Genomic DNA, 141,413 nt, shown 5'->3' with positions numbered 1-141,413 from the left:
TGATAGAGGGGAGAAGTCCTGTTTCAAATTAGCATCAAACTGTGCGTGGGTTCCCAGTTTTTGTGTATTGTTTTTAATACACTGCTACAGTCTGCGTTGCCATGACCTTCAGATGAGCAGCAGAGCAACGACTTGTGAAGGTTTCTGTAGCATGTGTCTCGCTCTTATAAATCTGTTAATTTTGTGATTTGCATATCCATATTTGTTATATTAGGACGAGCTCAGGGCGGAAACTCTTTTTATAAATCGCCTGTTTTTTTGCTGTCGTTAAATTTTTGCTTTCCAGTACGCACTCTTTCAAGCACAATTTGGCGCACTCTTTAATAAATGAGGCCCCTGGACTTTACTGGAGACATGTAAGTATCGTCCAATATGTGCCAGTGTGTTCCAACTTTAGTTTGTAAATACCCTGTTGAAAGTTTTATATCAACCGTAACAGAGGCCTTTGTCTTTTTTACCTAGAAAATAGTTTTCCCTCCAGCTTCTGACCCCTTTTTAGATCAGTTTGTGGGCTCATCAAGGCTAATTGTCTAGGAACATCTTGGCTGATTTTATCTGTTTTTTACTATTTTAAACACATTTTTATGTGTTTGTGTTTTATGTGTTTTTATCGTTGTAAAGCAAGACAAGGCAAGTTTATTTGTAGAGCATATTTCATACACAAGGCAATTCAAAGTGCTTCACACAAAAGGAAAAATGCGTTCAAATCACAAAGAAATTACAAAAATCACGAAACAGTTTAAGGAATAAAAGAGAAACTGTTTTTAGCTTAGATTTGAACATTGTCAGAGTAGAAGCCTGTCTCACATCTTCAGGAAGACTGTTCCAGATTTTAGCTGCATAAAACTAAAATGCAGATTCCCCATGATTAGTCCTGACTCTGGGCACCAGCAGGAGGCCGGTCCCTGAGGTCCTCAGAGTCTGAGATGGTTCTAACATGTCCAGGATGTAATTTGGTGCTAGGCCATGGAGAGACTTAAATACAAGCTGCTTAAAAGTCTATTCTCTGAGCCACAGGGGGTAGTGCATGCAGAGACCTGAGAACAGGACTAATGTGATCATACTTCCTGGTTCTAGTCAGGACCCGAGCAGCAGCGTTCTGGATGTACTGCAGCTGTTTTACAACTCGTTTGGAGAGGCCAGTGAGCAGGCCGTTACAGTAGTCTAATCTACTGGAGACAAACGCATGGATAAGTCTCTCTAAATCTGGTTTTGACACTATATATTTTTGATTTTGGCAATGTTTTTTAGATGGTAAAAAGCTGCTGATGTTATTGATTTAATGTGGCTATTAAAGTTCAAGTCTGAGTCCATTATTACCCCCAGATTTCTAACTTGATTTGTAGGTTTTAGAGCGAGACTCTGGAGGTGACCGCTAACACTTTCTCTTTGTTTCTGGGGGCCAAAAACGATTATTTCAGTCTTGTCTGAGTTCAGCTGGAGAAAGTTGTTTTGCATCCACAAATTGATCTGTTGGATGCAGTGACAGAGTGAATCTACTGGTCCATAGTCACCTGCCGATAGTGAAACATAGATCTGAGTGTCGTCTGCATAATTGTGATAGGACACATTTTCACTGCGTATCAACTGACCTAACGGCAACATGTAGAGGTTGAACTGAAGGGGACCCAGGACTGACCCTTGGGGCACCCCACAGGTCAGGGTCATGTGGTCTGAGACACAGCTACCAATTTCAACAAAGTACTTCCTGTCTTCCAGATAGGACTTTAACCAGTTTAGGGCAGTGCCAGTGATGCCCACCCAGTGCTCTAGTCTCTGTAAGAGGATCCTATGATCGACAGTGTCAAAAGCAGCACTCAGATCTAACAGAATTAAGACTGAGGCTTTGCCCGTGTCAGTGTTCAGGCAGATGTCATTTGTCACCTTGACAAGAGCAGTCTCAGTGCTGTGATGAGGTCTAAAACCTGACTGAAAAACATCAAATGAGTTGTTTATTAAGAGGAAATCTGTGAGCTGTTGGTAAACAACCTTTTCAAGGACTTTGTCCCAAAATGGCAGATTAGAGAGGGGCCGGTAATTACTCAGTACTGCAGCATCAAGACTGCTCTTCTTAAGGAGAGGCTTTATGACCACAGTTTTCAAAGATATTGGGAATGTTCCAGATTGAAGCGACATGTTAACTATGTGAGTGAATGGTGCTAACAAACTGTTCTAAACAAACAAAATCTGGAGGGTAACACATCGAGGCAGCATGTAGATGAACTCAGACTGATGATGATCACCTGGAAAGTTTTGTCAGTTACAGGTGCAAAGTGAGTTAGCTCTAGCAAAGCACTTTGAATTACGTTTCGCACAATTCGTGTTCTACAAATAAATGTGTTTGATTGATTGATTGATTGTGTGATGTCAATTCATTAAAGGTGCCATAACATGCTTTTTTTCACGTTTCGTAGTCTATCCTAAGTGTATAATTGATAATAATAAGGGTTGTGCAACATCCTTAACATAATAGTTAAGAAATATCACCCAGACCTTGGACCCCCTCACCAACCCGGAAATGCAAACGGCTTGGTTTGATATTCACCCCCACCCTTGCGAAGAGCGATCTGGCTCCCCCGCCCCGATGATAACGTGTGCCTGTGATTATGACGCGGTCCTGTGAACACCCCCCGTCAGTTTGGAGATTCGAGGAAAGGAGATAGTCTGTAATATAGCTAAACACTGCGGGAATCAATCAAAATACATTCTGGGTACATATATGAAGCACAAATAGCAATGTAAGAAGGTTAAAAGCTCTGAAAAGTCAATTTTGCATGTTATGGGACCTTTAACATGCTCTATAAATTAAAATAAACAGGCCAATCTTGGTGTCCGCCTCCCAACCAATGAGAGAAGAAGGAGGGGTACAGAGGATGTTAAATAGCCTTGGTCACTAAACACCGAACTCCATAATGTTTTCATTATGTTGCGATGGAGTCCACAATAGATGGTTCTGATTTATGTTTTCCACAAATGCTAAATGCTTCTTGCAAAAAGATTATCCGACCTTATTTCACTACTATGCTGGTTTACATTGTAATGTATGTTATTTCTCTGGTGACTACTGCCCTGAACCTGCTGGTTATTATTTCAATTTCCCACTATAAGTAATTACTGTATCTGCTCAATGATATCACAATTTGAATCCAGGCTTTATTGAGAAAGATCTTAATTTGTTTCTCTTCTCCAGGCAGCTCCGTACTACCACCAACCTCCTCCTCCTATCGTTGGCTGTCTCCGACTTCTGTGTGGGACTCATTATGTTCATTCAAATTCTCTTTGTCGATGGATGTTGGCTCTTTGGTGATATATTATGCATTGTGTACCTCTTAATATCAATCAATGTAACTTGTGCTTCAATGGGAACAATAGTTCTTATATCAGTTGACCGTTATATTGCCATTTGTCAGCCTTTACATTACTACACTAAAGTCACTGTGCGTAAAGTGAAGTTTGGCATATGCCTCTGTTGGTTTGTTTCCACATTTTATAGCGTAATTTTGCTGAAAGATAATATGGAAAAACCAGGCAGCTTCAACAGTTGCTCTGGAGAATGTGTGGTTGCAATTAATTACGGTGCCCTCCTGACTGATATCTTCATATCTTTAATTATACCTGTCAGTGCTATTTCTGTTTTGTACATGCAGGTATTTGTTGTAGTTGTGACTCAGGTTCGGACCACACGCTCACAGATCACAGCAGGGAAATCACAAAGAACAGTATTTGCAAATAAATCTGAACTAAAAGCTGCCAGGACTTTAGGGATTGTGATTGTAATGTTCATTATCTGCCTGTGTCCTTTTTATATTGTTATAATTGGCCAGGATTCCATTCTTGATGCTTCATCTGCAGCCATTGTAATCTATTTGTATTATTTCAACTCCTGTTTGAATCCTCTGATATACACGTTTTTCTACCCGTGGTTTAGAAAATGTCTCAAACACATTGTGACACTTCAGATACTGCAGCCTGGTTCTAGTAGGGCAAATATAATGTCTGGTGGGAATTAAAGACAAAATGAATATGTGTAACATTCATTCTTTTGTTTTTATTTTTGTTAATTACAAAATGATTAGTTTATGCTGTGAATACATGTTTGTTTATTTGTTTATTGTGTTTTAGTAGTTATTGTGAATTCAATATTTTGTACATGAGCAATAAGGTGTGCAGCCTTCAGAAATTGGTCGGCATATTGAGGAAGTTTCACTCCCAAAGAAATACTTATAAAAGTGAATAATATAGTATTTCTTCATTCAGCATTTGTCATAATACAACAATAATTGTACAAAAATGATTCAATGTAAAACGTGCAGTTTAACAAGTACAAACTTCAAGACAAAGTAATACTGTAAAATACAGTAAATACCTGACTGTTAATGTGGACAACCATTTTGAATTTAGTTTTATTTTGTGTTTTATTTATAGTTGATGGAAATGTCATGCTGAATTGGTCAACTAAATCCAAATACATTTAGTCAATCTGAAAATATATTTTCAGTTCTATATATGATTATGTTGCATTCCTTCATGGGACATGCTCATAGATTTGTTCCTTGAATATTGTGTTTGTTTATCGGCTAGTTTGTTTAATTAATTGTACTTTAAATCAACCAATTGCACATTTAATTAATTGTGCACTTTTCATTAATTAATTCATGACATATAATTAATTCATGCATAGTTTAAAGACATTTTATGTATTAGTTCAATACATTTAAGCATTTAATTTTGGCACAGAGTCATCCATAAACTACAGGCCCTGTCCAGTTTGGAACTCAAAGCCAAGATCTCTGCCTCCTCTTAGAGCAGGGGTGGACAAATTACGGCTCGCGGGCCCGCAGGGCCTTTCAATCCGGCCCGCCAAGCTTGTCCAAGTAATATTAAAAACAATTTTTTTTTTCCTTTTTTGTCCTCAGGCATCTGTCTGCACGTGTATCCTTAATACATATGACGTGAAATCAATTAAATAATAGATTCAATAGCCTATATTTGACAGAAAAGGTATATTTTATTTGATATTTAATTTTTTTTTTTTCACACCAATGATGGCGGGCCGGCCCTCCGCTACTTGCCTGGATTCAAATATGGCCCTTGGAGGAAAATAATTGCCCACCCCTGTCTAAGAGGGAACTACACAACTGAGTTACATGCAGGTTGCTCTCATAGAACTGAAGCTACATAAAGTAACTATGTTGAGTTCAGATGAACCAGTTGGAAACATTTTGGTAAATATATTTTTTGACCAACTTAATGGGCAGTATCTTGACATTTTATTCTTATGCAATGAACCACAGACACTGAACAAAAATGTAAACGCAACTTGTTTTCGCTTCCATTTTTCATGAGCTGAACTCAAAGATCCATCCATCTTCTTCTGCTTATCCGGAGCCGGGTCACAGAGGCAGCAGTCTAAGCAGGGACTCCCAGACTTCCTACTCCCAAGACACTTTTCCAACTCCTCCGGGGCGATCCCGAGCGTTCCCAGGCCAGCCAAGAGACATAGTCCCTCCAGCGTGTCCTGGGCCTTCCCCGGGGCCTCTTCCCGGTGGGATATGCCCGAAAAACCTCCCCAGGGGGGCGCCCAGGAGGCATCCGGAACAGATGCCCGAGCCACCTCAGCTGGCTCCTCTCGATGTGAAGAGGTCCGGTCCTACTCCGAGCTCCCCCCGTATGGCCGAGCTCCTCACCCTATCTCTAAGGGAGCGCCCAGCCACCCGGCGGAGGAAACTCATTTTGACCGTTTGTATCCGCGATCTTGTTCTTTCGGTCATTACCCAAAGCTCATGACCATAGGTGAGGGTAGGAACGTAGATTGACCGGTAAATCGAGAGCTTTTCTTTTCGACTTAGCTCCTTCTTTACCACAACAGTCCGATGCAGCGACTGAATCACTGCAGCCGCTGCACCGATCCGCCTGTCGATCTCACACTCCATCCTTCCTTCACTTGTGAACAAGACCTCGAGATACTTGAACTCCTCCACTTGGGGCAAGGACTCCCCACTGTGATAAAATGTAAATATATGATTATATTTGTGTGTTAAATGTTATCTGCATCATTAGCCTAAGAGGAGGAAACGGCATGTATTTCTAATGGCACGTGTGAAGATGTTGTAAAACCAGCTGTGAGGAATGTTTACTCCCATATTGTCCCCAGGGACGAGAATAGGTAAACATCCCCCAAAAGCTCTTATCTCTAAAGACAATACCAGAGACAGTTGTAAAAGTAAAATGCTTGATGTGGAGCTGACCAATGAGAAAAGAGACCCGCCTATTATGTGTGAAATTTCTAATAAAAGACTTGTAAGAGGGAGGAACGCTAAGAGTGAATTTGGAAAGTCATTCAGGTTGCTTACAACAGCTTGACTTGGCTAAGCCTTCCTCTTCCTTGCAAGCCATGCAAAGACTGACGTTTCTGTGTTGTTTAATATTCTAAGTTGAATTATGTTCTCTGACTGTTAAGGAATAGCATTGATTCATGTGTAAATTCTTGACACCCACCCACCTGGAGAGGGCAAGCCACCTTTTTCCGGTTGAGAACCATGGCCTCGGATTTGGAGGTGCTGATTCTCATCCCAGCCGCTTCACACTCGGCTGCAAACCGTCCCAGTGCATGTTGCAGGTCCGGGTTTGATGGAGCCATCAGGACAACATCGTCTGCAAACAGCAGAGATGAGATCCTGTGGTCCCCAAACTGGACACTCTCCAGGTCCCTAGATATTCTGTCCATAAAAACTATGAACAGAACCGGTGACAAAGGGCAGCCCTGGCGGAGTCCAACATGCACTGGGAACAGGTCTGACTTTCTGTCAGCAAAGCAAACACAGATACTGCTCCGATCATACAGGGACCGGACAGCCCTGAGCAAAGGGCCCCGGAACCCCGTACTCCCGGAGCACCCCCCAAAGGACACCCCGAGGGACACGGTCGAAAACCTTTTCCAGATCCGCAAAGCACATGTGGACTGGTTGGGCAAACTCCCATGAACCCTCGAGCACCCGATGGAGAGTATAGAGCTGGTCCCATGTTCCACGACCTAAATCCAAGGATTGACTGTCGGTTGGAGCGCCTGGTGGCCAGGTCTTTCCCCACGGGGCCCGGCCGGGCACAGCCTGTACAAGCGGCGTGGGGCCGCCCTCCCGTAGGAGGATCCATAAGCGACCGGTGCAGAGTGATCTGGGCGGCAGTCGACGGCAGGGGCCTCGACGACCATACATTTTTGCTTTACGGTACAGGGCTCAGAATAAGCGGTATTGCATCGCAAAATACTACGCAATTTCTCTCAAATACAATGCATTCGTCAGAAAAAAGTGTTTTTGATTAGCAGCTTTTGCGATAGAAAATTTTTGTTCAATTGTACAACCAAAGCGCCTAAAAAAGCACTGATCACTCATCAATCGATCGTCAACAACGGCATGACACAATGTAGGATGCTGTGTTGACTTGACCAGGTCCCACTGCTGTCTCAGATCGCAAGTCTGAAAACGGGAGAGTGGGAGGAGTCACCGGGAGAGTGGGAGGAGTCACCGGGAGAGCGGGCGGAAGGCGACGAGGTGCTTTGACCAGCACCGCGTCTCACTAATCTCACATAGTTATGCGTTACACATAGTTATTGTGTAACACATAGTTATTGTTGTGAGATTAGCAAGACTGAATTCAAAGGGGTCAAACAAAACCAAGACATGTTGTGTCTGGAAAGATCCAGACCCGTAAGAGAAGTCATTCAACAGCTCATCGTCATGACGAGTCTGATGGTGATATGTAACTTGTGAGTTTAAAGACAATTAATATGTAAATGAGACTCATGCAAATAGTCATCTGAGTAATGATATGGAAGAAAGTTGTCAATAAGGCATCTGACTTGGTGTTAATTAATTTGTTCAACAACAAATTTTGTTTTTCTGTTTTATTTTTAAAAAAGAGTGTTTAAAAGTTAATTTGTTAAGTTTTTTTTTAAATAGAATATTTTCAGATACATTTGAAATAAATAATCTTGTTACATCAATGGAAAATATTGATTGTTAGTCACTTTCATGTTTTGCTTTGCAACTTATGAAATTGCTATACAAATTTGAAAAATTAACGGATTGTTTAGCAGCACTGCTATACACGAGAAAATCCTTAATCTGAACCCTGCGGCACGCACTCTTTCAAGCACAATTTGCCGCACTCTTTTATAAATGAGGCCCCTGGACTTTACTGGAGACATGTGAGTATCGTCCAATATGTCCCAGTGTGTTCCAACTTTAGTTTGTAAATACCCTGTTGAAAGTTTTATATCAACCGTAACAGAGGCCTTTGTCTTTTTTACCTAGAAAATAGTTTTCCCTTCAGCTTCTGACCCCATTTTGGATCAGATTGTGGGCTCATCTAGGCTAATTTTCTAGGAACATCAAGGCTAATTTGAGCTGTTTTTTACTATTTTGTGTTTTATGTTTTTCTCGTTGTAAAGCATTTTGAATTGCATTTTGCACGAATTGTGTTCTACAAATAAATGTGTTTGAATGATTGATTGATTGATTGATTGACTGATTGATTGACGTCAGTTCATTAACATGCTCTATAAATGAAAATAAACAGGCCAAACTTGGTGTCCGCCTCCCAACCAATGAGAGAAGAAGGAGGGGTACAGAGGATGTTAAATAGCTTTGGTCACTAAACACCGAACTCCATAATGTTCTCATTATGTTGCGATGGAGTCCACAATAGATGGTTCTGATTTATGTTTTCCACAAATGCTAAATGCTTCTTGCAAAAAGATTATCCGACCTTATTTCACTACTATGCTGGTTTACACTGTGCTGTATGTTATTTCTCTGGTGACTGCTGCAATGAACCTGCTGGTTATCATTTCAATTTCCCACTATAAGTAATTACTGTATCTGCTCAATGATATCACTTTTTGAATCCAGGCTTTATTGAGAAAGATTTTAATTTGTTTCTCTTCTCCAGGCAGCTCCGTACTACCACCAACCTCCTCCTCCTATCGTTGGCTGTCTCCGACTTCTGTGTGGGACTTCTTATGTTCATTCAAATTCTCTTTGTCGATGGATGTTGGCTCTTTGGTGATATATTATGCATTGTGTACCTATTGGTGTCCTACACAGTAACTTGTGCTTCACTGGGAACAATAGTTCTTATATCAGTTGACCGTTATATTGCCATTTGTCAGCCTTTACATTACTACACTAAAGTCACTGAGCATAAAGTGAAGTTTGGCATATGCCTCTGTTGGTTTGTTTCCACTTTTTATAGCGTAATTTTGCTGAAAGATAGTATGGAAAAACCAGGCAGCTTCAACAGTTGCTCTGGAGAATGTGTGATTGGTGTTAATTACGGTGGCCTCCTGACTGATGTCTTCATATCTTTAATTATACCTGTCAGTGCTATTTCTGTTTTGTACATGCAGGTATTTGTTGTAGTTGTGACTCGAGTTCGGACCACACGCTCACAGATCACAGCAGGGAAATCACAAAGAACAGTATTTGCAAATAAATCTGAACTTAAAGCTGCCAGGACTTTAGGGGTTGTGATTGTAATGTTCATTATCTGCCTGTGTCCTTATTATGTTGTTATAATCGGCCAGAATTCTTATGTTGATACTTCATCTGCAGCCATTGTAATCTATTTGTTTTTTTTCAACTCCTGTTTGAATCCTCTGATATACACGTTTTTCTACCCGTGGTTTAGAAAATGTCTCAAACACATTGTGACACTTCAGATACTGCAGCCTGGTTCTAGTAGGGCAAATATAATGTCTGGTGGGAATTAAAGGCAAAAGAAATATGTGTAACATTCATTCTTTTGTTTTTATTTTTGTTATCCATCCATCCATCCATCCATCCATTTTCTGCCGCTTATCCGTGGCCGGGACGCAGGGGCAGCAGTCTGAGCAGGGACTCCCAGACTTCCTTCTCCCCAGAGAAGGAAGTCTGACAAAAAAAGTTTGGACACCCCTGCTTTAGAGCAAGGTTAGGAGCTCTGGTTTACATTAACAAACTAGTACCTATCAGATAAATAGGATATATACCAGCTGAGGGCTGTTCCTCCGACACCTACATCACATTCTGACACATAGTCTCAACATTAAACTAATACAATAATTGCTGCCTCTGGTTGTATATGGGCTGTGGAAATAATTTAGAAACATTATAGCATAATATTGAAAAAAATAACTGAACTAGTTTTTCGTAATTTTTTGGAGCTGTGAACTGAATTATGAACTATGAACTGAACCATTTCATGTAGAAAGTGAACTTTCCCAACACTGGTAACTATGTTGAGTTCAGATGAACCAGTTGGAAACATTTAGGTAAATATATTTTTTGACCAACTTAATGGGCAGTATCTTGACATTTTATTCTTATGCAATGAACCACAGACACTGAACAAAAATGTAAACGCAACACTTGTTTTCGCTTCCATTTTTCATGAGCTGAACTCAAAGATCCATCGATCTTCTTCCGCTTTATCCGGGGCTGGGTCGCGGAGGCAGAAGTCTAAGCAGGGATTCCCAGACTTCCTACTCCCCAGACACTTTTTCCAACTCCTCCGGGGAGATCCCGAGGCGTTCCCAGGGCAGCCGAGAGACATAGTCCCTCCAGCGTGTCCTGGGACTTCCCCGGGGCCTCTTGCCGGTGGGACATGCCCGAAAAACCTCCCAAGGGAGGCGCCTAGGAGGCAAAGGGCCCCGGACCCCGTACTCCCGGAGGACCCCCAAAGGACACACCGAGGGACACGGTCGAAAGCCTTCTCCAGATCCACAAAGCACATGTGGACTGGTTGGGCAAACTCCCATGAACCCTCGAGCACCTGATGGAGAGTATAGAGCTGGTCCAGTGTTCCACGACCCGGACGAAAACCACTCTGCTCCTCCTGAATCCCAGGTTCGAGTATCGGTTGGAGCGCCTGGTGGCCGAGTCTTTCCCCACGGGGCCCGGCCGGGCACAGCCTGTACGAGCGGCGTGGGGCCGTCCTCCCGTGGGCCCACCACCCGCAGGAGGATCCATAAGGGGCCGGTGCAGAGTGATCTGGGCGGCAGTCGACGCCAGGGGCCTCGACGACCATACATTTTGCGTTACGGTACAGGGCTCAGAATAAGCGGTATTGCATCGCAAAATGCGACGCAATTTCTCTCATGCAATGCATTCATCACAAAAAAGTGTTTTTGATTAGCAGCTTTTGCGATACAAAAATGTGTGTTCAATTGTACAACCAAAGCGCCTAAAAAAGCACTGATCACTCATCAATCGATCGTCAACAACAGCATGACACAATGTAGGACGCTGTGTTGACTTGACCAGGTCCCACTGCTGTCTCAGATCGCAAGTCTGAAAATGGGAGAGTGGAAGGAGTCACCGGGAGAGCGGGCGGAGTCACCAGGAGAGTGGGCGGAAGGCGACGAGGGGCTTTGACCAGCACCGCGTCTCACTAATCTCACATAGTTATGTGTTACACATAGTTATTGTGTAACACATAGTTATTGTTGTGAGATTAGCGAGACGCGGCGCTGGTCAAACCCCCTCGTCGCCCTCCGCCCGCTCTCCCGGTGGCTCCTCCCACTCTCCCATTTTCAGACTAGAACAGGTTTCTGAGAATCCCGAGGATGTTGAATTCAAAGGGGTCAAACAAAACCAAGACATGTTGTGTCTGGAAAGATCCAGACCCGTAAGAGAAGTCATTCTGATACAAACAGCTCATCGTCATGACGAGTCTGATGGTGATATGTAACTTGTGAGTTTAAAGACAATTAATATGTGAATGAAATAGTCATCTGAGTGATGATATGGAAGAAATTTGTCAATAAGGCCATCTGACTTGGTGTTGATTTATTTGTTCAACAACAAATTACATTTTTCTGTTTTATTTTAAAAAATTTGAAGTGTTTAAAAGTTAATTTGTTAAGAGTTTTTTTTTAAAAAATAGAATATCTTCAGATACATATGAAATAAATACTCTTGTTACATCAATGGAAAACATTGATTGTTAGTCACTTTCGTGTTTTGCTATGCAACTTATCAAATTGCTATACAAATTTGAAAAACTGTACGGATTGTTTAGCAGCACTGCTATACACGAGAAAATCCTTAATCTGAACCCTGCGGCACGCACTCTTTCAAGGACAATTTGCCGCACTCTTTTATAAATGAGGCCCCTGGACTTTACTGGAGACATGTGAGTATCGTCCAATATGTCCCAGTGTGTTCCAACTTTAGTTTGTAAATACCCTGTTGAAAGTTTTATATCAACCGTAACAGAGGCCTTTGTCTTTTTTACCTAGAAAATGGTTTTCCCTCCAGCTTCTGACCCCTTTTTGGATCAGATTGTGGGCTCATCTAGGCTAATTTTCTAGGAACATCAAGGCTAATTTTATCTGTTTTTTACTATTTTGTGTTTGTGTTTTATGTTTTTCTCGTTGTAAAGCATTTTGAATTGCATTTTGCACGAATTGTGTTCTACAAATAAATGTGTTTGAATGATTGATTGATTGATTGACTGATTGATTGACGTCAGTTCATTAACATGCTCTATAAATGAAAATAAACAGGCCAATCTTGGTGTCCGCCTCCCAACCAATGAGAGAAGAAGGAGGGGTACAGAGGATGTTAAATAGCTTTGGTCACTAAACACTGAACTCCATAATGTTTTCATTATGTTGCGATGGAGTCCACAATAGATGGTTCTGATTTATGTTTTCCACAAATGCTAAATGCTTCTTGCAAAAAGATTATCCGACCTTATTTCACTACTATGCTGGTTTACACTGTGCTGTATGTTATTTCTCTGGTGACTACTGCCCTGAACCTGCTGGTTATCATTTCAATTTCCCACTATAAGTAATTACTGTATCTGCTCAATGATATCACAATTTGAATCCAGGCTTTATTGAGAAAGATTTTTATTTGTTTCTCTTCTCCAGGCAGCTCCGTACTACCACCAACCTCCTCCTCCTATCGTTGGCTGTCTCCGACTTCTGTGTGGGACTCATTATGTTCATTCAAATTCTCTTTGTCGATGGATGTTGGCTCTTCGGTGATATATTATGCATTGTGTACCAATTAGTGTCAATCAATATAACTTGTGCTTCATTGGGTACAATAGTTCTTATATCAGTTGACCGTTATATTGCCATTTGTCAGCCTTTACATTACCACACTAAAGTCACTGTGCGTAAAGTGAAGTTTGGCATATGCCTCTGTTGGTTTGTTTCCACTTTTTATAGCGTAATTTTGCTGAAAGATAATATGGAAAAACCAGGCAGCTTCAACAGTTGCTCTGGAGAATGTGTGATTGGTGTTAATTACGGTGCCCTCCTGACTGATATCTTCATATCCTTTATTATACCTGTCAGTGCTATTTCTGTTTTGTACATGCAGGTATTTGTTGTAGTTGTGACTCGAGTTCGGACCATGCGCTCACAGATCACAGCAGGGAAATCACAAAGAACAGTATTTGCAAATAAATCTGAACTAAAAGCTGCCAGGACTTTAGGGATTGTGATTGTAATGTTCATTATCTGCCTGTGTCCTTTTTATATTGTTATAATTGGCCAGGATTCCATTCTTGATGTTTCATCTGCAGCCATTGTAATCTATTTGTTGTATTTCAACTCCTGTTTGAATCCTCTGATATACACGTTTTTCTACCCGTGGTTTAGAAAATGTCTCAAACACATTGTGACACTTCAGATACTGCAGCCTGGTTCTAGTAGGGCAAATATAATGTGTGGTGGGAATTAAAGCCAAAATAAATATGTGTAACATTCATTCTTTTGTTTTTATTTTTTGTTAATTACAAAATGATTAGTTCATGCTGTGAATACATGTTTGTTTATTTGTTTATTGTGTTTTAGTAGTTATTGTGAATTCAATCTTTTGTACATGAGCAATAAGGTGTGCAGCCTTCAGAAATTGGTCGGCATATTGAGGAAGTTTCACTCCCAAAGAAATACTTATAAAACTGAATAATATAGTATTTCTTTATTCAGCATTGCATTGTCATGACGAGTCTGATGGTGATATGTAACGACTATTAATGTAATATGAGTGTAAAGACTATTAATATGTAAATGAGACTCATGCAAATAGTCATCTGAGTGATGATATGGAAGAAAGTTGTCAATAAGGCATCTGACTTGGTGTTAATTAATTTGTCAATAACTAATTTTATTTTTCTGTTTTGTTTTAAAAAGTGTTTAAAAGTTAATTTGTTAAGAGTTTTTTTTTTTTTTTTAATAGAATATTTTCAAATACATTTGAAATAAATAATCTTGTTACATCAATGGAAAATATCGATTGTTAGTCACTTTCGTGTTTTGCTATGCAACACTCTTCCGGTTGATGAGAGACCGTTCATACGTCCATACGGGGCAGGAACTGCTTCGCCAGGAGAGGAGCATCTGGGTCTGCAGTTCCTCAGGAGTGAGAAAAAGAAAAAGAAGGCAGTGAACAGTTTGCAAGTGGAATTAAATATTAAATATTGTTTGATAGAATATGTAGTCAGAAGAATCAAATCAAATCAAATCAATTTATTTTTGTAAGGCCCAAAATCACAACAACAGTTGCCTCTGAGGGCCACAGGGAGAAATTATTTGTGAAATTGTCTGTGGTGGCGAGGGAGTCAGACAATGTCTGTGGTGGCGAGGGACGATGTCCCAGGGTCCTCTGTCCTTAGACTCTCCTTCTCGGCCAGGAAAAACTACAAAAAAAACCTCTTTGGGAAAAAAGCGTAGAAACCTGGAGGAGTTCCAGTGAAGGAGAGATCCGACTCTCACAGATGGACAGACGGACACGAGGGAGACTGGAGCTGGACCCACTCTTCAGGCAGATGAGGGACCGTCTGAGGCGAACTGGACCCACTCTTCAGGCAGATGAGGGACCGTCGGAGGCGAACTGGACCCACTCTTCAAGCAGATGAGGGACCGTCGGAGGCGAACTGGACCCACTCTTCAAGCAGATGAGGGACCGACTGAGGCGAACTGGACCCACTCTTCAGGCAGATGAGGGACCGACTGAGGCGAACTGGACCCACTCTTCAGGCAGATGAGGGACCGTCAGAGTCGAGCTGGACCCACTCCTCAGGCAGATGAGGGACCAGAAGAAAAGGATAGTGCTCAAGCTGCCATACTTCCCCCAGCATAGTTGCTCCTAGGGCAGCGTAGCTGAAGCTGTGGGATTATATTTCTGTTCCTAACTGGCCTGACCAAACAATTTCAAAGAGGAACGTTTTAAGCCTGGTCTTAAATGAAGAGACTGTCTCGACCACTTTAACATGGACATGAGCTGATTCCATAACACAGGAGCGTAGTAGCTAAATGCTCTACCTCCTACTGTGCTTTTAGAGACTCTTGGGACCACCAGAAGTCCAGCATTTTGAGAGCGAAGAGCTCTGTTTGGATGATATGGTTCTATAGCATCTTTGAGGTAGGATGGGGCCATGTCATTTATGGCTTTGTAGGTCAGGAGTAGAATTTAGATTCTAAACTCGACGGGGAGCCAGTGAAGAGACTTCAGCACCGGCGCAATGTGTTCTCTTCTTTTAGTTCCAGTTAGTAATCTTGCTGCTGCATTTTGAACCAGTTGAAAGCTTCTTATGGAGCTTTTAGGACACGCTGCAAGCAGGGAGTTACAGTAGTCTTATCGAGTTGTTACAAATGCATGGATACGTTTCTCAGCATCGCTTTTAGGCAGGATTCTTCTGATTTTGGCTATGTTGCGCAAATAAAAATAGGCTGTTTTACAGGCTTGATTTATATGAGCTTTAAATGAGAGCTTCTGGTCAAATAAGACTCCAAGATTTCTTACAATAGAACTGGAGGCTCCACTAACATTGTCCAGTGTGACTATCTGCTCAGATAGAGCGTCTCGTAGATGCTTAGGGCCCAGCACAATGACCTCGGTTTTTTCAGGGTTAAGAAGCATGTAGTTAAGTGTCATCCAGGTTTTTATATCCTTCACACAAGCACTAAGTCTGTCTACATGATCGCTCTGATCAGGTTTCATTGATAAATACAGCTGAGTGTCATCTGCATAGCAGTGGAAGTTAATGCCATGCTTTCTAATAATGTTGCCTAACAGCAGCATATAAAGAGTAAACAGAATTGGACCGAGTACTGATCCCTGTGGCACACCGTAAGTTACTTTAGAGCAAGGTGAGGAGCTCTGGTTTACATTAACAAACTAGTACCTATCAGATAAATACTATTTAAACCAGCTGAAGGCTGTTCCTCCGACACCTACATCACATTCTAACCTCTGCAGTAGAATGTTGTGGTCGATGGTGTCAAACGCTGCGCTGAGGTCCAACAGGACCAGGATTGAGACCAGTCCATCAACAGCAGCTAATAACAAATCATTTGTGACTTTAACTAGTGCAGTTTCAGTGCACAACTTTTTCAAGGATTCTAGAGACAAAGGGAAGAATTGAAATAGGTCTGTAGTTTACCAATGGGTCAGAATCTAGGTTAGGCTTTTTCAGAGGAGGTTTAATGACTTCATGTTTGAAGGACTGTGGAACATAGCCCCTTTCTAGTGAAGTATTTATTATATTAAGAATAGAGTCTATAATTAGGTGGAGAATATCTTTGAGGAGTCTGCTTGGAATGGGGTCTAGGACACAAGTTGAGCTTTTCGAGGACATAATGGCTGAAGTTATCTCTGCCTGATCAATAGCTGTGAACCTTTCTAAATTTACTGATGGATTTATATTGGACATTAGTTTTACAGCTTGGGCTAATTCAGGGCTAATAGCGGGGGTAATTTCATCTAATTTATCTCTGAATGTTTTTATTTTATTGTTAAAAAATAGGAGGAAATCATCAAAACTGAGTGAAGCTGGGATTGAGGGCTCTACTGTGCTGTGACAGTTTGTTAGCCTGGCCACAGTGCTGAAAATAAATTTAGTGTTACTTTTGTTGACTTCTATTAGATTTGAAATGTATCTGGTTTGGGCCTTACGCAGAGCCTGCTTATAGGACAGTAGGCAACTTTCCCATGCTTTTAGGGATTCTTCTGTGTGGGAGCGACAAAGTGATCCTTCTAATTTTCTAACTCTTTGTTTATGTGAACGCAGTTCTTTGTTGTGCCATGGGAGGCGCGCTTTGGCCTAACGACCTTCTGTTTTAACGGCGCGACAACGTCAAGAGCAGACTTCAGAGAATTCATGGTCAGGTCGACAAATTGATGACTTACAGTGGGACTAAAACTGTTCTCAGCTGGATCACATGACATGTCACTGAATATTGGCTCTATTATTTCTTTGAATTTTGAGATTGATTTTTCGGATATTGTCCTTTTCGTTATAACTTTATTCTGTGGGGCTGGATGATCTTTAAGAATAAACTGAAAGGTAATTAGGAAATGATCTGACAATATAGAGTTTTGAGGGAGGACAATGAGGTCACTAATCTCTGTTCCATACGTTAGGACAAGGTCCAGAGTGTTCTTATGTCTGTGAGTCGGTTTATTTACTTTTTGAGTGAAACCGATGCTGTCTAACAAGGCGCTGAAGGCATTACTGAGAGAGTCATCACTCACGTTCACGTGGATATTAAATGCTCCAGCTATAACTATTTTATCCCAGGCTAACACTAAGTTTGATATAAAGTCAGAGAACTCGGTTAAAAACTCTGAGTAGGGACCAGGAGGTCGGTAGATAACTATGAACAAAACTCCTTTTTGGTTTCTCATATGTGGACACGTGATTAATAGTATGAAGCTTTCAAATGAGTGAAATACATTGTTAATTTTAGGGCTCATAAGTAGGCTTGAGTGTGAGATCACTGCCACACCACCACCTCGGCCTGTGGTCCTGGAGATCTGAAAGTTAACATGGGTGGGTGAGGTGGACTCATTTAGTCTGACATAATCGTCTTGTTGAAGCCACGTTTCAGTTAGAGCTAGAAGGGCCGAATTTCTACGCTCAGGCTGGGTTGCGGGCCGAACATAACGTAAAACATAAAACTATTAAAAATATAAGAAATAAATAGCTTTATACAGCCTACGCTGTTTTGAAGCAATTACTGGATCGATTAAAAAAAATTACAAAACGTTTGTTCTCATAAACTGAAATGTATTTAGAAAAACAAGTGTAATTTCACCAACACTGTGCTTCAGTTTATGTGCATTACAACTTCAGAGTTGATCTACAGTTCTACACAGAGATAAACATTTGACTTTATAACAAAATAAACTTCTGAAGATCTAAAAAAACCTTTTAAATGTACTAATAACTAACATTTCCACATCTGTGTAGTTATCTGTACACCTGAACTGACACACCACTAAACTTCTGCTCAAAAGTGATAGGGTGCGCTTCTCCCTCGGCAGCTCACACAGCAGTGCAGCAGAGCCCCGTGGGGGAGGGGCAGCCACCGGCGGCATTGTGGGACGCGTAGTTTTAACGATAAAAATGGTTACGGATGTAATTACGGTTCTATGAATCGATAAAACATTATTATTTTTTAAATGTATTTATTTATTTAAAATATAAATTTGAAATGTTCGGCGGGCCAGAATAAAACGTCTGGCGGGCCGGATTTGGCCCGCAGGCCAGAGTTTGACACCTATGATTCTAAGTTATAGTCACCAATTAATTAATTAATTAACTAAAAGCAATTTGGAGGAAATTTATCTAATGTTTAGCAGTCCACATTTTATGTGCTTATTCATTTGTTTATTTGTGTCATTTGTGAGTGTTATTTTCCTTAAGTTATTTGATCTGACGCCTGAAATAGTTCTTCTGAGATCTGACTTTTTGGCATTATTTGCACGAGGGACACGAGGGACACACACAGTCTCTATCTGCCTTGAATCTGAACACTTCATATGTGACAGAGCGGGCGAGAGTTCAGCGACAGAGGAGCGTCTTACACTGCTGCTCTGCGCCCGGGGCTCATCCTTGGGTGGTCACTTTAGGCGACTAAGGCTATCAGTCAAATTACGAACTAATAGGGATGTACCCTCCGAAGTCGGATGGATGCCATCCCTGCGTATGAGCCCGGGATTTCCCCAAAACGCACTCCAGTTGTCATCAAAGACTACGTTGTTTTGAGGGCACCAACTAGAAACCAGCTGTTGAATGCTGAAAGACGGCATTCAGTTTGTAGTTTGTAAATACCCTGTTGAAAGTTTTATATCAATCGTAACGGAGGCCTTTGTCTTTTTTACCTAGAAAATAGTTTTCCCTCCAGCTTCTGACCCCTTTTTGGATCAGATTGTGGGCTCATCTAGGCTAGTTTTCTAGGAACATTAAGGCTAATTTGAGCTGTTTTTTACTATTTTGTGTTTGTGTTTTATGTTTTTCTCGTTGTAAAGTTTGAATTGCATTTTGCACGAATCGTGTTCTACAAATAAATTTGTTTGTTTGTTTGTTTGTTTGTTTGTTTGATTGATTGATTGATGTCAGTTCATTAACATGCTCTGTAAATAAAAATAAACAGGCCAATCTTGGTGTCCGCCTCCCAACCAATGAGAGAAGAAGGAGGGGTACAGAGGATGTTAAATAGCCTTGGTCACTAAACACCGAACTCCATAATGTTCTCATTATGTTGCGATGGAGTCCACAATAGATGTTTCTGATTTATGTTTTCCACAAATGCTAAATGCTTCTTGCAAAAAGATTATCCGACCTTATTTCACTACTATGCTGGTTTACACTGTGCTGTATGTTATTTCTCTGGTGACTACTGCGCTGAACCTGCTGGTTATTATTTCAATTTCCCACTATAAGTAATTACTGTATCTGCTCAATGATATCACAATTTGAATCCAGGCTTTAATAAGAAAGATTTTTATTTGTTTCTCTTCTCCAGGCAGCTCCGTACTACCACCAACCTCCTCCTCCTATCGTTGGCTGTCTCCGACTTCTGTGTGGGACTCCTTATGTTCATTCAAATTCTTTTTGTCGATGGATGTTGGCTCTTTGGTGATATATTATGCATTGTGTACCAATTGGTGTCCTACACAGTAACTTGTGCTTCACTGGGAACAGTAGTTCTTATATCAGTTGACCGTTATATTGCCATTTGTCAGCCTTTACATTACTACACTAAAGTCACTGAGCATAAAGTGAAGTTTGGCATATGCCTCTGTTGGTTTGTTTCCACTTTTTATAATGTAATTGTGCTGAAAGATAATATGGAAAAACCAGGCAGCTTCAACAGTTGCTCTGGAGAATGTGTGGCTGCTATTAATTACTATGTGGGCCTGATTGATATCTTCATATCCTTTATTATACCTGTCAGTGCTATTTCTGTTTTGTACATGCAGGTATTTGTTGTAGTTGTGACTCAGGTTCGGACCATGCGCTCACAGATCACAGCAGGGAAATCACAAAGAACAGTATTTGCAAAAAAATCTGAACTAAAAGCTGCCAGGACTTTAGGGGTTGTGATTGTGATGTTCATTATCTGCCTGTGTCCTTATTATATTGTTATAATCGGCCAGAATTCTTATTTTAATGCTTCATCTGCAGTCATTGTAATCTATTTGATCTATTTCAACTCCTGTTTGAATCCTCTGATATACACGTTTTTCTACCCGTGGTTTAGAAAATGTCTCAAACACATTGTGACACTTCAGATACTGCAGCCTGGTTCTAGTAGGGCAAATATAATGTCTGGGGGGAATTAAAAGCAAAATAAATATGTGTAACTTTCATTCTTTTGTTTTTGTTTTTTACAAAATGATTAGTTTATGCTGTGAATACATGTTTGTTTATTTGTTTATGGTGTTTTAGTAGTTATTGTGAATTCAATCTTTTGTACATGAGCAATAAGGTGTGTAGCCTTCATTGAGGAAGTTTCACTCCCAAAGAAATACTTATAAAACTGAATAATATAGTATTTCTTTATTCAGCATTTGTCATAATACAACTGTAAATCGCCAACATTGTAAACCGTGCAGTTTAACAAGTACAAACTTCAAGACAAAGTAATACTGTAAAATACAGTAAATACCTGACTGTTAATGTGGACAACCATTTTGAATTTAGTTTTATTTTGTGTTTTGTTTATAGTTGATGGAAATGTCATGCTGAATTGGTCAACTAAATCCAAATACATTTAGTCAATCTGAAAATATATTTTCAGTTCTATATATGATTATGTTGCATTCCTTCATGGGACATGCTCATAGATTTGTTCCTTGAATATTGTGTTTGTTTATCGGCTGGGCTGTTTAATTAATTGTACTTTAAATTAACTAATTCCACATTTAATTAATTGTGCACTTTTAATTAATTCATGACATATAATTTATTCATGCATAGTTTAATACATTTAATTCATTGGTTCAATACATTTAAGCATTTAATTTTGGCACAGAGTCATCCATAAACTACCCTGTCCAGTTTGGAACTCAAAGCCAAGATCTCTGCCTCCTCTTAACTACACAACTGAGTTACATGCAGGTTGCTCTCATAGAACTGAAGCTACATAAAGTAACTATGTTGAGTTCAGATGAACCAGTTGGAAACATTTAGGTAAATATATTTTTTGACCAACTTAATGGGCAGTATCTTGACATTTTATTCTTATGCAATGAACCACAGACACTGAACAAAAATGTAAACGCAACTTGTTTTCGCTTCCATTTTTCATGAGCTGAACTCAAAGATCCATCCATCTTCTTCCGCTTATCCGGAGCCAGGTCGCAGAGGCAGCAGTCTAAGCAGGGATTCCCAGACTTTCTACTCCCGAGACACTTTTTCCAACTCCTCCGGGGCGATCCCGAGGCGTTCCCAGGCAAGCCGAGAGACATAGTCCCTCCAGCGTGTCCTGGGTCTTCCCCAGGGCCTCTTCCCGGTGGGACATGCCTGAAACGCCTCCCCAGGGAGGCGCCCAGGAGGCATCAGGAACAGATGCCCGAGCCACCTCAGCTGGCTCCTCTTGACGTGAAGGAGCTCCTCAACTGTTTGCTGGCTTTATTCGTGTTGAAATGAAAGTGGCTGACATTTAAGGATTACCCTATCCGCATGCAACCTGCCCCCTCGTTTTTACTCCGGGCACTCCTTCAGAATAGGAGCTGCCACAACCGCTGCTACTCAGGGCATGTCTTCGGCAGCCCTCCAACAACTCGGGCGATGGTCCTCCTCCGCCTACGCCTCATACGTTCGTCCTGACTTAATTTCAATTTTGGCAGCACAGCGCTCCCTCCAACCATAGTAAGTTTCAATCCCAAATACTGGTGGTGGTTTAAGTCAGTCTTTACTTGTCCTTCTTGTTCCACAGGCCATAATCGCCTCATCCACGCACTGCGTGCATGCAACCTCTGCCTTGCACCTCACCACTCACCGGTAAGCTCCATATCCATGATATACTTGCATTTCCTATCCATCTCCGGCGTCCTATATTTCCATCCTTACTACCTCACCTCCTCTCTGGTAGTGCAGTCACTCCAGACTCCTCGCATCCACGGGAGTCTCTCCACGCTCCCTTCACCACGCTTTCCGTATCTTCCCTTCAGGCTGCAGCTTTTCCACCGCGCACGTCCGCAGTTAAACACTCTCCACCCTTGTCCCGAGCACCAGTATTATCAGGGCCACCTAGAGGTGCAGACCCCGGGTTTTGGGGGGGAGACATCTAAACACGATCATATTACGGAGCGCCCGTAATCGCAATGTCTTCCGCCGGGGTCAAAGCGCCAAGTAACTTTCGGAATTAAGCCAAATAACTTTTGTAATAAAGCCTGCTAAACTGTCCACTCTGTGTCTGTCTGAGTCTCTCCAGGGTGAAATGAAGCCTGCGTAAATTCAGCCTGGAAGACCTAACTCCATCCATCTACATCAAGGCCACCTGCTCCCGATCTCCAATCAACGCACCTCCTCGCTCCCAATCAGCACGCAGCCGGTCCCATATTAACCCCCGCGCAGATGGCTCGGCCTCTCCTGACCGTACTGCAACCCACCACCTCCCCTTCTCCTCCTCTGCATCTCTCTATCCTCTCTCTCCTCTCTTACCTACCACCACCAGTCCCCAGACCCGGGGGGAGACATCTAAACACGATCATATTACGGAGCGCCCGTAATCGCTATGTCTTCCGCCGGGGTCTGAGCGCCAAATAACTTTCGTAATTAAGCCAAAAAACTTTCGTAATAAAGCCTGCTAAACTGTCCTCTCTGTGTCTGTCTGAGTCTCTCCAGGGTGAAATGTATTTTCTCACAATTGGAATCTGCCTCTAAGTCATTATATTATCATCAACAAAAGTGGAAATAAAGTGTGTTTACTGAATTAATTCAGTTGTAAATGTGTATTTAAAATATGTATCCATACAGTCAATGGTAAAAATTTCAATTTTGGACATTTAAAAATAACATAAACACAGTCATGTCAAATAGCCCCCCCTATATTTTATACCACCAGCCGCCACTGCACTATACATTTAGACAGAAACGCAGTTCAAACAGGCGTTGCCTCACCTTCTCTGTGCTGTTAGGTTCTAATATGCTGAAAATAACAAGACAAGATTCGGTCGTTAAAATAAAAGTATTTATTCCCTACGATTACAAAACCAACAGATTAAAAACGCATGTCCTGTCCCTCACAAGTTCCCATCAGACGTCTGCTCCTCATCTGGGGGCCTCTCACACACAGGACAAAGAATATTCATAAAAAGGTGGATCTTCTCTGGCACCAGCCGTACCAGGCTGTACCTTCCACTTCCTAATATGGTCGTGAGATGAGGCCCTTGACCCAGACAGAGAAGCTGGTAGGGGGAGCAGAGACAGACGTATAGTCCCTTCAGTTCTTACTTTGTTGATTATTATTTTATAATTATTATCTTTGTATTATATATATAAAGTGGAATTTTGGTCTGAAGGTTCAGTGTCCAGTCAGTCCGATTGTATTGGAACTGAATCTAATCTTGCATAGAATATACAGTCTGCGTTATATGTGTTTGATGTCTAATGTTTTCCGATGCGTCCAAAGAAGAATGCCTATTACTACTCTACATCCTATTAAAACAATGACTGCATAAACTAACCACATAAACCAACCTATAACCTAATAAACCAACCTCCCTCTATTGGACTGGGGAACACCCAGCCCACCTGAAAAAAGCAATGTAAGCGTGTGTGTCACCAAACAGGACCCTGGAGAGGTGCATGTGTAAGAAGACCACCAGACCATCTCTAAGCCAGGTGGCTCAGAGATCTACCGAGTCCTAAAACCAGCACTCAAACGGAGTCTACAACACAGAAATGTTTAGCAGAAGCACAGGAAAACAATAAATGTAAAAAGTTCAATTAGAAGGAAATGTTCTTTAGAGAGTCTCTTGTGGATTTTCCTAAAGTCATGAGCAGGTCTAAATTTAGAGAGGTCCGTCTTAAGCATAGGTAGAATAGGAGTGTTCACGTTAGCACACAGGATGCAAATCAGTAACAGACGTTAGTCTTTTACCTGATGAGCCGGTGAGACAGCCAAGGACGTGTGGCACGCTACCCTTAGACATTCTATACCAGTCCAATTGTTTTATTGATCAGCTTGTCCCTCCACCTTCACATGAAACATAGGCTCTGCTTGAAATAGGTCCTGCCTCTCTGGACGCCCATAGTATTTCTTGTCTTCATGGCCAGTGTAAAACTGCCCACTGTGGTAGCCTCAGCATTTGGTTGTGCATCAGGTGGAGGCCTGTGCACAGTGGGGGCTCCTCCTCTTCCACGGTGAGGAGCTGGTTGTGGGCAGGCTCACATCGAACGGTCAGTGAATCCACAGCGCTAGCATGTTCCTTCCTCCTGTTGTTGATCAGTCTGAAATCCTCGACCACAACTTATTCCACCTTAGGTTCCTCCAAAGCCTCCTCTGAATCCTCCCTTAAAATCTCAACCTTTCTTATGTACATTGTCTTTTAGATCTTTTACTTTTAAGTTTAATAACTGTTCCTGCAATTTCTGTGTCTCTGATTTGTTACCTTTTTCCTTGCTACGGTGTTGAGTCAAAGCTTGAACCACGTGTTTCCTGAACCAAGCGTTATCACCATCCATGAGGTCAGAGTTCATATTTAGATGTTCTTTAACATTCAGGGGAAGGGCTGCCATGACTGCGATCATGCATATTATTTTCCTATCAAAGTATCTCATTGAGTGTCTTCCTGTCGCATCTATCCACTGAGTTAAACACTTCTGGAACCATTTTTCTGGTCCAACAGTGGTTGTCCATGGTGTGAAGCCGGAAATACTGACGGCCGGGTCAGGATATGTTTCTTTGATTATTTTATAAAATCTGTTGATTTGATCTGTTGCTGTTTGATTTGATAACTACTGCAGCACTCACCCATTATGCCCCTGATGTCTCCAGCTGTCAGCTGGTGTCCGACTGTTAGACTATTAGCCCCGTTATGGCTTATAGATCTTTGAATTGGGATGGTTGGAAACCTCCCAAACCTCCACTTCTGTCCACCATCAAAGACATTTGGAGCATAGTAGGTTCTAATTCTGTCCAACCTGACTTTCTCTTTTCCTTATTTGATTTTCACCATCTTTCTTCACTCATGCTCATGCCTTTCTCATCATCCCTGTATTTTGAGCCGCTTTTTCAATTACCATCTTTGGTCCGGGGTCAGAGTCTTGTCTGTTTCCTGACTGGAGGAGGAGGAGGACGAGAAGAATCCTTCCTCCTCTGATGAGTCAGTCTCCGTGTGTCCCCTTTGTTTCTTACCTGTTTGGCATTTTTCTTAGTCGCTGATTTCTTCAGTCTCATCACTTTGATTTGGTAATTTTGCTCTCAGTCCAACATCCTTTGATGTTCATCCACTCAGTGTTCCCGTTCTTCTTCTTCTCGTCTAAGTTTCGTTTCTCCAGAGCTTCTGGTGTCTGTCGCATTTCTCTTCCCCATGTTACTTACCTGAGGTGTCATTCTCATGTCTCCATTCCATTTTTTTCTATCACATGAGTCAGGATTCTTAATATTTTTTTTTTTAAATGAATCAATTTATTAATCAATCAATCAATCAATCAATCAATCAACCAATCAATTAACCAATCAACCAATATTTATTATTTATTTATTTATTTATTCTGAATCTTATAACCTATATATTTTTCCTATAGCATATTTAAATGTTTATCTTTTTGACTTATATAGCTTTCTTCTATACACACAACACAAGTACACAACACGGTGCCCTCAACTCCTCAAGGGAGGGGTAAAGCCCCGCCCTCCGAGTTATTCCAAGCCCCCACCTTTTTTTCTCTCCCTGACTGTCCCTATCTCTCCCTTCAAGAAGATTTTTCCTTTTCTTCTTTTTTCTTATTTCTCTTTGCCATTTTCCGTGGAATTTTGTGTCTGCTCTGTTGAATTCTTCGTCGATATCGCTGAAGTCCCTGACTTTAAAATTAGTTTCTGGAGGGCCTCAATTCTCCAAGGTACTATTAAACCTCACAACGACAGAATCACGTCTGATTCTTGTCACCCGTGACGGTAGACCCGGAAGTCCCTGACTTCCTGAAGTCCCTGACTTCTTCTTGGACTCTAAGGACCCTGTCCTTGTCTAAGGACCCTGTCCTCTTATTCTCTCACACTGCGCAGTGTTTTATTCAACAACGTCCAGTCTTGACACAACAAGGTTAATTCCACAACAAGTTCAATTTATCAATTTAGGCAGTATTTCAATAAAGTCACCTTTAACTTATTCAACATCTGTTATCCACATTCAACATTCAACAATAGTAACATACTTTAGACAAAACATCACAACATTACCACAATTGTAAAACAGCAATGCAAATATAAAAAATCCCACATAGCAAATTATTAAAAAAAATAAAAACTATAAAATCAGCAAAAAATTTAAATCCAAAAGGTCCTTTAACATTTTCAAAAATGTTTCAGAAAAAGTAAGAAAAAAACAACAAAAAAATCCCCTGACCCTATTTACGCGCAAAAGAAAATGTATTTTGGGGTTTATTCGAAAATTTACGAGTGTCCTATAAATTTGGGACGGTCTATTCAACATCCAACACATACCTCCTCCACAATTTAAACAGTTCAATCAGAGAAATTTATAGAAAAGGTTTTCTCTTTACCTTTAAATGTTGCCGCGGCGGGAGGAGGGAGAAGTTGGATAAAGAATAAAAGTATTTATTCCCTACGATTACAAAACTAACAGATTAAAAACGCATGTCCTGTCCCTCACAAGTTCCCATCAGGCGTCTGCTCCTCATCTGGGGGCCTCTCACACACAGGACAAAGAATATGAATATTCATAAAAAGGTGGATCTTCTCTGGCAGGGGGAGCAGAGACAGACACAAGCAGGCAGAGCAAGAATGTGCAGTGTGTGTGTGCGTGTGTCCAGTATGCAATAACAATGAAAGGTATATTAATCCATTACAATATTAAATGCTTATTAATTACTACAGTGCCGTTGTCCGTGTGTTCTCCGCTCCACTCTCCGGGCGTTGTCCGCTCGTTCCCCACGTCGTTCTCCGTGCGTTCTTCACGCCAGTGTCCATGCGTTCTTCACGCCAGTGTCCGCTCCGTGCGTTCTTTACGTCGGTGTCCGTGCGTTTTCCAGCAGATGTCCGCGCGCTCTCCACGCCGTTCTCCGCTCGTTGTCAACGCGTTTTCAACGCGCCGATGTCCAAACTTTGAACGTGGGGAACAAATCCGCCTGTAACAGGCTTTGCAGCGTCGGCATCTTACGACCTCTCCTTACAATGTCTAACTTTTCTTGAGAAAGGCATTATAATTATATCCTTGACCAAATCAATATATTTTCCTCCTTCCACGTTGTGGGTTGAAAAAACTGCTTAGTAGTACAGGATTAATGTGTCTGTCAAATTCAGTTTCCTCGTTCTGAGTTTCTGAGGTTCCGCATAGCCCCGCCCATAGGACCTGCTTCTCGATATTGGTGATCCAATCAAAAGACGTGCACGTGATGCACCTGCTAGATGGCTCCTGTGTAACAGCAGCAGACGTACAATAGCCAACTCTGAAGCTGATTTGTTGACACATCATTTTCATTTCCATTCACTTTAAGCTACAAGCACCAGCACTGTTGAGGTTTGAAGGCCTCTGCAGATTTTAGATCCCTGGCAACATGTGATTGGATAAAAGATCTAACATAAAGACCAGCCCTCCAAATCTGAACCTGGGGCGGAAGCAGTGCAACCAAGAGGAAAGCCATGAAATGAAGAGTATAACTCTGGAGAATAATGTAATAAATATTTGTGGGAAAATATGTGCCAGTGTGTTCCAACTTTAGTTTGTAAATACCCTGTAGAAAGTTTTATATCAACCGTAACAGAGGCCTTTGTCTTTTTTACCTAGAAAATGGTTTTCCCTCCAGCTTCTGACCCCTTTTTGGATCAGATTGTGGGCTCATCTAGACTAATTTTCTAGGAACATCAAGGCTAATTTGATCTGTTTTTTACAATTTTGTGTTTGTGTATTATGTTTTTCTCGTTGTAAAGCATTTTGAATAGCTTTTTGCATGAATCTTGTTCTACAAATTAATTAGTTTGTTTGATTGATTGATTGATTGACTGATTGATTGACGTCAGTTCATTAACATGCTCTATAAATGAAAATAAACAGGCCAAACTTGGTGTCCGCCTCCCAACCAATGAGAGAAGAAGGAGGGGTACAGAGGATGTTAAATAGCTTTGGTCACTAAACACTGAACTCCATAATGTTCTCATTATGTTGCGATGGAGTCCACAATAGATGGTTCTGATTTATGTTTTCCACAAATGCTAAATGCTTCTTGCAAAAAGATTATCCGACCTTATTTCACTACTATGCTGGTTTACACTGTGCTGTATGTTATTTCTCTGGTGACTACTGCGCTGAACCTGCTGGTTATTATTTCAATTTCCCACTATAAGTAATTACTGTATCTATTCAATGATATCACAATTTGAATCCAGGCTTTATTGAGAAAGATTTTAATTTGTTTCTCTTCTCCAGACAGCTCCGTACTACCACCAACCTCCTCCTCCTATCGTTGGCTGTCTCCGACTTCTGTGTGGGACTCATTATGTTCATTCAAATTCTCTTTGTCGATGGATGTTGGCTCTTTGGTGATATATTATGCATTGTGTACCAATTGGTGTCCTACACAGTAACTTGTGCTTCATTGGGAACAATAGTGCATATATCAGTGGATCGTTATATTGCCATTTGTCAGCCTTTACATTACTACACTAAAGTTACTGAGCGTAAAGTGAAGTTTGGCATATGCCTCTGTTGGTTTGTTTCCACTTTTTATAGCGTAATTTTGCTGAAAGATAATATGGAAAAACCAGGCAGCTTCAACAGTTGCTCTGGAGAATGTGTGGTTGCAATTAATTACGGTGCCCTCCTGACTGATGTCTTCATATCTTTAATTATACCTGTCAGTGCTATTTCTGTTTTGTACATGCAGGTATTTGTTGTAGTTGTGACTCGAGTTCGGACCATGCGCTCACAGATCACAGCAGGGAAATCACAAAGAACAGTATTTGCAAATAAATCTGAACTAAAAGCTGCCAGGACTTTAGGGATTGTGATTGTAATGTTCATTATCTGCCTGTGTCCTTTTTATATTGTTATAATTGGCCAGGATTCTTATGTTGATGCTTCATCTGCAGTCATTGTAATCTTTTTGTTCTTTTTCAACTCCTGTTTGAATCCTCTGATATACACGTTTTTCTACCCGTGGTTTAGAAAATGTCTCAAACACATTGTGACACTTCAGATACTGCAGCCTGGTTCTAGTAGGGCAAATATAATGTCTGGGGGGAATTAAAAGCAAAATAAATATGTGTAACATTCATTCTTTTGTTTTATTTTTTACAAAATGATTAGTTTATGCTGTGAATACATGTTTGTTTATTTGTTTATTGTGTTTTAGTAGTTATTGTGAATTCAATCTTTTGTACATGAGCAATAAGGTGTGCAGCCTTCATTGAGAAAGTTTCACTCCCATAGAAATACTTATAAAAGTGAATAATATAGTATTTCTTTATTCAGCATTTGTCATAATACAACTGTAATTGGCCAACATTATTCAATGTAAAACGTGCAGTTTAACAAGTACAAACTTCAAGACAAAGTAATACTGTAAAATACAGTAAATACCTGACTGTTAATGTGGACAACCATTTTGAATTTAGTTTTATTTTGTGTTTTGTTTATAGTTGACGGAAATGTCATGCTGAATTGGTCAACTAAATCCAAATACATTTAGTCAATCTGAAAATATATTTTCAGTTCTATATATCATTATGCTACATTCCTTCATGGGACATGCTCATAGATTTGTTCCTTGAATATTGTGTTTGTTTATGGGCTGGCATGGCCGATCCTCCACCGTATGGGACTCAGTGATTGAAAACCGCTCATCCATTTTATTCCTTTTTGTCTAGTTTTTATAAGTCAACCACGTACATAATTTGTAAAAAAATACAAAAATTACACTGTAGTAACCAGATTATTACAACAGACATTAAATACTAAATTCTTCCTTGAGGCGGCGTCCCCAGTAATGTTGTCACTCTATCGGAATATTGAGCAGAGGCAAAGCTCTCGGCAGATTATATGCAATGACTTTGCACTAATTTCACTGTAAAACCTCTTGCTTGTCTTTTTTTTCATCCTCTGTTAAAGACAAATAATAATAAAAAGAAATAAAGTTTACTATTTAAACATGCTACAAGGACACACACTCGCAACATCGTCATAAGGCGCTGGTACAGCTAGCAGCCCGGTGTAAACGCTCCTCTTTTTTCTCACACTTATTGTGCTTTATCTGCTATATTTTGTAAAAAAAAAATTCTATTTTACTGTACGATAGGGACACAAGCTGGAATCGTTTTTAATTCAACTGTTTTTGACTTTTTTCGGCTGGATTTGAGTGTTTTTCGTCGTGTCGTCGTGATGTGAGCTAACTCTGAGCTAGCCCCCAGCCCCCCCGCGCCCTCCGGCCGCCGCTAAAGTACGGCGTGCCGCGGTACACGTTTATATAAAAGAGGAACTTCATGAACGATCGGGACAAGCACTGGAATCGCTTTAATTCAACTGAGGTCCCTTCAAAATAAAATGACGGAAATAGCGAGCCTCATGCGGTCCCAGAGGATTTATAGGGACAGCAGCGTCTTGATTTTCACAGAGACCTGGTTAACAGCAGAAATGGCAGACTCTATTGTAGGTTTGGACAATTTTCATCTGCTGCGGGCGGACAGAACGAGAGAATGCGGAAAGAAAAGAGGTGGAGGTCTGGCTGTGTATGTGAACACGAGCTGGTGCAAACCCGAACACTGCACAGTGAAGGAGCAGCTATGTAACAGGGATATTGAACTATTGGCAATTGGCGTGAGGCCATATTATCTGCCCCTGGAGTTCTCACATGTGATTTTGATCGCAGTCTATGTGGCCCCGTCTGCCAATATGCTTGTGAAGCACTGCTCTCCTGCACTTGTCGGCTGCAAACACAGCACCCACAGGCTCTCTTCCTCGTCTCGGGTGACTTTAACCACGCTTCTCCCTCTTTTGTTCTACCAACATGATACCTGCCCCACCAGAAACAATAGAACATTGGACTTGTTTTTTGCCAACACCAAAGAGGCTTATTCTTCTTCCCCCCTCCCTCCCCTGGGCAGCTTGGACTACAACCTTGTACATCTGAGGCCTGTGTATGAACCCATCGTGCGCAGGCAGCCTGTGGTGTCCCGTGAGGTGAGGATGTGGTCTGCTGAGAGTGAGGAGGCTCTGAGGGACTGCTTCAGCACCACTGTCTGGACTGAGCTTTATGGCCCACATGGGAAGGACATCAACACCATCACAGAGTGCATCACGGACTACATCAACTTCTATTTTGAGAACATTGTTCCCTCCCGGACAGTGCGGTGTTTTCCAAACAACAAGCCATGGATTAACCGTGAACTGAAGGCTCTGTTGAAGGAGAAGAAGAGAGCTTTTAGGTCAGGGAACAAGGAGGAGCTGAGGACTGTGCAGAAGGAGCTGAGAAGGAAGATCAGGCAGGCCGAGGCCGGCTACAAGAGGAGGATGGAGGAGCAGCTGCAGCTGAAGAACATTCAGGGAGTGTGGAGAAGCCTGAAAACTGCATCTGTTCCTCTTCACTTCTCTGTCCCGGACCATCAGCTCCCCACTTCGCCTGGACTCACCCATCCCCCCAGCACACATTCCCCCTGCCAACCACTGACTCACAGCAGCACAGGTGAGGAGTGAGCTGAAGAGGATTAAAGGGAGGAAGGCAGCAGGACCTGACGGCGTCAGCCCCAGGCTCCTTAAGTCCTGCGCAGATGAACTGTGTGGAGTTGTGGAGCATGTCTTCAACATGAGCCTGAAGCTGAGGGTGGTACCACAGGTCTGGAAGACCTCCTGTCTGGTACCTGTGCCCAAGACACCACGCGCCAAAGACTTCAACAGCTTCAGGCCGGTGGCTCTCACGTCCCACCTGATGAAGACACTGGAGCGGCTGGTCCTGGACCACCTCCGCTCCACCCTGAGCTCAGCCATGGACCTGCTGCAGTTTGCATATTGGCCTGGCATCGGAGTGGAGGACGCCGTCATCTCCCTGCTGCACCGCTCTCTCTCTCACCTGGAAAAGCCTGGCAGCTCTGTGAGGATCCTGTTCTTCGATCTTTCCAGCGCCTCCAACACCATCCAGCCGCTGCTCCTGAGGGACAAGCTGGAGACTGCTGGTGTGGAGTATGACCTGGCAGAGTGGATCCTGGACTACCTCACGGACCGACCCCAGTTTGTGAGAGCACGGGACTGTGTGTCTTGACACTCGGACCTGCAGTGTGGGGGCGCCCCAGGGCACTGTCCTCGCACCCTTTCTCTTCACCCTTTACACTGCAGACTTCAGACATGACACGGACAGCTGTGTCCTGCAGAAGTTCTCTGATGACTCTGCCACCGTCGGACTCATCACGGACGACGATGATGCGGAGTACAGAGGACTGGCGCAGGACTTTGTGGACTGGTGTCAGCGGAACCACCTCCTCATCAACGCGGGGAAGACCAAGGAGATGGTGGTGGATTTCCACAGACGTCACCCCACTGCCCCCTTACCAGTGAACATCCAGGGACGGGACATTGAGAGAGTGGACTCATACAAGTACCTGGGTGTTCATCTGAACCACAAACTGGACTGGACTCATAACACAGACGCACTGTACAGGAAGAGCCAGAGTCGGCTCTACCTCCTGAGGAGACTCAGGTCTTTTGGAGTGACAGGGCCACTCCTGAAGACCTTCTACGACTCTGTGGTGGCATCAGCTCCTGTAGGTGTGGCCTGCTGGAGCAGCAGCATCACAGAGAGGGAGAGGAAGAAGCTGGACAAAGTCATCAAGAAGTCCAGCTCCGTCCTGGGCTGTGCTCTGGACTCGGTGCAGGAGGTGGGGGACAGAAGGGTCCTGGCTAGATTCACATCTATGCTGGACCATGAGTGCCACCCCCTGCAGGACACTCTGTCCGCTCTGGAGAGCAGCTTTAGTGAGAGACTGATCCACCCTCGCTGTGTGAAGGAAAGGTTTCGCAGGTCTTTCCTTCCTGCTGCTGTCAGACTCTACAACAAACACTGTTAGCCCTGAACACTCGCAATACTGACCTAACCATGTGCAATTCCGTCATATGTGCAATTACTGTCATGATTCATGTGCAATTACTGTGAAATTCATCTGCAATCCATGTGCCGTCGTGAAACATATTCATGTGCAATTACTGTCGTGATCACATGCAATGGTATTTATGTATTTATGTATTTAAGTATTTATTTATTTATTTTTATCTTTATCATTTTTTCCCTCCATCCCTTGTTGGGTTTTGTCTATGGGAGTTTTTGTTTATAGGAGATCTTCTACTGAAAGTGTTTTTTCAAACTTCCTATAAGTGATCTGTTCTTTGCTTCTGTATCTACCTCTGTATCTTCCTGCGTTGCACCAATGAAATTTCCCCATGTGGGACAATAAAGGAATATCTTATCTTATCTTAACATGTTTTTTTTGCCCACGAAGGGCATGGGTGATACAGGATTAGCACGACAACTTGTTTTTCACTTTCCCTCCTCGTGGGTAAAGGCCACAGTGGGATTAGGGGATAATTTCATATAGGTCAGATGGAGGCGGGTACAGATAGACTTTTCTCTAAGACAAAACATGTAGGGATGGAGATTGTTGAAGAGAATGACTTGTGTTTTCCACAAATGCTCAATGCCTCTTGTAAAAAGATTGTGCGGCCTTACATCACTGCCATGCTCATTTACACGCTACTGTATGTTATTTCACTGGTGACTGCTTTTCTCAACTTGCTCGTTATCATTTCAATCTCACACTATAAGTAATTTCCCTTTATCCAACAAGTTTAATATGTAATTGTTTGTTTTGGATTGACCTTAAATCTTTCTCTTCTCCAGGCAGCTCCACACTCCAATCAACTTCCTTGTCCTATCGTTGGCTGTCTCCGACTTCTGTGTGGGACTCCTTATGTTTTTTCAAATTCTCTTTGTCGATGGATGTTGGCTTTTTGGTGATGTAGTGTGTATTATATATCAACTCGTGTCATTCATTGTTACTAGTGCCTCACTGGGAACTATAGTGCTTATATCAGTAGAGCGTTACATTGCAATATGCCAGCCTCTACATTACCACGCTAAAGTCACTAAAAATAGAGTTCGATTTTGTGTAGGTCTTTCTTGGTTTTGCTCGGCTTTCTATAACTTAATGGTGCTCAAAGACAGCACAGCAAAAATTGGCAGCTTTAACAGTTGCTATGGTGAGTGTGGGGCTGCTATTAATTACATTGCAGGTGTAATTGACATCTTAGTATCATTTCTTATTCCAGTTACTGCCATATCTGTTTTGTACATGAGAGTGTTTGCTGTGGTTGTGACTCAGGTTCGGACCATGCGCTCACAGATCACAGCAGCGAAATCACAAAAAACAGTATTTGCAAATAAATCTGAACTAAAAGCTGCCAGGACTTTAGGCATCATCATTGTCATGTACGTTATATGTCTATGTCCTTATTACATTGTGATAATAGGACAGGATGCTTTTTTCAGTGCTACATCTGCAGCTGTCATATATCTGATTTATTTTAACTCTTGCTTAAACCCAGTGATCTATACATTTTGTTACAGCTGGTTTAGAAAATGTTTGAAAGATATTGTCACACTTCAGATACTGCAGCCTGGCTCCAGTAGGACCTCTATACGGTCTGATAAATAGGATTATAAGTATAATCCCTCATTCATCCAGGAGTATCACTCTTTTGAAGATGGTCTCTGTACCCCCTGAGAGGACAAGGCACAGTGCGAGGATTTCACTCTGACAAACTCATCCCTATATATGTCAAAAGAAATAATTTGAATATTCTTGTTGTAAAATCTAATTAAAATTAAAAAAAACTTCAAATGTGACATCTTGATGTTCTGCCAGCTGTATTTTATTAGAATAATAAATTGTGAATGTTAAAAATGTAGTCCTTAAGAAAGCACAGTAATATAATTATTAACTTAAAGATGTAATAAAGATGTAATTAATATTTTTTTAACATTGGAAATCTCCAGTGAATATCCTCTTGCGTGGCAACACTTGGAGATGTTAAAATAACTCAAAACAAATTGTATTCTCTTCTGTAGAACTAATTTGTCTTCATAATTATTAGTGCATTAGTGTTGACTACGAACGTAATAGGTGTTACACTCCCAAACATTCAGTACAAAAAAGCAGCTTTTTAAATAAATGCATTTGTTTACCACACTGTTTCTGTTTGATCAGAGTTTTAATCGAGTCTTACTACTAACTACTAAATTCAAAATAAATACAAAACTATTGCTAGGGTTCAGATTAAGGATTTTCACTTGTATAGCGGTGCTGCTACACAATCCGCAATTGTTTTCAAATTTGTATAGCAATTTAATAATTGCATAGCAAAACACAAAAGTGACTAACAATCAATATTTTCCATTGATGTAACAAGATTATTTATTTCAAATGTATTTGTGAATATTCTATTTTTAAAAAAAACTCTTAACAAATGAACTTTTGAACTCTTAATTTTTTTCAAAATAAAATAGAAAACTTGCAAATAAAATGATTTGTTGAACAAATGAATTAACACCAAGTCAGATGGTCTTATTTACAACTTTCTTCCATATCATCATCATCAGATGACTATTTGCATATTGTCTTTACACTCACAAGTTACATATCACCACCAGAGTCGTCCTGACGATGAGCTGTTTGTATCAGAATGACTTCTCTTACACACACAACACGTTTTGGTTTTGTCCTGGACATGAGTGCGTTTGACCCCTTTGAATTCCACATCCTCGGGGTGAAAACGGGAGCGTGCGTGGAGGCGACGAGGGTTTTACGAGCGCCGCGTCTCACTGATCTCACGACAATAACTACATGTTACACAATAACTACATGTTACACATAGTTATGTGTAACATGCAGTTATGTGTAACACATGAACACATAACTATGTGTGATCAGCGAGATGTGGCGCTCGTAAAGCGCCTCATCGGTTACCCCCCACGAGACCGAAGGTTCGCTAGTCCGAAGGTTCACTGATCCGAAAGTTCCTCATAGGCTAAAGTGAAGGTGCAGACGGCATCGGGATGTAGTAAAATGCGCACGAAGCACGAAGACACGCACTTGGGCTCGTCACGTTTGTGCACCAGCTGCTCACAGGTGGCACCCCAAATTGTACTGTGTATATAAAGATAACAAGGGAACATATCAAGCCCTCCGCTTTATGCCCTCATTTGATCATAAGAAATATGCATGATCAGAATCCTCCGTTCTATGTCTTCATTTGATCATAAGTATAGAAATTATATATGTATATATAGAAACGCGTGATCCGATCACCGTAGGATTGGAAGTCAAAAAGGAAATTCAGCTGGCCAAGACGGGAGTGTCTACAGAGCCGCGGTGCGCGGCCGAAACTGCTGGGCTATTTGAGTTATTTCATTCATTAATAATACGATAAGGAGCTCAGGCTATGTACAGAAACAAGTCGGTTATGGAAAATACGTGAGTTTAATCATAAAAAGTGCATGAACACTAGAAAAGTCTTAAAAGCCAGTGTGTAGGGCAAAGGAAGGCGAGGAGAGCCCGCTGCACGGAGACACAGCTTCGGACTAATAAACCTTCGGACTTGTGAACCTTAAAATTTCGGTGAAATTTTTAAAATTTCGGTGAATTTTCGGACCAGTAAACCTTCGGACTCGTGGGCAGCCACCACGTCATCGCCTCCGTGCGCGCTCCCGGCGGCTCCTCCAGCTCAGCAGTTTTCGTACACGCGATCTGTGACAGCAGCGGGACCCGTCAAGTGTGTCATGCTGTTATTGACGATCGATTGACGAGTGATCAGTGCTTTTTAGGCGCTTTGGTTATACAATTGAACACACATTTTTTGTATCGCAAAAGCTGCGATACAAAAGCACTTTTTTCTGATGAATGCATCGCATTTGAGAGAAATTGCGTTGCATTTTGCGATGCGATACCGCTTATTCTGAACCCTGATTGCTAATATGGTTAATTTCCATCTCTACTAGCCAGTAGAGATGGAAATTAACCATATTAGCAATCAGGGTTCAGAATTCAGAAGATGTTAAATAATTGATCAGGAAAGCTTAAAAGGTACATTTACTTACAACGGCATAAAAGGGCCAGTCGAAATTAAAAAAAATATGTGGGCACTATGAGAATTTTCCATATATACATTCGACATTTAAAGGTTTATGGGCTCGACATCGAGGTGTGTGTTGACTATAAGACAGATTGCCACCGCAGTTTAGCAGCACTTCTCCTGTTACACATCATTGACAAACTGTTGGATCAACCCTCTACTTCCTCAATGTCGAAGCCGTAGTGGACCTTGGGAAAGGGCTGTCGAGCTCAGCACCCCCCGGGTCTCAGACACCGGCCGTGCTCCGTGCCATAGCCGCCCGCAGACAGGCTCCTCTATAGCTTCATTTCTCTATGTGGGCACTTTGCATGCAATCACTGTTCTTACTCATTATGTATAACGTTTATTACAGCCTCTGCAGCGGCCTGGCGAGCCGTGCACACTGGAGAAGGAAATGAGAGTTTAGTTCAGTAGGATAGGCGTTTGCACTTCACATGGGAGACCTGGGTTTGTCCTTTTTTTTTACATTTCTATTATCCACTAAATACCCTGCGTAAAATCAGTTATCGGCCAACATCGGTATCGTAATCGGCCCAAAGATTTCTATATTGGTGCATTTGATGTATTGACAGACTCGTCCAATTCCGATCCCCAGGCAACAATCTCAAGATTTACAGTGGGGGAAAAAAGTATTTAGTTAGTCACCAATTGTGCAAGTTCTCCCACTTAAAAAGATGAGAGAGGCCTGTAATTGACAGCATAGGTAGACCTCAACTATGAGAGACAAAATGAGAAAGAAAAATCTGAAAATAACATTGTCTAATTTTTAAAGAATTTATTTGCAAATAATGGTGGAAAATAAGTATTTGGTCACCTACAAACAAACAAGATTTCTGGCTGTCATAGACCTGTAATTTCTTCTTTAAGAGGCTCCTCTGTCCTCCACTCTTTCCCTGTATTAATGGCACCTGTTTGAACTCTTTAACAGTATAAAAGACACCTGCCACGACCTCAAACAGTCACACTTCTAACTCCCCTGTGGTGAAGACCAAAGAGCTGTCGAAGCACACCACAAACACAATTGTTGACCTGCACCAGGCTGGGAAGACTGAATCTGCAAAAGGCAAGCAGCTAGTGTGAAGAAATCTACTGTGGGAGCAATAATCAAAAAATGGCAGACTTACAAGACCACTGCCAATCTCCCTCGATCAGGGGCTCCAAGGGGCTCGCAAGATCTCAGCCCGTGGGGTCAAAATGATCACAAGAACGGTGAGGACCACATGGGGGGACCTAGTGAATGACCTGCAGAAAGCTGGGACCAACGTTACAAAGGCTACCGTCAGTAACACACTACGCCGCCAGGGACTCAGATCTTGCAGTGCCAGACGTGTCCCCCTGCTTAAGCCAGTACATATTTGGGCGTGTCTGAAGATTGCTAGAGAGCATTTGGATGTTCCGTAAGAGTATTGGGAGAGTGTCATATGGTCAGATGAAACCAAAGTAGAACTTTTTGGTACAAACACAACTCGTCGTGTTTGGAGGAGAGAATACTGAGTTGCATCCAAAGATCACCATACCAACTGTGAAGAATAGGGGGGGGCAACATCGTACTTTGGGCTGTTTCTCTGCAAAGGGACCAGGACGACTGGTCCGTGTACATGAAAGAATGAATGGGGCCATGTATTGTGAGATTTTGAGTGCAAACCTCCTTCCATCAGCAAGGGCATTGAAGATGAAACGTGGCTGGGTCTTTCAGCATGACAGTGATCCCAAGCACACTGCCAGGGCAACAAAGGAGTGGCTTCGTAAGAAGCATTTCAAGGTTCTGGAGTGGCCTAGCAAGTCTCCAGATCTCAACCCCATAGAAAACCTTTGGAAGGAGTTGAAAGTCTGTGTTGCCTGCCGACAGCCCCAAAACATTACTGCTCTAGAAGAGATCTGCATGGAGGAATGGGCAACGGTGTGTGCCAACCTTGTGAAGACTTACAGAAAACGTTTGACCTCTGTCATCGCCAACAACGGATATATAACAAAGTATTGAGATGAACTTTTGTTATTGACCAAATACTTATTTCCACTATTATTTGCAAATAAATTCTTTAAAAATCAGACAATGTGATTTTCTGATTTATTTTTTCTCATTTTGTCTCTATGGTGTCAATTACAGGCCTCTCTCATCTTTTTAAGTGGAAGACTAAATACTTTTTTTCCAATGCTATTCCAATATGGCCAACATTACTTTATTTCAGCTCAATTCAGAGTGCTGCTGTACTGATGTGACCCAGAATATGAAGCATCCACATCTGTTCAATGCTTCTTGTCAAAAGATTGCGCAGCCTTATGCTATAACTATGCTGGTTTACACTGTGCTATATATGATTTCTATGGTGACTACAACTCTCAACCTGCTAGTGATCATTTCAATCTCACACTACAAGTAATTACACCTTCATGTATTTTCTCCTTCCAGGCAGCTGCACACACCCTCCAACTTCCTCCTCCTCTCTCTGGGTATCTCTGACTTTTCCGTGGGGCTTCTCATGTTTTTACAGACTCTATTTGTGGATGGCTGTTGGCTATTCGGTGACGCAATGTGCATTGTGTACCAGTATCTGTCATATGTTGTTACCTGCGCTTCAATGGGAATAATAGTGCTTATATCTGTGGATCGTTACATTGCCATTTGCCAGCCTTTGCATTACTACACTAAAGTTACTGAACATAGGGTTAGATTTTGTGTGTGTCTTTCCTGGCTTTGCACTGTGGTTTATAGTGCACTGGTGCTGAAATCCAATATGGAAAAACCAGGCAGCTTCAACACTTGCTATGGCGCGTTTGTGGCGGCCATTAATTACTACGTGGGAATAGTTGATCTTTTCATATCTTCCATCTTCCCTGTCAGTGCAATTGCTATTTTGTACATGAGGGTATTTGTCGTGGTTATTATTCAAATTCGGGCCATGCGCTCCCAGATCACAGCTGCTAAATCGCAAAGAACCGAATTCGCAAGTAAGTCTGAACTAAAAGCTGCCAGGACTTTAGGGGTTGTGATTGTGCTGTTTCTAATATGTTTGTGCCCATATTATTTTGTAGTGCTCACAGGTCAGGACACGGTGCTCAATGCCACAAATGCAGCAGCAGTGCTATATATTGTTTATTTTAACTCCTGCTTGAATCCCATTATCTATACCTTTTTCTACTCCTGGTTTCGAAAATGTCTAAAAAACATAGTAACATTTCAGATTCTACATCCCGGTTCCAGTAAAGCCAACATAATGTCCTCTGACAGATAGTGTGTGAAAGTGAGTTGTGTGTTTCGATGTATAAACAGTAGAAAGACCAGCCCAAAGTAGCCACGCAAGTGTTATTGAGAAATACTTTTGTCATCTTGTGTTTGGTATTAGACGCCTAACCATTAGCGGAACGTTTACACAATAGTTAAAAAAAAAAAAAGAGAGAATAGTCACAAATTGAGCCAAAGTTATTATTTTTTTTAGTTTTGATTTGAACCATGGTTATTTGTTCATAGTAGAGTTCCAATTCTAGGTTAAAGGCGGTATGGACGATTTTTCGGCGTTTTGAGAACGCAGGCGGAAGTGCGCATGCCACTCCCCCTTGTGGACTGATACAACACACACGTGCGTTTGTTTATTAGCGCAACGGAGCGCATCGCATCGCTCGTCTCCCGTAGATTTCTGTCCACTTCTGCGTCAGCTCGAACTGTCTTTCTCCGTCTTCATTTTGCCCCGTACACTGAGGGAACTATATTATGATAGATCCATGCGCTTAGGCACGCGGAAACGTGGGGACGAGCCTGACGCGGCTGCAGATGAGCGGTAGGTGCGTTTTATGATTGATACGTGGCAGGACAAATGATTTATCCACGCCACGAGGAAATATAATAAAAAAAATTGCTGAGAAAAATCGTCCATACCACCTTTAATACTAAATAGCATTAAAAGAAAGATTATTGTTCCCCACATTGTCCCTGTAAGCAATGAAGATGTGATAGTGTGTGCTTTATTTATGAACATGTCAAAGGATCTGTGTTGTATATTAAGGAGAGTGTGTGCATTAAAAATAGAGACCTATCACTTTTGAATTAATAAAATATTATATTTTTTCCAGTTTGTGTGTAGTAAATATGTCTCTATGTCTGAATGTTCAAATATGTAATGGTCTGTCTGAAAATGTATGAATTAATAATGGCTTCATAATGACAAGGCCAACAAACGACAGACAGCAGACAACGAGACAAGTGCAACCTGTTTTCTGGCTTTTTTGAGAGATTAGGACCTGACACTAATGCTATTAAATTATAGCTTTCATACAATCTTTAGCTTAAGGCTTTTTTTCACAAGTAAACCAACCTGATGGTCTAGCTTTGTGAATGTTTCCTAAGCTTCTCTTCAAGACACATTTAGCTTTCGTGACAACTTTGGTTGTTTAGGAATAATATAATATCTTTAATTAAGTAATTCACTTATTTTGTTCATTAATTTATTTATAATTAGTCTGATTATATGTAGGCATAAGTGGATCCAGCTTTGTACATTCCATTACCAAAAATTATTGACTAGATTTGTAGTTGTTTTTTTACATATTCCTGGGTCTGCACCATGGATCTATTCTGGTCTGAACTGATACCCAATACCAGTATCAGTATCAGTATCTGTGTAGCCCAAATTAGGTCTATGTGTAAACAATTACATAGACATAAATACAATTATCGGCCAATTTACAGCAATGAAACAGCCAAACATTGGAATGCCAAGTTGAAAATGTCTCTAAATATTTTATTGGGTTGCATCAATAGAATGTTTGAAAATGTCGCTAGTTTTTAAGTTGGCTTTCCTTGGCCACTTCCTCCTGCTTCACTTTGCCATATGAAAACGCTGTTCTGTGCATGAACATGGCTCCTTCCAGTCTGGCTCTCATTCACTTTCTTTTGAAACACTTGTGCCTCTTTCTTTGTAATTGCTGCTGTCATTGTGTGTTTTAAAATGCTCTACATCAGGAGTCTCCAACCTTTTTGGCTCCAGGCCGATTAACGTTACATAAAAGACATTTTGTAGCTTGACACCAGCAGAACAAGGCTCTGTGTCATTTTCCCTAGTGGCACTGATCCACCAGAGCATCTGTTTTTTCTGAGTCTGATCCTGAACCTAATCAAGCCCACTGCTCGAGGCCTGGGCCTCATAGTCACAGAAAAAGGAGAGGTGACGCCTCAAAGAAGTGCTTGGAGAAGTGACTGTGAGGATGGAGGAGAGTAAAGTAGGAAAGCACTAGTGTGTGCTTCAAGTGTTCAAGGGTAATAACAGTTAAGCATCAGTGATCGATTCCAAAATCATAGACTATTGTATCGCTTACCCACAGGCAGCTGGATCCAATAAAAAGTCAGATGCTATTTGGTCTTTTTAGAAACAGCCACATTTCCAGAGTCATTTAAATGTTGAGCTGTCGTTTTTATCTAAAGAGTGCATGTAACGCACATTAGAAACAGCCTTTTCCTTTTCCCTTTCTTTGAAATTTAAAGCATTATATTTCCAGAATACATCTAACATCAGTCATAATTGCATCAATGCATTATTAAAGACTGAAGATGGGCCACTTCTCTAAACAGGGTTTTTGCAGAATAGCAAAAAACACCAAAAACAGTAGTAATGGAGGCCAATGTTGAGAGAACCACAACACACTGCCTGATTTCATAGCTTATAGTCACCTCTTGAACTGTGTGGATCCAGCTTTGTGGGAACACAGTTCAAGTGTGACGGTGACGTGAGTCACACTGTCAGCAACACATTTAAAAACAAAACAAAATACCTTCAAGAAGAACACTCATTTAATCTGGCTTCACACATGATGAATATGAATGCTGACAGAGCTTTTGTTGTCTTTGTCATTACCTTTGACAGGTAATGACAAAGATAGGCGTCTAAGACTAGTCACGAGAGACTTAAACAGACTAAACTTAGATAGATTTTGTTGTCTGGTATTTCTTTTGAATGTAACATGCAAAGCTGCAAATGATGGTTGTTATCTGATTATAAAACGTGATGTCATACTCTCAGATGGGGGCACGATGTCATTATTAATAACCTAAGTTAAGGGAAATTTGCAAATCTTTAATCTGATGATTTCTAAGAGTGACTAGACACAATTCCATCTTGTATTATATAACAAAACACTGCATTTTAAAAGTATTCATTTATATATATATATATATATATATATATATATATATATATATATATATATGTTTTATTTTTTGATTTTATTCACTGCCTTTTGAATCTTTGACTTGAACTGAGCTGTTGCAACCATTTGTCGCCCTCTGCTGGAGAAAGTCTGCTTTACACCTTCAGGTTCAAGCATGTTCACGAAAGGAAATTCTTACGCGTCTTAGTGTCTTATAACAAATTTTGTTTTAATATCAAAGTTACTTTTACAAGTTTATATATCCCCAGATTTGAACCGGACAAGCTGTTGCCTGCATTCAAAGATGTCCATTGTTTATGTTGCTTTCAGAGTTACAACATATTCTTGTTGTTGTTGGTTCACTGTATATAACACTTCTGTTATTCATGTCCTATGTTAACCCAATGTTTTGGTGTGAATGAAGTGACTTTTTTTTTTTTTTTTGCATAATCAGGTTATAAGTTCTTTAAAAATGTTTTCTTCCTCCAAAAATCAACTCGACTGTGCACAAAATGTCTTCTAAGAGCATAGTTTTAGAATTAAGTTCTGTTTCATTTCTTTGTATTTTTCATAAAAAGCACTATTATATTAGAAAAATCTGTTTGTCTTTTTGCTAATTTCTTCTTTACTTATCCTGTTATCCAATTAATACTGTAACTATTTTGTGCAGACAGGATACTTCTTGTCAATTTTTCCTTTGATTAATACGTCTGTTCATAGTCCCTGTTAAATAAAAAACTACAGGGGCTTCATGCATTTTGACCCAAATAGCAATCTGTACTGGAGCAAAATGAATTTTAGGTTATTTTGTTATCTAATTTGTCTACATTTATTACAATGGACAGCGCGGTGAGTGACAGTGGAGCTTAGCAATCAACCATTCACGACATCAACAGACATGATGAATACACGGCTAGCACTCCGCACCTTTATACAGCAGAGAAACAGTCCTACCGAGTGTAAGGACACTCAAGCAGGGTTAGGACTGGCAGCACTCCTCTCCAACAGAGGATTTACTTCAAAACAGGACACATACATATTTGATCTTATTTAATATGTTTCTTATAAGTTATCATACCACATCTGCAAAGCAACTAATGACGTGACGTGATGGACAGAGAATAAGTATAACAGAACAATAACATTTCCAAGTCCTGGCTGCTTTTATTTTTGACTTTCTCACCAACATAGTCAAAGTGCAAATATATTGCATGTATGATCTGTTCTCACACAGCAGATAAAACTAAACCAGGGATGGACTGTATAAGTAGGGCTTCTGAGTAGTTAGAAAAGTGGTTAGAGAGTGGAAGAGTGGAAGGAAGAGTGGTGGGAGGAGGAGGAGTGGGAGGAAGGAGGAGTAGTGGGAGGAGGAGGAAGAGGAGGGAGGAGGAGTAGTGGGAGGAGGAGGAAGAGGAGGCATGGTCCACCTCCTGAACCTCAGTCAATGATTAACTATCATTAACTACATTTTACTTTGATTGGAAGTGGAAACAAGCGCTGCAGCTGAATAAATCAGATTCCAGATCCTTCCAGATATTTTGGGGGTAAATATGAAGTGGAGCAGAGCTGCTGTTTGGAGATAATGACTGACAAATGGTAGAGTGAGCGTTTGTTTTGTGAAATATATATAATATAAAATAAATGTGAAACTCTTCAGAATGTGTAGGCTAAATATTTTGTCTTGATTGTGTTCTCATGCATCAGAATTTTTAATTAGCCCAACGTTAAACCAATGGAAATGTTAAGATGCTAAAAACTAAACTTGCCGTTTATTAAAACATATCATGTTTATTTATTTAATATGGGACAGTGCAATCCAACATGAAAATGTGCCTAATTGTCATCTGTCGTCCCATTGGCAGTTTATTGAGTTGTTTTATGGCTCTGATTTAGGTTATATATCTCGACATCGTGCACACCTGCAACAAAAATGACGGTTTTGCACGGTAATGGTCATTTTTTGACATTCCATCCCGATCTCCATTAACATAAAAGCCTGAAAATAATGTTAACAACAGTTCTACAGTTCTATAAGTTAGCATGTGAGAGGAGACCTGCTGCTACTAACACAACAAGAAGAACTACAGCACATTCAGCTGCCAAAGCCACAGCATGTGAGAGGGCGGGGCCTTCATAATCTTCATATTTAACATGCATCACAATAAATAAAAAGGAGTGACAGGGCCACTCCTGAAGACCTTCTATGACTCTGTGGTGGCATCAGCTCCTGTACGGTGTGGCCTGCTGGAGCAGCAGCATCACAGAGAGGGAGAGGAAGAGGCTGGACAGAGACATCAAGAAGTCCAGCTCCGTCCTGGGCTGTGCTCTGGACTCGGTGCAGGAGGTGGGGGACAGGAGGGTCCTGGCTAGATTCACATCTATGCTGGACCATGAGTGTCGCCCCCTGCAGGACACCCTGTCCCCTGCAGGACACTCTGTCCGCTCTGGAGAGCAGCTTCAGTGAGAGACTGATCCACCCTCGCTGTGGGAGGGAGAGGTTTCGTAGGTCTTTCCTTAGTTAGTCCTGAACACTTGCAATACTGACTTAACCATGTGTAATACCGTCATATTCATGTGCAATACTGACTTAACCATGTGTAATACCGTCATATTCATGTGCAATACTGACTTAACCATGTGCAATACCGTCATATTCATGTGCAATTACTGTCGTACTCACACGCAATAATGTCACATTCATGTGCATATAACTGATGAAAATAGAGTGTTTATTTTACCATTATTGGCTCAAGCCATTCCATGGAATGGAACGAGTCTTTGTTCTTGCCATGGTTTCTTCTTCTTCTTCTTCTTTCATGGTCATTTTGCCACAACTCGGGCATTTTTGACCCACTGAACATTGATGAATGTCACACATGGGGGCATAGACATAGACGCGATCAGCTCGGCCCGAACTCCAATAAAATGGAGGTTGCGAGAACGCCCGTCGCAATAGTGCCGACTAGTTCAAAAAAGAAAAAACATGAAACGCTTAATCTTTGGCCTAGGCACATGAGACTTGGGACAGTGATGGAGCTACCTTTGACCTATGACCTTTGACGAGTAACACCTGGCAGCATCGCTCTATGATAAACAGGAAGTCAGCCATGTCGAATCAAAGTGGCACCGCAAAACAACACCTTTTGCATTTCAAGACATTGAAATTTAATAAATATCCAAAAGAATGTTGATATTCTTTACATTCTCTGCGTAACACGCCCTCAAAAAAGGCTTAATTTCCTGTTTTTTCAAGGACAAGTCACGCCTAATGGAATTGATCTACGGAGCTCATATTTCACTCACTAATGCGTTTTTATAAATAAATACCCATGTAACAAATTTACTCTATAGCGCCCCCTACCCATTGTGTGAAAAACTCAACATTGTCTGATTTGTTTGAAACTCATGGATTACATTCTCCTCGAGACGCCATGAAAAAAAGTGCATTACAGATAATGTGTATTGTCACAATTGACCAGCAGGGGCGCAATTAATGCCTTCACTTCCGCTTCCTCTTTTATTTTGATGGGACATTTTCTCTTGTGCCGCGGGCTTAGCATTAGCATTAGCGGCGGGTCTCTGTTGCTAGGTGACGGAGGTACAGGGAGGGGGGGTGCAGCCAGGTCACCGAGGCTCTCTCTCTCTTTTTCCCTGCTCAGGTCAGTGCAGGACCTGAATCGCCTGTGACACTTACAAAATAAAGGCCTCTATGTTTTACAGATACAGAAGGAGTTTTATTTTGACATAGCCTGACAGTGACAGATGACAGCCTAAAGAACTTGTTAAAAGTCCTATGTTTATTTCTAATGTTATTTTATACAAAAATATTATTGTGACCACGCCCCCAGACTAACCCTATGGCCGCCATCATCCTTTGATAATGAAAAGACGCTGAGTCAGCAATTTGTTTCGCGTCAAACTTTAACACACTCGTCCTAGGGCGTTACGCCCACTGACCTCAAATTGGTGTACGTCCTCTGGACAAGTGGGACGGTCGCACGGACCATCATCGCCGCTCCGCGGCTTTAATTATTATTAGTATTATCTTGTCTTACGCTAGCTGTTTTTATTTTATTTTATTATTTTATTTTATCTTTATTTTTCCCCTCCATTCCTTATTAGGAAATGAGAGGTTTTGTCTATAGGTGTTCTTCTATTAAGAGTGTTTTTTAAACTTCCGATAAGTTATCTGTCCTTTTCCTCTGTATCTACAATGAAATTTCCCCATGTGTGGACAATAAAGGAATATCTTACCTTATCTTATTACCAGGATTACAGCTGCCAAACACTCAGCAATGTCAGCAGTGTGCGATATAAAACAAAGAAGCTGAAACATCTGAACATAAATGTGTTCTAATTGTTTTTTTAATCAGGCTGCCCCAAATAAATTGTCTGTTTGCTGTAACCCGACCCACCATTTTTCAAGTGGGTAGGTAGGTGGGTAGGTAGGTAAATTCTTTTTTTTTTTTTTTAACTTTGAAGGCAAAAAAAGATCCAAAATTAATTGTATGTTTGGTGTAACCCTACCAAATTTTTTCAAGTGGGTAGGTAGGAAGGTAAATTCTTTTTTTTTTTTTTTTTACTTTAAAGCATAAAAAATTCAAAATTTGTATATAGAATTTAATGATAATTTGCCTATGATATTAAGTTAATATTATCATTTATCAAAAGAGATGCTACCGTAAATGTACAAAACAAAAAAATGTATAAGTCCACCCAATAAACTATTTTTGTACAGGACAAATGATTTTTGGCCATTTTCATGTCGTAGAATCGTCGACGGCTTGGTCATCATATATGACAAATTCAGCATATTTCAGCCACTGTCAAATCCCGTTTTTTCTATTCTGCCAGTGACATGCAGTGACCGCCAGGGGTCAGGCTTCAACAGACAATGACTTGAACGTTCTCCGCTCGTGTAAAGTTTCATTTTCATTTCTTTTTCGGCTTCGTAATATTTTTAGCGAGTTCCAGTGATACAAAATTATTCAACACGGCGCTTTTTTGAAAGAACGGTCAGTGAGTCAGCGAAATATAAGAAAAATAAAAGAATTTGGCATAATTTTGACAGACATATTATTTTGCTCTGCCTCATATATATGTTTTTTATTACTTTGAGACTTGAATTATAACTGAACTGAGCTGCTGCTACATACTTTAACCATTTGTTTCTGGGGAAAGTCTGCTTTAGACTTACTTTAAGCTCTCGGGTTCAAACAAGATTACAGAAAACGGAACTTTAAAAGATAAATGTGTCTACTTTTTGAAATGTCGTGTTACAACATTTGAAGCGACAAATACTGAGAACTGGTTTCTTCAGAGAATTCAATATTGACTGGACGATTGAATAAACATTAAACATATTGCAATACATTTAACTGACTATTTCAACTGGTTTTAAAGCTGACAGTTATATCTTGTAAAACATTTTCACAAAGGTGACATTATAATAGATCCATGGGCAGGACCAGTATGGTTCTGGTACTGGAACACTGGATGTGTGGCTGTCAGCCCTGCCTCACCAGCGCCCCCTGTCTCATGGGGGTGTTAAGGCCCTGGATGGTGAGCTGTGTGGTCCTGTGTCTTTTATTCATTTGATTTGTTAATCTTTTATTCTTCTTTGTACTGTTTATTTGATTCTTATTTATCGTTTGTTGATTTTATTTGTTTTATTGTTCTGATTGTATCCTTTCTATTTGTTCTAAATGTGTTTCTGTTAAATCTTTGTTCTATATTACTGTTGCACTTTGAAACTATCTTAAAATGTTGTAAGAAAGTTGGACTGGAATGTCTGGATAAGCAAAAGGCCAAAGAAGTCAATGCATTTTGCACTGTATACCTTTTCTTGTTGAGGGCGACCTGCTTGTCTCCATAGAGATATTGTTGCTTTCTCTGGAATGTTCCCCACTAGGGCATTAAGCTTATGTCCAAAAGACAAGCAAGTGGCTAATGTATCCACCACCAGGCCAGTTTGGTGAGAGCAAAAACATCTCTTTGTGGCTTCATGTGAAATCTAAAAGGTTAAATTGGATCGGACTCATAGAAAATAAATAATATACCAATTAAAAGATAAATGAATGAATAATGTGTTTGTTTAATTGTATGTAGTTCAAACTATATTGACTGAATGTTGTTGTTTTGATCCTTTGCGAGACAACTTCACGTTCATGTTTAGGTTTCAATTGAGCCGAAGTAGATTATTGATCGCTTTGAGTTTGGTGGTCATAAATAAATTCAACGTTTAGCCATTTTTGAACTATACTTTCTGTGTTTACACCAGGTCTATGTGCATGTGCAGCAATGTCTCAACCAAACACAGATTTTAACCAGCTTTAGTGTATTATGCAATGTGCTTAACCAGGCAGTTCACCCGGGAAGCTGCATGGACACCACAACAGACGAGAGGAGGTAAAGCAGAAGTCTGTAACAGAATGATGCTGTACACCTGGCCCGATGTGAGACAAAGACCCCTCCCTCAGTGGCAGACAGTGGAGGAGCAAACATTACTCTGAGCAAATCCTGGTTCAGGGGAGAGTCAAAAGTTGGTGTTAAATTCCTCTTCAAAGGCTTAAGCTGCAGTGTGGAAAGGCCCCGCAGCTGATACATGAGGCTCAGTGGAGGGGGGCAGACTGAGGCCATGCAGGTTCTTTTCACTGACCCTTCAGGCACTTTAGCAATGCCGAAGGAGAGAGCAGATTTCTGACTGTTTTGGTCTTTATGAAAAAATATAGGCTTGTGCACTTGTTACACATGTTAATTCAGTGTTCACCAAGACAAGTTCCTATGAATTTTGTTCATTGACAATGGCAATAAAACCCTTTCTGATTCTGATTCTAAAACAATGGGCTTGTCTTTATTTTGTCTGACCGGTAGTCCAAATTTAATTAAAACAGATAATCAAGCCTGTAAAACACAGATGTTTTGATTATGATAGTTGATATGATTATTATTTATGCAGTTATGTTCATGTATATATATTAATATTTTATGTTTTATTTATTTTTTGCCGTTTAGAGTTCAGGCACCAGCTAACACCGGCAGAGGGCAGCATTTGGTATGAAAAGGCCAGTCTTCCTGCGCTTTGTGCTTTGTTTTTATTGGTTGTTTATTGGTCCTTCAATTTCAATGCTGGACGATTAAATTAAAATTGAACAGAATTTAGGGCTTTTTGTAGCTTTGATTTGTTATACTATTTTACAAAGATGAGACACTGTGTTTTAATAGAATATAATAGAATAGAATAGAACATAATAGAATAGAATAGAATAGAATGGTAAAAATTGATTTCGGGTTGGGCTGGACAGGAAACAAGGCGACGTGAACGCGCAAAGGCATGGACACGCGCGCCCGTGAGTTTTTGGGATTGTAGAGTTTAATAAGGATGTGGAACAGTTTATGTTTCAAAATAAGATAACAAATCAGCCTGCGTGCATTACATAGAAAACCTTTTGACGTTAAGGCACTTTCACAAAAAAATTGTGTGTGTGGGGGGGGGGGGGGGGGGGTCGTATACGAAATAAATACTCTGACTAGAAGTAGAATGGTAACTTTACACACACTCTTCCCCTATACATACATCCGTGGCTACCATCGCACTGCAATAGATATTCTTTAAATTGTGTGCTATTTTTTCACTCATCAACAGTATTTTGGAAGATGCACATCTTCCTGTGCTTCTGGCGTCACTCAGAGCATTCTTCTGTGGACCTCTTTGGCACTGGCCTCTAATCTTCCGCCCTCATCCTCCGGACCCGCGCATCCTCCCGTCATCCACGTTAATCCTCTTTAAAGACTGGTCCCGTTAAACCGTGCGTGGACCTTCTCCACTAGGGCGCGTCTCTCTTGTGAAACTCCCCACCGGAAGTGCCCTCCGTGGCTCTGCGCGCGCTTGACGTCTCTGCGAGTGCGGCGCTGGGATCAGTGTGGCTGTGGCAGTGAAGGGGGAAAAACGGGGAAAACTGGGAACCAGGGACAGAGGGGACTCGGCTGTGACCGGGACTGAACCGACAGGCACCCCGACACAGCGCTGCCCTTTCCCGGGGTGGGATTTTACCTCCCCGTCGCTTGACTTCGGATTCCCAGCTGTTGACTGCGGCTTTTCGCCTGGAACCTCCCGGGTCCGCGCTGTAAGTAGCACACTCCGCTCACCTCAACGCATCCCTAGCCCACATTCACCCTTGCGTCTGTCTCGGGTCGTTGTTCTCTCTCTACGGGACGTGTGTTTCATGTGGCACACGCTTCTTTTTCCAACACGCTCGGTTTGTGCGTAAAAACAATGCGCAAATCCTGCAATTAGCATCCTCCGTTTGCAACAGACGCCAATTAAATCCCGTTGGATGCTGATGTGTAGCCTATGCAGAGAAAGGGGAGGTGGTGCGTGGTGAGGGGGGGTCACCCGAAACGACCGGAGATAAATGCGCCGCTTACGTTTTTGTGACGCTGTGGACGGGCTGTTCAGCCAGTGCACGGGGCAGGTCAGTGTTATCTTTGCACGGGGAAGGGCTCTCCGGGGCCTCGGGGGAGCTACGTTTCCGCGGCCTGGGTGCAGCAGCAGCAGCAGCAGCAGCAGTGGCGGCGGCTCACGGCGCCCTTTCAACCACCGGGATATTTGCGTTTTTTCTTTTTTAAACTGCTGCAGCTTCGGAGGCCAAGCGTGCTGAGCTGACACGAGCAAGGCGTGGCATTCATATAGCGTTACACACGTATGGGCGTGTCCACAGCAGCTGCCACACAAGTCACTTTCACATGCATTACACTGTGTGTGTGTGTGTTGCATTTGTGTGTGTGTGTTGCAGTTGTGTGTGTGTTGCATTTGTGTGTGTTGCATTTGTGTGTGTGTGTTGCATTTGTGTGTGTGTGTGTTGCATTTGTGTGTTGCATTTGTGTGTGTGTGTGTGTGTGTGTTGCATTTGTGTGTGTGTGTTGCATTTGTGTGTGTGTGTTGCATTTGTGTGTGTGTGTGTTGCATTTGTGTGTTGCATTTGTGTGTGTTGCGTGTGATGCATTTGTGTGTGTTGCGTGTGATGCATTTGTGTGTGTTGCGTGTGATGCATTTGTGTGTGTTGCGTGTGATGCATTTGTGTGTGTTGCGTGTGATGCATTTGTGTGTGTTGCGTGTTGTGCGTGTGATGCATTTGTGTGTGTGTTTGTGTGTGTGTGTGTTGCATTTGTGTGTGTGATGCATTTAAGATTCAGCATCCTCAGCATCACACGTCCAGCTCCTGACGACTGCTTGTCACTGTGGATCACAATAAGTAACGCTCCCTGTGGTTAAAGTCAGCATTATAGCAACAACTCCAGTGGTTTCAATGTGTATTTTCGTTCATATTTCAACCACAGAGTCTCATGGTTTTGTCTGGAGGAGTGTCTGACTTTAGGCCGTAACCAGTCGTTGTAAAAAAAGCAAGTTTGCTGGTGGTAAAAAAGATAAATGTGCAGGGATGATGAACAGTTGTGGCCCTTATAAAGTCTGGCCTGTCCAACACAAAGTCACATTTAATTCGATTGTATTAAACTGAGATGAGAGATGGGTGTTCAATAGTTTTTTTTTTGGGACACATTTTGTATACGAGTGTTTTTTGTTTAGTTTTGTCCTGTATCTGTGTCTGTTAATTCATTGCTGCATTGGTTCTTGGACGGGGAGGGCATCAAGACTGTCCCTTTTGTAAATCGTAGCCAGCTCTACCACCGTAAATCTGCATGGACAATTAAACCCCCCCAATGACTTTACTGTTGCTAGGCCCATCACAGCTAAAGTTTAATTCTGCCTGACGGATTTGAGACATTTCTACGACTCAAATGCAGCAAAATGGAGCAGCGATCTGAACATTGCAGTAGCGTAGTGGGTTTACTGGAGTATGAAAATCCCCCCATTGCCCTACTTGTGCTCTCCACCAGTGAGTCTTTGCTCCGCATCTGCAGGGTCTGGAGTCTGCGCCGGTTTCCCTGGCAACTTCACGCAAATGAGAGCTATCTGAGTCATTATTGTAGCGACAAGGTGTTGAAAATGATATTTGACAGATGTGAGAAGCACAGGAGCAACATTGCACTCAGAGTAGGGCTGCGTGCAACTATTCAGGTTTCAATCAAGATTCAGTCATTTCTAATTGTCAATTGTCAGCTTTGGGTCTTTTTAATCGGTCTACATTCAATCAATTAACAATTTGTGTTGTTATCTCCAGAATATTAATACTGAAGACATTTTTGTTTGTGAAAAATTGTGATAAACTAAAAAAATCTCTTGTGTATTTCAAACATGTCAGATGTCACACACAAAAATAAAATACTATTTATACCTTCTCCAAAACAGACAATCTTGAATGATCTACACAAACATAAATTAATCATTAGTGTCTAGTCTGTAGTAGTTTTCCCAATCCTCAAATACACAACATTATACACACAAAAAGAGAAGAGTTCTTTTGTGGCAATATGGTCTATTACAATAATGCAATTTAATCATAATGTTGTATAAACTCTTCATTCTCTGTCAGTGAAAACCTCTAAAAACCTCAGTGTGTGTTGTGCTACAGTGTTCACATCTGTAAAAACCTCAGCGTGTGTTGTGCTACAGTGTTCACATCTGTAAAAACCTCAGTGTGTGTTGTGCTACAGTGTTCACATCTGTAAAAACCTCAGCGTGTGTTGTGCTACAGTGTTCACATCTGTAAAAACCTCAGTGTGTGTTGTGCTACAGTGTTCACATCTATAAAAACCTCAGCGTGTGTTGTGCTACAGTGTTCACATCTGTAAAAACCTCAGTGTGTGTTGTGCTACAGTGTTCACATCTGTAAAAACCTCAGTGTGTGTTGTGCTACAGTGTTCACATCTGTAAAAACCTCAGCGTGTGTTGTGCTACAGTGTTCACATCTGTACAAACCTCAGCGTGTGTTGTGCTACAGTGTTCACATCTGTAAAAACCTCAGTGTGTGTTGTGCTACAGTGTTCACATCTGTAAAAACCTCAGTGTGTGTTGTGCTACAGTGTTCACATCTGTACAAACCTCAGTGTGTGTTGTGCTACAGTGTTCACATCTGTACAAACCTCAGCGTGTGTTGTGCTACAGTGTTCACATCTGTAAAAACCTCAGCGTGTGTTGTGCTACAGTGTTCACATCTGTAAAAACCTCAGCGTGTGTTGTGCTACAGTGTTCACATCTGTAAAAACCTCAGCGTGTGTTGTGCTACAGTGTTCACATCTGTAAAAACCTCAGTGTGTGTTGTGCTACAGTGTTCACATCTGTAAAAACCTCAGTGTGTGTTGTGCTACAGTGTTCACATCTGTAAAAACCTCAGCGTGTGTTGTGCTACAGTGTTCACATCTGTAAAAACCTCAGCGTGTGTTGTGCTACAGTGTTCACATCTGTACAAACCTCAGCGTGTGTTGTGCTACAGTGTTCACATCTGTACAAACCTCAGTGTGTGTTGTGCTACAGTGTTCACATCTGTACAAACCTCAGCGTGTGTTGTGCTACAGTGTTCACATCTGTAAAAACCTCAGCGTGTGTTGTGCTACAGTGTTCACATCTGTAAAAACCTCAGCGTGTGTTGTGCTACAGTGTTCACATCTGTAAAAACCTCAGCGTGTGTTGTGCTACAGTGTTCACATCTGTAAAAACCTCAGTGTGTGTTGTGCTACAGTGTTCACATCTGTAAAAACCTCAGTGTGTGTTGTGCTACAGTGTTCACATCTGTAAAAACCTCAGCGTGTGTTGTGCTACAGTGTTCACATCTGTAAAAACCTCAGCGTGTGTTGTGCTACAGTGTTCACATCTGTACAAACCTCAGCGTGTGTTGTGCTACAGTGTTCACATCTGTAAAAACCTCAGTGTGTGTTGTGCTACAGTGTTCACATCTGTAAAAACCTCAGTGTGTGTTGTGCTACAGTGTTCACATCTGTAAAAACCTCAGCGTGTGTTGTGCTACAGTGTTCACATCTGTAAAAACCTCAGCGTGTGTTGTGCTACAGTGTTCACATCTGTACAAACCTCAGCGTGTGTTGTGCTACAGTGTTCACATCTGTACAAACCTCAGTGTGTGTTGTGCTACAGTGTTCACATCTGTACAAACCTCAGCGTGTGTTGTGCTACAGTGTTCACATCTGTAAAAACCTCAGCGTGTGTTGTGCTACAGTGTTCACATCTGTAAAAACCTCAGCGTGTGTTGTGCTACAGTGTTCACATCTGTAAAAACCTCAGCGTGTGTTGTGCTACAGTGTTCACATCTGTAAAAACCTCAGTGTGTGTTGTGCTACAGTGTTCACATCTGTAAAAACCTCAGTGTGTGTTGTGCTACAGTGTTCACATCTGTAAAAACCTCAGCGTGTGTTGTGCTACAGTGTTCACATCTGTAAAAACCTCAGCGTGTGTTGTGCTACAGTGTTCACATCTGTACAAACCTCAGCGTGTGTTGTGCTACAGTGTTCACATCTGTAAAAACCTCAGTGTGTGTTGTGCTACAGTGTTCACATCTGTAAAAACCTCAGCGTGTGTTGTGCTACAGTGTTCACATCTGTAAAAACCTCAGTGTGTGTTGTGCTACAGTGTTCACATCTGTAAAAACCTCAGCGTGTGTTGTGCTACAGTGTTCACATCTGTAAAAACCTCAGCGTGTGTTGTGCTACAGTGTTCACATCTGTAAAAACCTCAGTGTGTGTTGTGCTACAGTGTTCACATCTGTAAAAACCTCAGCGTGTGTTGTGCTACAGTGTTCACATCTGTAAAAACCTCAGCGTGTGTTGTGCTACAGTGTTCACATCTGTAAAAACCTCAGCGTGTGTTGTGCTACAGTGTTCACATCTGTATCAGGTGCTTGAGTGCTTTAACAGCATTTTCTCACTAATAGGAAGAGTCAAGTGGGGTCGCCGTCTGATGTTGTTGTTTTGTGCTTTCGTTCCCCTTGCTTTTCTGCGTTGCACACTCCTGCCAAATATATGGTAAAGTCATCTCGAGTTCTCTCAGGAAATTCCTCCCTATTGCATTGGGAAGCCTGATGGCGAGAGCAGGCAGTGATGGAGCAGATCCGGCACAGGGACGTCCCACATCTTGATTTCTTCATTAGTCATGTAATGCTGGGCTTTTTAGCAAAACACTGTCAACAAACTGTAGTTTCCTAGTTGCTACTTTGTTTAAGCTTAAAATATAGGATAATATTGGACTTTGTTGCAAGAAAAAGTACATTTGGTTGTTGTATTTTGCTTTCACATGATTTTTTTCTTGCATAAATGGTTCTTGGGAAATAATATGTTTGGTATTTGGTAATATTTTTCATGCCGATGTGTGTGTATATATATGTATAGGGTGTGGACGGTCAATCCTCAGAGGATAGGAGGAATAGAAATGACGCATTAAAGTGCATTTGTATAACAAATGTATCGGTACTTTTTACATGACTTAGTGGGTTTTCGCTATAGAACTTATCAATTGTCATTTGAACCGCCCTGCTTATGTTCATTGTTGAAACAGCTAAAAGGTAGCACAACACAAAAGCTTCAGTCCACGCTTTCCCTCCTTCAAACACGACATTTTATTCAATTGAGTATCCAAAAAAACTGTCCTGAAACCTCTGTCTTTCATTCAATTGTAGTAAGTACCACAAAATACTACCTAACACTGTATTCAAACAATGTCACAAAATGTAAAATTTCTGATTTTGAGGGAAGAAACATGGCAATTTTGCAATTATTTCCAATTCTATGATTCAACAACAGTGAAATCCTTAATTCACTTTCATTCACATTTATTTCTCGATTACCATTACTCATGGTTTTCGACCAAATCATACTCTCTGAATGATAAAGTTAATGTGACAAAGTTAAAAACAGTTTCTGTTACGGTTTACTTTGTGTGTAGAGTGTAGCTTCTATCCCACTATTATTATCTTAGGGTTTCTTAATAATGGGGGTCTTAATAATCACAATTACTGCTTAAGGAAGATAGATATCCCTACACCTATCATTGGTACATGCATTGATAGTGTATGGCTCTGATCTATCTCCTTTACAACATGGGCACCCGAGAAGCCCCTCTTAAGTCGCAGAGGTCAAAGGTCAGAGTAGCCTTTTGGAGCCGTGGTGTGGGTCTGAAGCGCATTCTTTGCATACTCCCTGTGACGAACAAGGAAGTGTGGGAAAACACACTAAAAGGAGCTCAGTTTGGTTTGTGAAGTCATGGAAACCTTACCAACTATTTGCCTCGTTATGAAACCCCCATATCCGCCCTATACCATCAGTACTTAAAACGTATATATTCACAATGAAGGTTTTTATCTGGCTATGCACCTGCTGAAGACCAGTAAACCCATTTACACATCCTAAACCGTTATTAGTCTCATTCAAACGGTGTAAAAACTACGCACCAATAGATGATGTAAACCCTGTAACCATGTAAACCATCTAGTGCAGTTGTTTACTATTTACTACAATTTTACAAAAAGAAAATACGCTGAGGATATTTATTCCAAGTGCACATCGAGAGTCTTTTTTCTTCTTCTACTATTTAAATACATTATCATCCAAATAAGAGGTTGAAATATGATGACTGAAAGACGCAAGAGTATTCTTGATTAAAATAAGATAATATAAAATGTTGTTCTTGTTGACACTTTGATTCAATAATGTTACTTTCTTCGTTATACAAAGATAATAATTAGGATCAAAATCCAATTAGTTTATCGACTCACGATTAATTGAATAATCGTTGCAGCCAGTTGAAGCTATGAATTACCATCATCCAAATATATTATCATGTCAATACAACTCAAAACCCACACTTATATTTATTTGATTCTTTTTTAACAAATTGTTCTTCAGCCACTCCATTTCTTGTGCGAAGTGTGTTGTTTTGCTCATTTCTTCCCTCACGGCCGTGACACAACGCTCTGACGCTCTTTCTCCAGTGTCAGCAGTCTGTCTGTTGTTTAATGCCACACAGATGTAGACTCGCTCTGGCTGCTGTTCCTGCACAAACCTCATTTTAGGAAAACTTAATCTCATTACTTCTTCTGCCTCCTTTTTAAAACGTCTCTCAATTTCTCTCCTTGTTTTTTGTTCCATTGAGCTTAGTCACTCCTGCCAAAACACTTTCTTCTTTTCTTTTTGACTTTCCCCTCCGTCAGAGTTGAGTGCAGATGCAGGGGGAGTGTGCGCGGCTGGGAATCAGGACTGTCAGTCTCAAGGCGAAGGTCCGTCAGCTCTGTGCTGTAGATGCTGCTGATATCATGAAAAGATATCAGCATTCAAATTAGCATTCAAATTCAGTCCTCAAGGCGCCCTGCAGGTCAGAGGTCAGATTGAAAAGAAGATACAGAGTTACTAATCCATACTAAAACTAGATACTCATTTGAACAAGTGAAAATGTACAGTTTGCACAAGACGAGTCATGAGACAAGTTAATATTAGATAAATGACTCAGTTCACAGTGTGTCCTTAAAGTCAGTGTATTTTTATTTTGTATCTTTGCTGTCATTGCAACACTTTTTGGATTTTTTATCACGGCTTCAACTTACTCAGCGTGACATAACCTTGTTTTGCCAAATGTAAATACAAGGAAACAGTCTGTGTGCACAATCTTGTCGCAATTATATCTTGATCTTGTTTTACTTTGTCAGAACTAGTACAAGATCTTGTGATAATGATAAAGTGTTGAAAATGTCTTCTTTCCTCTAAATGTATATGAGAGAAACTCTGTATTAACTATTTTGAAATTGGGCAAAAGTTATAAAGACCAACACAAATGTAGACATAGCAATAATTCAATATTCATTACAAGCATTGGTTTTCTTAATATTAGCTACATGCGTTATGAAAGATACACTTAACAAAGATTTAAAATAGACTATATATTAACTTCTTTGCCTTTGTGTTACAACATAATTTGGCAGTTTTTGATACATGCACAGAGTCACTTTAGGCTCTTCTCTGCAGCAAGTAGTGAAAAATAAGTTAAGAGAAGAACTAAACATTAGATAACATTAATCTTTAGTAATAAGAGACTAGACAGTCCTAAGTGCACTGGCAGTAGTGAATGAAAACAACATACTTTGATAGTGCGCTTTTGAGCTTTCAATTACTACAGCTGACACAAGAAAGGGCTCCGCTAATTACACCCCACCTCCGCCAAGTGGCCTGTGATGTCCGTTAGCGACGTTACTACGACACGTGTGACTCTGCATGGATTGGCTTAAGCTTAAAGTTAAATGTAGCTCAATGTCACAAGCCTTGGAGAAACTGTCGATAGTGAAAGCCTGTTATTTCCATCCGTAATACAGAGAGCATATGTGCAGCGATGTTATGTGCGGTGGCAGTTTACACGTGTGCTAATGTTATGGCTCTGAGGAATCGTACCCGGGCTACTGTTTTTCTGTGCCTCCCGCTCTGTAATATTTGAAAACACACACACACACACGAGAACTGGAACCGTCCCAAAACCGCAGTTACCTCCCCGTGTGCCGGCTGAGCTTCGGTGGATATGGAAACTATTTGAGCCTTCGCTGTCTGTCTTTTTACCTCAGCTCGAATCAAAACAGCGGCGTTGAGGAGTGATGGTGCACTTTGGAGCGTAAAGAGGAGGCGGGGGCGGGGGGGGATCAGCTGGAGCGGGAACGGCACTTTCCAACGTCTACCGTGAAAAATGTAACATAAAAAAAAAAAAATTATGTCCGCAACCACATCGAATCTGCATGACACGCCATGGGAATTGCCAGTTTCAATGCTCCGACAACTTTGAAAGCTTGGTGGATGGAAAGTGAGGAAAATGCACGTCATTAGTAACTGTGTAGGTGTATGAACGGTCCACCCTAAGTCATATTTGGCTTTTGGGGATGTGTGCCTGTTAACCCCAGTTCTGGTTTGTCTCATTTTGGGTCACAGGAAAAGCCTAAAGCTAGTTTTGCAAGCGGCCTCTACTTGAAGGAAACTGTAAAACATCAGACAAGACCCCGACAGTGTCCAAAAGAGCTGCATATTCTGTTTGTGATTAGTGAAAACGCTGAATGTGCTGCAAAGGACACAAATAAACGTGTTTCTGAATGGACCACTTGAAAGAACGGGATGGTAGATTCCTTTTGTCTTTTAAGGTTCTTCCCGTTGTGTCATGAAGCAATGTCATGATGGTAAATAATCTGTGTAAAATTAGGTATATCAACCTAAATCTCCCTTAGTTTAGCTTTTAAATGTCTTCTTAAGCAAACATTTGAAAATCTAAGATGAGCAGCAAACTAACGATCATTTTAGTAGTCAACTAGTCAAAGGGATTATTTCTATTGTACATTGAGATTTTAAAATACATTTTTTAGCCAAATATAGGTTGAAATATGCTGACTTTGGCTTCTAGATGGGGAAATATTTATGAATAAGTGTTTGTGGTATGTGTTTTAAAATCTGTATAGTCCAGAAAATGATGACGGTTATCAAAATACAATCACAAACATTTGAATTAACAATAGTCTGCTAGTGATGTTTATTTAATTGTCACAGCTTTGTAAAAAAATTCAAACCTCATAGCTACTGTATATAAATGCCATATTTTTGCTGATAGGCACAGACTCCCTACCACAAGCGTGTAATGGCAGTTATTACTATTTCTCTGTAGCCATTTTTAAGACTGGCAGAATGAGCTAATGTCTTAATTTTTTCTGCAAGCGTTGCCTGGCTCAGTTATTCCTATGTTCATGATCCAGCCAATGGACCATGGGTGTCTTAACCTCCCCTGTCAGGTTGTCCCATGGAAAAAAACACACACCCTCTCAATCATCTGTTACTTTTTAGAGCACAAGGCCACTTCTTTTAGTTAGTGTTTCCGATTTCCATGTTTTTTAAGTGTTGTTTTGGCCATAAAGAGCAGAAAACTTGTTTGAACTGGATGCACACTAATGGTTTAGTAGCTGAGTCAGACTCCGTCACCTCTCCTTCTCTCTGTCATTACATGATTAACTCCATACCTCTGTGTAAATATGGGGTATTTCTATGTGGCCCCTGTGTGTCTCAGCATGTTGTACTTTTCTTGCTCTGCCAAGTCATTTTCACAGCCTTAAGCTATGTTCAGTTTTATATGGCCACTACAGGGAAAATTAATAACATTCAACCACGAGTCAGAAAACACACCTGGTACATACAAAGTGGGACTTGGATTATTTGCTCACTGTGTTGCCGGGTGACGTTGGTTCCTACCACAGTTGTAGATCCTGGCAGAACTCGTTTCAACTGCGGACTGAAGGAAAGAAACATTTGGAAAATCTTTGAACACAGGGAGGCGGTTAGTTTAGGTGTCTTTGTGTGGTGAAGGGAAATGTTTATTAAGAGCTCAAAATAACGTGTTGAAGTACATACAATCTGCCTGACTCAAGAGAAGTAAAGTGTGTAGCTTATACTTCTACTGCATTGGATACATGTAATTGAGTATTATATCAAATGGTTGTATCAAATTAATTATTTTGTGTTGGTGTTAAGCCCTCTGCTGTTGGTGATGAATAAAACTGAACTCGGTTTTGATGCAATTATTTGAAAATATTTTGTACTTAGAAGTTCTCATGTCTTTATAAAAGTGTTTATAGTTATACATATAGCTTTATATGAATAAAGTGTTATGTTGTGTATGTGTGTGTGTTTTAGAATCTGTATAGTCCAGATAAAGATTGCAATTGTCAAAATACACAAACAAACATTTTAATTGTAGTCGATTAGTCATTATTATTCCAAATAATTGTCCCAGTCATGTAACAATTCTCTCAAAATTCAAACACAACGACAAAGTTCTGTTTGTTCTGTTCTGTCTGTTCTGTTTTCAGACAAGACAACCCACATGGCCCAGTATGAAAGTGCTATGTGTCTGAATGATTGGTGCTGGTCAGAGGGTACAGGCCATACAGCGCAACAACTACAAATAAATATCTGACCATATAAATGTACAAAAGAGTAGAAAGAGATGGCTAATGCACTTGATCAGTTCAACCCAGTGGCTCTCTGACCTTGTTCCAGTCCAAGGCACTGCTGTGTTGAAGCAGTAAAGCTCAGGGCAGTGATTCTTCCTGACAGCTCTGCAGTGCCCGCTCCACTGCAGCACTGAGCCTGCGCGTGCCTGCTCAGGATTTGCATGTTTCTGATCAGCCGCATCTCCGTGTGATGCTGGGGTTCAAAGGCTTCTTATGTCTAGCTTCACAGACAAACTGCTAATCTGAAATGCAGAGATTTTCTGCAAGACTCAACAATGTGTGGGCATTAACATCAGCTACTGGCTTTCAAACTTTTTGTTTTGCATGAACTGTCATGGTCAAAACACTTCTAAAACTATGTCAGCATTTCATGTGGTTGCATTGGTTTCAATTGTGAAAAGATTTAGTTAGGGCTGGGGCAATTCATTTATTTTTTATTTGACTTCAAGATCAAATAATTTCTATTGTCAAAGCAATGCCACGCACAATAGAAGAAAAAGCTCTGTCTAAAACTTTTGTCCCTGTGATTATTCTGAACATTCTGACTTTTCATTCATTGCCTCATAATCGTGTTCCTCTCTGTCCTTGTTCTTCATCACATCAAACAGTTTGTTTCTGTGTTAGCAGCGAGTAAGCAGCGTGTTAAATTAGCACTTCAACAGTGTGTCTTTTACTGTATTGTCCTTTGTCAAACATCCTCCGTTTCAGACGTGCAATACTTTTGAGGATCGATATTAGTCCCGAGTTGTCAGTCTCTCCAACTCTTTGTCTCGCGCTTGTGTTGTTTCATGTGGTGCTGTGTGTATGTGACGGCTGCTTCAGCGGCGATTATACGGTTTAAAAAATATATTATCATTATCATCATTATTATTGTTATTATTATTATTATTATTAATATGATAATATTAATGATTATTATTATTGTCATGCCATTCAGCATGCTAGTCCTACAGGCCAAATTCAAATAGTTAAATTGTAGCTTCAGAACCTTACTAGTCATAGTAGCCTCAAGCTAGTTTTTTTTGCAGATGACAGACAAATTACTATATTTATAGCATTGCAATTCCCCCTAGACCAATACAAGTTTTGTGATCTGCAGAAAACAACTAAAACTGACATGTGGAGCTGGCATCGTGCCCAGTAGTGTGCCCCTGGGCCTCCTTTGCCCAGACCTGACACGGGGAAGGGGGCCTGTGTGAGCAGCTATAGCCTTAGAGCAGATCAAAGCAATTCAGTTGTCGCCAAGGAAGACACGGCTATAAATACATGTACTGGCTTAACCTAAAGCAGTGCACAGGTACATAAAACTGATAAATCCACTTAAAAAATCACTATAAGTAAACGTATCTTTTTATATTTCAAAAAGAAAATTTAACCTCTCTGTGTAACCATTTTGATCTTTACGGTCTAAAACGCTGATCTTATTCCAAAAATAAAGTGATTGAATCTAAATTGATGGCGGTGATAAAAGTGTTACTGTAAAACTACGGCTTACAGTATATGACTAGCCCGAGACAGACTTTGGATGATATTCTTTCAAGACCTCGTGTGTCAGATTTCATTTCTCTGTAGGTTGCATGTCTTCTGGAGTTAACCTAAAAACCCTTATCGTCCATGAGAATGTAGAAGCAGGCTTTGAACCCCGGGGTGAGGTTGAGTGCGGTGTGCAGCAGGAGCATGCAGCAGTAATGCGAGCTGACGTCTGGCCTTGTGCAGACATGGATGTGCAGAGAGTGGCTATAGGCTCTGTGTGTGAGCGTGTGTTGGCGAGCGTGTTCGCTGGGTGAGCTGGTTACTGGGCAGAATGGTACTGTGCTGTGGCATCTTTAGCTGCAGAAGAGTCACTCGAAGAACAGTAGGTTCACATTAGACCTGAAAGCTTAAATTGCCTTTGGTTACCTTTCTTGGTGGAATGCTTTTTTCATGTTTCAAAATGTTAGGCTTTCCTTTCTTCTGTGTGAGAATAATATAAACAATTGTATTGTACATGTACTGTACGAGTCCCTGTCAAAAACATCTGTCTTTTCTGTCCAACAGAAATGTTTGGTGAAGGTTTCTTGAGGATTTGTCTTAAAAACATGAGGTCTGGTTGTCTCCTTATTTCACCCTGGTTTTTGTCTGCGGCCTTCAGCTGCTGCAGTTGTAGACTAAACTATGTACAGCCCAGAGACAGGCTGTAGGTATGTGTAAGAAGAGTGCACATATGCTACTGCACTTTACCACCCCAGGGTCACAAACAATCTCAACATGTCACTTGCAGTAATACAGTAGGTTAAGTAAGTCCATATAACAACCATTGTTCAAATGATTATTTTAAGTGAAAAGAGGTTTTCAATATACTAAACTTGAGCAAACTGGTCTCAGGCTCAGCTTTTAAAGCCTGTTACATATCGTTCTAAATAACCCTATTGTTTAACAGTTATCCGTAACTTGGTTGCAGTGGTCTCATTAGCACCAAAGTAATATCCTAGTCCCTTTGTTCTTGGTCTTGGAAATGGTCATATCCACAGATTTGGCAGGTCCTGTCCTTTTTACAACTGTAAAAAGTCCTGTTGAGCAATTATAACAGTCAATCAGCTGAAGGGTATGCCAGCGCTTGGCCATTTAAAAGTCCAAATAAACATATTAAATACTGTGTGTGCATGATTTATATTTGTATACATTGCCATTTATGCGTCTACTTATTATTACTTGTATTATAATTACAACTACTACACTAATATGTGCACGTTTTTATACTTTTCTCCCATTAGCATTTAGCATTGTTACTATGCCTCTGATTTAGGTTATGAACTTTCATAACCAGTTAGGTCTTATTGACTAATCTCCACTCATGTGCAGTAAGTTGCCACACACTTTTTTTTATTAGGAACTATTTTGAATGACGCATCTTTTTTGTTTCCTGAAATGTGTAAAGCGCTATGTCACAACCACATCAATCCCATCGACTCAGACCACATTAAAGAATGAACCATCGGAGCAGACAATAAGGCCCTTTCAGAACAACAAGCCGCTAACTGAGTATTACAGCAGTGACACAGCAAACCTGTAACTACCATTTGCTTTTGGTGATGTAATTTTGTATTGTTTTAATAGACGCTTTGATCATGGGATGTTAATCAATCACACCAGTTGGAGTTAGACATTCCTAACTTGTTGCAGGGATAAATAAAAGTGAATTGATAAGTTCTGGGCTTGCATATGGAATCACTTTGTCCATTGCATGTTAGTGGTGGATCCACCCACTGTGACTCATGAAAGTGTGGGAATTTAATTGTATAAAAAGGGACACATTTTTTCCAATACTTTTCCTGCCTCCTCCGTCTGATGGGCAATCTGGCCGTGTCATCGGCTGAAGAATTAATCATCTTTTTTCAAAGACACATGTTGCTTGTGGATACACAGTCAACTGATTGTGATGTAATACAGCCCCTGGTCCAGTGCAAATGGGGGTTTCCTCCACCACATGGACTGCTCTGTTGTCATCCCTACAAGACTGGAAGGAAGGAAACATTGTAGGATTTAGTAAACTCTTTTTTTAAGGTAAGGTTGTAAAAAAAATAATGAATACCCTGTTAATAATTGATTGAAATAGTTGAATAGTTTTGAAACTAGATAATCATTTGAGCAAGTATCAAATAGGGCTTTCCTGAAGCGTTAAAGTTAATGTTCAAGAATATTTATTATTTTTTGTTGGAAAATACTGCTTTTATTGCTTTTATTATCATTGTGATGTCTAAATCTGTTGAATAACCAGCTTTATTTTTGTATAAAAATCAAGTCTGTTTTTGCATTGAAACCACTCTAGTTATGGGGGAAATGCTTTATCCAGCTTCACTTACATTTATTTTAATTCTGTTGTTGACACAGTTGTTGTTCGCATATGTGGCCTTAGAATTTACAAAAAAATTGCCAAAACATGCATTTTTTTCTTTTGCCCAAACCTGCTAAACAACAAATGATAGCAACCACACTAAGAACACAAACTACAATATTATAAAAACTACAATATTATAAAAACAGGTGTGGTGAAATTCTCTTTGTCATCGTCTTTACTGGAAATGATTGTGCAATTGCAGGATCCAGACTGTATGAAATGCTTAGCAACAGCCTAGAGGCATAAGTACTTCATATTTTCAGCTGATGTCTTTGTACAGTGGTAGAGCAGGACTTTGTGTGTGTCGCTAAACAAAACGTTGCTTGTTGTTTCCGCCGTCAGCTCCTGATCATATGAGAGCCGCTAATGATGCAGTGTGTTTGAGTGGGACCCCATGTGACCCGCTGACATATTTATAGTGCCATGAATGAAGTCGAGGACGGCCACAGCTTTGCGTTAAAATTATTGTTTTAGTCCGACCCAGGAAGTTTAACAGACACAAGGATGGTACCAGTGTGGATGTTGTGGTCTGTCCGTTTATTTATAGATCACACATTTTCAGCAGGCTCAGCAGGGTCCAAACACACGCACACAAACCTACGCCGTAGTGCCACCTGCTGACCATGCATTTGTTGTGTTGACAGCTGCCGTTTGAAGTCCATAGCCCCTTAAGAAGACCGCTCCAAGGTGGTGTCATGGCGTCAATCTTAAAATCCGTTGCTTTGTCCCTCCTAGGCCTGTCACAATAATTACCATAGCGAATGATTGTTGAATGAATAACAGCTGGAACAATATTTTTGGGGCTCAATATTTGCTGTGTATTAAGAAAGGTTGTAGTGGTAGTTTTGCAGATTTCAACTTGTAGGTTTGAAAAAGTAACTTCTAATTATAGATACTAAATAAGTACTAGCATGGTTAATTCTGCTGTGCTCATGTTTCTTCTTTTCATTTATTTTTAAATTTGAAATAGGACAGTGCATATAAATTAGCATGATTAAGATAAGATATTCCTTTATTGTCCACACATGGGGAAATTTCATTGTTGCAACTCGGGTAGATGCAGAGGAAAAGGACTGATAAGATTGTTTTTTAAACTTCCTATAACTTAACACTAGTAAACATTAGTTAAAGCAGCAGCATAAACAGATAGCACAGGCACATTGCACAGTATGACAGCGCAAACAGGAAATACACAGAACGAAGCACACACTTTTGAATTAATGTGTCAGTGGCATGAAGTAGTTTGTATATTGTTGTTTGTTGGAATATACAGTACGGTCCTCCTTCAACATCTCACTAAATTATCTTGAGATTATTGATAATTGGCTCGAGTGCGAGGAGTCATTGTTTTCCCCTGGTTTCTTATTGTTATTGAACATTGATGTAAAGTCCCACATGGGGACATAGACGCAATCGGCCCGAAATCGGAGCTAAAATGGAGCTTGCAAGAACGATCGTCGCAACAGCAAAAAAGAAAAAACATGAAACGCTTAATCTTTGGCCTAGGCACATGAAACTTGGAACAGTGATAGTGCAGATAAACAGGAAGTCAGCCATGTTGAATCAAAGTGGCGCCGCCACGTTTGACTTTTTTTTTTTTTTTCAACATCGTACTTGTCCTAGGTTTTTCGTCCAATCAAGCTCAAAACAACACTTTTGGCATCTAAAGACATGCGTCCTCAAAAAAGGCTTATTTTCCTGTTTTTTTAAGGACAAGTCACGCCTAATGGAATAGATCTATGGAGCTCATATTTCACTCACTAATTCGTTTTTATGGTCTGATTGGAAATAATTAATACCCATGTAACAAATTTACTCTATAGCGCCCCCTACCCATTGTGTGATAAACTCAACATTGTCTGATTTGTTTGAAACTCATGGGTTATATTCTCCTCAAGATGCCATGGAAAAGTGCATTGCAGATATTGTGTATTTTTCACTATTGGCGCAATTAATGCCTTCACTTCCTCTTTTATTTTGATGGGACATTTCCTCTCGTGCCGCGGTCTTAGTATTAGCATTACCGTTAGCATTAGCATTAGCGACGGGTCTCTGTTGCTAGGTGACGGAGGTACAGGGAGAAGGGGAATAAAGTATAAAGTCTTTAGATTTTCTTCTTTAGACTTTCTTCTTTAGACTTTAGGCTTTATTCTTTAGGCTTTATTCTTTAGACTTTATTCTTTAGGCTTTATTCTTTAGACTTTATTCTTTAGACTTTATTCTTTAGACTTTATTCTTTCTGCCACAACTCGGGTATTTTTGACCCCCTGAACATCAATGAAAAGTCCCGGGTCACCAAGGCTCTCTCTTTCTCTCTGCTCAGGTCTGCGTTCAGCACAATCTTGCAATTTGTCAGACAAACTACTATTTGAATCGCAAACTACGCAATCATCAATGGTGAATTACTGAGCATCGTTCGGTATGCCGCAAAACGCAGCAGAAAATATGGACGGGCGGTCGCGCGGGAAGGCGGTCGCGCGGCTTTAATTATAGTATTGTATTTTTTTATTGCATCTTTATTATATTTTCAAAAATGTGAAATCCACGTGGCGGCTCTAATCCAGTGTTTTGAGAAAATCTGTGGATGGTAGAGATCGTTATGTGCAAAAAGACAGTGCTAACTTTGTCCCCTTTTTATACATTTATTCCTCTATGAAAACATTTTGGAATGGTACTATCCTTATAATGGACTACTTGTTAACATTTTAAAGCAGCTAAATATTTGGATTTTGGCTGCTAAAGTCCAAACAGAACAGTCCGAGGCCTGTACGGTCGCACAGTAGTCGGAGATCGACCAAAGGAAATCTGATCACGAGCAATAATAAATATTCACTGTCTGTTTGCAGATTGAATCATCTCTGGGTGAAGTGCTGGAGCTGGACTGAGCACGAGCAGACCAAAGGTAAACAGCCGACCATGCACTCGTGATTTTATATGCCTCTGACACACGCTGTGTTTATATGAGCTGCCTGGATGTAATTATAATAAAGTGTGTCGTGCAGAGGGTCAGCATTCTGCAGTTTTTATGTCAAATAAGCTGGATTTATTGTGTATTATATGCTTTTGATTGGACCACTACATTCATGTTTCATCACTGTGGTCAGATAATTAAAGTCTGTCTAGGTTTTACATGTCCCATACTGAAAATGTTAAGTTTGGGGGTTTACTAATATTGTTTAGCTGGATCTTTTGTGAATCTCCAGATGAAAGCCCACGTAATTGCGACTTTTGCAATGGTTTATTTGAGAGCCGCTTCGTACATCTCAAATTCAGTCACTTCTTCTACTTCTTTGTGTTAAACGGATTCCCAAATTTGTATGCATACCGGTACTTTTTCTCAAATGTCTGTCTCACGGGACCATTATTAGTATCTACCTCACTAAATAACAGGAAACTGGCTGAACATGAAGTGAGCTATTTTACAGACTTGAAGTAGCACAAGCTTGTGTTGAAAACCCTTTTTGACTGGGGACATTTGCAGAGCGTTTCATAAACAATCCACTCACTGAAATAGACCGATAGTGGACCTTCGATACAATGGTGTTCTTTCTGGCAGCGGTGGAGGTTCTTTCCTGTTCCATCGTGACAATGTATCGCAAACAAAAGTCACTTCCAGAACAGGTTTGGAGTCAAATCCATTACCACACAACCACGGCCCCAATAAAAACCATAATATGACTGAAACGGTTTACTCTCATCTCATTTACCCCTACAAACTGAAAGAGGCTTGACATTTAGATGCACAAACATACTTATTTTATGCCTTTCTTTCTTTCTTTCTCTGGTTATCGCAGCCAATCTAATACCTCTTTATTTTTATATTGATTTGGCTTGAATACAGTTATTTTTTGCTGGTGGTTTTCATTTCCAGGTTTAAGATTGAGACAAAAAGTTCACTGGGTTGTCACCCTGGAAAGAAGACAACTGTGCCAGATTATCAACATCGAAATTGTATCATTCATAAATCTGGCAAGGCTGACATCCCTCTCAAAAACAGTTAATATTTTTGCTGACAACAAGCAAAATCAGCAAAATCGTTATGACTGCAAGAGCTTCTGCTGTTGCTCAACTCAAAATAACTGTCAGGGGAAGAATATGAGTAAAACCTATGACACTGCCTTGATTTAACGCAGATTTTCTATTAAATGTTTATACAACCATTTTGCCTCAAATCTGGACTCGGAATACATTCAGAGCAGACAGATGTTTATATGGGCTTTAGTTTTGACCACAGAGTCCAAGTCAAATTTAGCACTGCTTTTGTAATGCTCGCACTGCCATTGTCTGTTTTATTGTGAGCCTTTCCACGTTTTTGCAGCGATGTTTTTTCCTTCGGATCGTCTTGGAAAATCTAGCACATGTGGCGCGCTAAAATTGTATTTACCCTTCGGCTGTTTGGAGATTTGAGGTCAACCTAAATAACAGTATAGCGTATCAGATTTGTGACTACTGCATTCCAAATAGCCTCATTCGACCCTATGAACTACCAAACACATTATTTATTTAATTTATATATGTTTATCATTATGTCATAAACAACACAATGTAATACAAAAGACAATACACATCTTACATTTTAAAACAAGGCAAAGATGGTTACACATCTGACCTCTGATTTAAAAGTCTTTGAGTTCTCGTTTGAAAAGGGCCGTTGTTTCTTTGTCGTTTCAGTTCTACAGGTAAAGCTGATTGTCCAAAAGTAGTCTCACATCTCGGGACTCTCCAGTTTCCACTCTGGACTCTGGTGACTGATCCGACTGCCCTGAGAGGAACTATCTTCTATTTTCTATCACCATATCTTTGTGTTTTATCGCATACTATCGACCAGATCTAGGTATAATTATATTTTGGACATTTCAAATTGCATTTCAAATTGACTTGTTTAAAATACAAGTCAATTACATATTTACTTCCAGGTTGAAAACTGATGCTACCCTTTTCCATCTGCACATTTACGATATGTCACCGTAAAGCTGCCACAAAAGGTGCCACGTGCCGTCGGTCTGACTATGGGGAGTTGCAGTTCACGATAGGGAGCAGCAGATTTTTTTTTTGCCTTTCCTTTATGCCAAAATGGCTACGCAACGCTGCAGAATCCTGCGTGTGTCACTGTTTAAGACAATAAAATTGCAGAACAAAGTAAGTACAGGCAGTGGGCGTGTATTGGTGGGGAATCTGGAGAGCAGTGAAACGGAGACATCAAAACAATGGCGTCTTGTTCACAGGAGAATAAAGATTACCCAAACATGCATGAAGCACTCAAAATACAACTTTGAGTGGTTTAATGTGAAGGGAAAACAATCGTGAGATAGTTAAAGCCTCCTAAAAGTTGACTTTCCATGATAGATCTCCTTTAATGTCCTACATCTCCATGGAACAGGTGACCTCAAAAGTGACACAATACAGCTTTAGTTCTACCTTCATCATCGTGTTAGGGATATCTGAAACCTATTCCAGAGACATTTTTTGGGTTGTTACGTCAGTGGCGTGAAGTAATTTCAATATTATCTTTAATCATGGTATTTTCTGTTGCAACATTCAGGTATTGCGCTTCAAAACATGTACTTGAGACCAGTCAGATGTGCAGGGCTAATAACTGTAACTCTTCAGCTCAGCTAAAACATACTGAACGATCGGAGGGAGATGCCAAAGAGTACATGCAAACTCCCTCTAGTATTCAGCCACGGCCAAACCTCTCGGCCCACAGTATGAAGCTGCGGTGCACAGTCATCCCTATGTATTTAAGACGCTCGTCATCTTGTTTTTACGCAACAGCCGGAAGCGGTCTGGGTAAAAATAGTGGAAAGTGACACGATACTCTTGGTTGGTTGCACTTGCTCCATGATGGATTGGGCTCAGGAAAGTTTGGGCTGTCTCTCTCAAAAGACTGAATAGCTGCAGGCTCGAGTCATTGTCCACAGTGGTCTGTGTGTGTCTTCTCCTCTCTCTGATCTACACAACCCCACTCTCATATGTCCAGATTTAGGGATTTTCCCCGTGACCTCCTTTTTAGCCTAAGGGGAAGGCTTTGGCCCTGTAAACTTCTAATATTATGTCTCTAGAAGGTACACAACTAATATTAACTAGGGATGAAATATAAATGTCTGAATGCAAAAGTTGTGCTTTTGGAGCACAGATTGTATTTAAATTACTTAATTTTGCTTCTAAATTAGTTTTGAGTTCCTATTGATTATATTGTGACCTGAATAATCATAATTATCGATTCATCTTGACATCCCTACTTATAACTTTTAAATGTTAAGTTGAAACATTAACACTATATACAATTAGTGCACCCTTACTACTACTACTATTACTACTACTACTACTACTACTACTACTACTACTTTTACTATATTTACACTACTATCACGTCTACTTTTGCTCTTGCTACTCCACCTGCTACTGCTAATAATAATATTAATAATGTCAGTTTTTAATTTGAACATGAACGTCAAAGTGCTACAGAGACGTCAAACATTAAAAACGACATACCATAACAGCTCAAAAAGAATATAAAAAGATAAAAGCATAACAAACATTTGCTAGTACTGTGCCACATATCACCAAAATGGGGTGTGAAAGGGGAGGGGTTTTACATATTAATGTCTGTTTTGGTAAGGATCATACCCAAGTCTATAAAAACAATGTGGTTATAGGCAGTTATGTAGGAGTAGCTTGTGGGTTTTGGCAACATACAGGCAAAAGCACAGTGTATGATGAAGTGATGAATGGTGAGGAACATTACAAAACTAATGCGTGTTGAATGCATGAAAGAAATCTCTATTGTTGTTGTGAAAGCGTGGCTGATTATTTCTTTAGTCTAGTTCCTCCACAATGCAGTCTTTACACTTGAAATGAGTGAGTGTTGAATTGTCTGTTTGTTAACGGTAGAATTTGTCACACACACAATTCAATTCTACTTTTAGCCTAGAATGTTACACAGTATTGCAATAATAAAAGTGAATAAATACAAGTTATGCACATTTGTTACCAGATAAACATTCTGAGCAAGGAAAGGAGACCTTTTCTAGTGGTTGACTCCCCACCAAAAAAGTGACATACTGCACCTTTAATCTGACATTTTCTTGGCAAAACAGAAGTATAATTTATACACCTTCACTGCACATCTGGTTGCTCGTGTGAAGCGTGCTCGCTAACCTTCTGTGTCCAATCCACACGCCATAAATAAATAAATCCGATTCCACACTACGTTCTTCTTCCACATGGGCAGTTTTGAATGCCTCATAACATTTGAATCAACGTTTCGGGCGGCTTGTCTTTGAGGAAATGCTTGTGGCCAACTGGGAGTTTATTGTTGTGGCATGCACTGTATCCATCCACTGTATCAGTACTCTGCAGCTAAATCTATTTACTTATGCTGAGATCAACTTCCTGCTGCCTCCTCTTTGTTTCTGTGCGGCAGAAATAGCTCTTGTTTGTTCTGGGACTAAATGTGGAATAGAGCAGCGAGTTTGGGTCAGTGTCGAGTTGCACAGGGCCAGCTGTTGTACCTGAGAGTCTGCATGCTCTGGGCCTCTGGGAGTACATGACATGCACAGACAAAGGAGGGCAGAATGAGGACACGAGGCACTATATAGTATATCATTGTGTCAAAATATCACTCACTCGATCGATGGAGTCGCTGTTGAACATTTGTAGTCGACTCATTATTTTATTTTGAAGGATTTATGTGGACCCTATCAAAAAGGAGAAGACATTGAGTGAGTTAAAGATTATGGAGAGACTCGTGAGTTTAAGATGACTTTTTACATATAAATATTGTTGTATATTGTTCTGTATAAATAGTTGTTTTTGCCCGTGTCGTTTTAGTCTTGTGAGTGCAGTTTTGGTTTTAAACTTTAGTCGACTACCGCCCTAAATATCACAATTAATATTTCAATTATATTTTAATCACATATCTGGACTATCTTTTTATCACAGCTTTCTAAAATGATGCCAAATTGTTGCACACTACTTTTTAGAGCAAAATATTTTGTTAGGTGGTGTGAAAAGTTTGAAATGGTATCATCGTCTATTGTGAGTAATGTGACTGTATTATTCGTGCAAACCAATGCATTCAGATTGGGGAACACTGGGAAAGAAGAAAACATTTTTGTAAACGTTTGCTTACAGGAGACGGTAAAAGAATTTGCAGCTGTGTCTCAGTTCCTACTCTCCCAGTTCCAATCAGGCCTGGCTCATTCTGAGAGACAGAGGCAGATGTCCATGCGAAGCCGGAGAGCGGACAGGAAATGATGTCACCCTCTGCTGGTCTCGGGGGAAGTGATATCATTGTTGCACTGGATCAGCAGGCTGCTCCTCTCCTCCTCTGCTTCCTCTTCCCCTCTCCCTCCATCACGCGTCCTGTATGAGGCCAACTGAAAAAGGGAGTGTGAATCAAAGGAAAACACCTCCTCAATGTATGATGGAATCGTGAGTCGCACTCTGCTGGCTTTGCTTACGTCTGATTTAGAGCTTATCTGGCATTTAGGTTACGACACAATGTGAGCTGATTGTAAGTGCGCGCACAATGGCCTAAAGTGACATTTACTGTACAATAATATAGGACTATAATATAACACGTGCCTCATTGCAGCATGCGTAACAAATGATGTACCAACTAACCTTTTGTATTCATTTTTCAGCTGAGAGAATAATATACTAAACATGTCCAAGAGTATTTTTGAGTGGAGATATTTGGATATCTCCCTTAAAGCACGAGTGTCTAGGCTGATATGTTTTTGGTGTGAACAAAAAAACCTGACTAAAGGAGATGTGGTGCTTTGTTTTAACACTTTAGGGCAGCATTCACTTTTTAACTCTCTTTGGTTGAGTTTGTAGTGAGGCAGGGCCATAGAGCAGTGCCCTGTAGCAACATTAAGTTTTAAAATACTTTTCTAATTATGGAATATTTTATAATCTGGAGGAAATTATTCATATTGCCATCGACTTTTATTGATCTCTCATTTTAAGTCAGCTAAACTAATACAATCTCTTGCATTTCATGTTTTCTCGTGATTAATTTGATATTTTCGTAGATCCGCATCACAATTTTGATTTTATTTGATCACAATTCATGTCCACTCGGTAGCTTTATATTGCCTTTAAGCAGCAGCTAAAGCCCTCTCCTTCTAAGAGTTCACATTTCATTATAAGTGGTTAAATCCACCTGAGGCTGACAAATAGGAGTCTGCGTTTGAGCTAAAAGCTGCGTTAAACTGTGTCGATTTCACCAAAATAGCGGATTGGACCTTGTAGCTTGACTTGACCTGTGAGACCTTCTGGCCTGGCTGTGTCCAATGACCACTAATCCTTTTGTTTCCAGACTGGATTTGCCCAGAGCGACCTCAGTAACATGCGTGTCTCCTGTGTTATTGAGCTTGAACACTTTCACAACGCTGTGGCCATGTGCGCTGGCTCCAGACCCACAAACACACACTCTGGAGTCGAATGGAAGGAGCAGTGACGTAAACACAACATACACCAACAATGTGTGTGATTTGATCATATTTGATGCAACGACTTGACCTTTAGCGAGGTGAAAAAGGTGTGCAATCACAATATATTGCAACTTTATCATTACATTAATATTAGTAAGCAAAAGTAAACAATATTAATCTTAACAATTTGCAACATAAGAATAATTAGGCCCGAGCGCCACAAACTGGCGAGAGGCCTATTAATCTCGTAAGGCCGTGCGAAGCACGGCTGCGAAAGTGCGCACGTAGTGCGCACAAAATCGAGCGCGAAGCGCTCGCCCACTTCCAAACACTCACTAACGCACTCCTCCACTCATGCACGCCCCGTGCATACTAATTAGTTGTAGGAAAATGGAACATTACCGTTGTAAACGGGCGAAGCCCGTGCAAAAGTTCGCACTAAACGAGCACTTTACATTGGGATGACGACCGCGAAGCGGTCGTCATCCCCATATAAAGCACTCATTTGCGCTAAGTAGCTCACGAATACGTTCCCCATCTCTTGCATGTTCCGTGCATATAAGCATGTAAGGCAAAAATTGAACATTATTACTGTATAGAGGGCCAAAAACACAAAGTGGGCGGAGCCCACTCAAAATTATCGAAAGTACCCGTCAGTGACCAGGGACCCACACCATGAGGTAGGAAAGCGCGAGCGCTTTCCGAAAATGTATAGTTTATGATATTTGAAAAATGGGAAACATTGTTTTCGCATCGGAATATTATTCTTTCTTTCTTTCTTTCTTCTTCTCGGGACCAACCCCCCTATTTTTCACCCAGTGAACATTGACGAAAAGTCACAAAAATTTGCACGCCTCTAAAAATCGTGCCTCTCTACATTCTGGCTATTTCCCTTTTCTAAAATTAAAAAAATTGGCGCGTCAGCGCCCCCAAATGTACCAAAAATGCATTGAGAGATGGGAAATGACCCAAAAAAAATCTGATCGTAGAATCATGAAATTTGGCGCAGAGGTAGATGGTGACAAGAGAAGTAAAAAATATTATTACGGCAACGCCGTCCGCCCAACCAAATGTCGGCCATATTGCTTCAAAAATGGCTAAACATGACTTCGGAGTTTTTCCAAACGTCGTACTTTTACGAACTCCTCCCAGGGCGTTGGCCCTAAAAAGCTGAAATTTGGTGAAAATGCTACTGAGGAGTGGGACATCAAAAGTTATCCAAATTACATTGATACCTCTCACGGTCTCTGTGCGGCGAAGCCGCAAACTGTAGCTAGAATTTCAGAAATCTCCCATATTTAAAATTTCTGCCGTTTGCGCAGATAAAGTCCGAATTGCGTCAAATTAGAATCAGTTGTTAAACTCTTTGCCCTAAACCTACTTGAAGTGAAATAAATTCATTTGGCGCCACAGCGCCCCCTACAGATTTTATATGGAGGTTAAATGTTTAGTTTTGCGAAATTATATGAAATTTGACACACAACTCAATTTTAGCATCCCCATCAAAAAAGTCAATGACTCATGTCATAATTGTTATGGCGTTGCCGTAACGATGACCGAAACCTTTCATGTTATTCCAATGGGGAAATCGCCAGAACATGTTTACACTTTAGACTTTCACAAACTCCTCCCAGGGCGTCAGCCCTATTAACCTGAAATTTGGTGAGACTCATCTTCAAGACCATCAAAAGTTATCCACATTTTCATTCAAAGAGTCACGGTGTCTGTGCGGCAAAGCCGCACATTTTGCCAAGAATTCAAAATAAAATTGCTTTTTGTTGGTAAAACAAAGGGGAGAAGATGTGACAGCGTCACAGATTCAGCAGTAGGCGTAATAAAAGGACAATTGGGGCGCGTTAGCGCCCCCTCCTCTTGCGGCGGTGTGGCGGCGGCGTGGCGGCGGCGTGGCGAGGGCCGATCATTGCCGCTTGCGGCTATATTTGTCTGTTATTTCCAGTTGATAAAACTCTATGAATGTTTTATCACAAAATCAAACACTAATCATCTTAACCCTAATCGTTTGAAAGTAGCAAAACCTCTTGTAGTTTAATTAGCTCAGTTGATAGAGGATGAAGTCTATCTTTTTCCCCTCATCATTAGCTCAGTCAAAGTTACATTTTGAATGATTCAGGCATAATTCTGCATTGTCCCACATTCGAGGGGCATTTCTACTTTCACCAGCCCCAGGTTTGAACAGGAAGTTCATGGAGCTGTTTGTTCATTTCAGATAAATATGGTGATTTAGTCAAATCTGCCTTTTTCAACAGTTTAATTATTAAAACGGTACATTTTTATCAGGTGAAGGACCTTTTGTGTTATTGCCATATAAGCCTACTTAGCCTCTTGCGATAATGATTACTGCTTCAGCAAATATTACAATATTGTGCAACTCCTCAAGGTAGTTATTAAGATTGAACATAGTTTGGTAACTTTGTGTGTAATAATATGCAGCCTTCGTTTTAAGACAGCAATAAGTATGCGTTTGTCCATCTGTGGCCTGTTTGATCTGTGGATTAAAGAGGGTTAAAGTATTGGGGAGATGTTTCTCATGGGCCTGGCTTTGCTGTGGTGTGCCCCGTGCATGTGTGCGACACTGAAACATCCCCACAACTGCCTGGATCCACTCAAGCCTTCATTTTCTACATCTGATTTATACTTTTCACTCCGTACAAACCGAGCACCCGGGCCTAAAAATACCCGCAGTGTGAGAGAGATGTCCCGATACTGAGCCGTGGGAACAGGCCAGGGGGAATTGAGGGGCCAAAGTCTCTGTTTTGGTGTGGTTGTTGCAGCAGGACCACTTCGGGGCCAAGCGTGCTGTGGGAAACCAGGGTGTCCCCAGAGAGTGGCACCCAAGTGAGTTTAGGGACACATTTTGTGAGCTTTTCAGTGGTATTTGTGTTGTATTTCCAAAACTGTGAACTGTAGCGTTGTGAGATCAAAGCTGGCTCTGACGATATGCTGCATGTCCTTCCCCAGTCTCAACCCATTCCACAACCAAAAGTCCTTTTAAAAAGAAAAAGGAAATATTATTATGAAAGTGTGAATTGTGAAAAATAAAAGCATTTCACAACGTGTCTGGACTGGCAGTCAGACTAATCATTAAGAAAATGTTGGGTAATACATTTCAGGTCTAGACTAGACCTAACCAATCAGCACTTGTTTCTTTACTGACCCCTTTATATCTGCTGTTAGATGAATACATACTCATCAGAAGTGTGATTTCTATTGTGAGTGAACTTTTTGTATCAAAATTGCACCTGGTAGTTTTAGCCCAGTGGTTCTCAAAGTGGGGATCTGGGTCGGAAGGCTTGTGCTGGGTGTCATGATGTGTCATTTAAAATCTATGACACTTAATTTTTTTCAATTTTTTTTAAAATTAAAACAGTATATTTTAGTGAAATTAAGTCAAATAACACAATTAAATTGAAATGTTTTGCCACTTGACATTCTCACACAACTATTTCAATTAGCAATCCTAGATTGGTTACATGTTATTTGGGGTCCAAACCTGAAAAGTTTGGAAACCCCTGTTTGAGCCTATCTATTTTGCAATGGTGTGGTATTTCTGAAGTTATCTGGTCTGTTTTGTATTTGATGTAGTTATGTCTAATGCCTTTACTGTTGAACTGTTAACATATTGGCTCTTTCTTCAAAAACATTTGATTGTTACTTTTTGATTTATCTTCCTGAAGACTAACAAAATATAGCAAAGATTTTAAAATATTGTCTTTAGTAGAAACACACACTTCCCAGAGCCTTCTGGTGGTTAGTGTGAGTTTGTAGTTAATAGAGGTTTAACAGTAGCTGACTTTACCGCACTTTGATCATGACCTTGAAGGTAACACAGACCCTTGTATAATCCACAATAGATCAGATATAGTGTCAGAGTCCAGCTAAACCTAAAGGTGTCACTGTTATTGCACTTGTTTCCAATAACAACAAAGCCTGAGCCTTTACCCTCCACAGAGGCTAACCGCAGCTGAGTTAACCTCCAGATTTATTAGCCTGTTTGAGGTCAGAGGCCAAAGGTCACATCTTTGAGTAGTTCCTGTTTGGCTGATGGAGAATTCACACATAGATGCAGAGAACTAATCCAACTTTAATACTGGTTTAGAATGATATCTTCATTCAATTACAAAATGGTTTAATTGAAAAGATGTATTGTTGTACAAGAAGGAGCTGAGTCGAAAGACAAAGCTCTTGATTCACCTAAGGTTATGACCTTAGGGTGATGACCGAAAGGACAAAATAGCGGTCAAAATGAGTTTCCTCCGCCCGGTGGCTGGGCGCTCTCTTAGAGATAGGGTGAGGAGCTCAGGATAAGCAGAAGAAGATGAATGGATGAAAAGATGTGCATACATGTCTCTGGATGATAGTTGTCCCATTCCATTAAAAACGGGTGCACAGTAGGGTTGACTAAAGTTTCAAAAATCAGATACTAATCAATACTAAAACTAATATGGAAACTGGATACTCGTATCAATTCTGAAAAAACAATCACATACACAGGACACAAAGTTTTAGAATGATCTTGAGCTTTATCAGAACGATCAAAATTATTTTCAATTCATCTGGACAACTCATTTTCAATCTGAAGGCACTGGTCTGAGAATAGACTTTATAGACTTTATACTCCCCTGAGAGTATAAAGAGGAGTTACCACCTGAACATTTCCATCCTATTATAAACAATCTCACCACTGTTAAAATGTTGTTGGACAAATGAGGAATTACAGCAACTTTATCAGAACTAATACAAAACCATAGTAATATAAAGAAAGTGCTTTTGTTTTGTGTGGAAACTGGCTGTCTATTTTGCGAAAAAGAAAAAGAAATTGAACCTGAATACATTGAAAGGCTCAATCCTGAGGGAGCAGTGGTTCACAAATGTGTTTTTGCAGTGCAGATGGCCAGAACAGGCAGATGTAGGAGATGTAGGAGGACTGATTGCATGTTTTAGGAGTGACAGACAGGAGTGTGCCAGCAGAAAAGTAATTACTGTTTACTTTGGACACACACGACACTGCGAGACCAGCGTGAGGACTTGCTTTCTCAGCTCGGTTTGAAAAGGAACAAACTCCGAGGCAGTGCAGTTTGTGGCATCTCAATATCATGGTGCAGCAGCAACAACACAGTGGAAATGTGGAGGAGATGTTTTAGCCAACCACTGTTTATGTAGTCTCAGATTTATGCTTTTTTTTAATGGGAAATCGTATATTTTTTAAAAACGCTACAGGACAGACAAACATAAAGGCTGTGACTGTGGTGAAACAAGCAAACCTTTTCTCCACGTGACCGAGCCCTTCCACTGGAAACCTGGAGCTGTTTGGAATTAATGGATTTTATAGTTAAGCAATACAGTTTATGGTTTAAAACTTTTTTTAAATAAACATCTGATTCAACTGTTGCATTTAGTTTGAATACACTTGTTTATATGTGCGGTATTTAATATAAATGTGTTTTGTTGAAAACTGCGTTGTAACTTATAATTTTGACAAGTACATGTGAGCTGTTTGGAGAGCTTGACCAGCTGGGCCAGTAATGTCATAAGCACATATTTTGATGGTGAAATCACCCTTTCACACCCGTGCTGGTAAAATAAACTCCTTACCTTGCAGTCCTAATCAAAAAAAACATTTGCATTTTTGTACTTTTATTTAGGTTCAGTCTTACATCCTAAAAAATGTACTCATTAGTGGAGTTCCAAACAAATGCACCGCAAAGGAAATGCCTCCTCTTCAGTTGAACTTGACCCCCACCTGTTCTCTTAAACTGTATGAAAGAGTGAACCCCTGGACTGCAGTGTTTAAAGGTTAAAGTGTTGCTGTTGGCAGTGCAAAGAAGCTCAGTTCAGACACTACGTTATGTGAGGTCATAATGAGGGAGTAAAAACTAGTATCGAAACTAGACACTTATTTGATATAGTATTGTATTGATACTAAAAATCACATTAACTGGAAAAAAAATGATTTTGAGAACTCTTTGCTCTTGAGCTTTATCAGTATAATGTATTATAGTATTCACCTTATTCCGGAAGTCCGTCTGGGCAGCGCCATGCGACGTAATCCTTCTTCCGGTTGTATTCGTTAGCACAGGGCAGCCGACCTCCAGACTTAAAGCCGTTTTCGAGCCGCCCAGAGAATCGGTGCATTATTGACTTACATGTACATACGTTACATGAACATTGGATATTTTACACAAATCGATCTACTTTATATCACATTTTACCAGCGAGACTTGTCCTTCGTTCTCACTTCAAACCAACGGAATTCCCGCTGGACCGGAAGTGTGATTACAACAAAAGTGCCGATCACATGGGAAAGGAGGGAAAAGTGGGCGGGGTGGAATAAGGTCAATAAGGCCACATAGTAACATAAAGAAAGAACTATTATTTGGTGTTAAAAATGAAATTAAATTGACTAAATAGAGCAGTTTTTTTTAATTATTAAGGTATTGAAATTGTCTTGAGCGTTTTCCATAGTTTGTAGAATTTTAGTATCATAACACTATGACAGAATAGAATGTATTTCATTAAATACATTAGATAATGGGCATGTTGTTTTGCTATGGTCTAGGTGTTGTGCAGTGTCTATTTTAACTATTGTTTTAAAGTAAATCAGTTAAAATAAAGTTTAGGGATGTCATCCGACGCTGGTGATTCAATCAAATTTTTCTAATTCTTTTTTAGGCTATTCTATAGTCTATAAACCTAAAGCTAGATGTATGTTTATGTCGCATTAACTTTTACTTTATCATTCATAAAGTTTGATTTAATAAAACACGCCACAGACTAGAGGAATGATTATTTATTAGAAAATGTGAGTTATGGATTTAATTGTTGTTTGGTCATAGTGTCAATAATTGTGAATAATCGTTAAATTGTAATGTTTCTTCTCACAATAATCAGAACACTGTAATGTGATATCGTGACATCCCTAATCAAGTTGTTTGGCTCTTTAGAACAGGCTCCAGATCATGAGGTTAGAGCTCATTTTAGACCCTAACCTCCCTATGACCTTGAGTCTTCATGTTATGTCCTCTGAACTGCCACTGGATGTTGAAATGGACGGCCACAAGAGGGAGCTAGCATCTCACACGCTGTATTTTCTGTAATCTGATGCATGTTTGTTTGTTCTCTTTCAGATGGAGCAGTTGTCAGACGAGGAGGTGGAGGTGAGAGAAGAAGACGGGGATGAGGAGGAGGACAGCGACAAAGAGGACCAGGATCTGGATAAGATGTTTGGAGCCTGGTTAGGAGAGCTCGACAAACTCACACAGGTAAAACAACAACCCCCTATAACTTATATGTGTTGTGTTTAAAATTCTATGCAGTGAACTTGTTAGATACGAGCAAGATAACTTGTTTAAGAGGCTGAGAATATCCATTGTTCTTCCATTTTACCAACAAATAAAACATGATTATTCCGAGACCTCTTTTTTAGACTATGTGGCAACGTTTTAAACAAAAGGGCCCAAAATACTGTAATAAAATGTAGAATAACGTGCACAAATAATTCTAACACTGAACTGCTTCCTGTACATACCCTGGGTAAAGTACTCTCCTGTCTACTCTTGTCATAAATGTGTGTGATCTTAATAAAACTGCACCTCGTAAAAAGACAAATTAAGTCTATTGAGAGTACATAAATCTCTCTTAATTGATGTTTGACATAAGCAGCACTTTAATACACTTACACATGAAACTGTAATAAATTGAACATGTCCTTGACCGTCTCGCAGAGCCTGGATGACGGCCGCCCGACTGACCGCCACAAACAGCAGAAAGCCCCCCTCGGACAGGAGACAAACATGGCCAACTTCTCATACAGATTTTCAATATACAACATCAATGGTATGACTTCATTACAAATCTACCCCAAAAGTGTTTTTTTATTTATTTTAATAAACAAACATGTTAAAACCACCTTTTCCCTTGCAGAGGCGCTGAACCAGGGAGAAAACGTGGATCTGGACGCCCTCATGGCCGACCTCTCGTCCATTGAACAAGAACTCAACACAATCAACACCAAACCCAGCGCTGGTGGCTTGGCTCGACTTGGGCTCACAGACGCAAAGGTACAACGTTTCCCAATACATAGCTGTCAGAGTGATTAAAAACTAGTTAAAAAATAAAGTTTCTACATAAATTAACAATTCAAATCTAAATATTCCACCTTTTTGAATATCACCTTTTGCCAGCGCCATGCCTCATTTAGTCAAATATTCAATGCACAGAGAAGGTCCTCAGTCAATCAAGATGTCTACTACAGCCCTGGTTAAAACTCGAATAATGCTTCGCTGTGGCATGTTGGTCCCAGGTCCGTCAGAAGCCTCCCGCAGGTCGCAGTAGCACCAGGCAGACAGCAGGGGGCAGTGGCATCAACAGTGTGAGCGGAGGGGGCACCAGCAGTGGGGCCAGCAGCAGCAGCAGCAGCACCCGAGCGTCACCCGCCGGAACCATCCGAGCCGCCCCGGGGAATCATGGGAGGCCGGCCTTGGCTTCTAACTTCAGTCTGGATGACATCACGGCTCAGCTGGAGAAGGTGCGGTTCCAAGAAGAGCTCAAAGTGAACTAATCTGTTACTGTGTGGAAGTTTTGATTCTATCCACCAGCCGAATAGAATAATAATACTATAAAACTATTCGGGCAAGTCGCTTCTGATATTCTAATTGCTTTTTCATGTTGGTGATGGAGACTTTAATCAAGTTACTTTTTAAAGAAGAAAAAAAAGGGGGCATGGAGCTTTAGTTAAAGATGGTGTCTAGCTTTAAGTTTTTTCTAAGTTAAACTGATTTCTTGGGAAGAGAAAAAAGATACACATAATAGAAGGTTAGTTTTCAAAGGATTCAAAGTACTTTCAGACATGGCCATGCGTGCACTGATCCGGCTTTTGCCGTTCTGATACTGATATCAATACTTAGGCCTTGGGTACCTCATCTGCCGATACCCGCGTCGGCGCGTCCCTTCTCATCGAGCTTGTCCTCCTGTGCTTGTTCTTTAGGCGTCGCTGAGTATGGACGAAGCCGCTCGGCAGACGTCCTCACACTCGCTGAGCTCCGCCTCCTCCTGCACTTCGGCCCCGCTGCGTCGCCCCGGCTCCTCCACTCGCCAGCACCGACGCACCGGTTCAGTGGGCACCGTCAGTGAACATGAGGTAAAGGGAACCCCAGTGCCTTCATTTTAGCTTATTCCAGTACTTATGCCTTTGCAAGTGATTAAAGTCAAAATGTTAAATGTATAAACTGATACAACGATCAGGTTTTTGTTATGATGGCGGATAGTGCCCCGTGTATTGTTTGCCACGTTTTAATTTATTTTAATGTTTTGTCTTTCTCTCTGTCCTGTAGGTGGGTTCCATGGTCCAGTCCTCTCGGTCGTCCGTCACCTCAGCGTCCGGCGTCTCGGTGAACTCCGCCTCCTCCATGGACTCTCTGGACAGCGTTCTCCGAAATGAAGACGGACAGAACTCAAAGGGTCCAGGAGAGGGCGCCGGACACAGCAGCACAGAGGTATGTGAAACGGACAGTTCACCTACAACTGTGTCCTTCCTTTTCTTCTGATTTATATTCTTTACGCATTCTGCTGCTTTATTTACCTCATCACCTGCCAATTTAACCGGGACTTTTGCGATTCTCTTGAGCCTTTTTTAATTTATTCTGTGAACCTAATCTTGTACCTCCAAAATGCCATATGGTGTTTTGCGCAAAGAAACACTATTTTATATAAACAAGCTCAAACTGTAAATGTATCTCTTATTTAGAAAGTGTTCAGAAGGTTCAGTTTCGTTAGATGCAACAAAAATCTGGGCTGTTGCTCCGTTTTAGCGTGGCCGTTCAAATATAACAGCAGATCCAGGCTGACAAGAGCGTACGTAAGTGAACTGGCCGAGGAAGACGAAATGCACAGGAGAGTGACCAAAATAAATGGTTTTAATGAGACAACGGGAGAGAGTGACTCAGCAAAAGAGCTGAGAATGACAGTGAATGATGGGAAAAATTAGATTTAAGGTTTTAGTTGAAGTCGATTAACCCACAAAACAGATTTATTTGGATTAGCCTAATTCACACCCTGTCTTGGATCCATAGTCTTTTCTTATATAATTACGCTTTGAAATTGGGTCAGAATTCAAAAAGGCAAGCTCAGCCAAATAGTATAAAAAAGGAGGAAAGCTAAATTAACAGGTATAAATAAAAGCCAACAATAGAGACATACTTTACACATAAAGTAAAGTGTATAATTATGTAAATAACACGTCTTTTATTGACGATGACGATGATCAGAATATCAAATGAACAATGACATAAGCACCTTGAGTGAATCAGGGATAAATATTTAGATGTTCAGGACATGAGTGCGTAAAGCAACTGCAAAAAGAAACATGATAAAAAGAGTAGTCCTTGAATGCGTCATGGAATCCAGAGTTCTGGCCATGGGGGGATAAACACGAGCGTTGTACGACCATGATCAGATCTTTGCCTCAGTGTGTTTGGCCTAAATATTATATTTAATCTGAGAGCTAATGCTTTCTATAAAAATGTCTTCTAGTGATTGAAGCACATACACACACACGCCTGAGCGATTATCAGCATCATGGCGTACATGTTTCATATTACTTCATCTTTTTACAGTTTTAAGGACTGAGGTTGATATTTAGTCCCATAATCTCTAAAAGAGTTTATCTTTATGATATCGATGAAATCCTTTGGTCACAAAAAGGTCTCTTTCAGGACATTACTTTAGACTGAATGTGGGCAAAGTCTCAATATCTCTGAAGTTTCGCGATAACGATAAAAATAAATGTGTTAAAACGTGTCTTTAAACGTATTGGCTAAGGTTTCATTATCAGCCAAAAGTGAAATGTACAGAAATATCACACTTTTTTTATTTACATTCTTAATCGTTCTATAAATTATATACACACTCCATATTCTAATTCTACACATCAAAACAACATTTGGGATTTTATCTACATTTCAATGTCAACTTTAATGTCAATTTAAATTCATTACTTTAGTATATTACAGTATATAATAATAATAATAATAATAATAATAATAATAATAAATAATAATAAATAATAATCTCATCTTTGAAAACATATTATATTTTATAAAGGCCAGAAATCGAACCCCTCGCAAAGTAATAAAATATGTATTAAGTACTTTTTTATACGCATTAAGTACTTTTGTATATGCATTAAGTATAAATATATGGACGACCACTATGTGTGTCACCTATTCCCTTGCAAAATCAAGTTTAACTCAATTGCTGCCCACTTTCTTTTCCAGCCTCACCCTCCTCCTCTCTGCAAATCCACCAATCATCTGAGCACCTGATTCACTCACTCTGGACTTTGTATCTGTGTTTTCTCTCTCCTTTTAAAGCACTCCTATCTGGACAGGGAAACCTCACTGATTCTGAAAAATATAGCAGGAAAGCCCACCCACCTCCTGACCAAGGTGACGCCACAATCACGGCTGCCGCTCGCCTCGGCCGCTCCTCTCGCTCGCATCCGTTTGAGTGCATGAATGAACACTTTTTTGCATGTGGAATTATTGTAAGTTTGCATGCTAATCAAACCTAACCCACTTGCATGCTCTCTTGTGTGCGTCTCTGTGTGTGTGCGTCTCTGTGTGTGTGCGTCTCTGTGTGTGTGCGTCTCTGTGTGTGTGCGTCTCTGTGTGTGTGCGTCTCTGTGTGTGTGCGTCTCTGTGTGTGTGCGTCTCTGTGTGTGTGCGTCTCTGTGTGTGTGCGTCTCTGTGTGTGTGCGTCTCTGTGTGTGTGCGTCTCTGTGTGTGTGCGTCTCTGTGTGTGTGCGTCTCTGTGTGTGTGCGTCTCTGTGTGTGTGCGTCTCTTTGTGTGTGTGTGTGTGTCTCTTTGTGTGTGTCTTTTCATTAAATTCATGTCAAGATTTGGGGCAGTTAATGTAAGGTAATGTTTTCATTGTTAAGCCTCTCAAAGCTTTACATTTCTGTTACTAAAGTAAAAGTACTGATACAAGGGCAAAGAATGACTGAAGTAAAAGTCATAAAGTATCACATACAAATCTACTTGAGTAAATGTTTTGAAGTACCAGTTAAAAACTGTACTTTTAGAGTAAATGTGTATTTTGAGAACTAATAAAGCTTGATAAAGAATGGTCCTGATTTTTGGGCAATTTATTCATTTGTATTTATATTTTTTTGTCAAAATCCAGTCTTTTATCTCAAGATCTGTGTGCAGGATGTCACCATAACCATTTTAGGCTCTCTCAAATCCTAAAAACAGTACTTTACTGTTTAGTCCAGTTAAAATGTAGTGGAGTGGAAAGTATAGATACCTGCTCTCAGATGTAGTGAAGTAAAAGTGAAAAGTGTGACAGTACTTTTACTTTTGTACTTTGCTACTTTTCACCACTGTATGTAATCTAGTTTAAGTCGTTTAAATAATTGTTGGACACAGCCGATTACGCTCCACAAAATGGGATAATTCACTTTGTCAAGCTGCGTAACTGTGTCAATGCCCGTCATGCTAAACGGCTCTGAATGCATCACATGCATTTTTAAAGTTGTTTGTATTGAACAGAAAAAGGCTGCAAGGAACATTATCAGCCACTTAGAACTCCAAGTCATCTTTCAAATGCAATATCAACCTGCATCAAGTGTAAAGCTTTGGGAATGTGACTATTGATTTTGTCTGGTGTAAGGCATTTTATGTAAAACTATGCATGCATTTTTAAAACCAACTTTGCATCATTTTTGTACATTCGGTTGAGGGTGAATTCAATGACTTTGTTTGTTTGTGTTCTTAATTTAACTACTCATTTAATTATGCAAAACGTTGACATGTGTTTTTTCACAATTCTGTGTCTGCTTAGCTCTGAACATACAACCACCGTGTCCTGAAGATTTAAAGTACTACGTAACTTTTCTGGTGGAAGGGTCCGCCTCTTACTTTTATTATTGCTTTGCCTGGAAGGTTTCACCTTATGGAATTATACGTACATATCTCCATGGAGACAAGCAGGTGACCCAGTAAGAAATGGCTTATAGCAATTTATTTACATTTGCCTTGCAATTTTTGTTTGAATGTAACCTTTAAAAAGAATCCAGCTATTAAAACATTTGACAAAAGACTGAAATAGTGTCAACAGTCCAGGCAACACAATGACCTCTCCATGGAGTGTGGTTCCACGGTGCACCTTTAGCAGCACACACCCGGCCTAACGCAGCATGGTGGTCATGGCGACTGTGGCAGTGCAGTGGTGAGATAAACCAGCCGACTAATGGTGTTAAGCAGGTTTGTTTTGTGTGTGTTGTGCGTTTGGAGCTGAGCCAGTTAAAGTAATAGAGATTAGGCCAGAGCTCAGTCCTAAGGTCAGCTGATCGATGCACATAATGGCACAAGCTGCTGCCTAATTGTTGTGGTTGTTGTTGTGGTTGTTGTTGAGGTTGTTGTTGTTGTTGTTGAGAGAAGCTGGTGCAGGTCAGAATGCCCTCAGAGCCGGACAATACAAGCTTGTCACTGTTTTGTATCAGAGTTGGCGCTTTCTTTTTTCATCTACAGCGATTATGAAACAAATTTAAACTTGTACAAAGTAGCATGGGATGAATTACATTTGTGTGTGTTATTTCTGTTTTCGTCTGTAGTAAAATGGTTCTGCAGTGAGTTAACATCCGTAATAGTTTTAGTAATGGTTGGTCCACATTAATTATTATATTAATTTGGTTAATTACCACAAACAAAAATGTTATGTATTATATTGATCGATCTTGATTTTTGATTAAGTTTTATTTTGTTGTATTGAAAATTCTATTCAATGTTAATTTGCTGAACATCAACAAGATAGACTTTCAATCATTGTCAAATTTCTTCTTTCAAAGTCAGAACTCTGAACCACATCATTTTACTGCACGTTATTGAGTCGTTACGGATCGGCTCCAGAGCTCATGATTAAAAAGACCCAAGCATATCATTGCAGATTAGCAAGGACGGAATCTCAGTCTCCATCAGAATTGGATTAATTGAGGAGCCGTAAATGAATGTGCACCTGATATTTCAGAATGACATCATTGGCATTAATATGTGGCCATGGTAACAGCTGGAGATAAAGCTGTTCACTGCCTAATGTCCATCTTTTATGTGGCTTCTGTCACATAGTGTGTGTTAGATTCAGATTAAACAATAAAACCTTATGATTGGATCAGCCATGTCACGATTTGATTGGACATTGACGCAGATCAGGCCGTCTGATTGGTGGACACGTAGAAACGTGCCAGATTTGTGTGTGTAATCCTCTTTGATGCAGAGAGGGGTCATTCCCATGCTGCATGTCTCACACAGAGCCAGACCTTCAACATTCTGGTGTTCAGCTCATTAGAAGATGGCTGGAGAACAATGATTTTGTAATTATTAAATTAGTGCGTGACATTGACAAAAATGAAGTTCTCTCAGTATATATATATATATATATATATATATATATATATATATATATATATATATATATATATATATATATATATATATATATATATAAACATAAACATAACCTACCGGTATTTGTATTTTTCAGTAACAATAATGAGATTCAGAAATGTGCTTAGTGTCTTGGTTGATCACAAAATTAATTATTGTAAAATCAAAAGGGCAGAAATGTCATCTTTTACCATTGTTTGGAAGATTACTTTGGAAGTATGTGTTTTTTAATTAAATGTTCAAAGAAATAAATTCAACTTCTTGACAATTTCCTTATTATAAACAACATACTTGATATTCTAATTTGCAAACCTTCAATAAAGAACATTTTGTCATCATCTTGATGACACAAAGCCTGTCTCCGGTCGAGTGCATTGTAGTTGTACGCTTTCCAGTGATTTGTCATTATTTGGTGCCTTTTTGGTGCCTGTTTCATCTGGTGCAAACATAACATGTAATGTGTTGTATTAAGCCTCAAGCTCTTAAATATGACAAAAATGTGATATGCCCTCAGTTTAACCCTTCTCTAGTGGCGCTTTGCTAAGTGACTGTAGCCAGATTAATATTGTACTTTTAAGATCCATTTATTTCTCTGGGCAGCTGTCACGGTCACAATCCTGTTTTCTCTGTGGCACATCAGCAGATATCCCTCTGTAATCTGCGAGAGACTGTGGACGCAATGAAAAACGTGAGCTCCAGATTAAAACAGTGGGCAGAGGCGGAGCTGGGAACCCTAAGATTCCGGTCAGATTATAGTCCGAGGGGCCAGTCTAAATCCTGGAGGCGTGATTAGTTTGAGGATGTTATTTGCGGTCATTAAATGGGATGGCAGCTGTTGGTAATTACTGTATGTGTGAATATGTATAAACGTGTGGTGCTTTAAGAGCTCATCTTTCTGTGTTAGTGTTACAGCAATAACGGCAGTCATTTACCCACAATGCACTTCTGCCGACCCATTTCTTCTGCATACATGTCTGCTGCTGTTCTGAGGCTACGGGTGCTCGGGAGGGACTTATAACTTCAAAGGGAGCCGGAGCATTCGTGGCGTGGGCGTAGCTAATTTGAGCGTTTCTATGATGTAGGTCAAGTGAATATCTATGAGATGAGGAGAAAGTGTTTACGCTGCGAGCTGCTCGAGTTCAGATGAGGAGTGTGTGTCACCCCAGACGTTCAGCGAGAATGAGGAGACAGAAAACAGCTTCAGAACGTGTCGGTGTTCTTTAGTATTACTGGTATTATTACAATGTAGCAGGCTCTGGAGGGACGTCTGCTGTTGATTGGTCTGTTGACGTGATGAAGTCTAGGAACAGGGTTGTAATTTAGGTTAGGAAATGGGTCATGGTTTGGTTTAGGAGCAGCAGGATCATGGTTAAGGTTAGGAAAATGTTTACTTCACGTGTTAAGAGCAGTGACTTTAAAAACTCAATTTGTCTTTGTGTTTGACTAGCCTCATCTCATTTTTAAAGGTAAAACTGTCCGCTGTTATCGTTTAGGGTCTAGATAATTGTTTTAGACTACAGTGAGACATCTGGCATTAAACCATGAGTTTCACAAAGATAGAGATTATGAAGAAGAAGCATTTGGCACTGTTGAAATTTCTATTTGTTTGCATATTTCTGCCACTCTTTTGCTTGACAAAATGCTCAACCAATCACTTGTCTTTTGCTTAGTTGTTTAGAAGGTGAAACCAGAGATGGACTGAAATATTTTGATGATTTATTTATGTTTCTTTTTCTCTGTTTCTAAATGGAGCTAAATTGGAACTTAGAATTGCCCTTGCTCTTGTTTTGGAACATTTTATTTGTCACCCACTAGCCTCGTCTCATCTTAAAATGTAAAACTGTAAAAAATGTAACAGTTTAGACCTGTTCAAAACAATTAGTGCTGTAGCTGACGTCAGAAATTCTTGGTTGGCTGAAGAAATGGCCTGTTTTTATCGACTAAAACCGGTGCAGCGCGGTGACGACAAAAGCTCTCAGAACTGTTAAGATCTAGTAAACAGCAGCTTCAAAAAGACTGATTAAACTTTCCAGTCACTTTTCTAAAACTCAAATTTACTATTTGTTTTATCCCTTCTCCTGTAGACTGATCAAAAATGCTTCATCAACCGATTAAACAACGATTTATATCCCTTATAGCAACAGAGGTTTACACATTACCGTAGCAACAGATGTGGTACTCATAGTGGTAGTGGCAGTAGAAAAAATGATTATATAATGGCAGCAGTAATAAGCTATACCGTCTTTATATTACATACAAATACCTCTTTTATTGTATTACATTTACCATTCAAATTTAAGAACTGACTAAAACATGTTTAATTAAATGCCTCTTTCGTTATGTCCGTATCTTAATTGTTAAATGTAGATGATTCATGGCATAAGGATTTGTGAGATAGACACTTTTGGAGCTTTTAGTGAATCAGTTGTTATGTAAGGCCATTGTGTGCACATTAGTAAGCAACTGTTTTACATAATCTGTTCATTCAGATTATGTGCAACAAAAATAATTAAGATTTTAGTCATCCAAAAATACCAGCTGCTATTTGTAATCATTTGCATAAAACCAAATGCTAATAATAATAAAAACAAATGATAAAACCCATACCAAATCAATATTCTGTTTAATGCACGTTAAGAGGCAGAGTCTTGAATTATTTATTGTCCATATAGCTATTGTATGCATTTATCCTCCATTTCTAACAGACTAAACATAAACTAGCTTTTATCGTAATGGTCTCAAGCTGTCTGAATGACTATCCGCTTATGAAATCTGGGGCTACAGTGTTTATGTTGCCGTGGCGGCGGTGTGGGGGTGCACATAAGCAGATCGGCTGCTGAGCTGCTCTTTCTGTCATTCTGCCCTTTCGCTGCTTCAGGGTGTGACGTAGAGCGACTCTTCCAGGCCATGTACACAAACTCTAATTCAAGCTGACTGAAAAGAAGATGAATGCCAGTTTGGAGCGTTAAGATCCACACATGTCAAATGGACTGTACAGTCAAATTCAAGGAAAAAATAGCAGTTACATTTCACAGGAGCACACGTTTAATGACAATTGTAATCAAACTTTATTTGAAAATGTATTTAAAATGTGTCAATAGAAATAATTGTTTGTTTAGTGACTATGCACTGCCGCTTTTTACATTTTGAAACATGTAAATAATGCAATTAACTGTAGACTCGAATAAGAAAATTGTTAAGTAAATGTATTCACCCTTAAGTGAAGACTCGATGAAGACAAGAAGAGTATTGCATGACATTCAATTATTCGTTGATCACCAGCTTTTCTTACATTGTTCACCCCAAAAACACTCAAAACCTAATGTAAACAGAAGCAGCAGCAGCAGCAACACATGACTGTTAAAAGGAGGAGTGTTTTTGTTTTTTTTGGAGCTTGATATAAAGAGATCACTGCCGCTGCACTGGCGTTGGCACGGCACATTGCCCCTCCCCCATCGCATCTCTCCTCTTCCTGTTCATTCCTCTCATTCATGCGTCTCTGTCAAATCGAGAGGATGTAACAGGACCAGCAATGTTGCCTTATGGATTTTTGGTTTTCCAGCTCTGGAGAAGGTTCAGGGTAGCTAGATAAAATGCTTGACTAATTGGTTGTGAATGAATTTTTTATCTATGTATTTGCCTTATGACATGTTTGCATTTGTGATGGTTTTCGCTTCTTTGAGCTGGAGTCAAGACTGTGCCGTCACCGACCTCACTAGCAGCTGATAATCTTGGTTGGATAGTTTCACTGAGCTCAACAAACAGAGGAAAAGGAGATGAGTGGAGATTAGAGCATCTCTGGAGCTGCTGGACAACTCCTTATTGTTTCTTTACGGCGGATGTTTTTCAGGGTCTTGATGTCTGTGGAGGCATGTTTTGGACTTGGGTCTGATCCCACTGCAGGGAGACAACGACAGGCTGGCAGCGTGTAGCGTATCACAGAGACTATTATGAAGAGACGGAGAAGGAGAAGCATTTTGCACTGTTAGAATGACTTTTTATTTGTCATTTTCGGCCACGTTTTTGCACAACCAATCGCTTGGCTTTTGCTCGGTTGTTTGGCGGTTGAACATGTAACGATCTGAGGAAATATTTTGATTTATTGACAATCTTCTGGTATCTCCATTTTTTTTTTCTACCTGGAGCTAAGCCGGGACATTTGAGAATTGCACAACTCTTGCCTTGGAGTTGTTATCGTGGATCGGAACATATTTGGATGTGTTACGACTCTGATGGACGGGAAAAAGGAAGATGTATTTTTTATATATCAAATTCTCTATATTTTTATATCATTTAGATTTGTCTAAATAGGACATTGCGTGGCTATAGTTTGGTTGCCTACAAGTTTGATTTTATGAGTTGGCAAATATTTTGGTGGTACATTTGATATAGATATTCTGGTATTAAAAAGGCAAAAAGGATTTATGATTCATCACTAAGCAGACACAGAATTGATAACACCGCTTCGACACAATGAATACCTGTTGGAGAAATCAGGTAAATGAGTTGTAGTGTCCACGTTGACATATAAACCCTTTTTTTGGTAAACTCTTTTTAACTTCCTCTCCACATTGTGTCCACGCAGGAGGAGCAAGCGGCCAAGTTAAAGGCCGAAAACATTCGCGTGGCTCTGGAGAAAATCAAGGAAGCCCAGGTGAAAAAGGTGAGTCACAAGCAGAGATGTATGCTGGGTCATTCAGTTCAAGCACATGACGGTAGTCATGTGTAGACATAAATCCTATGTGTGTGAGTGAAATGTGGGGCATGTGTCCAACTGCCTGGTATTTCTGGGTCAGGTCAGTGTTGCAGTGCATTGGTCAGTAACAGCTGGGGTCAGCACACACAGGCAGCAGCACTCAACATAATGACCAGCGCAAGTTAAGTCCCAATCCCGTACCACAGGGAGAGAGAACGAGGGACAGAGGTGGATTACCAACCTGGATTTACTACGACGCACACGGCACTGACAGTCTGACATCCAGCTACCTGCTCATGGCGTCCTAGGAGGATGTTTTTTCTATACAAAGCTCTAAAAACAGAGCATGGCCAATGTTTATACTGTTTGATTTATTTTATTGCCTGCGTTTGAAGCTGCACTAAGTATGTTTCTGGTGGAAGGCCCACAATCTGTTTATCTCTGCAAATATGTTAGTGATTTGCTTAGAATGTTTCACAGTATAAGATAAGATAAGATATTCCTTTATTGTCCACACATGGGGAAATGTCATTGTTGCAACGCAGGTAGATACAGAGGAAAGGACAGATAACTTGTAGGAAGTTCTCTTAATAGAATAATAAAAAACACTCTTAATAGAAGAACTCTTATTAACAAAAACTCCTATAGACAAAACCTCTCATTTCCTAATAAGGAATGGAGGGGAAAAATAAATAAAGATAAAAATATAAAATAAAATAAAAACAGCTTAGCGTAAGACAAGATAAAAACAATAACGATGGAAAAATAAACACTCCATTTTCATCAGTTAGTATGGCATTACGCATAGCTTTCACCATGGAGACGAGCAGATGATGGCACCAGGTCAAGTTACAGGTTTTTGAAGGTATTATTAAGCAGACAAAACACTTCTGATTGGGTAAATGCGAGAGGGATTTGTGGGAGATTCCAGGTAAAGACAAACCATCTCCACAGAGGTACACCAAAAAAGTGACATAGTGTACCTTTAAAATCATGTTAAACTTTAGAATATTGTGTTAGTAACGACTAAACGTTTGACTTAGTGGTACAAATTTGTTAATTGGTTGTTTGATTAGATCCAAATGTTGTTTTATTTATTACTTTTACATTTTTAATTGAACATTTTTATTGGCACATATTATGCTAAATTAACTTTAAAGTATGTGTATATGGCACATATTGATTCATGCATGTTTGAGTTGTGTTGTCCACAACTGAGGCTCGAGTACTCCAAAAAATCCTTTACTTGGTTGTGATTATTTGAAAAATTAAAACTTCAAGTGATACGTGTGGAGTTCTAAAATGTCACGTTGCCACTTTCAAATATCAATATCAAGGTTTAGTTATAAAGCACACTTACAATTTTGCTGTACAAATGTATTATTACAAAGTGCAATAATACATATATACAAACAATTGAAATACACATGAAGTGACCACTGCACTGACTTTGTCCAGATGAATTACACCAAGATTTCTCACAAATGGGAGGGTGAAAGAAGACAGAGGACCAAGAACACTCTCCATCCCTCCTAATACACCAAAAACAACTTTCAGTTTTCTTCTCATTTAAATGTAGAAGATCAAAAATAGAACCAAGTAAAATAAATACATTAATGACAACCTGCTGCTTTTTACAGTGAAATCCCACCATAAAGAGTGAGATTATCAGTTTTGAACAGGAAGTTAATGTCATTTCTATTAGTAAGCTCTCTTATATTTATAATGATGGTCTGCTTATTGTACAGATCAATTCTAAGTACCTGTAAAAAGCTTATGTCTCCTTTAAAATATGACCAACATAACAACAATGTTACCTTTAGATTGAAAATAATCTTGGATTTAGTTCTGGTTTTGGCTTTATTAGAAAAGTAGCATGGAAATGATGATAATATTAGTATTTTACTGTACAACACAATCTAATTGTAATTTAGCAGTTTATTTGTGCAGAACATAAGGCTCGTTTGAGGTAACGGATTCTTGTGAACTACTGGTCTTGGATATGAAGTAATGAAGAAAATATATAGCTCCTCCTGTGTTTAAATATTGCATGAGATTATAGTAATGTTAAAAATACAGGGTATACACTTAAAGACTGCATATAAATGTTTAAATAGAATGACATGTTGCTATATCTGGGTCCATGCTCCATAGTCTGGCACTAATACTGGCAGCTTGCATAGTAAACCAAGTAACTGCACTATAAACACTGTGCGGCTGCGGTTTGCTCTCGTTTTGTATTTTCCTCTCGCTCAAAGTTTACAGTTTCTGCACATCTGGCAGTATCTGTAAAAGGACTATTATTTTTAATTGTTTGGAAGGTTTGAGTTTATAACGATGGCTTGTGTTGTGTGTCATTTTCTGCAGTTGGTGATCCGTGTGCACTTGTCAGACGAGAGCTCCAAGACCATGATGGTGGATGAGAGACAGACTGTCAGACAGGTGGGATCAGAATAATATATGTTTACTCATCTTTGCACATAATAAAATTGACCACATGCACATTGGCACACAGTAGAATTTGTTGCGTTGGTAAATGAGGTTATTGTTGCTCTACAGGTTCTGGACAGTCTGCTGGACAAGTCTCACTGTGGTTACAGTCCAGACTGGTCTCTGGTGGAAACCATCAATGAGCTGCAAATGGGTAAACGACTAAGCACATGGTTTCTCCTTTTCTCACAGTCCAGGGTTGTGTCACGGCATCCACCTTCAAATCTATTCTATTCTAGCTAAACAAGTAGATTACTTTTTTCCCCATTCATGGATCTTAAAGTAGTTTATCCAGTGTCAACAAGATTCCACATCTGTAGCTTAAAAGACTATTCTGATGTTTGCATTTAGCTACTTAATATTTCTTTCATACTGTAAAATTCAATGTGTTAAATTGAGCAGCAACAATGTGACTAATCGTGACTAATCAACTATTAAAATCATTATTGTTAGTCGGCACTATACTGACTATAAAACACATGCCAAATGATGTTTTATAAGCAGCATTATTAAATCAAAATGTCAATAATACACTTTATTTGTAAGTAAACTCTATCTAGAAGCCTTCAGTCAGCATATCATATTTAAAACTGATTCAAGGTTTATTTTGTTTAAGAATGTATGTCAAAAATCTCTTTGCCAATAATAATGATTAACCAGTCGACTATTAAAACAAAAAAGATGCTGACCAGTCGACCCCTAAAATAATCATTAGTTATTCTACTTCCCCAAGACGACACTGTCACCCAAAACTGTTCATGGGCCAAATACTAGAAAAATGTGGTTACAACGGACATTATAAGAACTTTAAATTGGTTTCAACTTGCAAGAGGGCTGCTTTTTACCAACTAATGGAGCTTAAACAGTTTACATTATAGAGCATTATAGAGCATTATAGAGCATTATAGAGCATTATAGAGCATTATAGAGCATTATAGAACACTTAGACATCTTACGACAGCTGTGGAACCTTTTGGATCAATGCAAAATAAATTCCTCAGCGTTTTTAAGTAGACCAAAGTGCCTTGAGATGTCCAGGTGTGCTGAGAGGAAGAGGGCTCTCGGAACACACTTTTACACGCACACGTCTGTTCAGGGGCGAGGGCCGTGTGCTCCCGGGACTCTGTTTGACATACGCAGTTATAATCTAGGTCCTGGGCAGCGACGCGTGTGATCTAACCCACATCTTCAGGCGCATACGGCCACTCGGCATCATGATGAAACCAAGTAGCCTAATCTACTAGTACCGTAATCTCATGCCTGCTACAAATCTACTCAACGTGTAAGGCCAAAGCTCGCATCCAGGGGTCAGACTTAGGAGGATATGGCTGGACATTAGGTTAATGAATGAAATAAGTCGTGCTACTAGTTTGGCCACGCCCTAAAGCTACGGATACAAACACTAATATCCACACACCAGTGCTACCAGTCCCCCACTGTTAGCCTCCAGGCAAAATGGATTGACAGACTGTGACCAACAGAATTTACACTATTTTACAGTTCAGTTCAAATGGCTTTAGGGTTAGGGTTAAAGTATTATTAAGATTGTTGTTGTATTAAGATAAGTTTTGTTGTATTAAGATAAGTTTGTCTGAGGGGGGAAATGGACTAGTAGTACATTAAAATACACCTTTATTTTCCATACTTATTGTTAACAAAAGTGCACATTTGCAGCTTGAAAGCCATTTGCCTGGTGTTTGTGTTGTGTTACTATTTGAGAAGAAATACTATGAAATACACATGTTTGAATCCTTTTAAAATACAGGTTTAGATCTCCTTTGAACTGTTTGAATTCGCCAAGATGACACTGTCTCTCAGATCGCTTCACTAGGCCCAATGACCAAAGCCAAATATTGGAAATAGGTCATGCTGACGATACAAGAATGTTTATTGGTTAAAGCTCAGTTCTGAAAGTGGGCTGGACATGGGACAAAAAGCAAAGAGAGAAATGGAGGCATTAGGACAAAAGATAGCCAAAAGCCATATTGTAGGACAGTTATTGTGCTTCAATGGAACACTAAAAAGAAGAAAAGAAAATACAATGCAGTTATGTTGTATACCAATTTAAATTATTTTGGTTCATCATTGAAAGTGTTTCTTTTCAAATCGATTATTACATTAACAAACCATTGCCTTTTTCCCCTTTCTCTCTTTTTTTGTTGTAGAGCGTATTTTTGAGGATCACGAGAACCTGGTGGAGAACTTGCTCAACTGGACCAGAGACAGCCAGAACCGTCTCATGTTTACTGAACGCATCGAGAAGTACGCCGTGTTCAAAAATCCCCAGGTAAGCAGCTAATTGGAAGTATACGTTATTCCACTTATTTATGAATGATAAGATATTCCTTTATTGTCCCACATGGGGAAATTTCATTGGTGCAACGCAGGAAGATACAGAGGTAGATCCACAAGAACAGATCACTTATAGGAAGTCTGGAAAACACTTTCAGTAGAAGATCTCCTATAAATAAATAAAAACTACCATAGACAAATAAATAAATACCATTGCATGTGATCCCGACAGTAATTGCACATGAATATGTGTCACGACAGCACATGAATTGCACATGAATTTCACAGTAATTGCACATATGACAGAATTGCACATCAGTATTAGGTTAGGTCAGTATTGCGCCGGGATAACGTGACGATCTCCGGGTAAGACGACTGTTCTCCTCAGTTTCATGAGTTCCTCCTTTGTGTAAACGCGGTACGGCGCCGGGCAGGGGGCGGGGCCGGAGCCGGGGGGGGCGGGGCCGGAGCCGGGGGGGCGGGGCCGGAGCCGGGGGGGGCGGGGCCGGAGCCGGGGGGGGCGGGGCCGGAGCCGGGGGGGGCGGGGCCGGAGCCGGGGGACTCAGAGCCAAGACACATCGCAACGACACGACGAAAACACTAAATCCAGCCGAATAGAGTCAAAACAAGTTAATTTAAAGCGATTCCAGTGCGTGTCCCGATCGTTCGTGAAGTTCCTCTTTCATATAAACGTGTATATAAACGTGTACCGACGACACGCCGTACTTTAGCGCGGCCGGAGGGCGCGGGGGGGGGGGGGGGGGGGGGCTGGTGGGCTCGCTCGGAGCTAGCTCACGTCACAACAACACAACGAACGCAACGAAAAACGCTCAAATCCAGCCGAAAAAAAGTCAAAAACAGTTGAATTAAAAAACTATTCCAGCGCGTGTCCCTATCGTACAGTAAAATAGAAAAAATATACTAACTATATTTACAAAATATAGGAGATAAAGCACAATAAGTGTGAGAAAAAAGAGAGAGCGTTTACACCGGGCTGCCAGCTGTACCAGCGCCTTATGACGTAATGAATGTATGTTTTAATACTGTGTCTTTTCACGCTGAAGAACTATTTGCTGGGGCGTAAGGAGACGTGTGAGATGACTGAAAGAAACAAAGAGGCTCTGTTGGAGGTAATTTATTTCCTGGTGTTATCTTCACAATTAAACTTCAAATGATTATGATGTAACAGTAATTACCATAAGTATTTTCCTATGCACATGATTAGTGTTTTATGTTGTGTTTTTTTCTGTGCACATAAGGAGTGTTTTGGGGGCACTTCCGTCTCTGTTCCTGAGATGGAGGGAGTGCTTTGGCTGAAAGAAGATGGGAAGAAATCTTGGAAGAAGCGATATTTTCTGCTTAGGGCATCTGGTATTTACTACGTCCCCAAAGGGAAGGCCAAGGTCAGTGTGAAGATGAATGAAACGAAACTCATAATGTCATCATCTGGACCATAACTGACTGAATTGAACTGTCTCCAGGCCTCCAGAGACTTGGTGTGTTTTCTCCAGTTGGATCATGTCAACGTCTACTTAGGCCAGGACTACAAGAGCAAATACAAGGCTCCAACAGACTACTGCATGGTCCTCAAGGTACTGCACATTTCACCTTTGTGGATGTGTTGCCCTCTAGTGGAGAAATAGAAGTAAAATGCAATCATTATTTGGTATTGGACACTAGACTCCCTCTTAATGGATTCAGTTCATCAATTTGGTTTTGTAAATGATTTATAAGACTAAATTAAATCCATACCTAATATTTATCTTACAAAAAACTACACATTTGTATTTCTTTACATTCAAAAAAAAAAAACAAGGAGAACATATCTATTCTTATACTCTCAGGTTCTACAACTTAGTCGTGTAGTAAGAATATTAATCTTAGTAATCCTAACATTCTGTCCATGTGTAGCACCCTCAGATCCAAAAGAAGTCTCAGTACATCAAGTATCTTTGCTGTGATGATGTTCGAACCCTCCAGCAGTGGATCAACAGTATCCGTATTGCCAAGGTAAAAGTCCTCTTTGTGTGGTTTTGATTGCAAACACTATACATGCTGCTTTCGTTTTTTTTTATCATTGTAATGTTTCTTAATTTTCTCAATTTCAGTATGGTAAACAGCTGTATATTAACTATCAAGAAGCCATGAGAAGATCTGAGGCTGCTTATGACTGGTCTTCCCTCTCATCCTCTTCTATCAAGTCAGGATCAAGCTCATCAAGCCTTCCAGGTCTGTCCTCTCAGTAGTGTTTTAAACTCTTCACATCAGTTATTACTATTGAGGAATCGCTTACTTACCGCTGTGTTGTGGTCTCTGTGATGTAGAATCCCAATCGAATCACTCAAGCCAATCAGACAGCGGCGTGTCAGAGCTGGCCTCATCGAGCCACACTCGCTCCCAAAGTGTGGTCAGCTCCATCTTCTCTGACGCCTGGAGGAGAGGGACTCAAGGAGAGGTACGGGCTCCTAAATCTGACCTGTCGCTAACAAACCAGCATTGTATAGCATTTGCCATGATCCCCTGTGCCTTTTTGCTCTCCTGCCAGAGGTCTAAAATGAAGGGACGTTTGGCCGTTCCTCTTTGTGCAGGAGGAGGAGGGAGTGGAGGTTAGACAGGAAGTGATGTAACAGACATGTCAAAAGTCCAGCTGCAGCCTAACTGTAGAGAAGAATATGACACTAATGTACACTTTCCTGGTGAATGGAGATGATATTGCTTTTCCATTGTAAGGAATTAAACGTAAATGCCATTTACAGCTGCTTTCATAGCGAAAAATGTATACAAATAAAAAACGCCTCTCCACAGACCTGAATTGTAACTTGGCCTAGTGGCTAAAAATGGCAAATAAGTTTAATGCAACGCAATAACATCTCTATGGAGACAAGCAGGTGGTGTATCCTCTACTAGAGAAGTTACATATTGAACCTTTTTAAATGTAAAAAAAAAAAGGGGGAAAAAAGCAATTGGTATTTTTGAGAGTGAAGTAAAACATAAGCACTCACATTTATGACACATTATAGTTATAGGCTGCGGTGGGTCCAATGTTTGTGTGACTATTTCACTATAAATAACCCATTATTAAACATTATTATGGCTGCAGCTGTAACTACTGATTTGATTTAACCACATTGTGTGCCGGCCTTGGAATGTTCTAACCAAAACAATGAAAAGGTTGTGAAAATATTTGAAGCAGACTAACAAAACATTGTATAACTGATTTATATAGCTTGAACTGTCACTCTGGTCCAGCACCATGAAAACAAATACAGTAAGTTGTGAGTATATCAAAAGAGAGAGAGGAAGGGTTTTGCACTTTGAAGAATGAGACTTGGGTGTCTTCGTTGCACTGGTTTGGTTCCCTGCATCTTGTCTTGAATCGATTTGATCATTCTTCAAGTATTTGTCAGTTATTGTTCACACCCCATGTTGTGTTTGTCTTTGCAGATGATGAGGATCGACCCTATCAGTAGGCCCATCCCGGTGCAGATCCCGACGCTCTCCACGCAGCCGCTGTCCCTGTCCCAGCCGACCACCCCTCGCACCAGCTACACAGAGGAACTGAACTCCGACGAGTCCACCCCGTCGCCTCCATCGCCCCCACCCGCTCCGCCCCCGCCTCCCGTAGAGACCGTGGCCCACCAGCCGACCACCACCTCCTCCTCCTACGTCAAGTACAGCACACTGGCTCGCCTCCAAAGTCAGAACCAAGCGAGGCCCGGAGTAGTTCTTAACACTATGCCGGCGCCATCGAGCAAATCCAACTACAACACTCTTCCAGCGGGATACAACGCCGCCGCCGCCGGCCCTCCTCAGCCTCCGTCACCTCCGCCTCCCCCGCCGCTTGACACCCCCGCGCCCGGATCAGCCATGGCCGTGTTGAAGTATGGTCCGCCGAGCCCCTCTGCTGCTGCTGCTGCTCTTCCTCCTCCACCGTCTATAGAGGAGATCCCCCAGGAACCCTCCTATCTCCCCCCTCCGCCCCCAGAGAGCCTTGAAGAAAACGGCCTGCCCCCGCCACCTCCACCCGAATCTTATCAAATGTCTTGCGCCCATCTCTCCAACTCCGGTTTGCAGGAATTCTTGTCACAAAAGTTCCCTAACATGAGTTATGACTTTTGCCAAAATGAGGAAAACACTGCACCCCCAGCGCTCGAGCTGTCGCCACCTGCCACACTTCCAAATCTAAGACCCGTGTCGCCCAATGCACCGCCTCCGGCACCACCTAAAACGTTCACGAGCCCCTTCCCGCCCCAATCCGCTCGCAAACTTTCAGGGCCCGCCTCTCTTCCGATGGCTCTCTCGCCAGTGTCCCCCACGCAGCCATCCAACACGCATGGGTCGTTCAAAAAGCAGCAGAGCTTTTCAACGGGACACTCCCCGAATCAACCGCCGCCCACTCTGCCCAAACAGCACAGCCTATCATCCAAAAATCTCACCGCCCTGTCCCCTTCTCCGTCATCTGTGTCAGTGTCCATCGCGGCCGCTACCTCCTCTTTGGTCAAACAGATTGTCAATCAGTTCCCAGGAAACTCCCCGCCTTCCTCTCTGCCAATGTCCAACTCCACTGAGGGGTGCAAGTCCAGCGCTCCCCAGTCTCCTCCAGCGGTCAAAGCTAAACCAAAATGGCAGCCCGGGGGAGTGGTGCAATCGCCGGAGTTCCCCCCACCGCCAAATGATAACGTCCCACCGACTTCTGCGTCAAACAGCTCGTCAAAAACTGGATCTCCGATTAAGAAATCTCCCTCTTCTTCCTCCACTGGTTCAAGCAAACGCGGGCCTCCTCCGACCCCACAGCGAGCCTCGTCAATGTCGATGCGCTCCAATTCAGGTGAGGCGCAGGAAGAAAGGCCCAAGAAAGTGGAAAGCCTTGTGAATAAATTTGGCCAAGGGGCTCAGACCGGGACGTCCTCCAGTTCATCATCAGCAACCGGGTCTCCCTCCAAGGAGTCGGCTGCTCCTTCTGCTCCCCCGAAACCGGGTAAACTCAACCTGGCCAACTTGCCTTTAGCTCTGCAGGGGTTACAGACTGGACAACAGGCAGAGTTCCCCTCCCCTCCTCCTCCGCCTCCCCCCTCTCAGCCGCTGCACATCGACTCCCCCGATTACTTCCCTCCTCCCCCCAGTGACTCTGAGCTCTTCCCTCCGCCACCGCACCCCTCTGAATTTCACCACCCGCCCAAAGTGGCGGTTGTGAATCCTCAGCCTCAGATGCAGCCGAATCCGGCATCGTGGAAACAGAGCTCTCTGAAAAAGGGCGCGGTGCCGCCTCCCACGCTGTCGAAGCGCACCAGTAACACGCCCCTGTACGACATGGCGCCGTCAATGCCCCTCTCTCCGCCGCCTCTGTCCCAAACCCCGCCTCCTTCCTTAACCTCCTACTTGTCCTCTTCCTCCCCGGTGCCTCCCACCTCTCCTAAATCTGTGGGTCCGGCAACGCTCGCACTTAAGACCAACTTCCTGGAAGACCTGAATCGCACCCTGAAGAGGAAGTCCGTATCCCGCCACGTCTCTCTCACCTCCTCACACCTCACCATGGCCACAATGGACGACATGGCACTTCTCCCCCCTCCTCCCCCCGAGCTCATGCAGCAGCAGCAGCAGCAGCAGGGAAGCCGAGGCCACTCCAAAACTCTCTCCCGCCATCACAAGCACTCCCAGTCCGCCAAACACGCCAACATCTCAGGCTATGCAACGCTGCGGAGAGGGCCGCCTCCCGCACCGCCTAAAAGGGACCAAAGCACCAAACTGACCAGTGATTGGTAGAGGTGGACGTGTATAGAGAGAGGATCCTAATCTTACTGTGTGTAATGGCTGTAACAAGGAAGACATGTGTTTTGTTTACTCTATAGATTCTACTATAGGAAGTATTAGCCCCCTAACTTAATTTTTCAATTGGTTTCTTAAAAATACACTACCTCTATGTCAAAACAAATGCCCACAACACAAGTGTCTGATGAGAAAGTTACAAGACTGGGGGTAAATCCGTTGCCGTTACATTTTTGCCATTGTTAAAACACTGCTCCTCCTCTATAGGTCTCTGGTTTTGAGCACAGACACTGGCAAAGCCTAAAGAAGTGACCTATCATGAACAAAATCTCAACATTTCATTCTAAATCATTTACCAGGATACAAGTAGCAAATCCAGTTTCCAAATCTTAATATAAGATTATACTTGTTCCCATTATTCTCATTATGAATATTACCAATACATGTGTTAATCCAATGAGTAAAACTATATATGTGTATATACTATATGTATACAAGCAAGCCAGAAATGTCACCTATTAAGCTTTTTCACAATGTCTGTGCAGCTTTGCAATTCAAAAGTATAAAACAAGACTTGAACGACAACAGCATCAAAGAGACATTTTGCTGCATTTGATCTGGTACTGCATGGAGCTGTGGGGAAGGACGTAGCATTTCAGATGAAGGGATAAAATAAAGAAGGAATCAGCCACGAAGAAGTGATGAAAATAAATGAAACTTGAGGAGCGGGACACTCTGAGAAGGAGCATTGCCATTTTTAAACTTTTTGTGTTTTTATATAAGATTATTTAATACTGGAAAGATATTATTATAATTATTTTAAGTTTATAGAGTCAAAGAAGAATGAGTTTGACTGGATGTGTACCCTGTGTTGAAATGTTGATCTGAGTTACCTAAACTTAATCAGTGCCGTAGTTTGGGTGGTTTTGCCTATCCATTTCCTTCTAATTGATAAAAATCTCCACTATTTATAGTTTGTCGCTACAGTAATAACAGACACTATGCATACGTTTTCCTGATCCTTCTCCTTTTAAATGTATTGAGTACATTTGACAGAACAGTAAGTGGCTTGTGTGAAAGACCTCAGTTTTGTTGGGATTTCTCTATTGGACTGTTATTTATGGATGAATCGCCCTTAACTGTGTAATCTGAGCTCGGCCTTAACATGTCTGCAACGTTTTGGTGCAAGTGTGATTCTGCTACCGGAGACCATCAGGATGTCTGTTAAGTCATTAGTCAGTGCATTAGTTCTTTGTTTGCTAGTTAGTACATCAAACAGCCAGTCATCTGCACTGAACTCTGTTTGACCGATCATCCGTTTTCTACTTAATAAACCATTCACAAGTTTTGTCAGTTTAATGATTCCTTGTGTCTTTATTTATTCTCATGCTCCATATGGATTCATGGTCTTGTTCACCTTTGAGTCGCTATAGGCATGTTCACTCCTCAAGCCCAATTTACTCCAGATGATGTTGGATGTGGGGTTTTTGCCATGATCGCTCCATTATCTTATTTTAAAGCGGTTTAGATATTGCACACGCACATGAAATGGAAACACACATGTTCAAAAGGTTATGTTAATAATTTGCATTAAAGCTTACATACTTGCTTCAGATTCTCTTAGTCAACAATATGAGCTACAAGGTGTTGACAAAAAATAATACAATTTTGATTTGATCACACTCATGTGCATTAATTATGTTTATAATCAGAGGTAACTAAAGACATTCATTGTGATTTGTAAAAATCCACCCGTCTCCTTCAGAGCGTGAAGAAAAGTGGCTGAACAATAGTGTTTGGAGAATAGAGCAGCATTAAACAGAAGCTCAGGACTCTATAAATCACATCTCAATTCTGTAACTTTATTTTACCTCTGGAGACGAGCACAGCTCTAGTGTATTGTATAGTGGTGGGTTTATCCTTGACTAAAAGATAAATGAAAGGGCTGAAATAATGAAGTAATACAATTCCAAACACCAGGCATTTGTGGGAGTCAAGCCAATTTTATTGATGAATTTATTCCCTGCAGTTGAATCCTCTGCAGCGTCAGAGCACGTGGTTTGGGGTTTGGCCTTCTTGCTCAGCACATACAATGCAACATGCACAAATGATTTGTGGCACATGAATCATGCCCAACTAATGCACAAGTATATAGTACAATGTACTGCATCAGTGTAAGAAACAGATTTGATTTACATGTTTGCCATTTTGTCCCTCTCAGTACAGTTGTGAAAAGTGTCTCTAAAAGGCACGTAATGGGGAAAGCTCCAGTTTCCGTGGTGGGTTGGCTTCAGTTTCTTGCATCCTCCTGGTTCAAAGACGAGCAGAATGATCACAGAAAAAGGAAATGAATATATTTTATTGGAAATGTGGCTGATTGTTGCAGAATTTACCAAAACATTGATCCACTGTGAGTTGCTGTAAATGTAAAGTGAGTTTCTGTCTGTCCTTAGCACCATCACATTCTCAGCCCGCAGCCGCCTCATCTGCTTTTCTCCATCAGCCATAAAAATCTGGAGAAAACAACAGAGGTTCAGCACTAATTTAAAATGTTCCATTTCAGACCACTAGAGAGAGCTGTAACATAAAAAGGATCACCCAGTCTGACGTTACACTAATTATCCAACACTGCCAAGATGGTTTACTTTCTAAACTAAATGAAAACAACCTAACACTTTTTATAATTGTTGGAATGACTCACATTGTAGACTCTGTTGTTCTCTCTGAGGGGCTGAATACTTGAGCAGTTGCACTGGGCTGCAGCTCCTGGATCCCCTGGATCCCCCGGACGCCCTGGCAGCACATGCACTTCACACAAAACAAACATTTGATCTTATATTATATCATTAAATGGTCAGGTGAGCATACAATCTGGGCATTGTGTTTATTGACATTCTAATAATTATAAAATCAAATCAAAAGTTTTACTACACTACAATATACACAATATGTATATTTTATACTACTAGTTGCTGTCAACAAATTACAATTACAAACCTTGTCCTGGATTTCCAGAGACTCCAGGTTGACCATGAAGTCCTGCTGGACCAGCATGTCCTGTCTTTCCTAAATGTCCATCAGACCCTTTAGGCCCCTGCAAAAGTTTCATTTGGTTTCCAAATGTATTTGTAAAACTAATGAATGCAAATTTCTCATTAATCAGCCTACCACTGCTCCTCTGTTACCAGACTCTCCTCTGGGTCCCTGCTCTCCTCTGTAGCCTGGATCTCCTTTCAGACCTGGGTCTCCCTGCAACATTTATAGTAGTCCTGTAAAGAAGTAGTGTGTATGTGACTGTATTTATGCAAGTTTGGTTCTACCTTTTCTCCAGACTTTCCAGTGATTCCTCTGACGCCCTAACAAACACATCAAAGCTTCTTAACTCAAATTAAATCACATTAAAATGTAACAATACCTTTTCTCCAGAACGACCTGTGTGGCCTTTGGCTCCCATTTCACCCTGAAAATATAATGAAGACACAATGTAAGTCCTACTGCTGTAATATCAAGATTCCATCACAGTATATTTGAAATATAAAATAGATTACCTTGAATCCCTTAGGTCCCTTACTGCCCTGCCAAATGGAAATATTTCAAAAACACAAAGATGTTGTAAAGACCAAAATCAACATGCATTAGCTGATACCTTTATCATACCGGGGGTTCCTATGTCCCCATAGAGGCCTCTCCATCCTCGCTCCCCTTTGTCTCCCTGTACAAAGAAAACATTAGACAATTTCATCAAAATACATGAAGTATTCAGATGGAAATCTGGTATAACCTGAATGCCCATCTTTCCCATTGGTCCTTGTGGTCCTGTCTCTCCTTGTGGACCCGGAACACCTGGATCTCCCTGACAACAACGCCAAATGATTTGATTAGAACATCTAAGTAAATAGTGAATTAAATCATGCCTTCAAATATTGTACATGTAACTCACTGCACCTTGGGCCCTCGGAGTCCCCTGCAGCCCTAAAAACATCATGGAATAATGTTTAAGACTTTGAGCTTAACTCTGAACTCTTAAAGTGAATACTAGTGACTACGCTTGTACCTTTTCACCTTTCCGCCCAGTGATGTGTTCAGTTATGTCAACCTGGAAAAAGCATATTCAATAAAGATCACGTACATTATGGAATATTAAACTAGAATAATATATAATTACCAGTAGCTCTTGTTTTCGCTTGATGGAGGGGAACATGGGAGGAGGAGCAGGAGGTGAGATGAAGAGCTTGCATTTCTGTGGAGACCATCTACTCAATGGAAATCCTATGGACAAACACAAACTGCTGCGAAACACGATGTCAACAAATCTCCTTTATATTTATGGCTGCGCTTCAGTTTCACTCACTGTGTGTGACAGAGGCAGCGGTCAGATGAGGACAGCACAGCGCCACTGTCCAGCTCACCAGCAGATAAACCAACATCTTTACTTCTCCTGCAAACACAAGAGTAAGAATCTGACACGTCTGCTAGTACATCAAAATAAAACAATTGGATAAATGTATAGTTATTATTGATTTGATTGATACATATTTTCTAAAATTCCTCTCTATAACTTTTTACATACATTACAGCCAACTGGAAAGGTGCATTTACCGCCACCTACTGTAGTTGTACGTCTTCAAAGGACGTGCTTTACTGCTATACTGGAAAGAAAAAGGCATACATTACTTGACTGTTAGAGAGAAATCTGTGCTTAAAACTAAAAATCTACTTTTACGAGATTTGATTGGGAGAGTTGTGTTGTAGGTCATGCTACATGTAAGCCAGATTTGATCTCCATTGTCCTCACATTCATACACTGCTCCAGCATCAAATACACTGGAGGAAATGCAGCTGAATTAACAAAGAACACATCAATTGAGCTGGAATCAAACCACCAAGCTTGGGTTATTGGGCAAAGTCCACACACACAGTACAGTATTTACACTAGTGCATGCTCAGCAACTTGCACACAAACATCTGAAAAAAAATGATATGCCATATTTCTCAATCCAATCTTATGATGTGTACAATTTGAAATAAAGTACATTTGTGCCGCCTTACCTCAGATGTCCCTCCGCTGTGCCTTCTGCTCAGACCTGTCCCGCAGTGGTGGTCCTGGTGCAGCTGCTGGTCCCTGGTCATTCTCCAGCGGCGCAGTCCAGTCCAATCTGCTGGGCTTGCACACTCTGCTAACGCTAACTTATCCCTCTGGACTGTGGAGAAGCAGTGCAGTGGCTGGCAGCTCTGCAGAAATAATCAGATAATTACCTTCACACTGAGCCAAACAGAAGCACCAGGCTGGATAGAGAGGAGACAGTGGAATAAGTCAAGTGATACACTCTCACTGTACTTACATTAAAGTACAGGCAAGAGGCCAACACCCACACTGCTGTCCAAATGGGCTTTAAAATAAAATGGGTTTGTGGCATCAATACCAAGAACTGATTTTTGACCAAAGAGGAAGTGAGTTGTTTAGTTTAAGACCTGCATCTGACGGTCTTAACGAAAGGTGATCAATACAAGCATAACCATCAATCCTTCAACGATCTCTCAGTAAACAGCAATGAAGACCTGGATGGGACATCACAGAGGGACTGGGACGCAGAGACAACCAGAGTGCCTCCATGTTTAATTACATTCACAGGATATAGTAAAAGCTCTTGAAGTGACAGGTTTCAGCAAATTTACTTATTAGCTAACTAAAATGTCATTTATAACCAAATATTAATCTGACTTTTATGACTGCAGGGGAAAAATGATAAAAATCCATTTTTGAAGTAATTCATTCATCATCTTTTATTGAAATATTTAAAAAAGATTAAAACATTGAAGTGCAGCATGCCTACAACTATGATAAAAGGTGACAACATTCAAGAGTTTACAAGGAAAAAAATACTATTTACATTGAAACATGGACAGCTGACATGTAAACACAGAGAGGGTCAAGACTTTCTGTACATTTGTAGAGTTTAACAATAATTTTACCATTTATGTTTGTATAAAATGCCCACTATTAGGATCATTAAAAATTATTTCAGCACAACAAATTGTGCTTTGGCTTGGATTTCTAAAAAACATACAAATCTTTTCAGCCCAATAAAAATCCCTTATTATTTAAAATTAAATTGAGGAAGAGCAATTTGGAAGTAGAAACTGATTGAAGGCTAGAATTTGAAGTCAGTTTTCTGGCTGTCCTTGGCAAACAAATCCTTAGAAAAATGTCCATTGTCCTTCAGAGAATCAGTCTTATTGTGATTGGCTGTGTTTTGATAGGCGCGAGTTCATCTCCAGCACCACAGTCTTCATCATGTCGGCCAACTGCTGGTGCATGAGGAGGAGCTGCTGAGGAGAACAGTGGCACAGCTCCTCGGGGCTCGTCCTGCTGTGGAGGAACTCGAGCTCTGACAGAAGCAATGTGCTCGGGACCTGATCGTCTGAGGTCTGAGCTGCAGAAGAGGGGTCCGCGGTCACAGAAGAGGCACCAGAAGTGTCCGCGGTCACAAAAGAGTCCTGCTCCATCTTTTCCTCAGCAGAGACGGCATCAAACACCAGCTCTGTGGCTAAAAGGAAGACCCATGTCTATTAAAGTTGTATTGGCAAAGAATGGTTTAGGATTGATCTTTTCTCAAAACAAACCTAATGCATCAGAAGCTGGGGTTTTCTGGTCCTCGTCCTGGTTTTGAGCAGCGCTGCTTTCCTCCACTTCAGAAGTCATCCGCTCCATTTCATCAAAACTCTTCAACTCGTCACCGCCTCTGCCCTTTCGCTACAAAAGAAAGGTTTACGTCAGACACAATCAACTTACACGGTCATTAACGTATTCTACATTGACAAACCTGCTGTTCATAGATTTTCAAAGCTTTCTTCACATTGGAAACTTTTGGTGATCGAATGGGCAGAACCTTGACTTCAGGTGGAGTTAGAGCGCTGAGGTCACCAACCGTTTTGATATTTCTGGCTCTAACAATTTGTCCAAATCCACGGGACCTGAAAAATACAGCATTTTAGTGAAAAAAGAATAACTCCGCACTGAGATACTCTGCCGTCTGCACTCACCACATGGTGGAGGCGATCTGAGGCAGCACAGCCTCCACAGGAGCCGTGCAGCCCACCAGAGCAGGGTAGATACAGTCTTTAGAAACAGGACGAGGTTCTTGACCCAGTTCAGAAATCTGAAGACAAAAAACATATGCCATTAGGTTTGTGCTAATTTATTAAGTGCAATAAATGACTTTTGGTGGTTATGTTTAGAATACCAGGCATTTCTTAGAGCTCTTGTAGCCTGGACTATTCAGATTCCTGGGACTCAAAGTGATTAAGCCTTTAGTGGGTGTAGTGACAAACTGAAAAGAGACGGAAGACTTTTTGAATAAACATTTTTTGGCTGAAGAGTGATCACACCAACTGCTTTTACTTTAGGCTGTGGGATGCTGCCGACGCCCATCTTGGTCCTTCTTGGAGAGCTGGTTCTGAGAGCAGGGCTGCGGCGATCAATATCATCCGCTAGTTCCTGATGCTGGATTGGATCAGCAAATGACACTCTTCTTGACTAAAAAACAAATATTGTTAGGGTTATCTTAACAAAAAAGTAATTAAAGACCATAAACGTAGCTTACCTTGACCAATGGTGAGGGAGTTTCCACCTCCAGCGCCCTCTTCTGGGCCTTCTTGAGAATGCTAGTAGATGGCGACGCAGTGGGAGACCATGTTCCTTTGGCCCGACTGACCGGGCTCTGTCCAACCTCTGGTCCTATGATTGCCTCCAGGTCCATCTGCTTCACAGGGGAGGCTGGGGGGCTATGGTCAGCTGTAGTTGCAGAGAGCACCTCCCCGGCAGCATCTGTTGTCCTAGTCATTTCAAGCCCCTCAGACTGTTCCACCACATGGTCTTCAGTCTTCTCTTCACTCGCCATAATCTGGACGTTGTCTTCCAAGTTGTCCTGAATGGGTGTAATGCCTTCGATGACCTCTAAGGGTTGGCCCTGTGACCCCACTGTTTTAGTCTCCTCCTCCTCTGACAGTTCAACTGCAGCGGGGTCAGAGGGTGCACACAAGCATTCAGCACCAGTTTCATTGTCTTGTGCTCCAATCTCAGCTTCAGAATCACTAAGGTTTTCATTTAAATGTGTTTGCTCCTCTTCAGCTTCATTCACTGCCTCCGCCGCGACATCCAAAGACGCACAGATATCCTCCTTTACAGGTGATTGTGTTTCTTCAGTGGGTAGTTTAGTTTTCTCCTCAGGCTCTTCCTCCGTCTCTACTGATGCAATGTTTTCAACCATATCCAGATGACTACATTGTTGTGAAGAGTCTAAATTTGCAACTTCAGAGTCCATTTGCTGTTCCTCAATGTTACAAGGCAAATCTTGGTCTTTCTTTGACACAAGATTTTCAATACAAAGATATTTTTCTACATCACTTTCCACCACTTTTGCATTTGTTTCATTAGTCTTTAGCTCAGATATTGCAGATTCCTCATTTTTTCCAGTATTTTCAGAATTTTCAATTGCAATAATTTGGGAATTATCCATCTGTGATGCTTCCAGATTTGCATTTGAAAGGTCATCTCTACTTTTATCCTCTTTAACATTTGCGTCTAAAGGACTTAAAGCGGGAAGTATTCTTCGGGGCCTTCCTTTCCGTTTAACTGTTGAATCAGACTTTTCTGACGTTTGGGACTCAGACTTCTGCTCTGGCAGTGCAGAGTTTCGCCGTGAGGACCTCCTGCTTCTGCCCTGGGACGACTCAGAGTCTAGCGACTGCAAACTGTCTTGGGATTGTGCATTATCTGGTGTAGAGCTAGACTTTGCAGAATCTTCCTGCCCCTTGCTTCTCCTCGTCTTGACATTGGTCTTTGTGTCAGCTTGTGAACTGGTTTTTGACCGTTTTCCTTGGTCCTCAGGAGTCTTCGTTTCAGCAGAGTCGGACAAAGCCTTGCTCCTTCTAGACCTGCGTCGAGTTTGGCTTTCAGAAGAGGAAATGGACTGGGAATCTGGACTATCTTGACTAAGCTCTTCAGCCATTTGCATCTCAGTTTGAGGCTCACTTTTGGCCCTGGTCCTTTGAGAATTGACTTGTAATGGTTCAGAGCCATCACTGGGTGGATCCTTTGCATTGAAATCATTGAGAACATTAACTTGTGTACAGTCAGACTGAGAAGATTTTGCAACCCCTTTCTCAAGCTCAACGTTTTCAACAGCTAAACAGTCTGGTGTGGCACTGGGGCTTGGTTGCAAGTTGCTAACCATTTCTTTTATTCCAACCACTGCCAGCGAGTCTGGTGATGATTGGGGTTTGCTGTCATTTTCTTCCTCCAACTGGCTTTCAGTCTCATTTGCACTCAGTTCAGCCTTTTTGGTTGCAGTTTTATACTTCAATTTATCATCCATTTCAACATCAGGTGTTAATTTGCTTCTGTGCAGAGATCTTCTCATGGACTGGCTTTCATTTTCAGACTGCGAGTCCAAGTCAGTTTGGCTAGACTCTCTCAGACTTTTTCGTTTTGCAGGTTTATCCATGTAGTCCTGGGAACTGCTAAAGAGTTTAATCTTCTTTCTCGTAGAGTTTGTTTGACTCAACTCCTTTTCTTTTTGAGATCTTGTTCTCAGCCGTTCTTTGCTACCATCATCCTCCACAGATTTGCTTCTTGTGTTGCGTCTAACTTTGACAGAGCTAGTTGGAGAATCTGCCTTGACATCCCCAGCAGAGGGTTTCCTTTTGAGTTGTGCAAATTTCTCATCCCGCTCTTCAGGATCTTCTCCCGGCAGCAGCGGCCGAACCCTCGGTCGGCTGGATCGTCTTGGCGAGTCAACATCAGATTCCTCCTGCTGTGGCGACTGGCTTTCCTGAGAGTATGATTTAGCTTTGGTCTGCATTTCAGTTTGTGTGTCCGGGATCATGTCCTCTTCCTCAGTGGTGTCACTTGGAAGTCGGTCAATCAGCTTCACTCCTTTCATTTCTTTCCCATCTTTAGGCAGACGAGGAGATTCTGGTGTACCATCATCTGAGGTTTTTTCTTTCTCAGTTTGCAAGTCTTGTGTGGTTGAACTGTCTGTTGTGCGAGGAGTAGAGGGAGAAATCTTTTTGCCTTTTGATGCTTGAATTACTTGCCCTGTGAATCCACTGCTGGGGCTAGATAGTTTGCTTTCTGCATACATCTCCAGAGTGATAAAGGACTGACGCCTGCTTTTCTGTGGTGTACCCGATAAGAAGTCTGAAGACATATTTTGGCTATCATTAGCTGACGACATATTTTGGCTATCATTAGCTTGAGAGTTTGCTTCTTTACTCGTTTCCTCTTTCTGGACCCCCTCCTCCATAGACACATCTGTGGACTCGGGCACAACCTCATCCTGCTGATCACCGTCACTTGATTTTAGAACTTCTAGTTCAGCTTTTGGACTTGCAAAGTCTTGAGTCTCCATTGCCACAACTTCTTCAGTTTCTCCAGCTCCATTTGTTGGTTCGGTAGTAGAAGCCTAGAAAACACGTGCACAAAACACCAGAGGTTGAATACAGGAAATTCTTGGCAAATACCCACAGCCCCAGGTGATTAGTGCCCTCATTCAGTTTGCCCAAAACATGCTGGAACTATTAAAACAGCTGGACATGGTTCAGGAAACAAGCAAATGGCCCTTTAATCCTAGAATTGTCAACATACAATATTTCTTGTATATAAGAATATAATGAAATGTTTGTTTCTCTTTAGATTAAATCTTTAAAAAGTAGACTGCAAACACAAAGACAAAAAACAAAGTCTTATTTTTGGTCATGTTTTGATATTTGACATTTAAAATTGCAATATTGCTCTAAAACAACTGAAGTCCTGTGACTTCCAGTTTCAAAGCTGTTGGGATGATGTTTAGGATAACGCGCTGTAAAGGAATGAAAATTGCCTCCGCAAAGGGCTGTGCTTCCGGATGCAGATCAGAGCGGAGTGCATTTTCCCCCATTTGTGCCAAAATGGCAACATTAATACAAATAGGAGTACAAAATAGGGTAATAAGTGTGCATGGGGGGCAGGGGAAAAGTCACTGAGTAATATTTATTCTCCTGCATTCAAGAGACCAAACGCATGAAACGTCCCAAATACAACTTCAAGGAGGTTTAAGGGGGAGGGAAAACAATTATAATAGTTAAAATTTAGCTTAAAAAGTCTCCTCTAGGCATACTAAAACAAGAGCATGTTTGTGTGTCCAGTACCTTCATAGAAGCTTTGTCGTCTTTGGAAACTTCACCCACTTGCTCTGCTGGTAATGTGTCCCTGAAAACAATACTGGATGTTTTTTTTGTTTTTTTTACACCAAGAATCAGGATGAATCTGAAAAGTGGCTTCATTTTACCCATAATCCTCCTGGCTTTGAGTATACTGTGTGAAAACGGTGGTGTCCAAAGATGCATCAAGGTTGTTGTACATAGCAGGGATGTCCACTCTGGAATTTTTAAAACACATTGTAAAAACTAAGCCTATATTTTAGTTATAGATAATTTTTTTTTTTTTTTTTTTAATCTGACCTTTTAGTTTGCTTCACTTCTTTTTGATGTGCTGTCAAAACTCGCTCCTTTGTCTCTGGAGGGATGAACACAAAGTCTACAGATGCCTCTTCCTCCAGGACAATTCTGCGAGCAGGTTTGGGGGAACCAAAATCCAGTTTTGTCTGAAGAGGAAACGGGAAAAGGAATGAATGATGACAAAATACCAATATGTTGAAAAACACAATGCATTATTATTTCAACTTGAGTATGACAGGCCTAACATAAATATTTGGGAAATGGTTTCGTAACACTCACTGAAACTAGTTTTGATGTTCTGCTGGAGGTCTGATCCTTTGCCTCAGGAGTCTTTCCCAACAGTGAATCCCTCTTTCCCACAGAGATGGGAATACCACTCAACTTTGTTTCTAACTGAGAGCATTCAGACTAAAAAAACAAAAATCACATGAGAGCAAAACATTGGTGTGAAGATAAAATGTGACTTTTAGAAAAACTATCTTACAGACTCTTGTCCACAGAGTTCATCAGGGACACTGACCACTTCAAAACCAGGAAGGATGATGGGCGTTTTCTTCTTTACCTGGCTCAAAACAGGCCTGTAACAATTTCATAGATGAGCGTCTCTTATCAGTCTTGTAGCAGTCAAATACACAAGTTCACTCACTTGATCTCCTCCGGGTAAATGAGGCTGACTGAGTTTGCAAAGGAAGCGTTCCAGAACTGTGTGACTGTGGTTCTGAGGTGCTTGTTTTTATGAGAGAAAAGAACACACAGCAGAGGACACAGCAACTCCAGCAGCTCCGTGTTATAGGCCAGAGTGGACCGGGACTGTAGGCAGCTCAGGACCTCAGAGAGGAGCTTCTCCAACTGAGTATAAAAGACAAGTATGAACTTTAAAAGCTGCTTTACTAATTCTTAAAAGTATTGCTCATGGCTTTGAATGTGAAACATACTTTAGTCACAAACTGTGAGGTGAACTTGGCTGGTTCAGTGGCTGCCTGTTTGTAGAGCTGTGAGAGTGGCTGAACCACAGCAGTAAGCAGCTCGTGCACAGCATTGGCCAGGACCAGATTAGTGAAGAGCGTGGCCAGGACAGACACCAGTGCTGCTCCGGTCGACCCGGACGAGGTTTCACATGTGTCCAAAAACACATTTAGACACTGAACCACCAGAGACTGGAACGTGGATAGGTTCCCTAAAACCTTGGTCCTCTTTTTCATCCAATTCACAGGAGTGTGAGGAGCTTAAGAAACAAAACAAATAAGTCTAAACTTGAGTTGTTAGGATAATTTTATGATTCAAAATTAGTATTATGCTTACACTTGATCTTTTGCTGAAAATGAGGTGTGTACGGAGTGAAGTCCACACACTCTACAATTACTTGGAGAATATTCAAAATCACATTTAATGTTGAAGGAACCTGAGAGACAGAAAACAAATGGTTTAAAATAATTACGACAAATATTGGTCAGGCCAAAATGTCAATATTTCCCCCAAATTTACCATAAGAGTGTCCTTGTCCAATGCAGCAGCCATCTTGGTACAGAGCTCCTCACAACAGATGTTCTCCTCTGCAGTGACCACCAGAGCGGAGCAGCGGGCAAAAACCTGGTACAGCTTGGACCACATGGACAGCATCGACTTTTGTGAAGCCTGGACGTAGTTAAAATGGGTTAAATTCAATATCCTTGAAAGGCTGATGTTCGCTCCTTCTAATTGGACGGACCTGTTGGAGGGTCGAGTCATGTAGGAGGTGAGTAATTGGAAACATCAGAGCAGAGTACATGGCGCTGAAGTTGTGCTCCAAAGCGTCACCTTGGTTGACCTCATTAGACTGCAAGAAAAGTGTTCACAATTTGAATAAAAGCCAGTATCAATTATACAATTTCCCACCATAATAATAATAAATAAAATGTTTACGTGTGCGACCGTGTCTGTTAAGGAGCTGACCACAACACTCCACATCTTCCACAGCTGCTCTTTGTTCTGAATAGTCCCTGAGCTCCGATTGATGGCACTCAACACTGCCTCTCCAAAAGCCAGAGGGGAAGTGGGCCCAGAAAGACCACAGCCCACCAGAGTTTGAAGGCACTGAATAAACCTACAAACATTCAATTATAATAAACATGTCTTTATAAGTATGGTTAGCCCATACATAATATATACGGTATATACACCCACCTCTCATCTTCAACATACGCAGACAACATGCTACTGTCATAGAGGAGTTGGATTAGAAACAAAGCTGGTGTTCCCTGAAAATAAAAATATTAGATTTACAAATTGCAGGTATACAAACTATAAACCATAAGAGGACACTCACATTCAAAACATCCATTTTCCCCACTTGATACGAGGCAGAGCCCAGAACTCTTGGAGAAATGCCTTTTACAGTTGCCTCAATCAAAAACTGTGGCACAACACATGAAAAAAGTGAATTAAAACAGAAAAAATATACAAGTTCTTAAAGCTACAGCGCGTCTTACCAGCACTTTTTGTGACGGTAGAGCTTCAGACGAGACAATACTCTGAAGCGCCTGAAGAGTGAAAGTGAGCACTTCACAACCCTGACGATCTTTTTTAGAACCAACTGAATCAAAAGATAAAAGGTTAGGTTAGGTTAGGGTAACAAAGGTAATAAGGAAATGTTTGGTGAATACATTAAGATAGGCATCATTGGGAACAGGCCCCTCAGACTTTTACGTCTTCACAAAGTCCACAAGAACATGGACTCTCCGACTTAAACTGACAACAATGTTAGTGGGCTGCACATTAGATGAGGGCGAGGTCTTATTGTTCTTCATCTCAGTGACGGAGCCCAATGTGAATGCTCTATGTGGCGCTGCCAGGCAGGACTCAAAGCTCGAAGAGGCTGCGCTCACAGCAGCGGCCACAATGCATGTTATTTAGAGAACCAATAAATATACAATAAATTGACTCACCAGATTCAATGGAGCAATTAACATACTGAACAAGACTTGTCCATAAAAGTGTAAGAAGAGGCTCTGTTAGGCAAAACAAAGAGTGGTGTTTTAAAGATGAACAATAAAAAAAACATTTAATGTTTAAACGGGTGGAGTGATATTGAATGCACCAAAGGAGCATTAATTTACCAGGAGCGTCTTTGCCGATCTCAATAACTCCATCTCTGACATATGCGATGAGCACAGCTGCATGTTTAGTAAAAGAAGAAGTGCCAGAGAGAAAGGGGTGCTTCAGGGGCTCTGGAGGAGAAACACTGACACTTTAGTCAAAAATTTTTGTTATTATATTTATCCTGGTCAAGTCTCGTACCAAGGCTGAGATTGAGTCTATTTTTTTCTGCAGGAGCTATAACCTCTGGGCCCATGAAATAGTGCAGGAGCATCTCCAGACCGAGCAGCTGGATGGAGGGGAAGACTGACTGACCGCTGATGCTGGAGTTTAGGCTCATCCGAGGAGTGGTCACTGATGTATTCAGCGCTGCTGTAAGCAAAAACACAAACTTTTCCCTCAAATGTATAATGTACTCTAAATGTGTCATTATCGTTCTTGTACAAACCACTCTTGGGAGTGTTTGGTCCTCCAGTTGGAATTCCACCTCTAGACGGAGTTCCAGGGACTGAGACTGACTCGCAGCCGATTGTGCTTTGGAGCAGAGGAACAGAAACCTGCAAATATTGGACAATTAGACAACAATCAGCTTTAACACTTGTATATATTCAATATGATACCAATGGGACAGCCTGCTGTTGATTATTTCAGCTGATATCAATATTGGTGATATTTGTCATGGCGTTGTGGCAAATAAAAGAAAATTTGACTTGTATTAAATCAATTCAATTAAATTCTGTTGACTGAACAACGTTTTTAAGGTTAAGAATATCCAGTTCTGAAGTCCGTTCAGAACTGAGGCTATAAAGACCACCTAATTTTCACTTTTCTAACAGATTACAAAATAAGTAATTTCTTTGTTTTATGAAGATTTTTTAAAACATACAGCAATATCTTCAGTTTAATTTTTAACATTTAAAATAAATCTGATGCACCGAGGACAAACTGGAAATGAGATGTGGGCAAACAGACTGGGACTTAGGAAGAAAGATATTATGAAAGCTAAATATTGGGACATTTTCCAGCATCTGAGGATTCAGATATATGAAAAAAAAATATGAATTGTCCATCTCTAAAGAGCAAAACAAACACAAATACAAATACACTTTTTAAAATGCAAGATCATATTGTAGTGTAGATAACACTGACTGAGTCAAAGTTGGGAGCCAAGTTGGGACCAAGTTGAACCACCAGGTACCACCAGACTTCCACTTTAGTCAGCTGCAGCGGCTCAGTCTTGACATTGATTGACGAGAGCGGCTGCATCAGGAGCTTTAGACGTTTAGAGCTGCATAGAATATCTTCAAATTACAGAAAGACGGATTAAAATCCAGAAGATATTTGAATATTACAGATTTTATAATGTGATGTCATGTTACTAACCTGGATTAAGGGCAAAGTTGTCTATTAAACTCTTCCAAGCAAGAAAAGCGATTTTCTTGATTGTTGGAGATGAGCTACGGAAACCAAGCTCTTCCAAATGCAGCAAGGAGTTGATAAAAGGACCTCCTTTGTGTAAAAGCTGAAAACAGAGTAAAGTGATGGTTGGATCAACTGCTCAAACCAACTATTATAAAAATAATAATAATTTACCTTTCCAAGTAATCTTACAAATAAAGACCAAAGTTTCAGTACATTAGTTTCATTCTTCGGCACAAAAAGCTTCTGCAATTCTGGGATCAATTTCTGTGAAAAAAGATTTAAGAAGTCATAAAAATGAACTGAAATTTAGCAGACATTAGAACAAATTATGAAATGCGTTCTCTACGCAGTACTTACAGTGGACATCAGTGGTTCAATAATAGCAGCCACTTGTATCTGTTTTTTAAGTAGTAAAGGCATGCCCATCTCCATCGCGGCTGCAGCTCTCAGGCGCACTTTAGAGGCCGAGTGCACAACCAGAGGGATGATCAGCTTGGCCCACCGCACGGTACCCTCTCCCATCTGTACGGGAACCTGCTCCAACAACCTGCAACGACAATATGAAGTTTAAAACCGCTTTCTAACTAAAATGTTGTTATTCACGTATAGCTGACTCTACCGGATTATAACATTTAGAGCTTCATGTTCCATTACGACAGACTGGATGTCCTCTCTACTCCACACACTTTCCAACGCGCTCAACACTGAAGGCACCTAAGAAGCAAAGAAGCTACATGTTAAACACAAAATGACAGATTATTATGTATGCTAGCCAAAAATACACACGCTTACTTTTGTTGCAACCACTTTCGAAGGAAAGTTCTGTTTGGATATTACCCATAATGATCTGGTGCATGTATTCTTATCGGCCGACTTCATCACTAAAGAGCAAAGTGCTGATAGGATCTCTTCTGCTAAGGTTTCTGGAAATAAAAAAAGCAATCACCATGAATAGATGAGTTACGTTTACATTGTCAATGTAAAAATCTGTTTATGTTTAATACCTGTCGCTCCTGAGACAACGTTAGAATGATAGACACAGAAGCCCAAAGCCTGGAGGGCAGCTTGGCTTAGCTCCACATTTGTACTAATTATATGAGCCTTTAAATCAAACAAAACATTATGAATCCACTAAATATATTGTTACTCAACAGGATTAATACAAAATGTAATGCTTACCAAAATAATTTTACCCAAACGGGAAAAGTGCTTTTCAACTGCAGGCAGAAACTGGCGTCCTTCCTCTCCGCTCAGTCGGCTGAATACAAATGTCAAAGTTAGTTGCGTGTTTGCGGTTATACTTTCTAACAGTTGGGTCCTACGTGGCGATGGTGAGGTAGGCGTCTGTCTGACTGGACTGTCCCGCAGCGCTGTCCTCCAGCGACTCGAGCAGAGGCAGGAAACCGCTGTAACCTGGAGGATTCGCCGTCGCCATCATTATGACTGCTCTCCGCACGCACTGAAAAATACGGCAAAAAAGGAATAGTAGAGTTTGAATGCCAAAATAAAAAGGCATAAACAACAACAAATTCCCATGTGGGTGGCGAGTATATCCATTCTGCAAAGTCATTGTTTATAGTGACAATATAATATATGTACTAAACCAGATGAAGAGACTGAATTAATTAAGTTTTCTATGCAGCTCTTGTGGCAGTGTAGCCCACAAAAAATACTCTTTGGGACAGTTCTTATCGAATATTAGTGTAGCTAAATCACAAGGCAATATCAATCATATGCCAATGCAATTTGAAATACAAAAAGTAAGATATTGTAGAATGACATCAGAATTTGATGTGTTGACATGGAGCTAAATAAACTTAAACACTAAACCATATTACTCTCAACAAGTGAAAAGAAAAAAGAAGCCATCACCATCACATGGGAGCAGACCTGTGGCCCAGGAGCAGGCTAATGCACAGATCACAAACTATCAAATGTGTTTTCCTACAAGTACAAGCGCTAACTGGTGTTTCAGGCTCGTACTGAAGCTAACTGAAAGCTATAGAGAAAGTTTGCTGCTGCTTGATGAAGAAAAACTTATCAGATGGACCTATATTAGTGGCATTAGCATTAGCTGCATGCTCAGGCTCCAGAGCACAACACTGTCGTGAAGACGGTTCTGGAACACAACAGTAGCGGCCCGCAGTATGTCGTCTTATGTTCGAACAGTGTGATTATTTGGACAAACTTTGGGATAAGTGACAAACAGCACTAAAGTGGCTTCGGGGAGTTACATGATACTTACAGGAGCTGAGATCACTACATGCGCCGCTGCGCCGCGCCTCGGAGCAGAAACAGGCACAACTCCTGTGAACTCACGCAGGATTTACACCCGATTCTGAATAAAGAACGTTTTGTGAGGCTTTTTTGCCGCTTTCTTTTGCTGTTGGGTCTGGTAGTGTTGTTCCCCGCGAAACCACTGGCGCCAAAGAAGCACGCCGACGTACAAAATAACCTCTGACCCCAGCGCGTCACTACGAACCCGCCCACTTCTCCTTATATGGAGCGTTTCATGATGACGGCACAGGGGGAAACATGGACATGTGGAAAACATAGAAATAAATAATAAAAACATTATATAAATGAATACATTCCTGTCATAGGTTCTCTATAAATACTGTGGCATAATTTAGTTTTACAAACATATTCAGTTTTATCTACTATTTCTTTCTATCTGCATCAACTTGATTTTTTATTCTCCCAACCCTCCAAAACAGACTGCTTTGTTATCAAAATTAACATAATACAAAAAGTGAAGAAGGACATGATTTCTCTGGGTGGAATGTGAGAGTGAATGGTTGTCTGTATGTCTATGTCTCTAAGGCCCAAAGTCACTGGGATAGGCTCCAGTCACCCGCGACCCCTAACGGGAACATGCTGTAGAAAATGAATGAATGAACAACACAAATAGTGTCACAACACCATATGTTTAACAGGTTCAAATAGGCTGGTAATACATGTAGTTGACGATGTTAATCGTTAACTGAGATTCTGGAGCAGGACCACGCCTCAACCTCTTACTCCTCCAGCAACCACACCTCCACTCTTTAACCACACCTCTAATTACCCAGAAGCCCTATATATACAGGCCTATCCCAGAATCTCTTGTTGTCTCTGCTCTCTCGACCCCACCCCTCCCCATTTCTCTATCACCTTCACCTTAACACATCACCATTAGGGATGTGTACCGGTACACAGGACCAGATCCGGACTTGTAAAAATGTTTCGGTTCAGGTCCAAAAAACCCGAAACCCCAGTGATTCAGTTCTTGACTCATAAAAAATCTAGCACTCACATTCTATATCCTTTACGTTCTAGAATCTAGACCATCCTAAACCTTCCATAGATTGCCAAATTCGTGCTGGAAAAGACGTAAACGCTGACATCGCTGTCAATGGCGCGCCCGGAGCCATCGGCGATGTTCTCGTCTTCTCCGCGGCAGAAGTTGAAGCCGGCGAAATTAGTTTAAAGACGCGAGAGATCGAACATTGAGGTGGCAGCTGTAAGATCACTGACTTTATTTGAACCGTTTTATGCCGCTTGTGCCGTGTTTTAGTTTAAGACGCTTGTTAAAGGAGCGGGTTGTGCTTTGGTTTGGGTGTAAATAACAACAACTTGTAACTAATATGCATGGATCTATTATATTATCAATATGTATTGACCTGGACTCCACACAATAACAATGCATTAACAACAGTGTTAAAGGAACATTTAAAACCAGATAATGCTTAACGTTAGGGTCTCTACAATATGAATGAAATAACTGTATTATGTTGTGGTGTGATGTAGTTAGCATTTATTTCAGTGGATTAATGTGCAATATACATATTTATACATCTAAGTAAATACTAAGTCAAAGTAATATTGTTTAATTGCTGGTTTCATTAATTAGAGCTTATATTTTGTAATAGTATTTTGTATTCTACAGTTGTTAAATATGGTCTTGTGTTTAATGCTGTTAATATGATGTATTGTGTGTTGTGTAAAATATGTTTGTATTGGCCAATGGATCTGCAAAATTAAAGAGTGGAAATGTATCTAAAGGCATTAAACTTAAGTGTGGGTGGACCCCCTTCAAGTGTGGGGAACAGCCCAGTCAAACCAGTAATACACTTGACACACATAGTATCAGCTGAAACAGCTGCCCTAATACCAATACTCAACTTGCTCTTGTTCGGAAGTTGTTCCTCTAGTAAAACACATGAATATGTGTAACTGTTACGCTATAGTTTAGCAGCTAACTAGTAGCTTGTGATTTGTGAGTTGTAATTTGTAACTTCTGTTAAAAAACAATGAATAAACCAGACAAGTTGAGTTTATTTCAATCTACAGTTAAGCCTTGTGTTTGATAGTCGTCCTTGTTCAAGTGTCTTCAACTTAATTGAGCCAAGTAGCTTGTGTCATGCTGTTATAACATTATGCAAATATGACATGGTCCAGAGGTTTAGGTTCAGGTCCGGACCTAATGAGTCCGGACCTGAACCTAAACCTCTGGATTCGAATCAGGACCTGAACCTGAACGTGGGTTTAGGTATGCATCCCTAATCACCATCTATGAATCGACTGGGCTGATTACCCGAGACGGAGCACCCATCCTGAGTCTCTACCCACCCAACTCAACGATCCATCATCGATTCATCATCGATTCATCATCGATCCATCATCGATCCATCATCGATCCATCATCAATCCATCATCGATCCATCATCGATTCATCATCGATCCATCATCGATCCATCATCGATCCATCATCGATCCATCATCGATTCACCATCGATCCATCATCGATCCACCATCGATCCATCATCGATCCATCATCGATCCATCATCGATCCATCATCAATCCATCATCGATCCATCATCGATCCTTCATCGATCCTTCATCACTATTATCAATAAACATTCTTTCATATTCCATTGTTGTGGCGTTGGTCGTTGCTAGTGAAACATTATTACATTAATACAATTATTTATGATACCTAAATCATTCTTCTTCTTTTTTATGGCTCAGTGGCTTTATTAGACTGTACAATTGTAGCATGAAATAAGGGGTGAGAGGGTAAAGACATTCAGCAAATGGTTGAGGGCTGGAATCGAACCCACAATGCAGCAGTGGTAACAACCAGACAAGTCCCTGACAACACTCTTGACTTCATGTGTTATTGAGGCTGATTAAGCTGTAGTTATTTAGTTATTATAAAATGGAACCTAACACAATAGAAATGATGGTTGACATCTCTTTATTATATGAAATCTTTATTATTAGGGCGCCAACTCTGTTCATTCCTAATCTTTGTACTATGATGGAAACCATTAGCATCACAAATACAAAAAGATAAACAGCAAAAGGCTACATATTCACACATGTTCTCAGTTAAAAACATCCTTTAGGTTGTGAGGAATCATCGATGCATTAACAGCTTTGTACTGCAGCTGGAATCCTCCCGCAGTGACTGAAGCGTCGGACAAAAACTTCAACGTCATCACGTTTCCTATCAAGGCAAAAACATATCAAAATAACATATTTTGGTTGAAGGGCAAACAAAACAAATGCACATTTCAGGCATAGGAACAATTATAATTATCACTTATTACGAATCTGTTGGTAATGAAGATTTCGAGGTGACGCACGTGTTTCCATGTGAGTGGTAATAATGTTATAGACCTACTCAGTCCATGATGCAACTAATAAATTATATAAACCTGGAAACTCACCTGTGCTTAAAATATCATACGGTAGAAAATCACCACAGAATCTGAAAGCAGAGCAAACAATATATAAACAAACATGACCTTGGTCACCTCTGCACAGATCTGACTAGTAACTTGGCCAGATAGCGTTGCTTGCTTGTCTCCGTGGACATTTTTAAGCTGAACGCTGTACTTCCAGGCAAAGCGATTACATGTCCATTGAGACAAACGAGTCGTACCCTCCACCAGACTCCTCACTGACCTCCCTGCAAATCCAGTCACGTCGTCGTAGCTGTCGTAGACCTCTAGATAGTCGGCCAGGCAGTCTGTGTCGTCCTCCACGTCAAACTCTAGGAAGTGCAGGTGGATCCTCTGCCCGAGCTTGACCCGAATGTGCCAGTAGCAGATCTGTTCATCCTGGTACTCCTCGGGGAAACCGGGCGACTGGATTACCCTCTCGGGCTCTGTCAGGACGCCACCGCACTCCTTAGCTGCAAGGAGAACGAGATGTAGACCAGAAGACCAACAGCGGACCACAGGGGACCACAGGAGACCACAGGGGACAACAGGAGACAACAGGGGACAACAGGAGACAACAGGAGACCACAGGGGACCACAGGGGACAACAGGAGACCACAGGGGACAACAGGGGACCACAGGGGACAACAGGAGACAACAGGAGACCACAGGGGACCACAGCGGACAACAGGGGATCACGGGAGACCACAGTGGACCACAGGGGACAACAGGGGACCACAGCAGACCACAGGGGACAACAGGGGACCACAGGGGACAACAGGGGACCACAGGGGACAACAGGGGACCACAGCAGAACACAGGGGACAACAGGGGACCACAGGGGACAACAGGGGACCACAGCGGACAACAGGGGACCACAGCAGAACACAGCGGACCACAGCGGACCACAGCAGACCACAGGGGATCACAGCGGACCACAGGGGATCACAGCGGACCACAGGGGATCACAGGGGATCACAGGGGATCACGGGGATCACGGGGATCACGGGGATCACAGGGGACCACAGCGAACCACAGGGGACAACAGGGGGACACAGCGGACAACAGGGGACAACAGGGGAACACAGCGGACAACAGGGGACCACAGCGGACCACAGGGGATCACGGGAGACCACAGTGGACCACAGGGGACAACAGGGGACCACAGCAGAACACAGCGGACCACAGGGGACCACAGGGGACAACAGGGGACCACAGCGGACAACAGGGGATCACAGCGGACCACAGGGGATCACGGGAGACCACAGGGGACAACAGAGGACCACAGCGGACAACAGGGGACAACAGGGGACCACAAGGGACCACAGGGGACAACAGGGGACCACAGCGGACAACAGGGGACTACAGTGGACCACAGCGGACCACAGGGGACAACAGCGGACAACAGGGGACCACAGCGGACTACAGCGGACTACAGCGGACCACGGGGGACAGTGGGGGACCACAGCGGACCACGGGGGACAATGGGGGACCACAGCGGACCACACGGGGACCACAGGGGACCACAGCGGACAATGGGGGAACACAGGGGACCACATGGCCAATGAAGCTGCTGATAGCTGGGAAAGCCTGCTAACATTTAGTTTGATTTAAGCACATTTAGATCAAAAGCGTTGGCATGTCTACATTTGTTGCAAACAGATTCCATACAGATTTAGCCACAGAAATTCAATATCATTTTGTTGATTATTTTGTTTCTTGATAAACAGTAGTGATTTCTTTGTCCTTTGTCTTATATAAGATGTAATCATAAACATGTCATGTTCATTGTAGGGTCACAGGTTCTGTCTGATGTCTGTGGATTGATTTTTACTGACATTTTACAAGATGTTTTAAACTTTAAAAGTGAACGAATTTGTTGTTTTTAACAAATAAGACAAACATGTTGAAGTAAAGGACAGTTAATTCAGTATACAGAGGAACATTCCAGGGGGTAGCAACTGGCCCGAATTATTCTTCATGTATAATCAGTAAAACTGTAACCATGTCCAGATTTCCTGACAAACACAACACTTACTTCAACTGCAAAGTAAAAAAAGAAGAAAAGAGAAAAGTGAATTATGATATTTGATTAAAAGAAACAAAAGCAACAATCTCTCTTTCAGTGAGCTTATACTTTTGCTCAGACAGTAAATGATGTCTAATTGTTACATTAATTACTGTATTTTTCGGACTATAAGTCGGACTATAAGTCACTGGCCTAAAGGGTCATCTGACGAACATAATGTTGCCTGTTCAGTCTGTCCTGAAGCTTCTGGCTCCTGCAGGTGGAAAGTGCTGTTGTAAAAGTCCCTGGACCACCCTGACTCTGTGTTATCATTAGTCCAGTCACTTCACTGATGCTCTCAGCCTCATCTTATCCACTCTCTTCCTCTTATCTTCTTTAGAGTAAGTCCAGAATACAGGACTGGGAGCGTCTCAGGTTACAGCTTTGACATCCTTGTTCTCTCAGCATAGTCTCTCATCCTTTCACCGTAATGTTATGAGTGGAACACATTGACATTTCTGTGTCTACATTTTGTGTTTTGTCTGAACAATAAAACACCAAAAACGTACGATGCCGAAGTTACATTTTAAAATAACCGAATAAGTACTCATAAGCTGCACTTAAGTAAAAGTACTCACTCATAATAGAAGCACTACATAAGTATTAGTATTATTAAGGTAATTATTACAAAAGTGAGTATTTCCCTGGTACTTTTTATTACCTAACTCTGCCTCAATCTTGGTGCAACACACGCCAGATTGTTACCCTTAAACAATGATGGTAATGTGGTTGGAGTATTTCAAATGTGTTTAAATGTGTCAATATAAACTTAATATACTCTAAACATGCAACACAGAACGACCCTTTTAATTCTCACCATTGGGGTTGTAGCAGTACACGTCCCATCTCTCGCTCTTGTTGAGTCTGTATCCGTAGTCGATTATACCGACTTTTCCGAATCCACAGTTTACCCCGGCCTTGACTATGGGATATCCAACTCGCCCTTTATCAAACCATCCAGCTGAGCACACATGGAAACCTGAGCAAAAGACCACAGACTTTATCACTACATTGCTTGAAAATGGTGGAAGAATAAAAACGAAAGATTTATGTTTCCTGTGAAGAAACTTGATGAGAGAGTTTGTTTTTTCTTTGTCCATGTGTTTATGTGTTTGTGTGTTTATGTGTTTGTGTGTTTATGTGTTTGTGTGTTTATGTGTTTGTGTGTTTATGTGTTTGTGTGTTTATGTGTTTGTGTGTTTGTGTGTTTGTGTGTTTATGTGTTTGTGTGTTTATGTGTTTGTGTGTTTGTGTGTTTATGTGTTTGTGTGTTTATGTGTTTGTGTGTTTATGTGTTTGTGTGTTTATGTGTTTGTGTGTTTGTGTGTTTGTGTGTTTATGTGTTTGTGTGTTTATGTGTTTGTGTGTTTGTGTGTTTGTGTGTTTGTGTGTTTGTGTGTTTGTGTGTTTGTGTGTTTATGTGTTTGTGTGTTTATGTGTTTGTGTGTTTGTGTGTTTGTGTGTTTGTGTGTTTGTGTGTTTGTGTGTTTATGTGTTTGTGTGTTTATGTGTTTGTGTGTTTATGTGTTTGTGTGTTTATGTGTTTGTGTGTTTGTGTGTTTGTGTGTTTGTGTGTTTGTGTGTTTATATGTTTGTGTGTTTATGTGTTTGTGTGTTTGTGTGTTTATGTGTTTGTGTGTTTATGTGTTTGTGTGTGTTATGTGTTTGTGTGTTTATGTGTTTGTGTGTTTGTGTGTTTGTGTGTTTATGTGTTTGTGTGTTTGTGTGTTTATGTGTTTGTGTGTTTATGTGTTTGTGTGTTTATGTGTTCGTGTGTTTATGTGTTTGTGTGTTTGTGTGTTTGTGTGTTTGTGTGTTTATGTGTTTGTGTGTTTATGTGCTTATGTGTTTATGTGTTTGTGTGTTTATGTGCATAAAAATATGTGTTTGTGTGTTTGTGTGTTTGTGTGTTTATGTGTTTGTGTGTTTATGTGCATAAAAATATGTGTTTATGTGTTTGTGTGTTTATGTGTTTGTGTGTTTATATGTTTGTGTGTTTATGTGTTTATGTGTTTATGTGTTTGTGTGTTTATGTGCATAAAAATATGTGTTTGTGTGTTTATGTGTTTGTGTGTTTATGTGCATAAAAATATGTGTTTGTGTGTTTGTGTGTTTATGTGTTTGTGTGTTTATGTGTTTGTGTGTTTATGTGTTTGTGTGTTTGTGTGTTTGTGTGTTTATGTGTTTGTGTGTTTATGTGTTTATGTGCTTATGTGTTTATGTGTTTGTGTGTTTATATGTTTGTGTGTTTGTGTTTGTGTGCTTATGTGTTTGTGTGTTTATGTGTTTGTGTGTTTATGTGTTTATGTGTTTGTGTGTTTGTGTGTTTATGTGTTTGTGTGTTTATGTGTTTGTGTGTTTATGTGTTTGTGTGTTTGTGTGTTTGTGTGTTTATGTGTTTGTGTGTTTATGTGTTTGTGTGTTTGTGTGTTTATGTGTTTGTGTGTTTATGTGTTTGTGTGTTTATGTGTTTGTGTGTTTATGTGTTTGTGTGTTTGTGTGTTTATGTGTTTGTGTGTTTATGTGTTTGTGTGTTTGTGTGTTTATGTGTTTGTGTGTTTATGTGTTTGTGTGTTTGTGTGTTTATGTGTTTGTGTGTTTATGTGTTTGTGTGTTTGTGTGTTTGTGTGTTTGTGTGTTTATATGTTTGTGTGTTTATGTGTTTGTGTGTTTATGTGTTTGTGTGTTTATGTGTTTGTGTGTTTGTGTGTTTATGTGTTTGTGTGTTTGTGTGTTTGTGTGTTTATGTGTTTGTGTGTTTATGTGTGTGTGTGTTTATGTGTTTGTGTGTCTGTGTGTTTGTGTGTTTGTGTGTTTATATGTTTGTGTGTTTATGTGTTTGTGTGTTTGTGTGTTTATGTGTTTGTGTGTTTATGTGTTTGTGTGTTTATGTGTTTGTGTGTTTATGTGTTTGTGTGTTTGTGTGTTTGTGTGTTTGTGTGTTTATGTGTTTGTGTGTTTGTGTGTTTATGTGTTTGTGTGTTTATGTGTTTGTGTGTTTATGTGTTCGTGTGTTTATGTGTTTGTGTGTTTGTGTGTTTGTGTGTTTATGTGTTTGTGTGTTTATGTGCTTATGTGTTTATGTGTTTGTGTGTTTATGTGCATAAAAATATGTGTTTGTGTGTTTGTGTGTTTATGTGTTTGTGTGTTTATGTGTTTGTGTGTTTATGTGTTTGTGTGTTTATATGTTTGTGTGTTTATGTGTTTATGTGTTTATGTGTTTGTGTGTTTATGTGCATAAAAATGTGTTTGTGTGTTTATGTGTTTGTGTGTTTATGTGCATAAAAATATGTGTTTGTGTGTTTATGTGTTTGTGTGTTTATGTGTTTGTGTGTTTATGTGTTTGTGTGTTTGTGTGTTTGTGTGTTTGTGTGTTTGTGTGTTTATGTGTTTGTGTGTTTATGTGTTTATGTGCTTATGTGTTTATGTGTTTGTGTGTTTATATGTTTGTGTGTTTGTGTTTGTGTGCTTATGTGTTTGTGTGTTTATGTGTTTGTGTGTTTGTGTGTTTATGTGTTTGTGTGTTTGTGTGTTTGTGTGTTTATGTGTTTATGTGTTTGTGTGTTTGTGTGTTTATGTGTTTGTGTGTTTATGTGTTTGTGTGTTTATGTGCATAAAAATATGTGTTTGTGTGTTTGTGTGTTTATGTGTTTGTGTGTTTATGTGTTTGTGTGTTTATGTGTTTGTGTGTTTGTGTGTTTGTGTGTTTATGTGTTTGTGTGTTTGTGTGTTTATGTGTTTGTGTGTTTATGTGTTTGTGTGTTTATGTGTTTGTGTGTTTATGTGTTTGTGTGTTTGTGTGTTTGTGTGTTTGTGTGTTTGTGTGTTTGTGTGTTTATATGTTTGTGTGTTTATGTGTTTGTGTGTTTGTGTGTTTATGTGTTTGTGTGTTTATGTGTTTGTGTGTTTATGTGTTTGTGTGTTTATGTGTTTGTGTGTTTATGTGTTTGTGTGTTTGTGTGTTTATGTGTTTGTGTGTTTGTGTGTTTATGTGTTTGTGTGTTTATGTGTTTGTGTGTTTATGTGTTCGTGTGTTTATGTGTTTGTGTGTTTGTGTTTGTGTGTTTGTGTGTTTATGTGTTTGTGTGTTTATGTGCTTATGTGTTTATGTGTTTGTGTGTTTATGTGCATAAAAATATGTGTTTGTGTGTTTGTGTGTTTGTGTGTTTATGTGTTTGTGTGTTTATGTGCATAAAAATATGTGTTTATGTGTTTGTGTGTTTATGTGTTTGTGTGTTTATATGTTTGTGTGTTTATGTGTTTATGTGTTTATGTGTTTGTGTGTTTATGTGCATAAAAATATGTGTTTGTGTGTTTATGTGTTTGTGTGTTTATGTGCATAAAAATATGTGTTTGTGTGTTTGTGTGTTTATGTGTTTGTGTGTTTATGTGTTTGTGTGTTTATGTGTTTGTGTGTTTGTGTGTTTGTGTGTTTATGTGTTTGTGTGTTTATGTGTTTATGTGCTTATGTGTTTATGTGTTTGTGTGTTTATATGTTTGTGTGTTTGTGTTTGTGTGCTTATGTGTTTGTGTGTTTATGTGTTTGTGTGTTTATGTGTTTATGTGTTTGTGTGTTTGTGTGTTTATGTGTTTGTGTGTTTATGTGTTTGTGTGTTTATGTGTTTGTGTGTTTATGTGTTTGTGTGTTTGTGTGTTTGTGTGTTTATGTGTTTGTGTGTTTATGTGTTTGTGTGTTTGTGTGTTTATGTGTTTGTGTGTTTATGTGTTTGTGTGTTTATGTGTTTGTGTGTTTATGTGTTTGTGTGTTTGTGTGTTTATGTGTTTGTGTGTTAATGTGTTTGTGTGTTTGTGTGTTTGTGTGTTTATGTGTTTGTGTGTTTATGTGTTTGTGTGTTTATGTGTTTATGTGTTTGTGTGTTTATGTGTTTGTGTGTTTGTGTGTTTGTGTGTTTGTGTGTTTATATGTTTGTGTGTTTATGTGTTTGTGTGTTTATGTGTTTGTGTGTTTATGTGTTTGTGTGTTTGTGTGTTTATGTGTTTGTGTGTTTATGTGTTTGTGTGTTTATGTGTTTGTGTGTTTATGTGTTTGTGTGTTTATGTGTTTGTGTGTCTGTGTGTTTGTGTGTTTGTGTGTTTATATGTTTGTGTGTTTATGTGTTTGTGTGTTTATGTGTTTGTGTGTTTATGTGTTTGTGTGTTTATGTGTTTGTGTGTTTATGTGTTTGTGTGTTTGTGTGTTTGTGTGTTTGTGTGTTTATGTGTTTGTGTGTTTGTGTGTTTATGTGTTTGTGTGTTTATGTGTTTGTGTGTTTATGTGTTCGTGTGTTTATGTGTTTGTGTGTTTGTGTGTTTGTGTGTTTATGTGTTTGTGTGTTTATGTGCTTATGTGTTTATGTGTTTGTGTGTTTATGTGCATAAAAATATGTGTTTGTGTGTTTGTGTGTTTATGTGTTTGTGTGTTTATGTGCATAAAAATATGTGTTTATGTGTTTGTGTGTTTGTGTGTTTATGTGTTTGTGTGTTTATATGTTTGTGTGTTTATGTGTTTATGTGTTTATGTGTTTGTGTGTTTATGTGCATAAAAATGTGTTTGTGTGTTTATGTGTTTGTGTGTTTATGTGCATAAAAATATGTGTTTGTGTGTTTATGTGTTTGTGTGTTTATGTGTTTGTGTGTTTATGTGTTTGTGTGTTTGTGTGTTTGTGTGTTTATGTGTTTGTGTGTTTATGTGTTTATGTGCTTATGTGTTTATGTGTTTGTGTGTTTATATGTTTGTGTGTTTGTGTTTGTGTGCTTATGTGTTTGTGTGTTTATGTGTTTGTGTGTTTATGTGTTTATGTGTTTGTGTGTTTGTGTGTTTGTGTGTTTATGTGTTTATGTGTTTGTGTGTTTGTGTGTTTATGTGTTTGTGTGTTTATGTGTTTGTGTGTTTATGTGCATAAAAATATGTGTTTGTGTGTTTGTGTGTTTATGTGTTTGTGTGTTTATGTGTTTGTGTGTTTATGTGTTTGTGTGTTTGTGTGTTTGTGTGTTTATGTGTTTGTGTGTTTATGTGTTTATGTGCTTATGTGTTTATGTGTTTGTGTGTTTATATGTTTGTGTGTTTGTGTTTGTGTGCTTATGTGTTTGTGTGTTTATGTGTTTGTGTGTTTATGTGTTTATGTGTTTGTGTGTTTGTGTGTTTGTGTGTTTATGTGTTTGTGTGTTTATGTGTTTGTGTGTTTATGTGTTTGTGTGTTTATGTGTTTGTGTGTTTGTGTGTTTGTGTGTTTATGTGTTTGTGTGTTTATGTGTTTGTGTGTTTGTGTGTTTGTGTGTTTATGTGTTTGTGTGTTTATGTGTTTGTGTGTTTATGTGTTTGTGTGTTTGTGTGTTTATGTGTTTGTGTGTTTATGTGTTTGTGTGTTTGTGTGTTTGTGTGTTTATGTGTTTGTGTGTTTATGTGTTTGTGTGTTTGTGTGTTTATGTGTTTGTGTGTTTATGTGTTTGTGTGTTTGTGTGTTTGTGTGTTTGTGTGTTTATATGTTTGTGTGTTTATGTGTTTGTGTGTTTATGTGTTTGTGTGTTTATGTGTTTGTGTGTTTGTGTGTTTATGTGTTTGTGTGTTTATGTGTTTGTGTGTTTATGTGTTTGTGTGTTTATGTGTTTGTGTGTCTGTGTGTTTGTGTGTTTGTGTGTTTATATGTTTGTGTGTTTATGTGTTTGTGTGTTTGTGTGTTTATGTGTTTGTGTGTTTATGTGTTTGTGTGTTTATGTGTTTGTGTGTTTATGTGTTTGTGTGTTTGTGTGTTTGTGTGTTTGTGTGTTTATGTGTTTGTGTGTTTGTGTGTTTATGTGTTTGTGTGTTTATGTGTTTGTGTGTTTATGTGTTCGTGTGTTTATGTGTTTGTGTGTTTGTGTGTTTGTGTGTTTATGTGTTTGTGTGTTTATGTGCTTATGTGTTTATGTGTTTGTGTGTTTATGTGCATACAAATATGTGTTTGTGTGTTTGTGTGTTTATGTGTTTGTGTGTTTATGTGCATAAAAATATGTGTTTATGTGTTTGTGTGTTTATGTGTTTGTGTGTTTATATGTTTGTGTGTTTATGTGTTTATGTGTTTATGTGTTTGTGTGTTTATGTGCATAAAAATGTGTTTGTGTGTTTATGTGTTTGTGTGTTTATGTGCATAAAAATATGTGTTTGTGTGTTTATGTGTTTGTGTGTTTATGTGTTTGTGTGTTTATGTGTTTGTGTGTTTGTGTGTTTGTGTGTTTATGTGTTTGTGTGTTTATGTGTTTATGTGCTTATGTGTTTATGTGTTTGTGTGTTTATATGTTTGTGTGTTTGTGTTTGTGTGCTTATGTGTTTGTGTGTTTATGTGTTTGTGTGTTTATGTGTTTATGTGTTTGTGTGTTTGTGTGTTTGTGTGTTTATGTGTTTATGTGTTTGTGTGTTTGTGTGTTTATGTGTTTGTGTGTTTATGTGTTTGTGTGTTTATGTGTTTGTGTGTTTGTGTGTTTATGTGTTTATGTGTTTGTGTGTTTGTGTGTTTATGTGTTTGTGTGTTTATGTGTTTGTGTGTTTATGTGTTTGTGTGTTTGTGTGTTTATGTGTTTGTGTGTTTATGTGTTTGTGTGTTTATGTGTTTGTGTGTTTGTGTGTTTGTGTGTTTATGTGTTTGTGTGTTTATGTGTTTATGTGCTTATGTGTTTATGTGTTTGTGTGTTTATATGTTTGTGTGTTTGTGTTTGTGTGCTTATGTGTTTGTGTGTTTATGTGTTTATGTGTTTGTGTGTTTATGTGTTTATGTGTTTGTGTGTTTGTGTGTTTATGTGTTCATTGGAGGCTCCAGTAAAAAACCCTGTGCTCCAGATTTAAGAGACTCACGGTGACTTGGCATCAAAGCCGTATTACAAATCTGACAAGCCCATTTTAACGTGGCCCATGTAGAGTGATGCATAACCAAGCACTTGTGGAAAGAAGTTTTAAAGTCTGTTTTACAGTGACCTTTGACCTTAGAACACAGGAAACTCTCCCTGAAAGCATTCCACGCCTGAACAGATGGATTAATTAGAAAAGGTTGTAACCCCCCCCCCATAGATTAGGCATTGATCTTTAAAAAAGCACAAATAGCAATAGTTAACCACTAAAGGTCACTATAGTGTGTCTTTGATACAAACCGATCTGTCGTGCTGCTTCCAGTTGGTCATAAGTGGCCACAGCTCCCCCCTCGAATTTGCAGACGGCAATGGCTTCTTTATACGTCAGCTGGTATCTCCCTTTGCGTGATTCCCGGTGGTAGACTCCAGCTGCCTGCTCTGTCCAAGCACAGACACATTACCTGTTACTATACAGTAAAAGTATAATAAGCATATACAAAGAGAATGTGCAGTGACTTAACATGTGCTTCACCCACATTTGGAAAACATTTTCTACATGTTACGACAAATGGCCCCAGAGTCTATGCAAGAACAATGGAAGGTCATAATTTAAGGCATGTGTTTGTCTGTTCACTGTAAACTTTATCAATGACTAAAATAAGTTTTAAGCTTATGAATGGAAAATGTTTCCCCAGGATATTTTACTGTATGTATTCAAAGTCCATGAACAGCGAAAGGTAAGACGTCAGTACACATAGCCTACACAGTTAGGCTAGTACTCTTTCTGTAAATATATCATGGTGGTAGAAGTAGTAGTAACAATGGTTGTGCTGTGTTCAGATGTTCATTGTCAGCTCACATTTGTGTATAATATAGAAGCGAGTCTTTTCTCATGTTTATAGCAGCAGTCAGAACAGTCATAAACATTCTGCTTGGCACAGGACAAAGCTGGACTCGTGTTCAGACTATTAAACTCCCTTTAAGGAGTAAATATTGCTGCTTTGTTAGCACAAATGGACAAAACAAAATACAAGCGCATACTTGCATAAAATCCAGGCAGACTAGAATGGAAAGGTTACAACCAGGTACAAAGCATCTCTCCTAATAAGGAAAATGTACCTTATGTTGTACTCATTATCATATACCGCAACAATACATGAAGTAATTGACTTATTTTAGGAGTAAAGTAACAGTAAACGACTCACCTAACCATATTGAATTGTGAAATATGCCGTTGCGGTAGCCCCATGCATGTATCTCCTTCAGCAGCAGTCCCAGAGTCCAGAGCAGAGTCCAGACCCTCATGGTGCAGTCCTGGTCTACAGCTGTGCACTGAAGATGTGTCAGAGCTCCACTGTTTTATACTCAGCCTCCCACAGAGAAGAGGAGAGCAGAGGAGAGCAGAGGAGGGCAGAGGAGAGGAGAGGAGAGCTGAGGAGAGCAGAGGAGAGCAGAGGAGGGCAGAGGAGGGCAGAGGAGAGGAGAGGAGAGCTGAGGAGAGCAGAGGAGGGCAGAGGAGGGCAGAGGAGGGCAGAGGAGAGAAGAGGAGAGCAGAGGAGAGCAGAGGAGAGCAGAGGAGGGCAGAGGAGGGCAGAGGAGAGGAGAGGAGAGCTGAGGAGAGCAGAGGAGGGCAGAGGAGGGCAGAGGAGGGCAGAGGAGAGAAGAGGAGAGCAGAGGAGAGAAGAGGAGGGCAGAGGAGAGCAGAGGAGAGGAGAGGAGAGCTGAGGAGAGCAGAGGAGGGCAGAGGAGGGCAGAGGAGAGGAGAGAAGAGCTGAGGAGAGCAGAGGAGAGCAGAGGAGGGCAGAGGAGGGCAGAGGAGGGCAGAGGAGAGAAGAGGAGGACAGAGGAGAGAAGAGGTGAGCAGAGGAGAGCAGAGGGAAGAGGAGGGCAGAGGAGAGAAGAGGAGGACAGAGGAGAGCAGAGGAGGGCAGAGGAGAGCTGAGGAGAGCAGAGGAGAGCTGAGGAGAGCAGAGGAGAGAAGAGGAGAGCAGAGGAGGGAAGAGGAGGGCAGAGGAGAGAAGAGGAGAGCAGAGGAGAGCAGAGGAGGGCAGAGGAGAGCTGAGGAGAGCAGAGGAGAGCTGAGGAGAGCAGAGGAGAGCTGAGGAGAGAAGAGGAGAGCAGAGGAGAGCAGAGGAGAGAAGAGGAGGGCAGAGGAGAGCAGAGGAGGGCAGAGGAGAGAAGAGGAGAGCAGAGGAGGGAAGAGGAGGGCAGAGGAGAGAAGAGGAGGGCAGAGGAGGGCAGAGGAGCGAAGAGGAGGGCAGAGGAGAGCAGAGGAGAGCAGAGGAGGGCAGATGAGAGCAGAGGAGGGAAGAGGAGGGCAGAAGAGAGCAGAGGAGAGCAGAGGAGGGCAGAGGAGAGCATAGGAGAGAAGAGGAGAGAAGAGGAGAGCAGATGAGGGCAGAGGAGAGAAGAGGAGAGCATAGGAGAGCTGAGGAGAGCAGAGGAGAGCTGAGGAGAGCAGAGGAGAGAAGAGGAGAGAAGAGGAGAGCAGAGGAGGGCAGAGGAGAGCAGAGGAGAGCAGAGGAGGGCAGAGGAGAGCAGAGGAGGGAAGAGGAGGGCAGAGGAGAGCAGAGGAGGGCAGAGGAGAGAAGAGGAGAGCAGAGGAGGGAAGAGGAGGGCAGAGGGGAGCAGAGGAGAGAAGAGGAGAGCAGAGGAGGGAAGAGTAGGGCAGAGGAGAGCAGAGGAGGGCAGAGGAGAGAAGAGGAGAGCAGAGGAGAGCTGAGGAGAGCAGAGGAGAGCAGAGGAGAGAAGAGGAGAGAAGAGGAGAGCAGAGGAGGGAAGAGGAGAGCATAGGAGAGAAGAGGAGAGAAGAGGAGAGCAGAGGAGGGAAGAGGAGGGCAGAGGAGAGCAGAGGAGAGCAGAGGAGAGCAGAGGAGAGCAGAGGAGGGAAGAGGAGGGCAGAGGAGAGCAGAGGAGAGCAGAGGAGGGAAGAGGAGGGCAGAGGAGAGAAGAGGAGGGCAGAGGAGGGCAGAGGAGCGAAGAGGAGGGCAGAGGAGAGCAGAGGAGAGCAGAGGAGGGCAGAGGAGAGCAGAGGAGGGAAGAGGAGGGCAGAGGAGAGCAGAGGAGGGCAGAGGAGAGCATAGGAGAGAAGAGGAGAGCAGATGAGGGCAGAGGAGAGAAGAGGAGAGCATAGGAGAGCTGAGGAGAGCAGAGGAGAGCTGAGGAGAGCAGAGGAGAGAAGAGGAGAGAAGAGGAGAGCAGAGGAGGGCAGAGGAGAGCAGAGGAGAGCAGAGGAGAGCAGAGGAGGGCAGAGGAGAGAAGAGGAGAGCAGAGGAGGGCAGAGGAGAGTAGAGGAGAGAAGAGGAGAGAAGAGGAGAGCAGAGGAGGGAAGAGGAGGGCAGAGGAGAGCAGAGGAGGGCAGAGGAGAGAAGAGGAGAGCAGAGGAGGGAAGAGGAGGGCAGAGGGGAGCAGAGGAGAGCAGAGGAGAGCAGAGGAGGGCAGAGGAGGGCAGAGGAGAGCAGAGGAGGGCAGAGGAGAGAAGAGGAGAGCAGAGGAGAGCTGAGGAGAGCAGAGGAGAGCAGAGGAGAGAAGAGGAGAGAAGAGGAGAGCAGAGGAGGGAAGAGGAGAGCAGAGGAGAGAAGAGGAGAGAAGAGGAGAGCAGAGGAGGGAAGAGGAGGGCAGAGGAGAGCAGAGGAGAGCAGAGGAGAGCAGAGGAGGGCAGAGGAGAGCAGAGGAGAGCAGAGAAGAGCAGAGGAGGGAAGAGGAGGGCAGAGGAGAGCAGAGGAGGGCAGAGGAGAGCAGAGGAGAGCAGAGGAGAGCTGAGGAGAGCAGAGGAGAGCAGAGGAGAGCAGAGGAGAGAAGAGGAGAGCAGAGGAGAGAAGAGGAGGGCAGAGGAGAGCAGAGGAGAGAAGAGGAGAGAAGAGGAGAGCAGAGGAGGGAAGAGGAGAGCAGAGGAGAGAAGAGGAGAGAAGAGGAGAGCAGAGGAGAGCAGAGGAGAGCAGAGGAGAGCAGAGGAGAGCAGAGGAGGGCAGAGGAGGGCAGAGGAGAGCAGAGGAGAGCAGAGGAGGGAAGAGGAGGGAAGAGGAGAGCAGAGGAGAGCAGAGGAGGGCAGAGGAGAGCAGAGGAGGGAAGAGGAGAGCAGAGGAGGG

The 141,413-nt window shown here is 40.9% G+C and overlaps 11 protein-coding genes across 12 annotated transcripts; 8 read left to right on the top strand and 3 right to left on the bottom strand.

The window, feature by feature from the left end:
- The first annotated feature begins 2,931 nt into the window (after positions 1–2,931).
- Positions 2,932–4,010, top strand: LOC140359063 (trace amine-associated receptor 13c-like). The gene is made up of 2 exons (XM_072443938.1): positions 2,932–3,107; positions 3,191–4,010. The coding sequence occupies exons 1-2, from the start codon at positions 2,932–2,934 to the stop codon at positions 4,008–4,010; spliced, it is 996 nt and encodes a 331-aa protein (XP_072300039.1).
- Positions 4,011–8,690: 4,680 nt separating this feature from the next.
- LOC140359062 (trace amine-associated receptor 13c-like) lies at positions 8,691–11,578 on the top strand. Its single transcript, XM_072443937.1, has 4 exons — positions 8,691–8,866; positions 8,950–9,758; positions 11,319–11,383; positions 11,495–11,578. The coding sequence occupies exons 1-4, from the start codon at positions 8,691–8,693 to the stop codon at positions 11,576–11,578; spliced, it is 1,134 nt and encodes a 377-aa protein (XP_072300038.1).
- A 1,079-nt stretch (positions 11,579–12,657) lies between these two features.
- On the top strand, positions 12,658–13,736 carry LOC140359061 (trace amine-associated receptor 13c-like). Its single transcript, XM_072443936.1, has 2 exons — positions 12,658–12,833; positions 12,917–13,736. The coding sequence occupies exons 1-2, from the start codon at positions 12,658–12,660 to the stop codon at positions 13,734–13,736; spliced, it is 996 nt and encodes a 331-aa protein (XP_072300037.1).
- Positions 13,737–19,548: 5,812 nt separating this feature from the next.
- On the top strand, positions 19,549–22,608 carry LOC140359060 (trace amine-associated receptor 13c-like). Its single transcript, XM_072443935.1, has 5 exons — positions 19,549–19,724; positions 19,808–20,611; positions 21,955–22,105; positions 22,226–22,290; positions 22,461–22,608. Exons 1-5 carry the CDS (start codon positions 19,549–19,551, stop codon positions 22,606–22,608), a joined length of 1,344 nt encoding a protein of 447 aa, XP_072300036.1.
- Positions 22,609–28,642: 6,034 nt separating this feature from the next.
- LOC140359059 (trace amine-associated receptor 13c-like) lies at positions 28,643–29,721 on the top strand. Its single transcript, XM_072443934.1, has 2 exons — positions 28,643–28,818; positions 28,902–29,721. Exons 1-2 carry the CDS (start codon positions 28,643–28,645, stop codon positions 29,719–29,721), a joined length of 996 nt encoding a protein of 331 aa, XP_072300035.1.
- Positions 29,722–34,104: 4,383 nt separating this feature from the next.
- Positions 34,105–38,723, top strand: LOC140359058 (trace amine-associated receptor 13c-like). Its single transcript, XM_072443932.1, has 4 exons — positions 34,105–34,277; positions 34,354–35,154; positions 37,167–37,283; positions 38,603–38,723. The coding sequence occupies exons 1-4, from the start codon at positions 34,105–34,107 to the stop codon at positions 38,721–38,723; spliced, it is 1,212 nt and encodes a 403-aa protein (XP_072300033.1).
- A 114-nt stretch (positions 38,724–38,837) lies between these two features.
- On the top strand, positions 38,838–40,876 carry LOC140359057 (trace amine-associated receptor 13c-like). Its single transcript, XM_072443931.1, has 4 exons — positions 38,838–38,921; positions 39,340–39,543; positions 39,911–40,020; positions 40,054–40,876. The coding sequence occupies exons 1-4, from the start codon at positions 38,838–38,840 to the stop codon at positions 40,874–40,876; spliced, it is 1,221 nt and encodes a 406-aa protein (XP_072300032.1).
- Positions 40,877–51,658: 10,782 nt separating this feature from the next.
- raph1a (Ras association (RalGDS/AF-6) and pleckstrin homology domains 1a) lies at positions 51,659–107,090 on the top strand. 2 transcript variants are annotated; one of them, XM_072445007.1, is made up of 20 exons: positions 51,659–51,907; positions 69,431–69,486; positions 83,173–83,307; positions 83,770–83,881; positions 83,969–84,105; positions 84,348–84,572; positions 85,032–85,184; positions 85,378–85,539; positions 87,415–87,489; positions 95,073–95,150; positions 97,551–97,625; positions 97,743–97,827; positions 99,839–99,960; positions 101,030–101,095; positions 101,225–101,368; positions 101,447–101,557; positions 101,877–101,975; positions 102,074–102,194; positions 102,290–102,420; positions 103,410–107,090. In XM_072445007.1, the coding sequence occupies exons 3-20, from the start codon at positions 83,173–83,175 to the stop codon at positions 105,726–105,728; spliced, it is 4,350 nt and encodes a 1,449-aa protein (XP_072301108.1). In that variant the 5' UTR covers positions 51,659–51,907; positions 69,431–69,486; the 3' UTR covers positions 105,729–107,090. The 2 variants fall into 2 exon arrangements, with proteins under 2 accessions (XP_072301108.1, XP_072301109.1); XM_072445008.1 differs by lacking the exon at positions 87,415–87,489.
- Positions 107,091–107,766: 676 nt separating this feature from the next.
- Positions 107,767–111,023, bottom strand: LOC140359194 (uncharacterized). The gene is made up of 15 exons (XM_072444061.1): positions 110,781–111,023; positions 110,083–110,169; positions 109,897–110,000; positions 109,786–109,827; positions 109,677–109,703; positions 109,513–109,584; positions 109,378–109,443; positions 109,280–109,306; positions 109,147–109,191; positions 109,052–109,087; positions 108,900–108,980; positions 108,729–108,825; positions 108,433–108,539; positions 108,125–108,244; positions 107,767–108,039 (listed from the first exon to the last, which is right to left on the bottom strand). Exons 2-15 carry the CDS (start codon positions 110,156–110,158, stop codon positions 108,022–108,024), a joined length of 918 nt encoding a protein of 305 aa, XP_072300162.1. The 5' UTR covers positions 110,159–110,169; positions 110,781–111,023; the 3' UTR covers positions 107,767–108,021.
- Positions 111,024–111,497: 474 nt separating this feature from the next.
- On the bottom strand, positions 111,498–124,148 carry rif1 (replication timing regulatory factor 1). The gene is made up of 35 exons (XM_072445009.1): positions 123,973–124,148; positions 123,050–123,186; positions 122,907–122,985; positions 122,732–122,828; positions 122,520–122,650; positions 122,347–122,441; positions 122,085–122,274; positions 121,899–121,991; positions 121,689–121,827; positions 121,455–121,606; positions 120,754–120,862; positions 120,507–120,677; positions 120,326–120,436; positions 120,155–120,217; positions 119,699–119,802; positions 119,536–119,622; positions 119,394–119,467; positions 119,133–119,313; positions 118,939–119,046; positions 118,716–118,865; positions 118,533–118,632; positions 118,166–118,455; positions 117,877–118,079; positions 117,715–117,808; positions 117,510–117,638; positions 117,234–117,376; positions 117,062–117,151; positions 116,922–116,982; positions 113,336–116,197; positions 113,134–113,268; positions 112,976–113,062; positions 112,776–112,891; positions 112,556–112,706; positions 112,356–112,485; positions 111,498–112,279 (listed from the first exon to the last, which is right to left on the bottom strand). The coding sequence occupies exons 2-35, from the start codon at positions 123,163–123,165 to the stop codon at positions 111,966–111,968; spliced, it is 7,155 nt and encodes a 2,384-aa protein (XP_072301110.1). The 5' UTR covers positions 123,166–123,186; positions 123,973–124,148; the 3' UTR covers positions 111,498–111,965.
- Positions 124,149–127,059: 2,911 nt separating this feature from the next.
- tnfaip6 (tumor necrosis factor, alpha-induced protein 6) lies at positions 127,060–138,732 on the bottom strand. The gene is made up of 6 exons (XM_072444059.1): positions 138,531–138,732; positions 137,626–137,763; positions 130,322–130,483; positions 127,681–127,909; positions 127,443–127,483; positions 127,060–127,219 (listed from the first exon to the last, which is right to left on the bottom strand). Exons 1-6 carry the CDS (start codon positions 138,628–138,630, stop codon positions 127,098–127,100), a joined length of 792 nt encoding a protein of 263 aa, XP_072300160.1. The 5' UTR covers positions 138,631–138,732; the 3' UTR covers positions 127,060–127,097.
- Positions 138,733–141,413: the final 2,681 nt, after the last annotated feature.

This window comes from Eucyclogobius newberryi, unplaced genomic scaffold (assembly GCF_026437365.1).
Source record: "Eucyclogobius newberryi isolate DKJ021-1_F unplaced genomic scaffold, fEucNew1.0.hap1 SCAF_14, whole genome shotgun sequence".
Classification (NCBI taxonomy): Eukaryota; Metazoa; Chordata; class Actinopteri; order Gobiiformes; family Gobiidae; genus Eucyclogobius; species Eucyclogobius newberryi.
This window is presented reverse-complemented; position numbering and strand designations above follow the sequence as displayed.

Bases quoted from the DNA above. Each gene is read 5' to 3' on its own strand.
- tnfaip6 (XM_072444059.1), bottom strand. From the start codon at position 138,630: ATGAGGGTCTGGACTCTGCTCTGGACTCTGGGACTGCTGCTGAAGGAG. The intron at 127,484-127,680 runs GTCAGTGAGGAG...CTCTGCTTTCAG, and splicing joins GTGACTGGATTTGCAGGGAG to ATTCTGTGGTGATTTTCTAC. The intron at 127,220-127,442 runs GTGAGTTTCCAG...TTGCCTTGATAG, and splicing joins GTATGATATTTTAAGCACAG to GAAACGTGATGACGTTGAAG.
- rif1 (XM_072445009.1), bottom strand. From the start codon at position 123,165: ATGATGGCGACGGCGAATCCTCCAGGTTACAGCGGTTTCCTGCCTCTG. The intron at 122,651-122,731 runs GTATTAAACATA...TTTTATTTCCAG, and splicing joins CGTTGTCTCAGGAGCGACAG to AAACCTTAGCAGAAGAGATC. The intron at 120,678-120,753 runs GTTTGTACAAGA...TTTTGCTTACAG, and splicing joins ACCAAACACTCCCAAGAGTG to CAGCGCTGAATACATCAGTG.
- LOC140359194 (XM_072444061.1), bottom strand. From the start codon at position 110,158: ATGTTGGTTTATCTGCTGGTGAGCTGGACAGTGGCGCTGTGCTGTCCT. The intron at 109,828-109,896 runs GTAATTATATAT...TGCTTTTTCCAG, and splicing joins AGCGAAAACAAGAGCTACTG to GTTGACATAACTGAACACAT. The intron at 109,704-109,785 runs GTACAAGCGTAG...TGATGTTTTTAG, and splicing joins CTGGGCGGAAAGGTGAAAAG to GGCTGCAGGGGACTCCGAGG.
- LOC140359062 (XM_072443937.1), top strand. From the start codon at position 8,691: ATGGAGTCCACAATAGATGGTTCTGATTTATGTTTTCCACAAATGCTA. The intron at 9,759-11,318 runs GTGGGAATTAAA...CTGCTGTCTCAG, and splicing joins TAGGGCAAATATAATGTCTG to ATCGCAAGTCTGAAAATGGG. The intron at 11,384-11,494 runs GTGGGCGGAAGG...TTGTGAGATTAG, and splicing joins CGGGCGGAGTCACCAGGAGA to CGAGACGCGGCGCTGGTCAA.
- LOC140359057 (XM_072443931.1), top strand. From the start codon at position 38,838: ATGATCACAAGAACGGTGAGGACCACATGGGGGGACCTAGTGAATGAC. The intron at 39,544-39,910 runs GTGTGTGCCAAC...TCTTGTCAAAAG, and splicing joins GCATGGAGGAATGGGCAACG to ATTGCGCAGCCTTATGCTAT. The intron at 40,021-40,053 runs GTAATTACACCT...TTCTCCTTCCAG, and splicing joins ATTTCAATCTCACACTACAA to GCAGCTGCACACACCCTCCA.
- LOC140359059 (XM_072443934.1), top strand. From the start codon at position 28,643: ATGGAGTCCACAATAGATGGTTCTGATTTATGTTTTCCACAAATGCTA. The intron at 28,819-28,901 runs GTAATTACTGTA...TCTCTTCTCCAG, and splicing joins ATTTCAATTTCCCACTATAA to ACAGCTCCGTACTACCACCA.
- raph1a (XM_072445007.1), top strand. From the start codon at position 83,173: ATGGAGCAGTTGTCAGACGAGGAGGTGGAGGTGAGAGAAGAAGACGGG. The intron at 101,096-101,224 runs GTAATTTATTTC...TGTGCACATAAG, and splicing joins ACAAAGAGGCTCTGTTGGAG to GAGTGTTTTGGGGGCACTTC. The intron at 102,195-102,289 runs GTCTGTCCTCTC...TCTGTGATGTAG, and splicing joins AAGCTCATCAAGCCTTCCAG to AATCCCAATCGAATCACTCA.
- LOC140359061 (XM_072443936.1), top strand. From the start codon at position 12,658: ATGGAGTCCACAATAGATGGTTCTGATTTATGTTTTCCACAAATGCTA. The intron at 12,834-12,916 runs GTAATTACTGTA...TCTCTTCTCCAG, and splicing joins ATTTCAATTTCCCACTATAA to GCAGCTCCGTACTACCACCA.
- LOC140359058 (XM_072443932.1), top strand. From the start codon at position 34,105: ATGGAGATTGTTGAAGAGAATGACTTGTGTTTTCCACAAATGCTCAAT. The intron at 35,155-37,166 runs GTCTGATAAATA...TTTTCGGACCAG, and splicing joins TCCAGTAGGACCTCTATACG to TAAACCTTCGGACTCGTGGG. The intron at 37,284-38,602 runs GTGTGTCATGCT...GACCTCAAACAG, and splicing joins ACAGCAGCGGGACCCGTCAA to TCACACTTCTAACTCCCCTG.
- LOC140359063 (XM_072443938.1), top strand. From the start codon at position 2,932: ATGGAGTCCACAATAGATGGTTCTGATTTATGTTTTCCACAAATGCTA. The intron at 3,108-3,190 runs GTAATTACTGTA...TCTCTTCTCCAG, and splicing joins ATTTCAATTTCCCACTATAA to GCAGCTCCGTACTACCACCA.
- LOC140359060 (XM_072443935.1), top strand. From the start codon at position 19,549: ATGGAGTCCACAATAGATGTTTCTGATTTATGTTTTCCACAAATGCTA. The intron at 19,725-19,807 runs GTAATTACTGTA...TCTCTTCTCCAG, and splicing joins ATTTCAATTTCCCACTATAA to GCAGCTCCGTACTACCACCA. The intron at 22,106-22,225 runs GTTCGTCCTGAC...CTTGTTCCACAG, and splicing joins CCTCCGCCTACGCCTCATAC to GCCATAATCGCCTCATCCAC.